We start from the raw sequence: 102080 nt of genomic DNA on the forward strand, positions 1-102080 counted from the left end.
TGTGAGAGAATAAACTTCTGTTAGTTAAAGCTGTCCACTTGTGGTATTTTTGTTACAGCAGTGCTAGATAACTAAGACACAAGGTTCAACTGATTTTTTTTTTTATGTGTTCTCATAAAAATCTCTGTTAGGGGTGATGAATTCTTTGACAGTAGTTGGGGAATAGTATAGGTGATATGATCAAACAAATATTCCAGAACTCCTACTTCCTCTCTTTATAATTTCCCCAAACAAATCAACTCACCAAAATTCCTTACCCTAGCAGCAATATGGATAAGGCAAGAAAAAGCATAGGAAGCTCTGCCATGGATTTATAGTTAACAGTGCCTTGAATGCTGGAGCCTTTGTAAACACTGATATTGGAATTGTTCCTTTGATTGACCCTATCCCCATCCCTACACTTGACAATGTACCTTGGCAATATTCAAGATAAAAAATAGAAGAGCGTAAAACGTCCTTCTTTCAAAACATGGTAGAGGAGAGGCGGGGCCAAGATGGTGGAATAGCCAGATGCTTCCGGCAATCCCTCTTACAACAAAGACCAAAAAAAACAAGTGAAACAATTATACTTATGACAACCTACGGGCCCTGCACATCAAAGGCAAAGTTAGAAAATGGACTGAGTGGCGAGGGGAGGAAGAGATGGTTCAGAAGCGGAGAGGAATTGCCGGACCTGAATTGCCAAGATCCCTCAGGCACCATTCCCAGGAGTGGCTTCGGCAGGCTGGTAGTAGTGTTCAGCTGCAGTTTCCTCAGGGAGAAGCAGCCAGCCACACAGCCTACTCACACCTCCAGAACCAGAGAAGAACAGCACGCTTGGCAAAAGCTAAGTATTTGTGTATATTTTACCACGCCTCCCACCCCAAAGCCGGCTTCAGAGGTTGTTGATTTCCCTGGGCCTAAGATAGGCCCTGTTGAGTGCCTGGAGCCATTCTCCTGGCCTTGGAGAAAGAATAAATTTGCAATTGGGGGAAAAGAACTTGCCAGCTCCACTAACCTAGGGAGCTCCAGAAAGAAGTGTCTCCTGTCCAGGCATAAAAAGTCCGTGGACTTTGAGTGCCTTTCTACCCTACATGGACCTGTGTGGACTTATTTCATGAGAATAGGCCCTTGTTGGCAGACTGCAACTGTTTCAGCTGTGCGATGGAGAGGTGGGTGGGTGGTGATTGACACCACTTTGCCTATTAAACAGGGTCCTCACCTGCCCACATCAGGGGCCTAAAGACTGGTAGCTCCCCTCAGGTTACCCAGTCAACCATGACAGGAGTCCAAGGATAACTGGTACCTCCCGGTCCTAAAAACCAAAAGCATTGGGTGCTCATGGTCCATCTGCAGGACCCCCCCATCTGTATGATCTAGGGAAGAGGGATGTGCTTTCCTCAGAGTCACTTGGGGGATGATTCTCAGCCCCCCCACCTTGTTCAGAGTGTGACCCTTTGCTGTAATCAGATACCGGTACCTACACCAATCACCCCTTCCTCCCTAAGACTGTAGGACAGAACCTGTAGCACACACTTGATGACCAGCTACCTGGACACCTGAGCTGAATCCATACAAGAAAAGTGAATGGACTCCTAGACTGATATACCTGATAACAGCTCTAACCGTCTGGTGACAGGACATCAGAGCTTCAAAGGCAAAAATAATAAAGCTAGCTCACTCAAGCATCCCATTTGGGCATATCAAAACAAAACAAAGCAAGAAACTAGGATACAGTAAACAAACATAACATAAAAAAATACAATAACTTGTAGATGGCTTGGAGACAACAGTCAATATCAAATCACATAAAGAAAAAGACCATGATGGCTTCAACAAGCTCTCAAAACAAAGAACCAAGGCATCTTCTAGATGAAAGCACCTTCCTGGAATTACTGGATGCAGAATACAAAAGATTAATATACAGAACCCTTCAAGACATCAGGAAAGAGATCATGAAATATGCAGAACAAGCCAAGAAACACACAGATAATGCAGTTGAAGAAATTAAAAAGGTTCTTCAAGAACATAATGAAAAATTTAATAAGCTGCAAGAATCCATAGAGAGACAGCAATCAGAAATTCAGAAGATTAACAATAAAATTACAGAATTAGACAACTCAGTAGAAAGTCAGAGGAGCAGAATTGAGCAAGTGGAAGACAGAATTGGTGAGCTTGAAGATAAAGCACTTGGCACCAATATATTTAAAGAAAAATCAGATAAAAGAATTAAAAAAAAAATGAAGAAACCTTAAGAATCATGTGGGACTCTATCAAGAGAAATAACCTATGAGTGATTGGAGTACCAGAACAGGGAGGGATAACAGAAAATACAGAGAGAGTTGTTGCAGATTTTTTGGCAGAAAATTTCCCTGATAAAGTGAAAGATGAGATGATATCTATCCAAGATGCTCATCAAACTCCACATAAGGTAGATTTGAAAAGAAAGTCACCAAGACATATTATAATCAAACTTGCCCAAACCAAAGATAAACAGAGAATTTTAAGAGCAGCTAGGAATAAATGAAAACTCACCTCCAAAGGAGAGCTGATAAGAATAAGCTCGGATTACTTGGCAGAAACCATGCAGGCAAGAAGGAAATGGGATGACTTACATAAAGCATTGAAGGAAAAAAACTGGCAGCCGAGAATCATATATTCAGCAAAACTGTCTCTCAAATATGAAGGTGAAATTAAGACATTTCCAGATAAACAGAAGTTTAGGGAATTTGTAAAAACCGGACCAAAACTACAAGAAATACAAAAGGGATTGTTTGGTTAGATAATCAATAATATCAGGTGTCAACCCAAGACTAGAACTCTGGATAGAGCAATCAGAGGTCAACCCAGACAGGGAAAACACAAAAATAAACCAAGATAAAAAAATGCTCAAAACAAGGAAACAGTGATGTTATTATGTAAAAGAAGACAACATTAAAACAAGAAAGAAGTACTAAAAAATGTAGTCATATATCTTGCAAATGGAGAGGAAGACAAGGCAATACGAAGAAATAAAAGTTAGGTTTAAACTGAGAACAATAGGGGTACATATTAAGGTAACCACAAAGGAGACTAACTATCCTAGTCATCAAAATAAAACACAGGTAAAAAACAACGAATAAGAGGAAAAGACAATATATAAAGATGAACTACTCAGCACAGAAAATTAAGTGGGAAAAAGAAACTTCAAAAACACACAAAAAAAGACATCAAAATGACAGCACTAAACTCATAAAAACTCATACCTATCCATAATTACACTGAATATAAATGGACTAAATGCACCAATAAAGAGACACAGAGTGGCAGAATGGATTAAAAAACACGATCCATCTATATGTTGCCTACAAGAGACACACCTTAGACTTAGAGACACAAACTAAAACTCAAAGGATGGAAAAAAATATGCCAAACAAACAACAATCAAAAAACAGCAGGAGTGGCAATATTTATTTCTGATGAAACAGACTTTAAAGTTAAATCCACCACAAAGGATAAGGAAGAACACTGTATAATGATTAAAGGGACAATATATACCAGGAGGATATAACCATATTAAATATTTATGAAGCCAATGACAGAGCTGCAAGATACATAAAACAAACTCTATCAGCATTGAAAAGTGAGATAAACAGCTCCACAATAATAGTAGGAGACTTCAACACAGCATTTTCAGTGAAGGACAGGACATCCAGGAAGAAGCTCAATAAAGACACAGAAAATCTAAATGCCACTTTCAACCAACTTGACCTTATAGACATATACAGAACGCTCCACCCAACAGCAGCCAATTATACTTTCTTTTCTAGTGCACATGGAACATTCTCGAGAATAGACAACATATTAGGTCATAAAGCAAGCTTTAGCAGAATCCAAAACATTGAAACATTACAAAGCATCTTCTCTGACCATAAGGCCATAAAAGTAGAAGTCAATAACAGAAAAAGCAGCGAAAAGAAATCAAACACTTGGAAACTGAACAATGCCCTGCTCAAAAAAGACTGGGTTGTAGAAGACATTAAGGATGGAATAAAGAAATTCATAGAATCCAACGAGAATGAAAACACTTCCTATCAGAACCTTTGGGACACAGTGAAAGCAGTGCTCAGAGGTCAATTTATATCAATAAATGAAAGAATTAACAAGACCAAAAGATGGTTCTTTGAAAAATTTAACAAAATTGATAAATCATTGGCCAAACTGGCAAAAGAAATAACAGGAGAGGAAGCAAATAACCCAAATAAGAAATGAGTTGGGTGATATTACAACAGACCCAACCTAAATTAAAAGAATCATATCAGATTAGTATGAAAAATTGTACTTTAACAAATGTGAAAACCTAGAGGAAATGGATGATTTCCTAGAAACATACTACCTGCCTAAACTAACACAAACAGAGGTAGAACAACTAGGTAGACCCATAAAAAAGAAAAAATTGAAAAGGAAATTAAACTACCAACAAAAAAAATCCCTGGCCCTGACAGCTTCACTGGAGAGTTCTACCAAACTTTCAGAGAAGACTTAACACCACTACTACTAATGGTATTTCAGAGCATAGAAAAGGATGGAATACTCCCAAACTCATCATTCTATGAACCCAGCGTATTCCTGATACCAAAACCAGGTAAAGACACCACAAAAAAAGAAAATTACACACCTACATCCCCCATGAACTTAGATGCAAAACTCCTCAACAAAATTCTAGCCAATAGAATTCAACAACATATCAAGTGGGATTCATACCAGGTGTGAGGGGATGGTTCAACATTAGAAAAACAATTAATGTAATCCATCACATAAATAAAACAAAAGATAAGAATCACTTGATTTTATCAATTGATGCAGAAAAGGCATTTGACAAATTCCAACACCCATTCGTGATAAAAACTCTCAGCAAAATAGGAAAAGAAGGAAAATTCCGCAACATAATAAAGGGCATTTTATTTAAAATTTTATTTAAAATTCCCCAACATAATAAAGGGCTAACCGCCCAAGACAGGAACCATTTCCAAAGGCAACTGTTGAGACAGGGATTGGACTGGACAATGGGATAGAAAATGATACTGGTGAAGAGTGAGCTTCTTGGATCAAGTAGACACATAAGACTATGTTGGCCTCTCCTGTCTGGAGGGGAGATGGGAGGGCAGAGGGGGTCAGAAGCTGGCCGAATGGACACACATAGAGAGAGTAGAGGGAAGGAGTGTGCTGTCTCATTAGAGGGAGAGCAATTAGGAGTACATAAAACCAAAAACCAAATCCACCACTGTTGAGTCAATTCCAACTCATAGCGACTCTATAGAACAGGGTAGAACTGCCCATAGAGTTCCCAAGGAGTGCCTGGCAGATTTGAACTGTCGACCTCTTGGTTAGTAGCCATAGCACTTAACCAGTACTCCACCAGGGGTTTCATAGGAGTATATAGCAAGGTTATACAAATTTTTGTATGAGAGACTGACTTGGTTTGTGAACTTTCACTTAAAGCACAATAAAAAAAAAAAAAGTATAAGAGTGACTGTGAAGGTGGATGTGGAAAGAGCAGGACGTCTTCCCAGGATGTTTTTGAGCAGATCGGTTTTAGGAAGGAGCACATAGGGAAGATGAAGATTTGGAAAGGGACCCCTTAACTATCCCTGCCCACAGATCTCTGGAAAGTCTTCATGAACCTCCAAAAACAAACAAACAAAAGAACCAAACCCATTTCCTTTGAGTTAATTCTGACTCATAGCAAACCTGTAGAACAGAGTAGAACTGCCTGAAAGCGTTTCCAAGGAGTGGCTGGTGAATTCAATCTACCGACCTTTTGGTTAGCAGCTGAGAGTTGTCTAAATACCAGTTTAAGGTCACCGTTCTAATGTAGCATACTCACTTTTATCTGCAAGCCTTTATGAGGTTATTCCATAGAGCTAGAACTTTCTTCCCCACTTCCACCCCAACCCCCTAGCCACCATTTTCAGCAGACTAACTTCTGTTCATCCAGTTGGCTTCAGCTCATGTGATACTTCCCTGGGATGCCTTCTCTGATGTCCTAGACGAGGGTGACTGCTATGACTTCCACTGCAGCTCTTTTTCCTTTGCTAACACTCATTGTAACTGTGCCACCATTGCCTGTTAACTTTTCTGTCTTCCTTGAAAGTTCTGGAAGAATAAGCTCTGGTTCTGTTGTAGTTGCTGCTCTATCCCTGTACCAGCACAATGCCCAGCACATAGCAGGTGTTCAAGAAATACCTGTTGAGAATACCATGGTTATTCCAAAGCTTTGCTTATGTTTAGTACGTAGTGCTTATGCATAATAAAAACAATAAAGTATTGGAGGTGGGGGAAGAAAACTTACTGAAAGAACAGATTATTGAAGAAATGTGGGGAGTCTTTTGTGAGGATGAGCTGCCTAGAAAGCACACAATCTGTGTTTGATGAGCCAGACCTAGAACTTATCAACTTCCAGTTCTCTACTTTTGTGAGAAAAATCCTGCTTCTGTGGGAGCCCCTCTGAAGTTGAAATTTCTTCCATCTCAGGAGCCCTAATGTCAAAAGGATGAGGTCAGAGAAATTTTGAGGTGTAGTCATGGCTTAATGTATCAGGAGAATGTTCTTTGGACCATTTATCCATCTACTGGTGTGGACCACTAATGCACATTTATCCTTTTGTTCAGACCCTGAATGAGTCAAAAAGCTTTTTAGCAGCTGTTTCCAAATTGGCGAAGACTCCCCTGATTGCTGATGTTTATTACATTGTTGGTGGCGTGTTCCCTCTGGAGAGTGCTGTCATCACAAGGAACAGAAGTGGCCCAGTAGACGTTTGGAAACTAGATCCTTTGCATGGTCATTCTGTTTCAAATAGAATATTTTTCTAATTGGTGAAACTAGAGGTAATTTTATATGTCTCTCTCTTTTTTTAATCTATGTCCTAAATGACTTTGGATAAGGCAAGGTGTGCTCTTTTGTAGGTGGTTTCAAATTGAGACGAATTATGACCACTGAAAGCCAGTGCCTGAGGATGATAACTGAAGGTAGACCTCTCTACACTTACTAGTTTAAAGTGCTTTCTGGTGGTCAGGAGGAGGTGCCCCTCCTATTACAGGAACTGAAGAGGACTGCAGGTGCTATTCCTTCCCAGAAAATGTAACTGGGCTCCCTCGCCAATGCTTTGGCCACGCTGGGAGAGAGTAGTACATGGTGGAGTGCACTGGGGGAAGCCTCTTTAGCAGTTGTTTGGTGTTGGCAGAGTGAGGTTGGCCCTGGTCTCAGAGTCAGGAACCATAGATTCTACCACCAGCCCTGCTAGTGACTCACTGGCTGACATCTGTGGGCCTCTCTTCACCAAAGAGATAGGACCAGATTCATGGTCTTCTGTATAGGACTTTGTTTGGAGGGATAACGTTTCCCTTACTTCAATAAATAAACCAGTCCAGGGGTTTTCATTGTCCCTTCTAATTTTGAAAATTCTGTAATTATAAAACAAGGAGCCTAGGTGGCACAAGCAGTTTATGATCAGCTGCGAACCTAAATGTTGGTGTTTTGAACCTACCTAGTGACTCCTGGCATGGTGGTTAAGAGCTATGGCTGCTAACCAAAAAGGTCAGCAGTTCAAATCCACCAGGTACACCTTGGAAACCATATGGGGCAGTTCTACTCTGTTCTATAGGGTCACTATGAGTTGGAATCAACTCAACCGCAATGGGTGGCTTTTGGTTTTTTTAGTGACTCCTTGGAAGAAAGTCCGGTTGAACTGCTTCCATAAAGCTAAAGCCAAGAAAGCCCTATGGAGCAGTTCTGCTCTGTAACACATAGGGCCGCCATGAGTTGCAATCGACTCAGTGGCAAAACAACAACAGCAACAACATAAGTCAGTACATCCCCATATAGCAGGTAGTTTTATCTTCACTGCCCCGGGAGTGTTGTGGCAGCTGTTCAATTCTGCAGCAACACATTTTCACCCTCTTGACTCTCTTGAGCAGATGGAATCAGTGGCCCAGCTGTTGAATTGATTCTACCATGGAGGGCTGAGCCTAGACAGGAACGATGCTTGGGGGCCAGAACCTGTTTTGGGGAAAGGCCGATAATGAGGGTATGCCTTGTGTTGTGCCTCCCAAAAGATCTGTTGGGATTCAGGGTTTCCTGAGTTGCTAAGTGACATTTGACCTCTGTTTTTACAGAACACCTGCCATCAAAGCCCTTAATGCCCCTAGCCAGGCAAACCTCAGCCTGGAGATACTTTTCCAGGTAACTTATGTTGTCATGTCTGGCTTTTACCCAGGGTGCTGGGTGTCTTCATTAATAGTAATAACAATAATAATAAAATTCTCCTCTGAAATCACATGCGTTAAAAAAACAAGTGTGATAGATGGAAATGTTAGAGTGAATGTTTAAAACCAAAAAACCAAACCTGTTCTCATCAAGTTGATTCTGACTCATAGCAACCCTATAGGACAGGGTAGAACTGCCCCATAAGGCTTCCAAGGAAGCGGCCGATGAATTCAGACTGCTGACCTTTTGATTAGCAGCCAAGCTGGTGAATGTTTAGCCAGCTGCAAATATTAAAAAAAAAAAGTCAGATAACATTTTCCGAACCTGTTTATATATTGGGTTAAAGAATCCATCTCACCTAAGTTTTTGTTCATATTTTTAAAAAACTGGCATGATTGTAATGTATGTTCATTGTTTGAAAGAAAAAACTTCTACTACCCCAAGATTCACTGTTGCGCTAAGGGGGTATATTCTTTCTATAGATATTCTCCATATATTTCTTCTAAAAAAAAAAAAAAATTTTTTTTTTCTTCTAGCCTTTAATATTCTTTGTAATTTTTTTCCATGCAGATTTTGTCAGTAGTTCCAGTTTATAACAAGTAAGTGACATGTTACACATACCTGTTCATAAGTCCCTGAGGATGGTGAATTCATTCACACACACACTCTTCTGCTCAGCAATGATACGAGGGCTCCCATGGACCAGGCTTTCGAGGTACTGTGTATACAACTGAACAAAACTAAGTCCCTGCTCTCATGGCACTAACATTCTAGTGAGATGGGGCAGCAGGGAAACAGATACAAGTCAAGTGAGAAGTTCTGTGAAGAAAAACAAAGGTAAGAAGACTAGAGTGACAGGAAGGAGGAGGGCAGTGATGTGTTTGTCCTAACTCAAAACACAAACACCAAAGCCAAAAAACACACACTCACAAACCCTGATTTATAGCATTTGCCAATTTTCATGGTGTAAATACTTTCACCATGGTCAATTTCAAGCACAGTTGGCTCTTAAATTCCTGTGTAGTTAACAGTTGATGCTCGCCAGCCTGAGGCGTCAGCTTCAGCACACCGCTGATGGCGCTTTTCCCAGCAAGAAGCAGACTCTTACATAGCACAGCGGAGGAGCAATTTAGCCCTTTCAGTATTCATTTCAAATTAGGGTTAAAAACCTGTACTTGTCTTATCTTTTTTTATGATTATATGATGTCTTTTAGAAATTAGTATCGTAATAAAATAATTATACCTTTTTTCCATGTTATTGATCAGCCCTTTTTGTAAGTATATTTTAAAATAACTATATAGTGGCCAATGTTGTCGTTAGGTGCCGTCAAGTTGGTTCCAACTCATAGTGACTCTGTGTACAACAGAATGAAAACACTGCCCAGTCCAGTGCCATCCTCACAATTGTTGCTTTGTTTGAGCCCATTCTTGCAGTCACTGTGTCAACCCATCTTATTGAGTGAGGGCCTTCCTCTTTTTTGCTGACCCTCTACCAAGCACGATGGCCAGCAGGATGTATTATATTGAGTTAGTGGAACCCTGATGGTGCAGTGGTTAAGTATTTAGCTGGCAACCAAAAGGTCGGCAGTTTGAATCCACCAGCTGCTCCCTGGAAACCCTAGGGGGCAGTTCTACTCTGTCCTATAGGTTCACTATGAGTCAGAATCAATGCGATAGCAATGGGTTATACCGACTTAACAGTTCTCCAACTGTTAGTTTTTCCTCTATTAAAACTCTGAAATAAATGTATTTGTACATTTTTTCCTGCTTTTAGATTATTTCCCTTGGATGAATTCCTAGAAATAGGCTTACTGAGTTAAAGGGTATGAGAGTTTAAATAACTCCTGAAATGTTTTTTTCAAAATCAAGGCTAAAGTTGTTGTAACATTATAAACAGCTTACTGAGTAGCGTTTATCTCTAGTTTATAATTGAAAACCCAAGAGGAACTGCATTTAAATAACAGTCATCACTGAGCCAGGATTAACACAGATCTCCCACCTCCCCCCCCCCCGCCCCCCGCCCCCCGCCTCCCGCCTCAGGCCCTTTACATATAATGATTAATATCCACTAAGTCAGTTCAGGAAGCCCTGGTGACTTAGTGGTTAAGAGCTGTCTATGTTTATGGCTGCTAACCAAAATGTCAGCAGTTCGAATCCACCAGGCGCTCCTTGGAAACCCTTTGGGGCAGTTCTACTCTGTCCTATAGGGTCTCTGTGAGTTGGAATCAACTAGAAGACGAGGATGTGTTTGGTTTTTTGGTTTTAAGGCAGTTCAGACCGTGAGGTTAGTAGAAAGGAATTTGAACATTAACAGCTCTATGCTGCCCCCTTGTGCTGTGCTACAAAATTACACTCACCTGCAATAGGACTCCCTTTTCCGGAGGCTCTCAAAAAACCTGTTGCTTTGTAGTTGATTCCGACTCATAGCGACCCTATAAGACAGTAGAACTGCTCCATAGGGTTTCCAAGGAGCGCCCGGTGAATTCAAACTGCCAACCTTTTGGTAAGCAGCTGTAGCTCTTAACCACTGCACCACCAGGGTTTCCTGTGTTCCCAGAGTTAACAGTGAAATCCAGAACCTTTGCAGCAGGGGAAGACAGATTCTTTCAGCAAAGGACACTTACAGAATTTCTTTCAGATACCAGTGAGCCCACAGGAGAGAGGAAGGACGTACGGGGAAAGCAGGAGTCCTTTCTGCTGTCTGTGAAATCAAATCTTATGGGCAGCCACCTCCCGATAGGTCACGCATCCCTGTTGCAAGCATATTCTGGGGTTTATAAACTTGACCTGATGTTTTGGCTCACTTACTAGTGGAGGGTTAAAAATCAGTGTTTGCATTAAATGTTTTTTTCCCCCTTACAGATTTTTTTTTTTTTTTTTTTTAATGAGCTTCTTGAAGAGCTGCACTTTAAAAAATAAAAAAAGCAAAGTCTTGTATTATTTTATGAGAAGTACCGGCTCCTTCCCCATTAAACTTTTCAGTGGGAGTGGGAGATCACTTTGGAGTCCGTTTTAGTAAAGTGGGTAATAAGCGTTGTCTTGCATTCTCATTTGCCTTGGCCCTCCCTAAGCTTCTTCTGGAGCCCTGCTAGCATAGTGATTAAGAGCTCGTCTGTTAACCAAAAGGTCGGCAATTCAAATCCACCAGCCGCTCCTTGGAAACCCTGTGGGGCGGTTCTACTCTGTCCTGAAGGGTTGCTATGAGTGGGAATCAACCCGATGATACCTAACAACAACACAGTAACAAGCTTCTTCCGTGCTAGCTTGAACAATCAAAGTTAAGTGGTCTTAGAGGTCACCCTTAGACTTTATTCCCAGCTTTTCTCCCAATGGAAACCCTGGTGGCGTAGCTACAGTTGCTAACCAAAGGGTCAGCAGTTTGTATCTGCCAGGCGCTCCTTGGAAACTCTATGGGGCAGTTCTACTCTGTTTTATGGGGTCACTATGAGAATCGACTCGACAGCATTGGGTTTGTTTTTTGTTTTTTATTTTCTCCCAGTAACGTAGTATGTTATCAGACTTCAGTTTACCAGCTGAGGAAGTGAGCTGGCAAGACGTCTTTTTTGATTGTGAAGTCCTTCTGGAAGAGCCAAAGAAAAAAGACTTTTTAAAAAAGATTTCTAGCTTGAATAGAGCCTTGTTTCAATGCTTGTTAGTCTGACCTTTGATCATGTATGGAATTTTCATTTTTTATAATGTTGCTAATGTTTTCTTAAAAAATAATGGACTGCCTTTTTTCTAAGTAGCTGTTTTTCTTACTGGTTTTGGAAAGCAAAGTATTTTTAGTTGTCATACATCATTGGTTAGTGAAATGTTGGAAGAGATGCTGGCAAAGAGAATAAAGACCTTTTTCTAAGATAGTTAGAGGTGTGTTCTCCCTACTTTCTTACACCTACAGCCTTGTAGATCTGAACAGCTGTGTGAGAAAGCAGCTTTCTTAGATGTTAAGGACTAGAATTCCAGTGAGTGCACAGCTGCTTTGTAGGATTTCCTTTTTCTCACCTGTACGTGAAAGAAACTTCTTTGAGGATGAAGTCAGAAAAGGTTAAAAGCATGAACAAAGGAGTTTTGATTGGATGTTCTTGTTTAGTGTACCAGCAGAACAAGGGAAACTGCGCTGTCTAGAGTGAAATGTTATGGAGGTACAGCTCATCTCTTACACACCATACTGTATACCTCCTTGGAGCCCAGGTTATTCAGGCTTCTTCTTGGATAGTGTTGGATAAACAATGATAAATTCCCATCACCCAATGTCCTTTTAAAATCAAGTGTCAAAAGTAGCTTACTCATGCCAGACATACGGCACTACAATTGAGAAATTTCTATTCATTAATTACATCCCATTCTATTTTCCTTGAAAATACACCATGATCTTTGGATGGAAATTTGGAAAATACTGTCGTTTTAACAAGGCAAAAGGAAGCCAAGGGTTTTTGAGCAGAAAAGTGATTTAAATAATCTAAATCTCCGATTGTTGTTCTTTGTCCTTTATGCGGTGTGGTTTGGCTACAATATATCCACATGTAGATTTCTTTCTTTTTTTTTTTTTTAGCCTGCTTGGGGCTTGTTCTGCTCCCCAATCTCAAATGCTCTCTAAATTTATATCTTTATTTCAATTTTGAAAATCCTCAGTTATCATTTAAGAATTGCTCTCTGTCTTAGTCATCTAGTGTTGCCATAACAGAAGTACCACAAATGGATGTCTTTAACAAAGAGAAATTTATTTTCTTACAGTGTAGTAGGTTGCAAGTCCAAATTCAGTGTGTTGACTCCAGGGGAAGGCTTTCTGTCTCTGTTGGCTCTGGAGGAAGGTCCTTGTCCTCAATCTTCCCCTGGTCGAGGAGCTTCTCAGGCGCAGGGACCCTGTGTCCAAAGGATGCGCCCTGCTCCTGGTGCTGCTTTCTTGGTGGTATGAGGTCCCCAACCCTGTGCTTGCTTCCCTTTCCTTTTATCTCTTGTGAGATCAAAAGTGGCACAGGCCACACTCCAGGGAAACTCCCTTTACCTTGGATCAGGGAGGTAACCTGAATGAGGGTGGTGTTACAATCTCACCCTAACCGTTTTTAACATAAAATTACAATCACAGAATAGAGGGCAACCACACAATACTGGGAATCATGGCCTAACCAAGCTGCCAGATATTTTTTAGGGGACACAGTTCAATCCATGACACTTTCCTACATTGTCTTGTGTCTTTTCTTCTGAACTCTAAGTGTACGTATGTTATACTTTCTATCCTCTGTGTCTCTTAGCCCCTCTGGTTTTTTTTTTTTTTTTTTTTTTTGAGGGGGAGGGAGAGAGAGGGATGGATTTTTCTCTCAGTGCTGCATTTTAGATAATTTCTTTAGCTTTCTCTCAGTTCAGAATTATTTCCTCAATGGATTTATTGGGTTTTTAATACTAAATGTATAATACTTTTTAATGTTTTATTTGGTACTTTTTCAAATCTCCGAGGATCTTGTTTGATAGTATCTTGTTCCATGCTTTGATTTCCTCTTTTGTTTTTTTAATCCTTTTAACCATACTTATTTTATAATTTGCTTCTAATTTCATTATCGAATCCAGATTTTGCTGTTTGTGCTGGCCCTGGCTTATAGTGGTTTCCAGTAGTGTTTTGTAACTTTGGATTGTGAACTCTTGTTCTACTGGGCTTTATCTCTAGAAACCCCGAAGGCCTGACCTGTTGTTATATTCTCCAGAGAGAATGTATGTTTATTAATTTCTTAGTTTGTGGTTTCTTAGACTACAAGTTAGACTATACACACATAGCATAAATTGATGCCTCAAGCCTCTATAAGGGAAGGCCTGCAGTTATAAATTCATAAAGAAAATCCTCCTTCTCACCCCTACACAGGCTGAGACAGACATGTTTTATTATCGTTTGTCTCCTTTTGCTGGCAAGCAGATTTTTTTTTTTCCTAGTCTATCCTTGAGGATCCCAGCTTTATATATTTTAACTCCTCATCTTACATGAACTCAAGTTCTTGTCCCTGTATCTCCCACCTCAATGTACTTTCCCAAGTGCCAGTTGTTAAAAACCCAAGGTTCTAAGTTATTGGCACCAGCAAATGCCTGTACAGCAACCATGACTTCAGTGCCTGCTTACCTTTCTGGTTTCCTATTCTCTTTGCTTTTGTCTCTCTGATTTTTCTTCTTGCAAGTTCAGCTAAATATTATTCATTTAAGAGAAATGTTTATCTACCATTTTCAGCAGTTTTGTAGTAGAAAATTTTCTTTCAGGATATGTATCCCTCCAAAGTATCCAGAAATGAAAGAGCTGGTGAGGTGATTTGTAGTTTCAGTGTTCACTCTGTGTATGGTATGGAGAGTGCCTTGGAGGGGGCCAGTAATGGAAAAGTGAAAATCAGTTAAGGTGACATTGTAGTAAAACAGATAAGAAACAAATGTAGCTTGGCCTAAGGTATTTGTATAGGGGATGTAGAGTTGATTCTTAAAATAGCCTCTTTTTTTTTTAAGTATGGAAGGAAGAATTTCCAATTTTCCTAGATTCATACTGTGTACATTCCGTGTTCCAATTATTAATGGATGTTTGCAGCAATTTTTTCTCGTTTTGAGTCGTGCCACATCAGCAAATGAAGGTCCCAAAGCTTGACTCCATCCACATCATTAAGGTTGACTCTACTTTGAGGAGGCAGCTCTTCCCCAGTCATCTTTTGAGTGCATTCCAACATGAGGGACTCATCTTCTGGCCCTATATCAGACAATGTTCTACTGCTATTCGTAAGGTTTTCACTGGCTAATTCTTTTCAAAAGTAGAACACTAGGTCCTTCCTAGTGTGTCTTAGTCTAAAAGCTCAGCTAAAATCTGTCCGCCGTGGGTGACCTTGCTGGTGTTTGAATACTGGTGGCATAGCTTCCAGTATCACAGTAACATGCAAGCCCCAACAGTATAACAACCTAACACATGAAATCGTCAAAAATGAAATGAATGGCGAGTAGCATCTGCTGTCTCAAAAGCTGGTGAGCAGCCATCTAAGATTCCACTGGTCTCACAGTGTCTGGAGTAAGGCAGAATGAAGAAAACCAAAGACACAAGGGAAAGATTAGTCCAAAGGACTAATGGACCACAACTACCTCAGCCTCCACCAGGCTGAGTCCAGCACAATTAGATGGTGCCCAGTTGCCACCACTGACTGCTCTGACAGGGATCACAATAGAGGGTCATGGACTGAGCTGGAGAAAAATGTAGAACAAAATTCTAACCCACACACACTCACACAAAAGACCAGACTTGCTGGTCTGACAGAGACTGGAGAAACTCCAAGAGTATGGAGACATCATTAAAGCTCAGTAATGAAGTCACTCCTGAGGTTCACCCTTAAACTAAAGATTAGACAGGCCCACAAACAAAACAGGACTGAATGGGCACACCAGCCCAAGGGCAAGGATGAGAAGGGAGGAGGGGACAGGAAAACTGGTAATGGGGAACCCAAGGTTGAGAAGGGGAGAGTGTTGACATGTTGTGGGGTTGGCAACTAGTGTTACAAAACAATATGTGTATTAATTGTTTAATGAGAAACTAGTTTGCTCTGTAAACCATCTAAAGTGCAATAAAAAAAATGAAATGGAATGCATAAACATCGAAATCCTAGGCATTAGTGAGCTGAAATGGACTGGTATTGGTCATTTTGAAACAGACAATCATATGGTCTACTATATTGGGAGTGACAACTTGAAGAGGAATGGTGTTGCCTTCACTGTCGAAAGAACATTTCAAGATCTGTCGTGAAGTACAATGTTGTCAGTGATAGGATAATATCCATACGGCTACAAGGAAGACATGTTAATATGACTATTACTCATATTTATGCACCAACCGCTAAGGCCAAAGATGAAGAAACTGAAGATTTTTATCAACTTCTGCAGTCAGAAATTGATCGAACATGTAATCAGTATGCATTGATAATTACTGGTGATTAGAATGTGAAAGTTGGAAAGAAAGAAGGATTGGTAGCTGGAAAATACGGCCTTGGTAATAGAAATGACACTGGAGATCATATGATAGAATTTTGCAAGATCAACGACTTCTTCATTGCAAATACCTTTTTGCAACAACATAAACAGCAGCTATACACGTGGACCTTGCCATATGGAATACCCAGAAATCAAATCGACTACATCTGTGGGAAGAGACAATGGAAAAGCTCAATATCATCAGTCAGAACAAGGCCAGGGGCCGACTGTGAAACAGACCATGAATTGCTTCTATGCAAGTTCAAGTTGAAGCTGAAGAAAATTGGAAAAGCCCACAAGAGCCAAAGTACAACATTGAGTATATCCCGCCTGAATTTAGAGATCATCTCAAGAATAGATTTGATGTATTGAACACTAATGACGGGAGAGCAGACGAGTTATGGAGTGACATCAAGGACATCATACATGAAGAAACCAAGAGGTCATTAAAAAGACAGGAAAGAAAGAAAAGACCAAAATGAATGCCAGAAGAGACTCTGAAAGTTGCTCTTGAATGTGGAGTAGCTAAAGCCAAAGGAAGAAATGATAACGTAAAAGCTGAACAGAAGTTTTCAAAAGGCAGCCCGAGAAGACGAAGTAAAATATTATAATGACATGTGCAAAGACCCAAAGATACGAAACCAAAAGGGAAGAACATACTTAGCATTTCTCAAGCTGAAAGAACTGAAGAAAAAATTTAAGCCTCAAGTTGCAATGTTGAAGGATTCTAGAGGGGTAATATTAAACAATGCAGGAAGCATCAAAAGAAGATGGGAAACATGCACAGAGTCAGTATACCAAAAAGAATTGGTTGACGTACAACCATCTCAGGAGGTAGCATATGATCAGGAACTGATGGTACTGAAGGAAGTGGTCTAAGCTTCACTGAACGCGCTGGCGAAATCAAGGCTCCAGGATTTGACGGAATACCAACTGAGATGTTTCAACAAATGGATGCAGCATTGGAAGTGCTCACTCGTCTATGCCAAGAAATTTGGAAGACGGCTACCTGGCCAACCAACTGGAAGAGACCCATATTTATGCCTATTGCAAAGAAAGGTGATCCAATTGAATGCAGAAACTATTCAACAATATCATTAATGTCAGAAGCAAGTAAAATTTTGCTGAAGATCATTCAAAAGTGACTGCAGAAGTACATCAACAGGAAACTGCCAGAAATTCAAGCTGAATTCAGAAGAGGACCTGGAACCAAGGGTATCATTGCTGATGTCAGATTCGTCCTGGCCGAAAGCAGAGAATACCAGAAAGACGTTTACCTGTGTTTTATTGATTATGCAAAGGCATTCGACTGTGTAGATCATGACAAAGTATGGATACCATTGCGAAGAATGGGAATTCCAGAACACTTAATTGTGCTCATGAGGAACCTTTACATAGATCAAGAGGCAGTAGTTCGGACAGAACAAGGGGATACTGATTGATTTAAAGTCAGGAAAGGTGTGCGCCAGGGTTGTATTTTTTCGCCACACCTATTCAAGCTGTATGCTGAGCAAATAATACGAGAAGCTGGACTATAGGAAGAAGAACGGGGCATCAGGATTGGAGGAAGACTCATTAACAACCTGCGTTATGCAGATGACACAACCTTGCTTGCTGAAAGTGAAGAGGACTTGAAGCACTTACTAATGAAGATCAAAGACCAAAGCCTTCAGCACTGATTGCCCCTCAACATAATGAAAACAAAAATCCTCACAACTGGACCAATGAGCAACTTCATGATAAACGGAGAAAAGATTGAAGTTGTCAAGGATTTCATTTTACTTGGATCCACAATCAACAGCCATGGAAGCAGCAGTCAAGAAATCAAACGACGCGTTGCATTGGGTAAATCTGCTGCAAAGGACCTCTTTAAAGTGTTGAAGAGCAAAGATGTCACCTTGAAGACTAAGGTGCGCCTGACCCAAGCTGTGGTATTTTCAATCGCATCATCTGCGTGTGAAAGCTGGACAATGAATAAGGAAGACGGAAGAAGATTTGACGCCTTCGAATTGCGGTGTTGGTGAAGAATATTGAATATACCGTGGACTGCCAGAAGAACAAACAAATCTGTCTTGGAAGAAGTACAACCAGAATGCTCCTTAGAAGCAAGGATGGCGAGACTGCGTCTTACATACTTTGGACATGTTGTCAGGAGGGATCAGTCTCTGGAGAAGGACATGATGCTTGACAGACTACAGGGTCAGCGGAAAAGAGGAAGACCCTCAAGGAGGCAGATTGACACAGTGGCTGCAACAATGGGCTCAAGCATAACAAAGATTGTAAGGATGGTGCAGGACTGGGCAGTGTTTTGTTCTGTTGTGCATAGCATCTCTATGAGTCAGAACCGACTCAACGACACCTAACAACAACAACAACAACAATATTATTCTTCCGTATGTATGTTAGAATGGTTGCATGACCTATGACAAATCATTGTAGAATTTATGGGCTTTTAGGTTATTTCCAACAATTTATATTCTCACCAATAGTGTATGGAGAGGGCCCTTTCTTTCTACTCTCAATAATACAAGGTTTTATCAGTCTTTCAACTTTTAGTCAATTTGTGGAAAAAAATATTAGTCAACCACTGACAAAATGTGAGCTGATGTGAAAATGTTAATACCAGTTAAGAGAGAATTTAAGGCAAAAAGGATTTAAAAGGGCAGAGTGATATTTTGTTTTGATAAGCGACCTTCTACCAAGGAAATGTAACAGTCATAAACCTCCATGTATTGTGTTTGTATAGTAGTCAATGGCAAATTCATAAGGTGCAGCCTAATATCGAATTCCATAGCTTCAAAACATAAAATGCAAAGACTCAGAAATACAAGGAGAAATTACTATCTGTACTCACGGCCTAGGGTAGCTATGAGTACAAATCGACTCGACATCACTGGGTTTTTTGTTTTTTTTCATAATAGAAATCTTCTTTCAAAGATAGATCAGGAAGAATAAATAAGGATAAAGAAGATTTGAATAACATAGCTAGCAAGCTTGACCTACTGGATATATGTAAGTAAACAAAGTATACATTTCTTTGCAAAATCCCACGGAGTATTAGTATCAACCTGCTCACCACATGAGCGTCTTATATCAATTGAAAAAGTGTAGGAGCAGTGATTAACATTTAGCCTGTATCCAAAGGAAAAAATACCCATAATGGGAGTAAAAATAAAAGGGCAGAATATTTGAATCAAGTTTTGCAAACAGAAAAGCCAGCAACAACAGATGAATGCCTTAGGTCTCTTGTGTGGCTTTCAGTGGAAAACCCCTGTAGCTCTGGAGTCTCCTCTGTGGGCCCCCAGGCCCCTTTGTCTTGTCAGCGCTTCTATTTCTGGCTAAGGAGCTCAGGCTCTAAGATGCGGCTTGGGAAACACAGCCTCCTAATCCAGGAGAGTAAGAAGATTTAGAACTGGGGCGGAAGTGAGAGGAAGAGAAACTGTCTTCAGGAGTTGGGCCTGGGTGTGAGGGAGACACCTCGAACTATGCAACCTCCCCTGTTAAATCCTCCCCTTGGACCTGATCTGACTGAGATGACGCGAGGGGGGAGCCTGGAATGTCCCTCAGGGCTGCGGATGTCCTCATTACCTTACAGGGAAAAGGTATCCCCGACTAAGACTGCACCTTATTTATTAGACCTGTAGGCCTGGAGGAAGTCAGATCAGTCTGGGATCTCGAAGCCAACTCTGAACGCAAGATGGGGATCTTGTCTGTGTGTTAAAGAGGGTTTCTGCCTCACTGTATCTCAGTAAAACTCACCAAAGAAGGTAAGAGCTTTCTTTCTAGCCAGAGGACAGAAATGGATGACATATGAAGGCAACAAACTGAAGTTTTCATGCAGGAAATAAATACAGTTTGGTTTGGGGACTAGTCAGAGAAAAGACCTTTTGTTATCTCATCAGCTCATTCAAGGAGGGCCTTTGCTGTGTGTTTTGGGATCTTCAAGTCTTGGAAGACCAGTCTTCCTTCCATTTCTGGGGTTCACTTAGCAGGCAGATAAACATTTACCTACTTTTTTTTTTTTTTTTTAATGATATCACGTATGGATGAGGCTAAGGCACGTCCTGATGGAGGCAGTGGTGGTTCAGTGGTAGAACTCTTAACTTACACACAGGAGACCTGGGTACATTCCTGACCAGTGCAGCTCATGCGCAGCCGCCATCCGTCTGTCAGTGGAAGCTTGTGTGTTGCTATGATGATAAATAAGTCTCAGTGAAGCTTCCAGACTACGACAATCTAGCAAGAAGGACCTGGTGATCTACTTCCAAAAATCAGCTAATAAAATCTCTGTGGATCACAATGGTTCCATCTGTTTCATTCTGTTGTACTTGGGACCACTGTGAGTTGGGGGCTGACTCATTGTCAGCTAACAAGTCAAACCTTAGAAGAACAGGGAGTCTCATCCATGTGGGTAGGCGTGATTGTTACTTGACAAGACAGTGCTGATGGGACACCAGTAGGCAAAGCAGTCATTCTCATAAAAGGCTGATCCAATCATCTGAGGCTACTGCAGGCTCATTTTCCGTAATCCTGTGAAGTTTTTTGGTTTTTCAGGTTTTTTTTTTTTTCCTGAGAATTATTTTACTTCTCCTTTCTATTTATTTTTTTAGTGACTTTTAGGAACTTTCTCTGCTGGTCTGTAGATGACTTCACTTTCTTCTCTTAAACAACCATACTTAACCAGAGACACTTTCTAATTTCTTTCATATGTGGGAAAATTTTGGAAAATATTATTTACTGATTTTTACATATGAAAGTCGTAACAGAGCTATATAATGTTAAAAATGAAAGTCCCTCCCCAACCCCATCCTCCAGAGGTAATTGCTATTAACAGTTTTGCGTGCGCACTTTGATTTTTATACACTTGCTGACTTCTTTTAATTACGTAAATGAGATCAAATTCAGCATACTGCTCTGCAATTTGATTTTCTTCATATAACAGTATATCTTGGGGGACATTTTCATACCATCACAGGTAGGCTTGCCTTGTTCTTTTTCATGGCTGAATACTATACCACTATTTTTAATGTACCATGATGTATTTATTCAATCCTGACCTGATAAATATTTAAGGTACTTTTTATTTTGGAGGAGGGAGGAATTTAAAGAGATTTCTAAGAAGGTTCCTCACCTGTCCTTCTCATGACAATGACAAGCATTTACAAAGCACTCATATACTAACTTCATTTTACCCTCATTACCAACTGTATAATAGAGTTACCATTATCCATACCAAAACCAAAAAACCAAACCCGTTGCTGTCAAGTTGATTCCAATTCATAGGGAGCCTGTAGAACTGCCCCATAAGGCTTCCAAGGAGCGGTTGGTGGATTCGAACTGCTGACTTTCTGGTTAGAAGCTGAACTCTTTACCACTGAGTCACCAGGGCCCCAATTAGAGAAAGATGAGGTTGCTGAGCCCAGTGCAGTGATCATGTGCACCTTTGCTGTGATAATGGTCACTGGGTGTCCCCTCCCTCCTTCTACATGGTGTGAAAGCCTGTCCTTTCGTCTTTGATTACCCACTGGACATGAATGTGCTTGGTATCCGTTACAACTGGATGTGCTACTGGATTAGAGACTCTATTTCTTTCACCTTTAGAGGTTGTTTTAAATAGCTTATTAGTCCATGATATTATCACTTCCTCAATCAACAGCAATGTCATATTTCTATTTCCAATGGGTTTTTAAAAAAAAAATTTTATTTTCTTTTTTGTTGTTGAAAATATGCACAGCATAACATACAGCAATTCACCAGTTTCTACACGTACAACTTAGTGATATTGATGACATTCTTTGAGTTGTGCAACCATTCTCACCCTCCTTTTCCAAATTGTTCCTCCCCAACTAGCATAAGCTCATTAAGCTTCCTTTCTAAATTTTTAAGTTGCTATTGTTAATTTGATCTCATAAACCAAATCAAATCCGTTGCTGTTGAGTCGATTCCAACTCATAGTGGCCCTAAAGAACAGAGTAGAACTGCCCCATAGGGTTTCCAAGGAGCAGCTGGTGTTTGAACTGCTGACCTTCTGGTTAGCAGCCGAGCTCTTAACCACTGCACCACCAGGACGCCAATCCCAGTTAGACTGTTATTTGAAAGAGCACTGTCCTTAGGGCAGACATTCTTTACTAATTGAGCTAGACTTCCTTTTTTTTTTTCACTAATAAAGCTAAACTATTGTTTGGTTTAAGGAGGCCTTAACCTTAGCACAAAAGTTAAGCACTCAGCTGCTAACCGAAAGGTTGATGGTTCAAACTCACACAGCGTCTCTGCAGGAGAAAAACCTGGCGATCTGCTCCTGTAAAGATTACAGCCTAAAAACTCTGTGGGGTAGTTCTACTCTGTCACATGGGTCACATTGCCATTGACTTGATGGCAACAACAATATTGTTTGCTTTAAAGAAGACTTCAGGGTATATTTTTGTTTTAGGGCTTAAAGATTGTCTCAGGGCAATGGTTTTGGGAGTTCATCTAGTCTCAGTGGCTCCAGAGAGTCTGGATTCCATGAACATTTTAAATTCTTTCAAGGGCTTTTTTACAGGGTAGATGATCGGACAAGGTAGTCTTAATGTATCGAGATTTTTTTTATAAACTCTTGTAAGAAACAAGGTGTCTGAAGGACAAAGGAGGAATTACTTAATAATAACAACTTTTGACCCAGCAATAATTGTTGGTTCATGCTGCATTGGGCTAATATGTCTCTTACTCAAAACCTGTTGCCGTCAAGTTGATTCTGACTTATAGCCACCCTATAGGACAGAGTAGAGCTGTCCCATAGGGTTGTTAAGGCTATAAATCTTCACAGAATCAGACGGCCACATCTTTCTCCTATGGAGTGGCTGGTGAGTTCAAACCACTGACCTTTCGGTTGGAAGCCAGGCACTTAACCACTGTGCCATCAAGGCTTCTTCAGTATGTCTCTTACTGCCTCCTGTATCTGAGGCAGGGACATGTTGTTGGTTGTTGATATTTTAAAAGAAACATGGTGTCAGGTTCAGTCCATGAACATATGGTAAGGCTCTATGATATACTGAGCACTTTAAAGATGTTATTTATAAATTTCCAAGTTACACAGATGAGAAAATGAGTCTCTGAGAGGTGCACAAGTTCAAGTGAGAAACTGATCTCCGCACTTCTAAATACCAGACACTCTTCAATATTCCACAGGACTCTAAAGACAAGTTACCAATGTATCAAAGCAAATTGCAAGTGAGTCGTTGGTGGACTCGATTATTGCTGAAGTCTAAAACTGTTCGGGTCTCTAGGGGGGGTTTGGTTGGTTTGATTGTGATGTCTTCCTGCTTTACTCCATTCTCAGATTTTGGTTTCATGACATTTCTTACAGCTGGTAACCTTTCTGCACACACAAAAAGAGAGTATAGTCTCTCACCTTTCCCCACCCCCACACCTTTGGTTATTTACTCAGAATAAGGTAGTGTAAGCACGGTGAATCTTTCATTTTTCATTTGCAAGGAAAAAGGTAACAATTCTTTGACTAACCCCAATTCAGTAAACTTCAAGAACAAAGGAAGAAGGATGGGGTAGAAGTGAATGAGGGGGAAAAAAAAGATGGAAGTAGAATCTACTCTCTGCGTTAAGTCAGTATTTCTCACATTGCTTCCTGAAGAAGAGCCAGAGAAAGATTGATTCATCTTTGTTGTGTAAAAATTATTATTGTGTAAAGTTTATTCCATTAATAGTTATTGAACCCCTGCTATGTGCCAGGGGATAAAAATGATGAATAAGACAAATTTTGCTCTCAGGGAGCTCATGGTCTACTAATAGTGAAACACAAAAGAGAAAGTTATGATACAGTATTCTTTCTCATGGTTTTCTCTTTTGTGTTTCCCTGTCATTAGACTGGATCTCTGGTGACGCAGTGGTTAAGAGCTTGGCTGCTAACCAAAATGTTGGCAGTTCGAATCCATCAGCTGTTCCTTGAAAATCGTATGGGGCAATTCTACTCTGTCCTATAGGGTCACTATGAGTTGGAATTGACTCAATGGCAATGAGTTTGGGTTTTTTGGATCATTAGACTGCGAGTCTAATCAACACGCATGGAAGCAGCAGTCAAGAAATCAAAGGACGCATCGTATTGGGCAAATATGCTGCAAAAGATCTCTTTAAAGTGTTAAAAAGCAAAGATGTCGCTTTAAGGACTAAGGTGCGCTTGACTCAAATTATGGTGTTACGGGTCGCCTCATACACATGTGAAAGCTGGACAGTAAAGAAGACTGAAGCAAAATTGATGCCTTTGAATTACGGTGTTGGCGAAGAATATTGAATAAACCATGGTCTGCCAGAAGAATGAACAAATCTATCTTGGAAGGAGTACATCCAGAATGCTCATTAGAAGCAAGGATGGCTAGATTTGTTTCACATACTTTAGACATGTTATCAGGGGGACCAGTCCCTGGAGAAGGGCATCATGCTTGGTAGAGTAGAGGGTCAGCAAAATAGAGGAAGACCCTCAACAAGATGTATTGACACAGTGGCTGTAACAATGGGCCCAAGCATAATAACGATCGTCAGCCTGGTGCAGGACCGGACAGTGTTTTGTTCTGTTCTACCTAGGATCCCTATGAGTCGAAACCAATTCAATAGCACCAAACAACAATGACATATTACAGTATTGCAGTGATGGAGATATAAATTGAATATATAGGAGCTCAGAGGAGGCGATGTCCAACTGGCTTCTTTAAGGAAGGTGGTACCTAAAGTGAGCCCTAAAAAAAAAAAAACCAAACCCATTGCCGTAGAGTCGATTCTGACTCATAGCGACCCTATAGGACAGAGTAGAGCTGCCCCATAGAGTTTCCAAGGAGCGCCTGGCGGATTCGAACTGCCAACCTCTTGGTTAGCAGCTGTAGCACTTAACCACTACGCCACCAGGGTTTCCAAAGTGAGTCTTAGGGATGAGTAAAGAAAGAGAAAGGAAAAGCCAGTATAAAGGTTGAAAACACAGGAGAGAGATAGGGTGACAAATGGAGGGAATTCTCAGAGGAGGAATACCTCATGCTCTGAGACCAAAGAAGTGAGGAGGATGTTCTCCCATGATAGTCTTGCAATTTTTTTTTTTTTTTAAATCACACGGGAGACAAGATTCCTACATAATTTGGTCAATATGCACTAACACTCTGCCTGAATTTCCCTGTTACAGATTTCCTTTTGTCAGCTAACAGCCCAGCCTCCCTTGGATCTTCTATGTGATTACTGTACAAGCACTGTAACTGGGCTATGGGGAGCGGCACCTCCACCCAGCATCACTTTGCTTTCCAGAATGCAGAGAAAGGTATGTGGTTTTCACCTCCCAAGCCAGCCAAGGGTGCCCCAGGGCCACCATTGTGTAGGGAGGGGCTGAGGATAGTCCCTAGAGATTCTCATCGTAGAAGCAGGAAACCATTACATTTCTCCTCAAACCAACTCCGAGAAATTTGCTTCTTCTTGGTAAACTATACTTGACAGAATTAAAATTAACTCAGTCAGTCTTGTCCATTGTGGTTCACCACAAACTATACACATGCAAGTGAATGAATTAAGATTTGGCAAAGGGGATGAAAGAGCATTCCACGTAGAGGGTACAGCAGGTATAAAGGTCATGAAGTAGGATGATGTTGAGGCGTATTCACAGAACTGAATGATCATTTTGTTTGGCCTGACCTGAACTAAATAAGGGTGGCATAAGATGAAGCTGCTGAGGTTGGTGGAGGCCTCGTCACTAAGGGTCTTGTAGGATTTAAATTTTATCCTAAAGGCAATGAAGAACCATTGTAGAATTTAAAATAGGGAGTTCTATAATAGGATTTAGATATTTAAAATAACCTGGCAGAGCAATGGTTAAGAGATGGGCTGCTACCTGAAATGTTGGCCATTCCAACCCGCCCAGAGAATCTGCAGGAGAAAAGATTTGGTGATCTGCTCCCCAAAAAATTACAGCCAAGAAAAACTCATGGGACAGTTCTGCCCTATCACGTGGGGTTGCTATGAGCCAGAATCGACTTGATGGCACCTAACGACAACAACAACAATTGGTTTCTGTGAAGAAGGGATTAGAGGATTTAATTGTAGAAGGGAGAAGAGCAGTTTGGAAGCTACTGAAATCATTCAATCAAGAGATGATGATGCCGTAGTCCAGAGTCAGTGGCAGAAGAGTTGGAGAGAAGAGGGTGAATTCTGACAATATTTAGGAGATGGAGTTGATTGGACCCAACTGTTTAGATGTATGGGGTGAGAGAGAAGAACAAATCAGGAATGACTTCCAGGTTTCTGACTAGCAAACTGGGCAGATGATGATGCCAATTAGTGACATAAAAAAGGAGATTCTCCTGCATTGAAAAACAAAAACCAATCCTATTGCTGTCAAGTCATCTCCGACTCATGGAAACCCTATGTGTGTAGGGTACAACTGCGCCCTTTTGGAAGCAGATCACCAGATCTTTCTTCTGAGGTGCTTTTAGGTGGGTTTGAACAGCCAACCTTTTGGGTAGTAGTCAAGTGCTTAACTGGTGTGCTACCTAGGGACTCCTTCTCCTCCATTGTGTTGTTATTGTTAGGTGCTACCAAGTCAGTTTTGACTCATAGCAACCCCATGTGACAGAGTAGAACTGCCCCATAGAGTTTTCTAGGCTGTAATCTTTATGGAAGCAAATTGCCAGGTCTTTCTCCCACAGAGGTGCTAGGTGGGTCCAAACCACCAACATTTCTGGTTAGCAACTGAGAGCTTAACCATTAGGAGAACCAAATTTGGCTGAGGGGAAGATGGTGAGTTTATACAGCCTGGGTTTGAGGTGCTCATGAGACATGCAAGTGGAAGTGCAGAGTAGGCAGTTTCATATTCAGATCTAGATTTCAGAGGCGAGATTCGGCTGCTGATATATACATTTGGAAGGTACTTGAGTTTAGGTAGTCATTGAAGCCATGGGGGTGACTGAGGACCTTGGATGAGAGTAAAGACAGAGCAGCAACCAGGGCCTAGGACGGAGCCATGAGGACCCTCAGCATTTAAGCATCAGGTAGAAGAGAATGAGTCTGCAAAGGAGGCTGAGATGATGTAGCCAGAAATGTAGGAGGAAAATAAGGAGCATGTGGTATCTTACGAGCCAAAAGAAGAGTGTTTCAAGAGTGTGGTCAACCTTCAATGCAGTTGAGATATTAAATAAACGACAAATATGTGTTGAGATATTAAATAAATGACAAATATGTGTATCGGATTTAGTGACATGAAAGTCACTGGTAACGTTGGTAGAATCAATTTCATGCTGGAGGTAAAATCCAGATTATAGCATGGGTTGAGGAGTGATGGAGAAAAGAAAATGGAGAAACCCTTTAAGAATCTTGGGTGAAAAAGTGTTCATATTAAACAGAGGGTCAGTATTATACAACAAGTGGTTAAGAGCCAGACTAACTGGGTTCAAATCTTGGCTCCACCATTAACCAGCTTTGAGGCCCTCTTAATCTTATTGAGTCTTGGTTTCCATACTTTTAAACCATACTTTTAAACTTTTAAACCTACTGTCATATTTACTGTGTTAAATGAGTGAATTAATATAAAGTGCTTAGAACAGCATCTGGCTTATAGTAAGTGTTCTAAATAAGTACTATTCTTGTTGTTAGCTGCTGTCAAGTCGACCAACTCATGGTGACCCCATGCGTTACAGAGTAGAGCTGCTCCATAGAGTTTCCTTGGCTGTGATCTTTACGAAAGCAGTTTACCAGCCCTTTCTTCTGGGGAGCACTGGTTAGGTTTGAGCCAACAAACTAGGTTGGCAGCCAGCTGATTGCAAACCACTCTTGCCACCCAGCACCAAATAAGTTTTAATTACCTATTTTCAAAATTTGTGGGCAGGTTGAGAAACAACCCGATGCTAGCTATTTGTTAATTACCTGAATGATGGGATAGAGGAAGTATTAATAAATAGCCTGTGGTGGTCCCACCAAAATGGGATGTGTGGGGAAAGATGAGTGGGGCAAGAAGAGGTGAGTGGGTAGATACTTTTCTATATTTTGGAGAGTTGTTTTAAAAATCAAACTGAATAAACAAATAAATATAAATAAGATTAAAGAAAATTCAAAGTGGCACTGACCCTTTTGAAAGGTGAATGGTTAGAACAAGCTGCAGACATTCTCAAAAAGCGAGCATTGGCTGGCCAATCTCTGAGGGAAAGATCTAGAATGTAAAACACAACGGTCAGAGGTACAGAGGAAAGTGTAACGAGGGTGGGTATTTGAGTCAGAAGACCTGGGCTCCGCCTTACTCTTCACTGGCTGTGTGAATGCAACAGCAGCACTACTCTTCAAGGACTCTGTACCTCCATCTGTAAAACGCAGACAATAACCGAAGGCAATAGTTATCCTTTTCTAAGTACTTACTACATACCTGGTACTGAGCTAAATCCTTTACGTGCATCATTTTATCTTCTCAGTAGCCCTGTAAAGTACATTTTACTACTTAACAGTTGCAGATATTATTTCCCTTAACCCTTTTCCATATTGTGAGTCTTACATGAAATCATGTATGTGGCAGTGCCTCTGTTCCTCCTGGGTTTTCATCCTAGTCCTTTATTTATTACCTGGCAGTGCACACAAGTCTGATGTGGAGGCCTGCAAGCCTCAACATGATATAGACTTAACTTTTCCAAAATTATTACTTTGGAAAAAGATTAATAGCCTTGATTAATTTACCTTTGGAAAACAGTGACTGTCAATGTGAATGAGGGGGACAGTGTAGGAGGAATAGCATTTAATGTCCTTGGACTGGAAAACCAGGCTGTAGAGAAGCTGGTTCTAACACAAAGAAGAACACAGTAAGTGAGCAAAGCCCAGCTTGAAACTGTAGGACAAGGAGATTACGTTAGGATGGGGAAATGCTGACAGCCGCAGACTCTTAAGATTATGGTGAGGATTATATGAGCTCATATGCCTAAGAGCTTAGAACGGGCCCTAGCACTGAATTAAGAATTCAGTAAAGGTTAGCTGTTTTTATTTACTTGACATTGCATAGCTTCAAAACTCTTTTACACCTGTTAGCCCATCCCAAGTTCTCCTTGTCTTTTTTTACTTCATATTATGAAAATTTTCAAGCATGTAAAAGAGTGGAAGGAATAGTAAAATAAACCCATATTCACATCACCTAGATTTAACGTTGACATTTTGCTATATTTGCTTTATCATATTTTAAACTATTTACAGACTTCATAACATTCATACCATATAGTAGTAAAGCAAGTAACAGTGTATGACATTACACCCCATATTTCAGTATGCATGTCCAAAAGAGGGCATTTCCCTGCATAAACACAATACCGTTATCACTCATAACAAAATTAATAACAATTCCTCAATATCTACCACACATTCACATTTCCCCAACTGGCCTCGAATTGCTTTTTTTAACAGCTTGTTTTTGTTCAAAAGAGAATCCAGTAAAGAACCATGTATTGCATTTAGTTGTTACATCTCTTTAGTCAATTCTGATCTAGAATCATTCCTCCTTACCTTTATTTGTTTGTTTGTTTTCATAACTGACTGGTCGATGAGACCAGACCATTTGTCCTATAGGATGTTCCAATTTCTGGATTCGTCTGAGTGTTTTTAAGTGGTGTCATTTAACTTGTTTCTCTATATTCTGTATTGTCTATAAATGAGAAGTTGTATCTAACCAAATGGGATTCAAGTTAAACATTTTGGCAAGAATATTTCAGAGGTGGTGCTGTGTACTTCATTTTGCATCATACCAAGAGGCACATGTCTGTTTGTCCCACTTTCAATGGTGCTAAGATTGATCTGGGTTGAGGAGATGACACCCAGGTCCCTCCATTGTAACGCTGCATTTTCCCAAGAACACCATGGAGTCGTTTTTGAGACCATGTAGATACCCAACTCCCATCAATCTTTCACTACAGTTTATATCTGCACTGATAATCATTCCTGAATATGTTATTTCATTGTTGCTGTTAGGTGCTGTCAAGTTGACTCAGTCCCTGACTCATGGCGACCCCATGTTCAATAGGATCTAACCATTGTGCTTCACAGAGTTTTCATTGGCTGACTTTAGGAAGTAGATGGCTAGGCCTTTCTTCCTATTCTCTCTTAGTCTGAAAACTCCACTGAAACCTATTCAGCATCATAGCAACACACAGCTTTCACTGACAAATGGGTGATAGCTGCATTTGAGGTGCATTGGCAGAGAATTAAATCCAGGTCTCCCACATGGTCGGTGAGACTTCTTCTTCTTCACCACCATTGCCCCCCTTATTTCATTACCAAAAACCTATTGCCGTTAAGTTGATTCCGACTCATAGTGACCATATTGGACAAAGTAGAACTGCCTCATAGGGTTTCCAAGGCTGTAAATCTTTATGGAAGCAGACTATCACTTCTTTCTCCTGTGGAGCAGCTGGTGGGTTCGAACTACTGACCTTTCAGTTAGCAGCCAAGTGCTTAACCACTGCATCACCAGGGCTCCTTGTTATTTCATTAAGGATTGCAAAATGGTGACTTTATACCTCTGCAATTTCTTCTACTTGTATTAGCTATATCAGTCTTTTGTAATAAACAAACAAGGAAACAACCTGATTTCTTTAAAGTTATATATTTAGTGGATCTTAGTCCATCCGATGCCTTTGAATTATGGTGTTGTGAGGACTATTGAATACACCATGGGCTGTCAGAAGAATGAACAAATCTGTCTTGAAAGAAGTACCACCAGAATGCTCCTTAGAAGCAAGGATAGTGAGACTTCATCTCACTTACTTTGGACATGTTATCAGAAGGGACCAGTCCCTGGAGAAGCGCATCATAGTTGGTAAAGTAGAGGGTCAGTGAAAGAGAGGAAGACCCTCAACAAGATGGATTGACACAATGGCTGCAACAATGGACTCAAACATAGCGACAATTGTGAGGATGGTGCAGGACCAGGCCACATTTCATTCCATCATACATAGGGTCTCTGTGAATTGGAACCAACTTGACAGCACCTAACAACAAATTTCATCTGATGTCCACGGGGTATGTCATCAGGAGGGACCAATTCCTGGAGAAGAACATCATATACTCTCTTGGTCAGAGCAGGCATAGGCCCACCCAGATTCAAGAGTAAACAATATGGTCTACCTCTTGGTGGGAGAAATGTCAAAGAATTATGATCATCTTTTTAATCCTCCACAATTCCAAAGTCAAGTCTACACAACAAGGCACATTCAGAGAAGTATAGTTTTTGTCTTTGTCCCCTCCACTCTGTTCCTTCCCTCCACTTAAAAGTAACTACATTAGTTTTTGGTTTATTCTTCTGGGCGTGTGCGTGTGAGTGTGTGTGTGTGTGTGTATGCATATTCATATTTTCCCCCTTTCTTAGATATATGATTGGTGGTGTTGTTGTTGGTGCTGTTGAGTCATTTTTGATTGAAAGCAACCCCGTGTGTTATGGAGTAGAACTTCCCCATAAAGTTTTCTAGGCTGTAATCTTTATGGAAGCAGATTGCCAGGTCTTTCTCCTGTAGGGCAGCTGAGTGGGTTCGAACAGCCAACCTTTCAGTTTGCAACTGAGCGCTTAACTGGTAATGTCCAGTACATTCTGTCCTGAACCTTGCTTGTTTCACTTAATATATTTTGTAGATTATTCCATAGCAAAATATAGAGATTTTCCTTATTCCTAGAGGTTTTACAGCTCTATAGTACACCACTATATGGCAGAACCATTGTTTTTCAACTAATCTCCCTGTTGACAGATATTTGAATTGTTTCCAGCCTTTTGCTATTACAAATGGTGCTTCATTAAATAGTTTTGTGCATGTGCCTTTTCATATTTTTGTCAGTATTTTTGGTATAGTAGGATTGCTCAGTCAAAGGGTAAGTACCTTTGTAAATTTCTTAGATACTGCCAAATTCCCCTCCAACTGCATTCCCACCAGTAATGTTGAGAGTGTCTGTTTCGTCACAGCCTCATCAACAGAGTGTGTTGCCACGTTTCAGATTTTTGTCAATCTAATGGGTAAGATGTGATATCTCAGAGTAGTTATTAATTTGTATCTCTCTTATTATAAGCAAAGCTGAGCATCTTTTCCTATATCTAAGCCTTGCTCATTTTTTCCTCTGAACTGTCTTTTCATACTTCTTGCACATTTTTTCTATAGAACCTTCGTCCTTTCTCCTTTTTTCTTTATTTTTAAAAGTTCTTTAGTATATAGTAGGGGTATAAATCACAAATATTTTTTCTTTTAGCATCAGCTCAGGGTTTCCTTACAAGGCAAATAACACAAATTCATCCCACACATGGTGCAGACTCAGAATTTCCATCTCATGAGGAACTCTGTTTGAAGTCAGCTCACTCCCTGCTGTGACTCAGGGCTGGGAGGCAGAGATTTATTGGTTCCCACTGTGGAGGAAACTTCCCTAGCTCCTGCCTTTCCACACAGAGCCCAGTTATAGCTCCCTGCTGTGCACAGAGCCTCAGGGCTCCACTGTCCTCCCCAGGTGGGTGTTAAACCCCAGCTGCCAAGACAGGTGTCCAGTCCTGGTTGACTGGGCTGCCTGACTTCAATGCCCTGCTCCTAGCTTTGGCTATGGGTTCTATCTTTCAGTGCCTGCCCCTCGCTTTGGCCATGGATTCTATCTTCATTTCTTACACCTGGAGATTTCCCTTTAATGCTTTTGAGTTCAGCTGTTTGTTAACTTTTTTTTTTCAAGTTAGTTTATACAGCATTTATTGTGTATTAGGGTGTGAGGGCTTCCTACATCTGCTTTTTGTTGTTGTTCTGTGCCGTTGAGTTGATTCCAACTCATAGTGATCCCATATGACAGAGTAGAATTGCCCCATAGAGTTTCCTAGGCTGTAGTCTTTATGGTTCGCAACAATGACAGTCTTTCTGGGAGCAGATCGTCAGGCCTTTTCTCCTGAGGAATGGTTGATCAGTTAGAACTGCAGACCTTTTGGTTAGCAGCCAACCACTCAACCACTGCACCACCAGGCATCTTAAGCATGCCATGTCTAACTGGAAGTCACTATTAGGGCCTCTGTTTTCCGTAAAAGAATGTCATTACATTTTCAATGTTTAACTTTTGTCAAGCTTGTATTTCCCTTAGAGAAAGGTACATCTTAATAAAGGCATTATTTTTCTTTTTCAGTCCAGTTAGTATAGAGAGAGAAGTATTCTTGACAAGGTAACGGAAATAAGAAGGTGTTACAGATTGAATTGTGTCCTCCAAAAATATCTGTCAACTTGGCTAGGCTATGATTCCCAGTATTGAGTGATTGTCCACCATTTTGTCACCTGATTCGATTTTCCTTTGTGTTGTAAATCCTACTTCTATGATATTAAAGAGGTGGGATTAGCGGCAGTTATGTTAATGAGACAAGACTCAATCTACAAGACTGGGTTGTGTTTTAAGTCAATCTCTTTTGAGATATAAAAGAGAGAAGTGAGCAGAGAGACAGGGGACCTCATACAACCAAGAAACGAGACTCAGAAGAATGGCATGTCCTTTGGACCCACGGTTCTAGCGATGAGAAGCTCCTCGACCAGGGGAGATTGATGACAAGGACCTTCCCCCAGAGCCAACAGAAAAGAAAGCGTTCCCCTGGAGCTGACACCCTGAATTCAGACTTCTAGCTTCCTAGACCGTGAGAGAATAAATTTGTTTGTTAAAGCCATCCACTTGTGAGATTTCTGTTATAGCAGCACTAGATAACTAAGGCAGAGGGTAACCATAAAAAAAAAAAAAAAGAAAAAGCCTCTATTCTATTACATTTCTCTTAAATAATACATTAGTTCTACTGTGCTGATTTAATAAATGCAGCATTGTCTTGGTTCACAATTTTCTGACAGTGTTCTTTAACATGGAGTTTTAACAGCCAGCTGTATTTGTAACTTGCACTCTAGGATTTAGTCTAGTTACATGGCCCAAGCATTTTGCATTGTGCTGTTGGGAAGGGATGAGGGATGTCTAATTATCTAGTGCTGCTAATACAAAAATATCACAAGTGGGTGGCTTTAACAAACAAACTTATTTTCTCACAGTTTAGGAAGCTAGAAGTCCAAATTCATGGTGCTGGTTCTAGGGGAAGGCCCTCTCTCTCTTTCTGTCGTCTCTGGGGGAAGGTCCTTATACCTTGGCTCTTTGGTGTTCTTCAAGTGGTGTGGCATGTGTCTTCCCCCATCTCTGCTTCTCTCGCTTGTTTACTCTCTTTTATATCTCAAAGGGGTTTGACTCAAGACACACCCTAATTCTGCCTCATTAACATAATAAACATAACCTAACCCCCAATGACATAATCTAATCCTGCCTCATTAATATAACAAGTATCACCCATTCACAAATGGGATTATAATCACAGGCAGAGGTTAGGATTTACAACATATTTTTGGGGGGACACAATTCAATCCATAACAAAGGGGTTGTTGTTAATTGTTGTTGAATTGGTCTCAACACATGGCGACCCCAGGTACAACAGACTGAAATGTTGCCCAGGCCTGTGCTGTCTTCATTATCATTGGTATGTGTGAGTCTATTTTCACAGCCACTGTGTATTTCAAGTGCTTTCCAACCTAGGGGACTCATCTTGTAGCACTATATTGGACAATATTCTGTTGTGATCATTAGGATTTTCATTGGCTGATTTTCAGAAGTAGATTGCCAGGCCTTTCCTTCTAGTCCATTTTAGTCTAGAAAGCTCTCCTGAACCTGTCCACCATGGGTGACCCTGCTGGTATATGAAATACTGGTAGCATAGCTTCCATGCATCACACCAGTACACAAGCCACCACAGTATAATAAACTGACAGACTAGTGGTAGGTTGAAGGAACTTTGTTGTTAGGTTCCTTTGAGTTTTTCTGACTCATGGTGACCTCATGTGTTGCAGAATAGGACTGCTTCATCGGGGTTTTTTGGCTGTATTCTTCACAGAAGTAGATAGCCGAGTCTTTCTTTGCTGGATGGGTTCGAGCTGACAACTTTTTGGGTAGCAGCCGAGCTCTTAGCCATTGTTGCACCACCAGGGCTCCTGGATAAAGGGGTAGAGGATCTTAAACTGTTCTGCAACTCACAGCTCCCATCTCAACTAAAGCTATGCCAGGCCCCATGTAGAGGTCTGGGAGAAAGAAAAACAGAAGGAGAAAGAGAGGTGTTGCCTGCTTCCCCTGCCCTAAGTTGCTGAAGCAGGACTGAGGACATACGTATATTTAGCGTTGGCAGCACTTGCCTTAAAATTTTCACTGCAAGGTGTTTTGCAAGCAACATTTTCACAGAACCTTGATGTCCACACTCTTCCTCAGCCGTTATTAAAACTTTAGTACACGTAACAAGCATACCTGGGGCTTACTAAACCTGTAGACACCTGGCTTCTATCTGTATAGATTCTGATGCTGTAGGTCTAGGCTGAAGTCCAGAAATATACATGTTTACCAGGAATTCCTGAAGAATCTGTAGCGCATAACCTGGACATTTCATTTACAGTTCTGAACATGGTTTTACAGAATTCAATCAGTAGAACTTCAGCCTCATCATTTATTGTTTAAATGAGTGCCATTGAGAAATACTTATTGTATGAAACCTTTTCCTCCTAGGATATCAAATTTAGCTTTGCCTAAATTCCTCCTCCATTCTCTTTTCCCACCCATCCATTGTCTTTCCTCTTAGGGAAATCAGCAAGAATTCTATTAGCTCCCTAATGCAAGCTAAATACATTAAATCAATCTGTCTACTGTTCACGAGGTTGACCTGAGTGAACTCACAGGGTTTCCTTTGTAATCCAGCTTTATCCACAAATACTCCATTCGTTCAGGTGGCATATCCAGTCCCTGGAGCTTAAGAACACTCTAATTATATATGTGGACAGCTGTCTCTTTCTCTGGCAACAACACCTGACCACAGATCCTAAACCTAGTATGAAGAATTAGACCTGAAAAATAAATACCCCTCACCCCCAGCCTGTGGTACAAGTTCACTTAGCACCAAACCAAACCAAACCGAACCGAACCAAACCAAACCAAACCCATTGCCATCAAGTTGATTCAGACTCACAGTGACCTCATGTGTTACAGAGTAGAACAGCTCCATAGAGTTTTCTTCCCTATAATCTCAGTAGAAGTAGATTGCCAGGTCTTTCTTTTGTGGTACCACTGGCTAGATTTGAACCACCAACCTTTAGGTTAGTAGCTGAGGACAAACGGTTTACGCCACTGAGGACCTTCACCTAGCACAGGTCCTGGCAATAGGAGGCGATCAAAGGCAGCCTGTCAGACCAGATACTGTCAGCACAGTTATGGAGGTGTTTTGATGGGGATATGCAGACGGCCTGCCAGAAGAATGAAAAAATCTGTCTTGGAGCAAGTATAGCCAAAATGTTTCTAGAGGTGAGGATGGCGAGACTTTGTCTTGCTTACTTTGGACACATCATCAGGAGGGACCAATCTTGAGGTAGACATCATGCTTGGTAAAGTAGAGGGTCAGTGAAGGAGGAAGACCCTCAATGAGATGGATTGACATAGTGGCTGCAACAACGGGCTCAAATATAGCAACAATTGTGGGGATGGCACAGGACTGAGCAATGTTTCATTCTGCTATACATAGGGTCACCGTGAGAAGGAACCTACCCAACAACACCTAACGATGTAACAAGATGATAAACCCAAATTTGTTGTCACTGAGTCAATTCTGACGCATAGTGACCCTGTATGACAGAGTAGAACTTCCCCATAGGGTTTCAAGGAGTGGCTGCTGGATTCAAACTGTTGACTTTTCAGTTTGCAGCCCAGCTCTTAACCACTGTACCACAAACAACGTGATAGGGAAGCTTTAAAGCCCACAGGGGTATCAGAGAACCTGGGAATAACAAGAACAGGACCCAGTAAGCACCTATCACCACCTGCCATAATATTACGTATTCATTTATGTATTTATTGTTTGTTTTCTCCAGTCATCATCTAGTCCAGCCCCTTTTCCAGATGCGGACATTGAGTCCAAACAAGGTGACTCACCTGAGGCCACATAGCTAGTCGGGGCAGTTTCAGGCCCAGAATCTAGGTCTCATGACACCTAGTCTATTGTCACAGTATCACAATGTCCCCCCTTCCCCTGCATTATCCCATCCTTCAACAATGCTGCATCTTTGCAGCCTTTCCGGTTTGTATCTCCTCAGAATCCTGGCAGTCTAACTCTTCCATCTATACCCATATACGTATTTTCCTCATTAAGTGAGAATTCCAGTAAATCTCCAATGATACCGTACAGCCACTGGGCAAGAATGGAGGTGGGGTCGGGGGCAGGGATGGGGAAAAAGCACTGTGGGCAGTGATAAGGCAAATACTTCCACCGGCAGCCATGGATAGTGCTTCTCCCACCATTTTGTCCCCACGTATGTGTGCTTAAACTTTACTTTGAAAAGTACAGTGGGAGAGGATCTGGTCCCTGCCTCTCTGCTCTCCCCAGGTCTAGGGTGGCTCAGCTCACAGACTTGCTTCTCCATCTGTGTCACAGCCTTCAAGGCGGCGGCCCTGATCCAGAGGTGGTACCGGCGCTACGTGGCACGCCTGGAGATGAGGCGGCGTTGCACCTGGAGCATCTTCCAGTCTATAGAGTATGCTGGGCAGCAAGACCAGGTCAAGGTGCGGCGGGATATGGGACTGAGAGGCCTCCAGCTCTGCCTTCCAGCCCCTACTCAGCAAGGCCCGGGGGCTCAGAGGTGCAGCTGATCTGGGCCACTCCTGGGTCTCTTCATTCATCTCTAAAGCCAAGTCTTCTTGGGTTCTTCTGCAGCTCCACGATTTCTTCAGCTACCTCGTGGACCACTTCACCCCCAGCAGCCACAACGAGAGTGAGTATGAACCGCCAGATGGGACAACCTCCTATCTCAAGGTCATAGATGGAGGGTGGGCTGGGGCTGTACAGGGAGGGAGAAGGTGAATCCAGTGATAGCCAGGGAATGAGCGAGGAGGCTGACATAAATGGCTGAGTGGAAATTTACCCTAGGTTTTCCCAGAAGCACACCTGGAGACAAGAGTTTGAGTATTTGCTAAATGCAGGAAACACTGGGAGGACATGGGAAAGAGATTCAGGAAAGGGAAGGCAGCTCTGGGCTGCTAACTGAAAGGTCCAAGGTTTGAATTTACCAGCTGCACTGCAGCAGAAAGATGTGGCAGTCTGCTCTGACTCAGCAGGCTTTGGTTTTGGACTGTATTAGTGTTCTAGGGCGGCTGGAACCAAACAGCACAAACTGGGTGACTTATAAGGTCGGAAATGTATTGTCTCACAGTCCTGGAGGCTAGAAGTCCAAATTAACATGTCCGCCAGGCTAAGCTCCCTCTTATGGCTCTAGTTGAAGATGCTTTCTTGCCTCTCCCAGCTTCTAGTGGCTCCAGGCATTCCTTGGCACATAGATGCATCTTAACATGGCCGTCCTTTCTTTGTCTCTCTCTGCCTCTTCTCTTTTAAAAGAACACCACTCAGGCTGGATTAGGACCCACCCTACTCCAGTATAAGGGGGCCTGGTGGTGCAACAGTTAAGCACTCAGCTGCTAACCAGAAGGTTGGCAGTTAAACTCACCCAGCAGCTCCTCAGGTGAAAGACTTGGTGATCTGTTCCCATTAAGATTTCAGCCTAGAAAACCATGCGGGGCAGTTCTACTCTGTCTCATGCGGTCGTTGTGGCTCGGAATCGACTCCATGGCACCTAACAACAACAGCTACACCACTGTGACCCCATGTTCACTGAAAACATCATCAAAGACACTATTTCCAAACAAGGGCCACATTCACATGTACCAGGGGTTAGGACTGCAACATATCTTTTGGAGGGACGCAATCCATAACAGCTACTAAGCCAGCAACTTAATGTGACTGGGAAGTAGTGCCAATCACGAGCCTCATTAATTCACCTGAAGGCCAAGAGAACTGGAGACTTTATGTCTTAACTCTTGAGAGTCAGTGGTTGAAGGCTACTGGGGGTGGGGACAGGAGTGTTAATTCCACAGCGTTTCCAGCCCGCCACACCTGGCCTTCTGTGGATCCAGGGAAAAGCCTTCAGGCTAAAGACTCGGAGGCTGACAGTTGGAAGTTGCCCAAAGAGCACTGAAGGGCATCTACTATGCCCACTATACGCACTGTAAATGCCTATGATTTTTTTCCCCCACATCATGGCTTTTCCCTTTTCTCCTGCTTACAAACCTAGGTCTGCAAATTTCTATACTAAGTCTGTCAAATACTGACCTTTTAAAATAAAAACAGAATGGATATTGTCCTGGATTGAATTGTGTCCTCCCAAAATACGTGTCAACTTGGCTAGGCCAAGATTCCCAGTAATGTGTGATTGTCTACCATTTTGTCATCTGATGTGATTATCCTGTGTGTTGTAAATCCTACCTCTGTGATGTTAATGAGACAGGATTAGAGGCAGTTATGTTAATAAGGACTCAAACTACAAGACTAGATTGTATCTTAAGCCAATCTCTTTTGAGATATAAAAAAGAAGTGAGCAGAGAGACATGGGGACCTCATGCCACCAAGAAACAAGAGCCAGGAGAATAGTGAGCCCTTTGGACCCCCAGGGTCGCTGCACTGAGAAGCTCCTCGACTGGGGAAGATTGATAACAAGGACCTTCCCCTAGAGCCAACACAGAGAGAAAGCCTTCCCCTGGAGCTGGCACCCTGAATTCAGACTTGTAGCTTCCTAGACTGTGAGAGAATAAATTTCTGTTTGTTAAAGCCATCCACTTGTATTTTGGTTATAGCAGCACTAGATAACTAAGACAGATACCAGCTAATATTTTTATTAACACCAAAACATAACATTTTCCTCCTGCCCATCCTGATCTGTCATCATTTCCCTCTTTCCTTTCTCCTCTCCTTTGTTGGAGCCAATGCCATACAGACCAGTCTTTCTTCAACTACTGTCTAGTGAACTACCGTTCATTATTGCCCACTGGACTCCGTCTCTGAATCATAAGCTGTCCCACTTTTTCTGTCCTGATAGGGGACTTCCTGAACCACATGTTCACTGAGGAGAGATTCCTCAAGGACTCCGAGATGGAGAAATGCAGTGACTATGACTCCATTGAGGTACCGGACAATTACGTGGGGCCACATCTCTCCTTTCCACTCCTCCCGGACCATGCAACTGCCCTAGTGGAAGCTTTCAGACTGAAACAAGTAAGTGCACCTGGGCAACCTGGGAGTCTAGGCTGCTTCCAACTCTGCGTAACGCGTAGAGGGAGACCAAACAAAACAGAAGGAATGGCCCCGGATTAAAGTTGTTTATGTCACGTGTCCATTAAAGAGATTCCACCTCATATCTGCTCAGCCAGGGCTTCATGGCCAATCAGCTAGTTTTTATCAGTGGAAAATCCCTAATCGTGTAGTTTCTAGTTGTTTATCCATCTCACAGATAATACTGAGCACTGAGGATACAGCAGTAAACCAAACAGACACAACTCCTGCCCTCATGGGGCTGCCATTTTAGTGAGAAGACAGACAAGATATGGCTTATTAAAACAAATAAGGAAATTATGTAGCATATTAGAAGGTGATAAGAGCTATGGAAAAGAATAAACTAAGTTCTGAGTAGAGAAGATGGCAATTTTATAAGAGTGGTCCAGGAAGGCATCCTTGGGAAGTGATTTCTGAGGCAAGGTTGAAGGCGGTGAGGGAATGGGCCCTGTGAGTATCTGAGGGAAGAGTGTTCCAGCAGAGGGAGCAAACACAAAGGCCTTGAGGCAGGAACTTACCTGGCTTGCTCAGGGACATCAAGAGGGCCAAAGTGGCTGGAGAGGAGGGAGCCAGGGGAGAGTAATAGGAGATGGAGGCAGAGAAGTGAGGGAGGTGGACTCATTCTTCTGAAAGAGATGGGAGGACATTGGACATTGAGCACAGGAATGCTATAACCTAGCTTGCTTTTTAAAATAATCGTTCTGGCTGCTGGTTAAGAGTATAGAGGCCAGGGAGGCCAGTCAGGAGACTATTGCAGTAGTCCAGGCTAAAGATGATGGTGGCTTGAAACCCTGGTGGCAGAGGCAGGCATGGTCAAATTCTGGCTCTATGCCCAAGACACCGCCCTCAACCCAGTCACATGAAGATAAGAAGATAATTAACTTCAGGAAGAACTCTGATGATGTTTCCCAGTAGTGTCAGTACCATCAGCACCCAAGGACTTATTTACAAGGCAGTCATGTGTTTCTCTCAAGCTAAGGCAAGGCAGGATTGTAGACTGGATGTGAAAGGGGAAGTTATTTCAGTACTTGGGGGAGCAACAAATGGGAAGGATGAAAAGCTGAAAGAAGAGCAGAAGATGGTGAAAAAGAAAGGTTCAGTGAATACGGTCCCAGAAGCAGTTAACTAGAGTCACTATTTTTTTTTAAATAGTTTTAGCATTATTTTTATCTATCTGTCTATCATCTATCTATCTATCTATCTATCTATCTATCTATCTATCTATCTATCTATCATCTATCTATCATCTATCTACCTATCATTTATCTATCATCTATCTATCTAGCTATATCTGTCTTGCATTTATCTATCTATCCATCCATTCATCCATCTGTCCATCCATCCATCATCCATCCATCCACCCACCCACTCACCCATCCATCCATCCATTTATTTACTTATTGTGGTAAGTAAATAGGTAACAAAATATTTGCCATTTTAACATTTCTTACATGTACAATTCAGTGACGTTAATTACGTTCATCATGTTGTTCAGCCACCATAGGATTACTTTTGGGATCTTCATGGCTGGGTCATTAAGCAGTAATGGTGAGGTCCATCTTCCCTCACAGATATCAGTGTTGTTTTGTTCCCTCTCTACTCTTCCTCCTAGTAGCAGCTCCATGCGCGGTATGTCCTGAACCTCTTGCATGAAACCAGGAAGCACCTCATACAGCTGCCAAACATCAACCGGGTTTCCACCTGTTACAGCGAGGAGATCACAGTGTGTGGTAAGGGCCAGTCAGAAACAGCTTTGAACGCTAGACACAAACAAGAAAACCCTGCCTGTGGTCAGAGGAGGAAGAAAAGCTGGGCTGGAGGGAGAGTTGATGGCAACTAGGGCACGTTTCACCCCTGAAAACTCACAGAATTTAAGTATTTGTTCCACGTTTACTTAAGAGATTGTGCAGTGAAGGAGAACTGAGAAGGAGAAGGACCCGGCCTGTTTTTTGTTTTTCCAAGCAAATCGGATTTGACCCCAAACTCATGCTTTCCATTCAGGAGAACAAAAGCCCTGCAAATAACCAGACTCACCCTTGGTATGGAGTCCCCATCTGGTGCAAACAGTTAAGCTCAGCTGCTAACCAAAAGGTTGGTGGTTTGCATCCACCCAGGGTCACCTTGGAAGAAAAGCCTAGAGATCTAGTTTCGAAAAATCAGTCACTGGAAACCCTATGGAGCACAGCCCTGCTCTGCACACACGGGACTGCCGTGAGTTGGAACCGACATGTGGGAACGGGTAGCAGTGGAGCTTTCCTTGTTAGAAGGCAGTTGATTTGTTCTTACTTGAGCAAGCCCAAAAAGCCCAGTGCCCTGCAAATGATTTCTTCCATCCATGCGTATTCCTCCTTCAGAGAGAAATCCTGTCGACAGCCTTGTTTTCCGTGATATTGTCACATCCACTACAGACTGACGCCCACAGGGCAGGGAGACTACAGTACACCAGGGATTGCAAACTGCCACTCAGGGGGCCGCATTAGAAAAAAAAGTTGCTATCAAGTTGACTGTGACTCATCGCGACCCCGGGTGTGTCAGAGTGCAGCTGTGGTCCATAGGGTTTTCAATGGCTGAGTTTTTAGAAGTAGATCACCAGGCTTTTCTTCCAAGGTGTTTCTGGGTGGACTCAAACCACCAACTTTTTGGTTAGCAGTCAAAGGGTTAACCATTTGCACCACCCCAGGGACTCCATACAAACTGCAGGTATGTTCTGTTTGCCCCTCAGTGTTATTAAATTTTTAAAGTTATTTCCAACATTTGAAAATTGGAGGATTTCATATGAAAATCCAGATTTCTAACTTCTCTTGAAAACTCCGGCTATATTGGCCCAAATACCTGCATGGCAACATTTGGTTACAAGTAAAGAGCAGCCTCCTCCATTAAAAAAAAAAAAAAAAAAAAAGATGAGGCAAAATCTCTCTAGTTCTCATCAGAGTTTGCAACCCTGCATTTTTCTGTCCCATTTTCGCTTCAGTAAAAATAGAGACCATTTACCATTTATGGTAATCAAGCAGAAAATATTACACTTCCTACATCCTACAAAAAATTGTGCTTTCTACAAAATTTACTGTGACTACAACAAGGGAAAGTAATATTTGCCCCTATCTTACATATGGTGCCCTGGTGGCATAGTGGTTAAGAGCTCAGCTGCTAACCAAAAGGTTGGCAGTTCAAATCCACCAGCTGCTCCTTGGAAACCCTTTGGGGCAGTTCTACTCTGTCCTATAGGGCCACTGTGAGTTGGAATTGACTTGACAGCAATGAGTTTATGGCTCATCTCATACGTGGAAAATGAGTAGCTGTGAGTTTCTCTGTCAGATTTTTCTGTGTATTTCCTTTTTATAGTAAATACAAAAAACAATGATAAGGGCTATTCAGAACTGATACTTTTATTTTGTCTTTGTTAGGAGACTTACACGGCCAGTTGGATGACTTAATATTTATATTTTATAAGGTATGGATGTTCAAATTTAGTTTCTTTTTTGCTCTGGGGCTTAATTTAGAAGTTCAAATAATGTATTTATTAAATAAATGCTTAACTATTGCTTGGATTTAAAAGATATTATTCACAACCTATATAGCAAATATGTAATATAAAAGTCAGCAGTGCATTATATTCTAGTATATTATTGTAAACTGTTTAACAAATATGAGTAGGTTAATAAATAGAAGGTCTCATTACTCAGCAACTGATTTTTTTTCCAAAAACATAATTATCCAAGCAACCTAAAGCTATTTTCATATCCACTTTTAGTCGTTTTTTTTTTAGTCATAAAATGTTGTAGAGCATATAGCAAAACATGTTAACATAACAATATTTTATTGTTGTAATAATACTTTAAGGAGGCCTGGTGGCCCATTGGTTAAGGTGCTTAGCTGCTAACTGAAAGGTTGGCGTTCAAACCCACCAGCCACTCCTTGGGTGAAAGATGTGGCAGTCTGCTTGCATAAAGATTTACAGCCTTGGAAACCCTATGGAGCAGTTCTACTCTGTCCTAGGGGGCCACTACGAATTGAAATCAACTCAGTGACAATGGATTTCGTTTTTGGGTTAGGTAATATTATTTTAAGAAGCCCTGCAATGTTTAAGCACTTGACTGCTAACTGAAAAGTCAGTGGTTCAAATCCACCAGCCACTTTGCGGGAGAAAGATGTGGCAGTCTGCTGCCTTAATGATTACAGTCTTGGAAACTCTATGGGGTAGTTCTACTCTGTCCTGTAGGGTCGTTATGAGTTGGAATTGACTTGACGACGATGGGAATATCACTTTATACCTATAGAGCACTTTCCAAAGCATTTTCCCATGTATTGTTTAATCCTGATGGCTCTGTGGCAACTATTGTAATTATTGCTAGTTAAAGATAGTGTGGCCAGAACTTAACATTGGCCTTCAGATCACAAGTTTAGTGCTCTTTGCTCCACACCACATTGCAAAATTCTGGTTTTGTATAAAGCATTTAACAAGCCTCAAAATAACCTCAGCCTGGCTGGAAAGGAAATACAAGACCAGTAGAAAGTATTTCCATCTTTTACTAATATTTCACTTTTGGAGGAGACCCTGAAAACACAGAATTGGCCTTAGACCAGATGTGACTGTCAAATGTGAACTAGCTTTAACCTGGTTTCCTATTCCATCCTGGACTCCTCTTTGCCTTATTTCCTTCATGGGAAGAACGGCCTTCCGTCGCCAGAGCGGGCCTACGTGTTCAATGGTGACTTTGTGGATCGAGGCAAGGATTCAATGGAGATCCTGATGGTTCTCTTCGCCTTCATGTTGGTTTACCCCAAAGAATTCCATCTTAATCGAGGAAACCATGAGGACCATATGGTGAACTTACGGTATAAACCAAAACATCCTTGGTATTTGATGTTTGCTTGTAGAGATTGTCAAAATTTATTTCTCCACAGCTTCTTATTTGTTAGGACGTGTTTAAAGAAGATTTTTAATTTTTTAAAGTGAAATGCAAATACATCAACATTAAAGAAAAATATTGTAAAAATTTTACACATTATCCTATTCCAATAAAACTATTTTTAATATGTTTCCACATATCTATACTCTTTATTATACAGATAATAGGCATTTATTATAGAAAAAATGTAAATAAGCAAAAGGAAAAAAATGATAATATGCCATAATTTCTCTACCCATAGATAATGTGATTGTTGTAAATATTTTGGTGATTATTCTTCAGTCTCTTTTCTGCATATTTAAGCATACATATAGAATATGTTTTTAATAAAAATATGATTGTGTTATAGCTATTGTCACTATATTTATTTTAATATCTATTTTTGCTTCTAAATCTAGATATGGCTTCACCAAGGAAGTGATGTATAAATATAAGGTACACTGCCTTTCAAAGCAAAAGTTTCTCTTAGTTCAAATAAACTGAGTGAATTATTTGAAACTCAACATCTTGTTAATATCGTTTTTTTCAGATACATGGCAAGAAAATACTAAAAACACTGCAAGATGTTTTCTCTTGGCTTCCGCTGGCTACTCTGGTTGATGAGAAAGTCCTGATTCTTCATGGTGGTGTGTCAGACATGACTGACCTGGAGCTTCTGGCTAAACTAGACAGACACAAGGTATTGACTAAGGAATAAAATAATGCAAATTTCACCATCATGCCCAGTTTCACTGCCAACATGAAATAAAGTCCATCTCGCATGCTGACTTCAGTTGACTGATAATGGCTGCTTGGAGTGTGGAGAAGGATTGAGAATCCACACCTCAGCTGAGGGCGCAAGTGTGCTGTGATCAGTTAGTGACGTCTGCCATGGACATGATAGTGGGGAGTGGCACCTGGTGTGATGTGTTTGCCACCCCTGTCCTAGATAATTTTAATCACTACTTCTCAATTACTGTCGCTTGAAGAGCCTACATTTCCCAAATAATTTACATCATCTTCAGTTAAACTCAACAAATATGTATTGAGTGCCTATTATGTGCAGGGAAGGTGCTATTGGCAAATACAAAGATGAATATCAATTTTAATTAAACTCAACACGTATGTCTTCAGTGCTTATTGTGTGCAAGGGAAGTGCTGAGAGAGACAAAGATGAACCAGAGATGATGCCTCCCCTAAAGGAATTTTTAATGACCTGGGAATGGGGGGTTGGGGAAGTGTGAGACAGAATGTATTATACCCAATAACAATGTGTCAGTTTTCCATTTCATTTTGGAAATGGAAGCCTAGAAAGCAGAGATTTGTCTACTTTTTATTTTTTTGGAACATTTCATTGTGGTTTGGGTGAATATTCACAAGGCAAATTAGTTTCCCATTTAACAATTGATAGACATTTTGTTTTGTGACATTTGTTGCAATCCCCTCAATGTGACAGCACTCTACCCTCTTCCTCCCTGGGTTCCTCTTTTCCATTCGCCCAGCTTTCCTGGCCCTTCCTACCTCTTAAACTTTACTTTTGAGCAGATGCTGCCCTTTTGGTCTCATATGGTTGATTGCTCTGAGGAGCACGTTCTTCACAGGTGTTATTGTTTACTTTATAGGCCTGTCCATCGTTTGGCTAAAAGGTGATCTTCGGGAGTGGGTTCAGTACCAGGTTTGAAGGGTGTATGAGGGCCATAGTCTCGAGGATTCTGCCAGTCTGTATCAGACCAGTAAGTCTGATCTCTATTTTCTTTTAATCATAAATTCTTACAGTTAAACGATACCTTTTGGCTTCTGTACTCTAACTGCTCATCCCATACAGATAACCCTGCTACAACATCCTTGACAACGCTTGCCACTGTAATTCCAAAGACAGGGAGCTCATTGCCCCACAAGCCAACCTACTCCAGCTTCAGGCAACTGTAATCGATGTAAAAGTCTGTGTTAGGTGAGATATAAATGGGATCATGGCTTTAGAGTCAGACAGACCTGGATTTGAATCTTAGAATTTACAGTTCTTGGCTGGTACGGCAGTTTTGATCTATTTGGTTGTCCAGGGACTTAACCTGTTTATGTCTTGTCACTCTGCCACCCCTAGGATGTCATCTCTTTGCCCTCATTTGCATGGCCCCAGATGTCTTGTCACCACATCTGGGTTCCAAGGGAGGAAGGGAGGAATAGTATACCTACCCTTAAAGATACAATGCAGAAATTGCATGTATCTCTCTGCTCTCATCTCATTGGTCAAAAACTGATTACATGGCTACCCCTTGCTAGAAAGGAAACCGAAAATTCAGTCTTTCTTTATGGTTGGCCATGTGCCCAGCAAAAACCCTGGGTTTTCTATTCCTATGAGAGAAGAGGGTGAAACAAATTTTAGGCAAATGGTAGTCTTTGCCACATATATTCAAGTACAGAAGTATTTCCTTTTCCCTTAAGTAGGTGTGGTGAATAGTTAACCCGTGGCCTATGATGTCAGGTAGAAATAGATAAAAATTCTGGTTTTGCTATTTATACCTTTGTGACCTTGAACCAGTTATTTAATTTCTTATAATCTCAGTTTATAAGTCTATATAATAGGGATATGAGTAACTACATCATACAAGTGTGAGAATTAAATAAAAATATATATACACATGCCTTATAAAATTTGTACTCAGTAAGTGGAAATTGTATTAATTAGGTTTTGCTGAAGTGACAGAAAATTCCCAACAACAGTGGCTTAATGTTTCTTTCTTATATAAATAAAGGCTAGAGGTACACAGTTCAGAGCAGATATAGTGAGGTCCCAAAGTTGTTAGGGACCCAGACTCTGTTGTCTTGCTACTCTACGGTGTGTATCATGGTCCAGGGTGGCTGCTTGAGCTCCAGCCATGAAGACCACATTCTAGCCAGCAGATATTAGGAAAAGCAGAAGAAGGGCATGCTTCTTCCCTTTAAGGGTGTTCAATTACACACAGAATTTATGTTCATATATAATTGATAAGAACTTAGTCATATGTCCACCCTTACCTCAAAGGGAAATTGGAAGTATAGTCTTTCTTCCAAGTCAAGTAAGAATCAGAGGTTTTTATTACTAAGGAAGAAGGGTAGGCAGATGTTATGGTAGCAACACTCTGCCTTGATCTGCCCCCTTTGGCTTCCAAATTTCCATGCACACCCTTCTTGCCACACTTAGCACGTGCTCATTTCCTCCCTGAAGGGAGTCTACACTCAAGTCTAATCCAGGAATTGCATCCACCTCAAAGTTTAAGCTGTTTGGACTCAAGTTCTATCTGCCAGGCATGGATATGGCTCCTTACGGTCTGGCAACTAAAAGACTATTTATGGGTTCCTGCACACTAAACTCAATGCTGGACGAGGAAAAAGATAACTCCTTGGGAGGTAGGGCAGAGCCGCAACGCTATGAATGGCTCTTTCCCGAACTCTTGTTTACAAAGTGCTCTCTCTCCATCTCCACACTCTCAATCCTTTCATATTGTTGAAGTGAGTGCGGGGCCCAAGAGTTCTAAAATGAGTTCTTTTTCCTTTATCAATTCTGCATATTGTCCTGCACCTTGATTGTTTGTTTGTTTTTTTTTTACTTCCACATCTCTTGCACCTTGGTATTTCTCAACAAACTTTCAATTCAAACATCTGTTCAGCTGCGTCTGTGTCTGGAGGTAGGGACAGCAAGTCACAGCAGAACAGAAGATCTTATATAAAGAATCATATTTAATTATGTAGACCTAAGGGAAGTAGGAACTTTGGGAGAGTTTTAAAAAACAACTTATTTTCTGTGGCTTAGCAGAAAGCCACACTTCCCAATACTTGCTTTGCAAAGCTCTGGGGAGGGGTGGTGTACTAATCTGTACAGAATTCAGGAACCACTGGGAGGGAAGAACAGAGTAGTATGGGCTTTAGAGTCAGGCTATTTGCATTCAGTCCTGGTACAGTTTTAGCAAGGTCAGTGGTGGTTCAGTGGCAGAATTCTCACCTTCCATGTTGGAGACCCAGGTTCAATTCCCATCCAATGTACCTGAAGTGCAGCTGACACCTGTTTGTCAGTGGAAGCTTGCATGTTGCCATGATGTTGCACAGGTTTCAGCAGAGCTTCCAGACTAAGACAGACTAGGAAGAAATGCCTGGTGATCTTCTGAAAAGTCAACCAATAAAAATCTTATGGATTACAACCCTGCAATCCCATTGTGCATGGGGTTGCCATGAGTTGGGGGCCAACTTGATGACAGCTAACAATAACAATCTTAGCCTTTCTGTGCCTCAGTTTCCTTATCTGTATGGTATACAAGGATGCTATCTCGGGGGGGTGGTGTGAGGGTTAATCAGTTCATATAAAGTGCTTAGAATAGTACCTGACATTTGAAAAGGGCTCAGTAAATAGTAACTACTATTGTTCTCCTTAACTTTCAAAGTTAGGGATGCCTCTTGGGGCAGGTAATAATGTCCTTAAAATAAAATTACCTGAGGGTAGAAAGCAGTGGGGCTGGTAGGCTGGCCCCACCATGAGTTGGCCATGAGGGAAGGTAGTGTTATGAATCAGTTCAGAGTCAATGCCTTGGCCTTACCCTCTCTATGCTTGGCTTGGAACTGCCTAGGAAATAATTAGCACTTGTCCAGTGTCAGAGAATAGCCTCTGTTCTATTTTATTTTGGGTGGCTTCCTCTTCAAACATCATTCAGGTTATGCTGATCCTCTCTGGGTGTCCTTTGTTCATGCCCAAAGCCTGTCCACACTGGGACATGGGTTGCTTATATCACAGTCCTGATTTCTATTTGCAGAAAATTCTCCTTCTTTGATTAAGCAATAGCAGAGAGTTCCCTTTATGAAGCAGATCTTTACCGTTCACATCCTTTTAGAAGTGTGTCCCCACACTGTAGCACTCAGGCATGCTGGGAATGTTGTTCTCTCTTTTTGCTTGATGGCTGCAGCTCTGCACTGTGGCCTGACGCCTCTCTCTGACTCCTGTAATCAGAATTCTTCCCACTTGTGTCCTCTCCATTCTCAGCCCAATCCCAGTACCCTGACAAATGTGAGTCAGTGGGAGGGACTATAATCAGCTCCCTTTGGCAAGAGGAATGTTTTCCTGATTAGGTCCAGGCTGAAAATACACACCCTCTTCCCCTTATCTGCACCCCCACAACAGGTGGGATACCATGGTACTTCCTTGAAACACAGTTAAGTGCTGCTTCCCCTATAGCAAAAGGCAAGGTTTTCCTATTAAAACATTTCCCAGTCACTAACCACATTTCTTCTCCTTTGCTTTAGCATCTGTGGAACTACAGAGTTGTGTCAGGAAAGTCAGTAAGGGCTTACCTTTTTGAGATCGTTGCTGTTTCCCATTCATGTCTAAAAATCACTAGCCTCCTAGGGGTAAACAGTGACCTAGGTTAGTGGTTCTCAAATTATCTGAGAGTAGAAATTATCTGAAAGACCAAGTTTTTTTTTTAATTTCCAATTTGTAATAGATCAATGATGTTGTTATTGTTGGTTGCCATCGAGTGGGCTCCAGTTCATGGCGACCTTATGTATAACAGAACAAAATATTGCCCGGTCCTACGCCATCTTCACAGTTGTTTGTATGTTTAAGCCCATTATACAGCCACTGTGTCAATCCATCTCATGGAGGGTTTCCCTCTTTTTTGCTGACCTTCTGCTTTACCAACCATGATGTCCTTTTCTAGTGATTGATTTTTTCCAGTGATGTATCCAAAGTAAGCAAGTTGAAGTCTTACCAGCCTTGCTTCTAAGGAACATTGTGGCTGTATTCTAAGACTGATTTGTTCATTCTTTTCACAGATCAATACTTTTTAAAAATGCAGTAATTATCAAACATTAGATAAATGAAATAACAAAGACACAAAATATGAGCCCACTGATCATGTGTTGAATTCTCATGACAATATCAAATTGCTGTCCCCTCAAAATGCTCCTTCCTAGAATTTGCCTGCCATCAGGGGGAATCAAGGATTAAAAAAAAAAAAAAAAGATCAAATATCCTTCCACGTCAATTCAGGGTAGGTTTTTTATCCTCCCCTCCCTCATTTGCTGTTGAGTCAGCTCCGACTCATGGTGACCAGGTATATTACAGAGTATAATTGCTCCATGGTATTTTTTTTTTTAACTGCAATCTTTATGAAAGTAGATCTCCAGGCCTTTCTTCTGCAGTGCCATGGGGTGGGTTTGAACTGCCAAGTTTTAGGTTAGTAGTCGAGCACAAATCGTTTACACCACCCAGGGACCACCAGATTTCTGTAAGAGTTTCTGAAGCTTACTCTCAAGTTCTGAACTTACATTGCCCTGGACCAGGCACACACAGTTCACAGACCAAGACTTGTCTGTTGACCCAGGGTGAGCAGCATGACCAAATGGCTGCCAGAGAGGTACTCAGAAAGGGACTACGGCTTCATTCCAGCATCTTTATCTTTTCTGGACATTTTTAGATTGTTTCCACTACGCGGTGCAAAACAAGAAAGAAGAGTGAGAAACTGGCAGAGGATAAGAGAAAAGCCAACCAGACGAGCTCTCCAGGGAGACCCTCCCCGTGGTTTCTCCCTGTGACCCGTTCTCTCCCCTCTTCACCCCTGCATGTCAGCTCCCACAAGGCCCACAAAGCCGGACGCTCCTCCAGCATTCCCTGCAGCACGGCTCTGGGCCAGAAGGAGCTTTCCCGGCAGGTGCGGCGCTCCGTGGACCTGGAGCTGGAGAGGTGCCGGGAGCAGGCAGGCTTCCCCGTGATCCGGGAGAAAGAGGACCCCTTCCTCTTCACGGCAGAAGTGGACCGTGACGCTGGAGAGCTGCTGGAGCCCACGCAGGAGGAGTGGAAGCAGGTCGGTTGTGGCTGGATGCTACTTCCTAGAATTTGGCTGCCATTATTTAAAGAAATGATCAAATAACCTTTTATGTCAATTCAGAATATATTTTGGGGCCCCTCTTTCTCTTTCTCCCTGGGGTTAGAACACCTCATAAGGATATATATTTTTTTAAGTTGCTGTTGAGTCAATTCTGACTTACGGCGACCCCTTGTGTTTCAGAGTAGAACTGTCCTCCGTAGGGTTTCCAATGGCTGATTTTTCTGAAGTAAATTGCCAGGCCTTTCTTCTAAGTGCTTCTGAGTGGACTCAAACCTCCACTCTTTTGGTTAGCAGCTGAGCTCGTTACTGTTGGCATCGCCCAGGGACTCCAGAGAGATAGAATATTTGCCTGCTGACTCAGAAATACCATAAGTGGATGGCTTTAACAAAGAGAAATTTATTTTGTCACAGCCTAGTAGGTTACGAGTCCAAATTCAGGGCATCGGTTCCAGGGGAAGGCTTTCTCTCTCTGTCGGTTCTGGAGCAAGGTCCTTGTCCTCAATCTTCCCCTGGTCGAGGAGCTTCTCAGGCACAGGGACCCCATGTCCAAAGGATGCGCTTTGCTTCTGGTGCTGCTTTCTTGGTGTTATAAGGTCCCCAACTCTCTGCTTGCTTCCTTTTCTTTTTATTTCTTGAGGGATAAAAGGTGGCACAGGGCACACCCCAGGGAAACTCCCTTTACCTTGGATCAGAGGGGTGACCTAAGTAAGGCTGCTGTTACAATCCCACCCTAATCCTCTCAACATAAAATTACAATCACAAAATGGAGGACAACCACATATGGCCTAACCAAGTTAACATATATTTTGTGGGGAACACAATTCAATCCATGACATTCCACCCTTTGGCCCCCCAAAAATCACATCTTTGCAACATGTTTTGCATATTCATCCCATCATATCATAGCAAAAGTCTTAACTCCAAGTCCCAAATCCAAAAATTCCTCTTCATCTGTGAAATCTACAAATCAGGTTATCTGCTTCCAAAGGTACAATGGCAGAACAGGCACAAGCTAGATATTTCCATTACAAATGGGAGAAACTGTAGGAAAAGAAGGGATAACAGGCACCAAGCAAGTCAGCAGAACATATTACATTAGCCCTCAAAGCTTTGAAAATAATCCCCTGTTCTCTGAGACAATTTACACAATGGCCCTGCCCTTCAGACTCTAGGTATTGACTATACTCTCCAGATTCAGAGTGGAGGCCCCTAGGCCCTGGGCTTCAGCTCCGCCTTCCAGACCCACTGGGACAGCAACTCTGCTCCCTCGGCTTTAGACATACCATTCTCCTAGTCCATCTGAGTGGCAACTCCACCCTTAGAAACACCGGAGGCCATGGCTCCACCCTTTGAAACCCCTGAGGCCATGGCCATAGCTTTTGAGACTAAAGCAGCTCAGCTTCTTGGGTTCCTTGTCTCTTCAGCTTCTGTTGCCTGGTTTCTTGGTCTCTCGGCTCCACATCTGCCCTGCTGGGGCAAGCGTTCCAAAGCTCGGTAGCTATACCAATAAGTGCCTGGAGGCACCCCACTCCGCCAGGAAGCCTCAGGTGCACAGGCACTCAGCTCTCTTACTCTTTGGGTTGGCTCCAGTGCCTTCTCGCACTGGCCTCCTGGTTCTGTTGCTTCTGGTTGTCTGCTGTTGCCACTTCTCTGCCGCTGCAGATTCTCTGCTGTGCTGGTCTTTTGCCACTGTCGCAGCTCTATCCATTCAATTTCAGAACCACTTCCACATTTTAGGTATCTGTTAGAGCAGCACCTCACTCCTGGTACCAAATTCTGTCTTAGTTACCTAGTGCTGTTATAACAGAAATACCATAAGTGGATGCCTTTAACAAAGAGAAGTTTATTTTCTCACAGCCTAGTAGGTTACAAGTCCAAATTCAGGGCATCGGCTCCAGGGGAAGTCGTCCTCTGTCTGTCGGCTGTGGAGGAAGGTCTTTGTCCCCAATCTTCCCCTGGTTGAGGAGCTTCTCAGGCACAGGGACCCCGTGTCCAATGGATGTGCTCTGCTCCTGGCGCTGCTTTCTTGGTGGTATGAGGTCCCCAACTCTCTGCTTGCTTCCGTTTCCTTTTATATCTTGAGAGATAAAAGGTGGTGCAGGTCACACCCCAGGGAAACTCCCTTTATCTTGGATCAGGGAGGTGACTTAAGGGTGCTTTTACAATCCCACCATAATCCTCTCAACATAAAATTACAATCACAAAATGGAGGACAACCACATATGGCCTAACCAAGTTGACACATATATTTGGGGGGACACAATTCAATCCATGACACTCATGGAGTCCCTGTGTGGTGCAAGCGGTTAACACACTCAGCTGCTAACGAAAAAGTTGATGGTTTGAGTCCACCCACAGGCACCTTAAAAGAAAGGCCTGGTGATCTACTTCAGAAAAATTAGCCATTGGAAACCTTAGGGAACACAGTTCTGCTATGACATAAATGGGGTCTCCATGAGTCGAAATCAACTCCATGGCAACTGGTGGTGGTGGTGGAATGACTCAGACCTTTGAGGGTTTTATAAAGCATGGAAAGATATAGCTGAAGAGCTCTACTGCCTGAGAAAACCTGGTTTGGTGACCCAACATCAAGAGGGTAAGAAGGTAAGCCACAATTTATTGGATACGCTTACCTGCTGTTTTCTGTGAATCAGTAAGATGACTGCTTCTGCTCAAAGCCGAAAGGGCTACATCAGTAGCTTCTGTCCTCTGTTATTGGACAGCTAAAAGCTTTCCCTGAAACCCTAGAATTGTGTCACATGGCAACCCTTACCTGCAAGGGAGGCTGGGAAAGCAAGCATTTAGCTAGGCACATTGCCACCCCAACCTGAATCAGAGTTCTGTGAGCAGGGAGGGAAGAGAATGAATATTGAGCAGGCAATAACAGTGCTTACCACAGTAGATGACTCTGGAAGCCATGTACAGGTGACATTTCACTGGGGCAAGCCTGTGGCAGGGAGACCCCAGTGGGAGATGATGACAGTGATCTTGTGTGAACTACATGAACTTGTCAGTAGCCAACCATTTTTGACCTATAAAAACAATTTCATATGGGTCAACGAATATTCATATGGTTGGAAAAAGAGGAAAGAATGAAATGATTATTTAAGAGCTAAAATGAGCATAACTTCATGATTGATTGGATGGAGGGTGCTGAGAAAGAAAGAGGAGTTGCAGCTGGCTCAGGCCAGAAACCTCAGGGAAATCGATGGTGAGTTTAGGTTACATTCTGTCTGAGTTATCAATCTGGGCTCTAACACCAACTTAGACAAATCAAATGCCGTTTTTTTCTTTCTTTTTTGTTTTGTTTGTTTTTTTCCCTTAAGAGAAAATTTAGAAAGTATTAAGCGTCAACCATGGAAATATAACCAGTTGTTTCATGTCAGCTATGTAAAAAACAAAAAAAAAAATTTTTTTGTTTTATGTAAGAAGCTAGTGACTGGCAGTATTTTCTGGAGTATTAACAACAGGGTAGGAGCCCCGTGGCACCTCAGAAGAAAGGCCTGGTGATCTGCTTCCAAAAGGTCACAGCCTTGAAAACCCTATGGAGCAGCCCTACTCTGTACACATGGGGTCGCCTTGAGTCAGATTCAACTCAACAGCAACTGTGTTTTTGTTTTTTAACAATAGGGTAGTATCTAAATTGCTAGAAAAATTGCTTAGTTCTTCTGTAAATTTTTTTAAAATGCTGAAATTAAGAAATAAAAAGTCTGATTGTCCTTTCCCAGGACCCCATCTTAGGCCTCGTGAATGCTGCATGGGAGATTGTCTTGCCCACCCCCAGGACTGCTGGCTTCTCTGGGGCAAATGTCCAGGAGCCTGGAGTACTGGCTGGGATGAAAGCTTCAACTGGAGCAGCTTCTTTTTTTTTTTAATCTGTTTTAGTTATTGAGCTTTCACATATGATTTATCTTCAAGAAAGTATTCCACCATTTAACAAAAAAGGGAGAGAAAAGAAAAAGAGAGTGGGGAAGAGAAATGAAGAGGAATTGAATAGAAACAACGCTGTCATCTGTCTGCCTAGTGCTCTTAAGTTGCACTTGCTAGTCATATTGCTTGAGTGTTATTTTGGAAATGTATCCTAACATAACATGCAGAACCTGTAGAAAAGGAAGGGCAGTTGGATTAGTTAGCTGTTTTCTATGCTTCTAGCCAGTTTCGAATTTAGGAGGATCTTATTCAGACGCCTTCAATTGTAAGGAACTGAAACAATCATTAAGCTGGCTTAAGCAAAAAAAAAAAAAGGAACCCTGGTGGCGCAGCAGTTAAAAGTTCAGCTGCTAACTGAAAGGGTGGCAGCTCTGTGGGAGAAAGACCTGGCAATCTGCTCCGGTAAAGATTACAGCCTAGAAAACCCTGTGGGGGCAGTTCTACTCTGTCACATGGGGTTGCTATGAGTTGAAAACCTACTGAACAGCACCCAACGACAACAAGCAAAAAAATGCAAAAACAAACCAGTAAACAGCAACAACAAAACAAATATTCATTGGCTCATGTAACCGCAAAGTCCAGTCAGGGAAGGTGTGACTTTAGGGTCTTGACCGATGGATAAGGATTCAGGCTTTCTCTGCTTCTCGGTGCTGTTCTTGTCTGTGTTGACTTCCTTCCCAGGCCGCCTGTCTGGAAGTAGAGTTTTTTTTTTTTTTTTTCAGGCTTACTGCCTTACTTTAGCAACACCACCAAGCCTCTTTTCCAATAGTTTCAGTAAAACTCTAGAAATGGATCGTCACTGGGCTGGCTTATTGCCCACCTTTGAACCACCGTGGTTGGGGGAATAAGGTACTCTGACTGGCCAGGCCTGGATCATGGGCCTACTTCTGGGGATGGCCTAGCCTTACTTGAATAGCATAGGCTGATAATACGGAGAGAGATTTTCCTGCAGAAAAACTGAAGTTCTATTTTATGGAACAATGGATGTTGGACAGGCAAAACGAATTAAAAAACAAAAACTCTACCTTCTAATGCCAATTGTGAAAATTCCAGGGAAGGGTTCTAATTGGCTAGGCTTGGTCATGTGCCTGCCGCATGGTCCAATCATTGTGTCTATCTGCAACCCATCAATTCCAACTCCTAGTGACCCTATAGGACAGACTAAAACTGCCCCCTAGGGTTTCCAAGACTGTAAATCTTGACTGTTGCAGACTGATGGGTTTCTCCCACAGAGCAACCACCAACATTTTGGTTAGCGGCTGAGGTTAACCACCGTACCACCAGGGCTCAATTAAAATCCATTGATACGAGACCAGCTTGTGTCATGTGTGCATTCCTATGGCTGTGAGTCTGTGTGTGCACACAAGCAGTCGTAATGCGTTAAACTGTTGTTTGTTTTGTTACAGAAATATTGACTGAATGTATACCTGTCAATTTATATATACATTTTTTTTTTTTATAAATTGTTGTTAGTTGCCGTCGAGTCAGTTCGGACTCATGATGATCCCATGTGTGTCACAATAGAACTGCTCCATAGAGTTTTCAAGGCTGGGACCTTTTGGCAGAAGATCACCAGGCCTTTCTTTCAAAGCACCTCTGGATAGGTTCGAACTGCCAACCTTACAGCTAGTAGTCAATTGCTTCATTGTTTGCACCACCTGGGGACTCTGTATATATATTTACTGAGTAATAAGAAAAAAAATTCTGGAACCTCAGGGATCCAAAATATAGATGTATGTCAAATATTGATTGCATGGAAATTCAATTAATTTTATCCAAATAACATTTTCTTCACTTTTTCCTCCTGAGAATGACTCAGAATGAATATTTGGGTAGTTTTTAGGAAAGAAAACCATCTCTTGGTTTTTCTAGGTCGTAGATATTCTTTGGAGTGATCCAATGGCTCAGGAGGGCTGCAAGGCTAACACCGTCCGAGGAGGTGGCTGTTATTTTGGGCCTAATGTGACAGAACAATTGCTACAGAAATACAACCTGCAATTCCTAATCCGCTCTCACGAGTGCAAACCCGAAGGCTATGAGTTCTGCCACAACCGCAAGGTGGGTGGACCCTCTGCAGTACCACAAGCTTGTACCGCACAAGCGTGGTCCTTAGAGCTTCCCCCAGGCACAGGTGAGCCAAGGCTCTTGGCTTTGAACAACCTACTGTGTTAGCATTTGTTACCTACTCGCTCAACGAAACTAGGTCTTTTAGAGCTATTTGTCCATGACTTTTATAGCCTCTTTAAAAACTCAAAATTTGATTAAGGGCACTGCTCACCAGTTCCTGGAGAGGAGAGGAAGGGGCAGATATGATCTCATTTCTTGGATGGAAATATGACCCAGTGTTTGCCAACCACGCCTCTGTTCCATAAGTCACACTGCTTCCTGTCCTCAAACAACCCTACAGGGCAATAGGACTTTTGCACTGTTTCCCAGACAGGGATTCAGGATTGTTCCACCAATGTTTGGGAATCACCAAATCCTACGGTATTTGCCCAGCCTAATGCCCCCTTAGGTTAGGGCAGTATTTCTCAAGCAGTGTTCCCAGGAATAACAGGTTTTCATGTGGGGAAGAAAAAAAAAAGTTTGTAATCAACTAATGTAAGAAATGCTTGGTTGAATGTTTATACAAGTTTCTTTACTGCAAGCCTTCTGAGGACCTTTAATTTCTTAGGTTGATTATAAATCTCCAAAAAGAAATGAACCTCTCTAGCATTTCCCGGCATATTTGACAATGAAAACTTTTTTTTTTTTCCCCTCACAGAGCATCTCAGGAGGCACAACCCTCCTTAAGAAACTCTGCTTTGAGGCATCACACTAACTTTAGTAGCCATCTTGCCTGCTAGTTGTAATGGCCGTGCCAGTTTATGGAACCCAGTTTGCCTCTAAGTTGAACCAAATGAAGTCTTTCCTCTGACCCTGTTGTTTTAATTTGGGATAAAAATGTGCAGAAAACATCTTGTGGTTATGCCCTCTCAGAATTCAAGTTTCTGTTCCTTGAGTCGCAGATATTTTCACAACTCCTGCCCTATTAGCATTACTGAGTTTTTTTTCCTAAATTTTATTTATTTTGTTGTTGTCATTGAGAATATACCCAGCAAAACATAAACCATTTCAACAGTTTCTACATGTACAATTTAGTGACATTGATTACATTCTTCCAGTTGTGCAGCCATTCTCACCCTTCTTTTCTGCTGTTCCTTCCTCATTAACGTAAACTCTCTTCCCCTTAATCTTTTGAGTTGCTGGCTATCAATTTGATCCCATATAGATAATTTTAAAAGAGCATAATGTTCAAGGCAGACATTTTTTACTAGGTAAGCTAAAAACTACTGTTTGGTTTTAAGACTTCAGGGAATATTTTTGGTTTAAGGTTTAAAGAAAATCTCAGGGCAGTAGTTTCAGGGGTTTTTCTACCCTCCGTGGCTTGAGAAAGCCTGGAGTTCATGAGAGTTTGAAATTGTGTTCTGCATTTTCCCCCTTTTGATCAGGATTCTTCTGTGGAATCTCTGATCAAAATGTTCAGTAAAGGTAGCTGGGTTCCATAGATTTCTTCTGGTCTCATGGCAAAGGAGGCAGCTGTTCATGGAGGCCATTAGCCATACATTCCATGTCCTCCTCCTATTTCTGACTCTCCTTTCTCTGTTGCTCCAGGTGAATAGAGACCAATTGTTGTGCCTTAGATGGCCACTTGCAAGCTTTTAAGACCCCAGGCACTACGCAACAAACTCGGAGATAGAACAGAAGCACTAAACGTTATTAAGCCAGTTAACTGGGATGTCCCATGAAACCATGACCCTAAACCTCCAAGGGATGGAACCAAATCCCATGAAGTATTTGGTTGTACATAAGCAGGCTCAGCAGCTACTATTTTTTGTTTTTTGTTGTTGTTGTAAATATATCAAACAACTTTTGCCAATTCAACTTTTAACAGGTGTACAACTTATCGACAGTAATTACCATCGCCACTGACCCCCACTTTTCCTCCTTCCTCCCACCCCTAGTGACCACTAAGAAACTTTGGCCTCTATACATTTGCCTTCTCTTATCTTTTTATATAAGTGAAGTCATACAATATTTGTCCTTTTGTGATTGACTTATTTTACTCAGCGTAATGTCTCCAAGCTCCATCCATATTGTAGCATGTATCAAGACTTCATTTCTGCGACTAGCTGAGTAGTATTCCATTGTGTGCATGTATCATGTTTTGTTTATCCATTCGTCTGTTGATGGACATTTAGGTTGTCTCCACCTTTTGGCTGTTGTGAATAGTGCTGCAATGAACATTGGTGTACAAGTCTCTTTTTGAGTCTCTGCTTTTAAGTCTTCTGAGTATATACCTAGAAATTGCTGAGTCATATAGCAGTTCCATTTTTAGTTTTTTAAGGAACTGTCACACTGCTTTCCACATCTGCTGTACCATTTTGCCTTCTCACCAGCAATGGCTAAGAGTTCCAGTTTCCCCACATTCTCACCAACATTTGTTTTCTTCTGGTTTTTTGTTTTGTTTTTATCTCAGCCATCCTAGTGGGAGTGAAATGGCATCTCATTGTGGTTTTGATTTGCATCTTTCTGATGGCTTATGACAATGAGCATCTTTTCATATGTTTGGTGGCCATTTGAATGTCCCCTTTTGTGAAATGTCTGTTCAAGTTCTTTGCTAATTTTATGATTGAGTTATTTGTCCTTTTGTCATTAAGTTGTTGAAGTTTTATATGTATTTTGGTTATTAGATTCTTAGCAGAGATATAGTTTCCGAAGATATTCTCCCGATTGATAGCTTGTCTTTTCACTTTTTTGGCAAAGTCTATCGATGAACAAAAGTTTTAAATTTTTATGAGGTCCCATTCATTTATTTTGTCTTTTGCTAAATGTGCTTTTGTTATTATATTAGATAATTCATTGTTAAAAGCTAAGTCTGACAGTATTGCCCCTGCATTTTCTTCTAAGAATTTTACAGTTTTAGGTCCTTAATCCATTTTGAATTTGTTTTTGTGTAAAATTTTTATTTTTATTTTATGATATGAGGCATGGGTCCTGTTTCGTTTTTCTGCATGTGGAAATTTCTTTCCCCATGAAGTGGACTTAGCACTGTTGTCAAAAATCAGTTGATTATAGATGTGTGGGTTAATTTCTGGACTTTCAGTTCTATTCCATTGGTCTGTGTGTCTGTTGTTACACCAGTACCAGGCTGTTTTGATTACTGTAGCTATACAGTATGTTTTAAAATCAGGAAGTGTGAATACTACTTTGTTCTTCTCTTCTTCCAATATTGCTGTAGCTATTAGAGGCCTCTTACTATTCCATATGAAGTTGAGGATTGGTTTTTCCCATTTCTGTAAAGAAGGCTGTTAGAATTTTGATCAGGATTGCATTGAATCTGTAGATCGCTTTGGGTTATATTGACATCTTAACAATATTAAGTCTTCCAAACCATGAATGTGGAACATCTTCCCATTTACTTAAGTCTTCTTTAAGCTCTTTCAGCAGCGTGTTATAATTTTCATTGTGTAAGTCTTTTAAGTCCTTTATGTCCCTGGTTAGATTTGTTCCTAGGTGTTTTATTCTCTTAGATTCTATTGTAAATGGAATTATTTCCCTAATTTCTCTTTCAGATTTCTTATTGCTGGTGTGTAGGAACTCAACAAATTTTTGTTTGTTGACCTTGTACCCCACAACTTTGCTAAATTCCTCTATTATCTTTAGATTTTTTTCTCATGGATTCTTTGGGACTTTTTATATATATAGGATCATATCATCTGCAAATAGAGAATTTTACTTCTTCTTTTGCAATTTGAATACTTTTTATTTCTTTTTCTTGCATTATTGCTCTGGCTAGAATTTGTAATACAATATTCAGTAGAAGTGGTGAGAGTGGGCACCCTTGTCTTGTTACTAATTTCAAGGGGAAAGCTCTCAGTCTTTCTCCATTAAGTATGACGTTTGCTGTTGGCTTTTCATATGTGCTCTGAAGCATATTGAGGAATCTCTTCTATTCCAATCTTCTTTAGGGTTTTCATTAAGAAAAGGTGTTGGATTTTATCAAATGCTTTTTCTGTATCCATAGAGATGATCATGTGTTTCTTCCCCTTTGTTCTATTGATGTGGTGCATTGCATTGATTGATTTTCTAATGTTGAATCATCCCTGCATTCCCCGAATAAAGCCCACTTCGTCATGGTGTATGACTCTTTTAATATGTTGTTGGATTCTCTTTGCTAGTATTTTGTTGAGGATTTTTGCATCTATATTCATAAGAGATATTGGCTTTTAGTTTTTTCTTGTGATGTCGTCTGGTTTTGGTGTCAGGGTTGTTTGCCTCATAGAATGTATTAGGGAGTATTCCTTCCTTCTCTATCTTTTGAAAGAGTTTAAATGCTTTAATGACTTTTTAAAAAGTGACCCAAAGTCAGTACAAGGGGTAATAGCAGTCTATGAAATTGGGTTGGGCCATATATGAAAGGTCGGTGGTTGGAACCCATCCAGCACCTCTGCAGGAGAAAGACGTGGAGGCCCGCTCCTGTGAAGATTAAGGCTTAGAAAACCCTATGGGGCAGTTTTATTCTGTCATGTGAGGGTTGCCATGAGTTGATATCAACTCAATGGCCCCTAACATATAGGGTTGACGGTGAAGAGTTCCTTAGTGAAGGTGAATGTCTGTCTTTCTTCTGTTTTGATTTAGGTGCTAACCATCTTTTCTGCCTCCAACTACTATGAAGTTGGCAGTAACAGAGGAGCCTATGTCAAATTGGGGCCAGCCCTAACCCCACATATCGTGCAGTATCAAGCTAACAAGACAACTCACACACTAACCACAAGGCAAAGGTAAGACTTTACAGTGAGCATTTTCAGAAAAACAAAATTACCAATGTTTGACCTTTGAAGTGTCATATGCCACTACATTTATCCAAATTCCAAGTAAGAATTGAGAATTTAGCTGTCAATATAAAAGTCTAGAGTGGACATGAAAACAGAGATCTCCTGTCCTCTGAAATCTCTACATACCCGTCATTAATGGGAGAAACACATTTACTTCCTGCAGAAATTATTCTCAATGGGTTCATCTTTGGTTTGGTAAAGTCTATAACACCAGGTCACTAAGTCCTCCCAGGGTCACCCTTTTGTTTTCTCAAATTCTTAAAGGGTTTACCCATAAACCATAACCTAAGTTTCCATGGCTATCTGGCAGATAGATTTCAGTTTGCACATTTGTTAATAAACACCCCTTTCTTCGTGGGAAGGAAGCAAGTTATGTTATTTAAATGGTGTTTGTTGAGATGATTCTGGGTTCTAACCTAAGTTGAGAGCTTACCACATACTGTGTTACTATACAGATTTAGATATATTATTCCACAATGAACATATGAAATAGATATTGTTATCCATTTCATCTCTATAGATGAGCTCATTGGCTGGTCCATGGTCACACAGCTAGAAAGTGGTGAAGGTAGGCTTTGACCCAGGCAGTCTAACTTCAGAGCCCACACTCTTAAAGACTATGCAGTACTGCCTCCCCAGAGAAGATGCGTCAGGGTGTGTAAGCTGCTGGCACATACACTGTGAGTGCTACTGAACAAGCTGCTTTAATTACTTAGTCTAACTAAATTAGAAATCAAAACAAATAGACAAAGTTAGCATACATCCAGTGGATAGACAACACATTCATGTTTCACGTTACCTTGTATGAATGCTGTGAAAGCACATTATTTTAAACCACTCTTGAGTGATTAAGTACTGACTGGCCTCACCTCAAAAGGAAGAATTATGCGGAAATTTAAACTCACCAAGTAATAGTCAAGCCTACTGTGCAGCGGAATCACCTGGGAAGCTTTATAAAATATCAGCCTTCAGAGCCTCACCCCAGCCCTACCAAGTTAGGATCTCCAGGGGTGGGGCCCAGGCACCTGGAACACCACCATTCCATATGGCGTAGGTGTTGTCACTACAAAAGGAATCACTGTGGAGACTCCTATAAATAACATTTCTTAATTTAAAAAAAAATTGTGTGTTTTTAATGAGATAATTAAAGAGCATTCAGCTCTTTGAAATATGCATCAATTGCATTAAATCAAGCACAACGACACCACCTTATTTATCCAGAAGTCACTTACCAAACAACTTCAGCTGCCTGAGCACAATGGGGTACTTAGAAATAAGGGGTAAAATATCTCTGAGCAACCATAATTGATGTCTCAGTGTTCACAAACTCAAGATCACATATTTTTCTTAGAGGAACTCTGATTCGGAATCCATTTACTTTTGGTTTACATCCGCCTCTCATAAGGATAACATAGCCAGTCTGCAGTTTGGCCGACAAGATTTGATTCCTGGCCACACCCCTTATTAGCTTTGTGACCTTGGGCTACTTACTTTCTCTATAATGGGTGTAATAATCATACCTATTCAGTTGGTGTTGGAGAGTTAATGAGATGATCCATGTAGAGCTGTGTATTTATTAAGTGCTTAATGCATGCTGCTTGAGCTAGGGACAGAAAGCCTTATAATCCAGGTAGCTCCTGAGGTCAGTGCCATACTACAGCCCTGCATGATAACTATCTAGACCACAGTTTACCAGAAAAGTTTGAAAGGTTTGTTAAGCCAGTGGTTCTTAAACATTTGGGGGATTTGAAAAGCACATATACTTATATACCGTGAAATCTGGGATGAGTTTCAAGCGGTTTGCACTTATCTAGGGTCCTGTGAAGCCAGGTTAAGGACTGTTATGCTAAACACTTTAAACCTGCAAGAAAAAATTTCATCAATCAAAGCATAATTTTAGCACCTGAAGAGACAGGTTATTTGGTCCTCAGTTATAGAATAGCTGGTTCCTCAGCAAGATAGGACAAATAAAGTACGTTTACCTTTGAGATCTTTTTATAGTCTTGTTCATTCAACTACAGATGTTTATTGAGCACTTACTTTGGGCCAAGTGCCCAGCATTACTCTAATGACCCAATATGAATGAGAAAACTAAGTTAGTATTATTTTGTCATTCACATGTCTAACCTTGTGACTGTTTAACATAGTAATAAATTACAAGGAAAGTATGATAATGACAGTTATTGAGTACTTTCTGTGTACCAGGCATTCATCTAGTGCTTTACATGAATTTCCTCATTTAATCTTCACAATGATCCTGTGAGGTAGGTACCAGTATTATCCCCCTTTTACAGATGGGAAAATTGAGGCATAGCACAGTTAGATAACTTGTCCACAAAGGCAGTCTTTCTCCAGAGCCTGTGCTCTAACCACTACTGTATACTAGAGAGGGTAACCGTAATCTGCAAACAGACCCTATTTGTACACAACTGGGAAAAGAGGGGGAGGAACAGGGAGAAATGAGAGATGGAGCTCTTGCCTCAAAAACCAAGCTCTTGAGATGTTAAGAAAGAGGAAAAGTTTGGTAAAAACCCACAGATCTTTCTTCTGGAACTCACTGTTAATTATGTTCCCCTTCCTCTCCTGTCCCAGGATTAGCAGAGTAGAGGAGTCAGCTCTGAGAGCACTTCGAGAAAAGTTATTTGCTCATTCCTCAGATCTTCTGGGTGAATTTAAGAAGCATGATGCAGATAAAACTGGTAAGACTAATCAAATAAAAGGTTCATAGAAGGACACTAGCCCCAAAATCTGTCTCCCAATAGTTAGGGAATAAGTATTTGTTATTCACAAGAATGGCAAAAAGACCCCTTTGACTGCTTCCTCCGTTTTACTCAACTTACCAAACAGACTAAGACTAGGAAAAAAGCCTTGGTGATCTACTTCCAAAAATCAGCCATTGAAAACCCTATGGGTCACAATGGTTCAATGTCATTGTGCATGGGGTTGCCATAAGTCAGGGGCTGACTCAATGGCAGCTAACAGCAATAACAACAAGAACGTTCCATGTAGCTTTTCTAAACTTTAAATTCCAGATTTTTAACAGAATATTAACTTGGCCAAATATAGATGGCGATGGAAAATAAATGGAGCCAAGGGCAGAGTGACAAGCAAGGCCAGTATTATGAAAAAATGAAGAAGAAAAAAACAATAGGTGGGGGATGTTACAACAGTACATCAGAGACTAGCAAAAGATCAACTAATTTGGCTTCTTTTTGAGTGTATGCTTATTTACTCTGTATTTTATTCAAATATCCAAGGGAGCAATTTTGTCTTTGCTCTACTCAGTGGAATGTCTAATAGACATTGACTAAACATAGCCCATTAACTAAAATCACAGTAACATTTGTAAATTCACAGCAGTATCTTTTTATATACATACACACTCTCTTTTTCAAGGAGTTTAGGAGGTTTCATATTTTTTTAAACAACCAATGCTATTTAAGTATAATGTTTTATGGTATTATTTCCAGCAGGGTTGCTAGATTTAGTAAATAAAAACAGAGAACTCTGATTTTCAGATAGACCACAGATAATTTTTAGTGTGTGTCCCATTCAATATTTGGGACATACTTATTCTTTGCTGTATGTCTGAAATTCAAATTTAACTGAACATTTTGTGTTTTATCTGGCAGTCCTAGTTTCCAGCCAATTCTGCCATGACCAACAAAAACAGTGCTCCAAACCAAAACCCTCTGCCATCAAGTTGATTCTGACTCACAGCGACCCTATAAGACTGAGGAGAACTGCCCTATAGGGTTTCCAAAGCTGTAATCTTTACAGGAGCAGATTGCCACATCTTTCTCCCACGAAGCAGCTGGTGGGTTTGAACCACTAGCCCTTCAGTTAGCTTTAACGACTGCGCCACCAGGGCTCCCTAAAAATAATGATAAAAATAATGATAGTGCCCATTATTTCCATTACATACAGATAGTGAGAAGGATGTCAGGATCAAAATGTACACACTGTTAGGCAGGAAACGAGACTCATAGATGACAAGTCAACAAATTAAGTCTTTTCTGTAGGTTTAATCACCCTGAGTGACTGGGCAACAGCCGTGGAGTCTGTGTTGCATCTAGGGCTGCCATGGCGGATGCTGAGGCCACAGCTGGTGAGCAGCTCAACAGAGAACGTGCTGGAGTACATGTCCTGGCTGGGGGACTTGGCCAAGGGACAACTGAGCCGTGAGGTAACGGTGTGATCATGGTGTGTGAGAACGTATTGTGGACCCTGAAGGACTGTGCAAGAACTTTGAATCAGAAACAACCAAATATTGAGAATACACAAAGGAGGATGGGAGAGAAAAGAAAGCAACTATTTGTTGAGTTCGTGTGTTTAAGACTTTGTGCTAAGCGATTTACATATGCTGCCTCGGTTAATCCTCAGGACCGCCTCAAGAGGTAGTATTATCAGCACCATTATACTCATAAGGACACTGCTTGGAGAGGTTAAGTAACCTGCCTGGGATCACGCAGCTTCTAAGCTGTAGAACGGGGATTCAAACCCAAGTCTGTCTAGCTTCAAAGCCCGTTTTCTTTCCTTGGCACTATTCTGCCTCTCCCATTAAAAAAACAAATGTATTTATTCAATACTTACTGAATGTGTAACATATGCAAGCCCTTGGGCTAGGTGCTTCTTAAACCTTTAGATTCTTTGGTAAGCTGAAGAAGGACAGTGGGGATAGGGGCAGGAGAGGAATGTCTTCCATTTTTTCCAAGAGTATATTGTTGCCAGGGTTGATCGTGTGTTAATTATCTATTAGGACAATACTACACATAAGGTATAGAAGGAAAATGAGGTTTTTTACTTGCAGAACATACAGTCAAGCTTGCTGGAAACACTGTATCGGAACCGATCCAACCTGGAGACCATATTTAGGATCATAGATAGTGATCACTCAGGTAAATGCACTCATTATCCTACTGCTTCTCACACATAACTGGTATTTTAACTTTACTCTCTTTAGTACCCTTCCTGGTTATTTAACTCTCCACTCAAGCCTTTTCAGAACGAAGTAAGTAGCTGCCATGCTTATAAATAGCAGAAACTAGGAAAGTCCTTGAGCTGTACAAGCAACCACTATAGTAGAAGGATGGGGTGGAGAAGAATGAAGACACCCTGAATGAGAGCTGATGGGCTTCTCTTACAGAAAGAGTAATTACTAGAAGGCCCGGTATACCATGTGATTGTATCAAAGATGGTGACAAGTAATGAAGAGTGCCTAGAACACAAAGCTTCTCCAATCTTATTCCCAAAAGATTTTAAAAGTTTTGTTTTGAAATAATTATAGATTCACAGAAAGTCACAAAAAAATGTACAGGGAGGTCCTGTGTACCCTTCACCCTGTTTCTCCCAATGGTCCAAAAACTTGTTTTGTTTTGTTTCGTTTTTAATGTTATTACTCTTTTTTAATTAATGTATAATTCACATATCATATCATTTATCCATTCAAAGTGTACAGTTTAGTAGTTTTTAGTATAGTCACAAGATTGTGCAACTGTCACCACTGTCTAATTTTAGGACATTTTCATCACCCCAGGAAGAAACTTCATACCCATTAGGAGTCACTCACCTTTTAACCACCTCCCCCCTCTCCCCCCGTGAACTCTTGGCAACCACTTCTATCTGTATGGATTTGCCAACTTGGGGCATTTCATATAACTAGAATCATACAATATGTGGTTGTGTGAGGCTTCTTTCACTTAACATAATGCTTTCAAGGTTTGTCCATGTCATAGCATGTTTCAGAGCTTTATTCCTTTTTATGGCTGAGTAATATTCCATTTTATGGCTATATCACTTTTATATATCTAACCGTTGATGAGCATTGGGTTGTTTCCACTTCCTTACTGTGATGAGTAATACCACTGTGAGCATTTGTGTACAAGTTTTTGGGTGAAGAGGTGTTTTCAAGTCACTTGGGTATATACCTAGGAGTGGAATGGATAATGTGGTAACTCTATGTTTTGACTTTTGAGGAACTGCCAAAATGTTTCCCACAGTAGCTGCACCATTTTACATTCCCACCAGCAATATATGAGGGTTCCAGTTACTCCACATCCTTACCAACACTTGTTACTTTTTCCGTGTGTGTTTTCTTAAAATAAACAGCATTCTGGTGTGAAGTATCTCATTTAAATTTCCCTAATGACTAACAAAGCTGAGCATCTTTTCATGTCCTTATTGGCTATTCGTATATTGGTCATTTGCATTTCTTCTTTGGAGAAATGTCTATTCAAATCATTTGCCCATTTTTAAATTGTGTTGTCTTTTTACTCTTGAGTTAGAAGAGTTCTTTATATAGTCTGGATCCTAGACCCTTATCAGATATATTACTTGCAAATATTCAGTCCCATTCTGTGAGATGACTTTTCACTGTTTTGATAGTATTCTTTGAAATTTTAAATTTTTAATGAAGTCCAGTTTATCTATTTTTTATTTGGTTGCTTGTGCTTTTGGTGTCGTATTTAGAGAACTGATGCCTAATCCAAAGTTACAAAGATTTACGCTGATGTTTTCTTCTAAGAGTTTTATACTGTTAGCTCTTACATTCAGATCTCTGCTCCATTTTGAGTTAATTTTTTTAATATGATGTGAGGTAGGGGTCCAAATTTATTCTTCTGCATGTGAATATCTTAGTGGTTCCAGTACTATTTGTTGAAAAGAATATTTTTTCCCCATTGAATGATCTTGGTACTTTTGTAAAACAATAATAATAATAATAAAAAATCAACTGACCATAGGTGTATGGGTCCAAAGGCTTTTTATAAGCAGAATATGTTAGTATATTCTGGGGATGGTTTTATGCAGAGTTTCTCAGCAGCAGCACTATTGACATTTTAAGCCTGATAATTCTTTGTTTGGGGTCCATCCTATGCATTGTAGGATGTTTAACAGCATCCCCAGTTTTACCTGTTAGATGCCAATAGCACCCCTTCCCCAGGCATGACAATCCAAAATGTTTCCAGACATTGCCATATGTCCCCTGGGGTGGGGCACAATTGCCCCCAGTTGAGAACCACTGGTGATTAGTGTTTTTTTTCATCCCCTTGGAAGTTTCAATGAGGTACTAGGAAATCTATAGAGGTTTGTGTTGTTGGCCTTGGATGTCTTCATCAGGTGGACAGTAGGCAGCAGGTTACCTTACAAGAATGTCAGGGGAAATGAATATTGAAACCTAGTCTGACTCACTGAAATGACTTCCTCCCTCTGGTAAGGGTTCATCTCACTGGATGAGTTCAGGCAGACCTGGAAGCTGTTCAGCTCTCACATGAACATTGACATCACGGATGACTGCATCTGTGACCTCGCCCGGAGTATTGACTTCAACAAGGATGGCCACATCGACATCAATGAGTTCCTGGAGGCCTTCCGCCTGGTAGAACAGTCCTGCTCCGAGAGCAACACCTCAGATCTCCCACAGACCACCAACACCGATGACAGTGGCTGCAGTAGCCCAAGTACACACTAAGGACGGCCTGGTCTTAAAACAAAACAAAAGAATAGCTTGGTCTTGCCCAGAGTGCCTCATAAGCAATGTTGAGCTTAGGGCTGGAATATCGCCCTTATTCCCCATGGATTTGTAAACTTTATGATGAGAATTTATGCATCAGAATCACCTGTGAACTTTTTTTTTTTGATGGAGAAGGGTCAGTGTGTGTGTGTGTGTGTGTGTATGTGTGTGTATACAAAAACCAAATCCATTGCTGCCGAGTTGATTTCAACTCATAGCAACCCTGTATCTCAGTAACTTCACAGGGTAGAACCCTATGTACAAGCCTTTTTAATTCTGAAGCCCACCACAGCTAAGAACCACTGTAATTCAATCCCCTCGGATTTTCATTTTATATCTTTTATTTATTGTTTTAAATATATGATATTGGTAAAGGAAAGTTATGAAAAATTATTTGTATAATCCCATGACCCAAACATATGAATTGTTTCTATTATTTACTTTTTCTTACTTGTTATAACTATAATATTTATATAATCTTATGTTCTGCTTTTTTGTAAATTCACATCTAATTGTAAACACTTCCCCGTGTCGCTGCATAATCTTTGTAATTATTGGTTTAATGGCTGCATACTTTTCTTTCAGGCGAAGGCACTATACTTTATTCACTCATCCTCCAACTGTTAAACATGTGCATGTTTCCAGCTTTTCATTGTTATAAATAACCTGTGATTTATGACTTTGTGCCTATGGTTTGTTTTCTTAAAAGAAGCTTTTCAATTATACATTTCCTTAGGATAAATTCCAGGAATGGGGTTCCTTTGTCAGAGGATGTAAATGTTTTTATGGCTTGACACATATTGTCAGATTGCTCTTCAGGACTAAGCATATCAGTTTCACCATAAACTCACCAGCATTAAGCGTGATCGTTTCTAATTTTTGCTAAAGGTGAGCAGTGGCACTTCCATTGTATTTTAACATGCATTTCTTTGGTTAGTATTCAAAACTGTCTCTCTTACCTCATTTTACTTGTGAACTAATTGAGATCCAGAGAATTAGTAGGGTCCCTGGTGGCATAGCGGTTAAGTGCAACCACTGCTAGCCAAAAGGTTGGCAGTTCGAATCCACCAGGTGCTCCTTGGAAGCTCTATGGGGCAGTTCTACTCTGTCTTGTAGGGTTGCTATGAGTCGGAATTGACTCAAGGGCAATGGTTTTGTTTTGTTTTTTTTTTTTTTGGTGATCTTAACAACAGAGCCTGGACTGGAACCGACGTTCCCTGGCTCCATCTCGTGTTCTTTCCAGTTTTATCCATGACATATGATCTGTTTGGATCGGTTATGAACAGTCCATGGTCCCTCTGTCCTCTTCCCTTGTGTGGCAGACAGAGTATTAGGTGACCCCTAATGATATCCTGCCTCCTGGTATTTATGATCTTGTGTAATCCTCTCCCCGTGCATGCAGGCAGGACCTGTGACTTGCTTCTAACCAATAGAATATAACAAAGGTGATGGATATCACACATGGGTGATTAGACTTCATTACATGGCAAGGATGATGAGTGTCACTCTTGCATCAGATATAAGACTCTGTGCTTGCTGACTGGAGCTAAAGGTTCTCCTTGCTGGCTTGATGTGCAAGCTGAGGAAGCCAATACGGCAAGGAATTGTGGGTGACCTGTGGGATCTGCAGGCGGCCTCCAGCCAATGGCCACAAAACCCGGGGCCCTCAGTTACACAACCACAAGTAAAGAATTAATTCTGCAAACAACCTGAGTGAGCTTGGAAGCAGATTCTCCCATTGTTGTACCTCTAGATAAGAATGAAACCTGGCCAACACCTTGATTGCAGCCTGTGAGACCCTGAGCAGAGGACCCAACTAAGCTATCCTGGACTCCTGACCCACAGAAGCTGTGAGATAAATGTGTATTATTTTCAGCCACTAAGTTTGTGGTAAAAGGAGCCCTGGTAACACAATGGTTAAGCACTTGGCTGGTAACGAAGAGGTTGGCAGTTCGAACCACCCAGTGACTCCATAGGAGAAACGACCTGGCGATCTGTTCCCGTAAAGATTACAGCCTAGAAAACCCCATGGGGCAGTTCTACTCTGTCACGTAGGGTCGCTATGAGTCGCAATCAACTTGATAGCACCTAACAACAACAAATTTGTTATGCAGCAAAGGAAACAACTCACCTTGGTTCCTTGAAAACTTTTTATTTTCCTATTCTACCACCCAGAAAAATCTGGACTTCCATCCATGGATACAATTGAGAGAAGAGTCAAGGTCCTTTTTGGTAAAGTGTTGAATGAATACATATGATCTATGGATTTATCTTGCCTGACTAAGCAACTGAGAGCCCAAGTATAGGTGGTAAGCGAATGTTTACATCTGTTTGAAGTGTCTTGTGCAAACAGCTCCAATTCAACAAATAAAGTGCTCATTGTTTTTGAAATATTCTCCTCATTTCATTATGATTAAAGGTAAACAAATATTCGTAGTAAGTAAGTGTTAAGTTCAGGAACGACTGGGTTAAAGCCCTGGAAATTTACTCATATATAGGGATATAGGAAGGAGAACAGCCCATGAAACCAGGTCTCTCCAACCAAAGGCAAGAGTGGGGCTTATAAAGGCAAAAGTCCCCAAAGCTTCATAAGGTAAAGTGATCAGCTGGTTCAAACAAGTTCTTGGCTTGTCAGTTCAGGATTGGTTGGTTGCAGTAGAGTTTGGTGGTGTCATGGATTGAATTGTGTCCCCCCAAAATGTGTGTCCACTTGGCTAGGCCATGATTCCCAGATTGTGTGGTTGTCCTTCATTTTGTGATTCAAAGTGATTTTCCTTTGTATTGTAAATCCGACCTCTATGATGTTAATGAAGCAGGATTAGAGGCAGTTAGGTTAATGAGGCAGGACTCAAATCTACAAGCTTAAAGCTTAGGTTGTATTTTAAGTCAATCTCTTTTGAAATATAAAAGAGAAAAGCAGGCAGAGAGACAGGGAGAGCTCATACTACCAAGAAACAAGAGCCGGAAGAATAGCTGGTCCTTTGGACCGGGGTCCCTGTGCTGAGAAGCTCATTTACCAGGGCAGATTGATGATAATAAAGACCTTCCCCCCGAGTCGACAGAGAGAGAAAGCCTTCCCCTGGAGCTGGCACCCTGAATTCAGACTTCTGGCCTCCTAGACTGTGAGAGAATAAATTTCTCTTCATTAAAGCCGTCCATTTGTATATTTCTGTTATAGTAGCACTAGGTGATCAGGACAGGTGAGGAGGTTGCTAAACCCTGAGTTCCTTTCTTGAATCTGGGTTACACAGTCACAAATTTATGTTAGGCTGTTTTTCTGCCATTCTAACCAGTTTTCTGGGGAGCAGTTGCTATGGTTCCTTCTTTGGGGGGCCTTACTGCTTGCTGTTTTACACCTTTCAGTCTCAGTGTCCTACAAGTTCTATGCACATACTCGAGGCTCAGAGAACATTTCCTTTATCCGTTAGCAATTAATTAGTGAATTAATAGAGGGTTGGCTTCAAGAGTCTTAATTTAAAAGAAAGCTAAAAATCGTACTCAGAAGAATTAGCAAAATCATTTCCCTAATCCAGTGATTTAATCTTAACAGCAAATTAAAATCATCTGGGGAGTTTTTAATAAATACAATGCCTGCAGGCCCCATTCCAGACCAAATGAACAAAAATCTCTGGGTGAGAGGTCATGGAATTGGTATTTTAAAAATATTCCCCCAGGTGATTTTAAATGTGCAGCCAAGCTAGAGTACCACTGATCTAATTGGTTTACCCTTCTATTTAAAAAACAGAACAAAACAAAAACCAAACCCACTGCTGTTGAGTTGATTCCAACTCATAGCAACCCTATAGGACAGAGTAGAACTGCCACACAGGGTTTCCAAGGAGCTCCTGGTGGATTCGAACCACTGACCTTTTGGTTAGCAGCTGTAGCTCTTAACCACTGAGCCACCAGGGTTTCCTACCCTTCTATAGTGAGGGGTAATTATTTGGCAAGACGTTACAGTTATTAATTCAGAAACCAAACATTTTTAGATTTAGATGTGTACACAGCTAAATATTCCCAATAGTATTAACAGACACAAGAAATCTTGATGCAGACAGATTAAACACACATACTTCTCCAAGAATTAGGTCCCTGGATGGTGCAAACAATTTGCACTTGACCATTATGCTAAGGAGCCCTGGTAGCCCAGTGGTTAAGTGTTTGCTGCTACCAGTCACTCCTTGGAAGCCCCATGGGGCAGTTCTACCCTGTCCTATAGGGTTGCTGAGTCAGAATAGACTTGGCAGCAACGGGTTTTACTATCTTAAGGTTAGCAATTCTAACCCACTTGGTGCTGTGGAAGAAAGGCCTGGTGATCTGCTTCTGTAAAGATTGCAGCCAAGAAAACCCTATGAAGCAGTTCTACTCTGTAACACCTGGGGTCACTTGACTGCAACGAGTTTCTAGTTTTTTTTTTATCTTCAAGAATTATTAATTTTTTTTTACTCAAAATTTACATTAATCTTTTTTTTTAAGTTGAGACATATAAAAATTGATTGGAACTTTAATAGCTTTTTAAAAAAATATGTATGAATCCAGTCAAGCTGTTGTAGGTTTCCATATGCAAATGTTATTTTTCCTCGGACTTTAGACCAATTGCTGACCCAACATCTCCACCTGAATATTCCTTGGGCATCTCAAATACGACATGTCCAAACACGACAATCATTTCTCCCCCACCCTGCTCCTTGTCCTGATTTCTGTATCTCAGATTGGTGCTGCCACTGCTTACCTTGTCACCCACATCCCATCAATTTTTAAGTCTTGGAGAGTCTACTTTAACTTTCTAAATATCTCTGATCAATTCCTTCTTCTCCATCCCCACTCCCTCTGCCCAATGCAAGCCTTCACCATGTCTGGCCTTCTGCTACAGGCTTCCACTTCTTTGAGCCGCCTGCTTCCAGTTTGGTTCCCTCAGTTCCATCCTCCACAAGTCTCCAGAATGATCTACCTAAAGCACAAGTCTGACTGTGTCACTTCTCTGACAATATTTCTTAAGCGGCTCCACAAACCCATAGCAGCAAAAAGTCTAAGCTCTTTATTATGTAACACCAGGCTCTCTGCGTGCTCTGTCCACTCTACCATCTCCTTACTTGCCCTTTACACTCTAACACACCCTACTATTCCTGGTTTGGGCCTTTTGCACACATTATTCCCCTCCCTGGCACACCATCCTTTAAATTCCAGTGATCCATTTCAGTATTTATCTTACTGGACTGTCTTAGTCATCTTGTGTTGCTATAGCGGAAATACCATGAGTGCATGGTTTTAACAAACAAATTTATCCTCTCACAGTTTAGGAGGCTAATAGTCCAAATTTAGGGTGCCCCCCCAGGGGAAGGCTTTCTCTCTCTGTCAGCTATGGGGGAAGGTCCTTGGCATCAATCTTCCCCTGATCAAAGAGCTTCTCGACACAGAGACTCAGGGTCCAAAGGATCCACTCCACTCCTGGCTCTTCTTTCTTGGTGGTATGAGGTCCCTCTCCTCTCCGCTTGCTTCTCTCTTTTATATTTCAAAAGAGATTGACTCAAGATACAACCTAATCTTGTAGGTTGGGCCCTGTCTCCTTAACATAACATTATAGGATTTACGACACATAGGATAATTCCATCAGGTCACAAAATGGGTGATAACCACACAATACTGGGAATCATGGCTGAGCCAAGTTGACACACATTTCTGGAGAACACAATTCAATCTATAACATTGACCTGTCAGCAGCATTTGACAGCATCCAGGACATTACTCCCCTGGTTTTCCTGTCTCAGTCTTCTTGGGTGGCTCTTCCTCATTTCCTTGAAGTCTCAATTTTGAAATGTCCCTAGGCTCAGTCCTTGAACCTCTTTGCTTCTCTCTCTACATTCACTCTTTTGTTGATCTTATCCAGTCTTGTGGTTTTAAATGCGATCTATATGCTTAAGACTCTTAAAGATATATCTCCTGCCCATGTACTGCCCTAACACATGGATATTTAATCGGCATTTCAAACTTAACATTTCCAGAATAAGTTCCTTATATTCTCCCCCAAAATCTGTTCCTCTTGTGGTCTTTCTCATCTGATTGTCAGTTCCATTCTACCTGTTTTCTCAGGGCAAACAAAAATAAACCCTTGGAATAGTCCTTGACTTCTGCCTTTTATCATCTCCCATCAAACCAAAACCAAACTTGTTGATGTTGACTTGATTCCAACTCATAGCGACCCTATAGAACAAGGTAGAACTGCCCCATAGGATTTCCAATGAGCGATTGGTGGATTTGAACTGCTGACATTTTGGTTGGCAGCTGAGCTCTCAACCAGTACACCACCAGGGCTCCCAAGAATTGAACCCATTCTTACTGCTTCATTACTAACATCCTACTCCAAGCCATATTATTTCTCACCAGCCTCTCTACTTCCTCCTCTGCCTCTTGCAGTGGTTCTCAAATTTTTAATCTGAGGACTCTTTTGTTGTTGTTGTACTTAGGTGCTGTCAAGTTGATTCTGACTCATAGTGACCCCATGTGACAGAATAAAACTGCCCCATAGGGTTTTCTAGGCTGTAATCTTTATGGAAGCAGATTGCCAGGCCTTTCTCCTACAAAGCCCCTGGGTGGTTTTCAACCATCAACCTTTTGGTTAGCAGCCTAGCACTTAACTGTCATGCCACCAGGGCTCCTTGAGGGCCCTTTTACACTCTAAAAAATTATTGAAGATCCCAAAGAGCTTTTGCTTATGTGAGTTGTATCTGTTGATATGTACTATATTAGAAATTAAAACCGAAAAATATTTAAAACACTTACTTACCATTTAAAAATAATTATAAGACCATTGCATGTTAATATAACATATTTTTAGGAATAACTCTATATCCCAAAACAAAGTTTAGCGAAAAGAGTGGCATTGTTTTAAATTTTCCAAATCTCTTTAATGCCTGGTTTAATAGAAGACAGTCGGATTCTCATATGTGTTTCCACAGTCAACCTGCTATGATATGTTTTGTTGGCTGAAGTGTATATGAAAAAATACTTTACAGTCTCACATAGACATGTAGTTGAAAAAGGGTAGAACATTTTAATAACCTTTTTTGGATAATTGTGAATATTCTTCTTTGATACTTCGCTAAACCTTGACAAGTAGTAATTTCTTAAAGGTTAGTAGAAATGTGGAATCTGAAACTATATCAACAACTTTTCATACTGTCAATCAATATTGTACAGCCAAAGACCTCCAGGAACATACCTGTAATTGAACAAAGTTGGGCTTTTTGGGTGTTCCAGCCCAGAAAATAGAAGCCCCACCTGATAACACATGGAGCAGAAGAATCACCAGCTGAACCAAATTAACGCACAAAATTGTGAGATAAAATACATGGATATTGTTTTAAGTCATTCCCATTTCATTTTTGATGATTCCCTGTTTTCCTAGATTCATACTTCCTACATTCCATGTTCTGATTATTAGTGGTTGTTTGCAGCTGTTTCCTCTCATTTTGAGTCTTGCCGTATCAGCAAATGAAGGTCCCGAAAGCTTGACTCCATCCACATCATTAAGGTCGACTCTACTTTGAGAAGGCAACCCTTCCCCAGTAGTCTTCTGAGTGCCTTCCTACCTGAGAGTCTCATCTTCCAGCACTATGTCAGACAATATTCTGCTGCTATAGGGTCACTATGAGTCGGAATCGACTCGATGGCACTGGGTTTGGGTTTTTATTCACAAGGTTTTCAGAAGTAGACCACCAGGTCCTTCTTCCTGGTCTTAGTCTGGAAGCTCCCATGAAACCTGTCCACCATGGGTAACCCTGTTGGTGTTTGAAATACTGGTGGCAAAGCTTCCAGCATCACAGCAACAGACAAGCCACCACAGTACGACAAACTGACAGACAAGTGGGGGAATCTCTGGGTTAATGTCCTAAAATATTTCCCAGTCCCAGACTAAGGGATTCTTAAGAATTATAAGGATCTTTCGACATTAAGTACAACTTTAAAACCACTTCTCTGGCAGATATCTGCCAAGCTCTGCTGAAATGCTTCCAGGGGGAAGGTCACTGCTCCTAGAGGCAGCCTAGTCCCATTTTTGGAGATACATATGAAGGTCAGCCTGGAATAAGGATATGGAGTCAGAAAATTTGGGCTTCCATTCCTAGGTGTGAATTGGGAGGTTATCTGAGCATTCCTGGCCACACTGAGCTCCCTGCCACGCTGCTGTTCAGGAGCTCAGAAGAGCCCTAACTACCTACACAGGACACGTGTGTTGGAATTCAAGAGCTAATTGACACAAAAACAAAAATATGGAATTGTCTTATCGCCATAGCCCTTATCTTAGTCTTAAGGTAAATGACAGACAGCTGAATGTTTCTCTGTTATTCACTGATCATAAACAGTTTTAATTTCCTCACAGATGACGATGTTTTTAGGTATACATTTTTTGGAAACACATTATATTTTCTTTTATTTAAAAATTATTTTAAAATTTTAAATGTTTAAAATGTATCCAATGGATCCACTATTTTATTCTTCTTTTTTACTATATTTATTATTCTGTTTTTCTTATATTTATAGCAAATAATATTGGTTTTAAAGTTAATAGTACTGGGACAATGCTTCCTTTTAAAATAAAAATAAGAAAGGTGGCGAGAGTTTGGGAAACGCTGGTCCTGCAGGGAAGTCCAAACACTGTGACCCAGCTTGTGCCCATCTCTGCAGTCTCAAATCTGAGCTACTCACTGCCTTCACCTGTGTGCCTGCCGAAAGAGCCAGTTACACACACTCCCGTGATTGGCTGACAAGCCAGCCTCCCCCACTCACCGGTGAGCTTAATAAGACATGGCAGGTTTCCTGTCCTGCTCACCATTTGGTCTCCAGTATCTGACTGGGCACACAGGAGGCACTCCATAAATATTATTTGAGTTAATGAATATTAATAGGGGTTAAAAGAGTTCTTCTCTCTAGATTGGAATCTACCACCAGATTACAAAATCAGAAAGAAGATTGATGGTCAGAAAAACAAAATGTATCACGTAGAACCCAACCTAGTGATGGCAACAAAAACCTTTTTTTTTTTTTTTTTAACAGAACTATAAACAGCCAAGCTACACAAAGATTTTAAGTGAAAACGTTCTGGGGTTGTGAGCACTTGAGGACAGGCACATTCATACATTGTTGGCAGAGGTGTAAATTGGTGCAAAAATGGCTCGTTCTCTTTAACCCAGTAATTCTGCTTCTAGAAAACTATCTTCAGAAACATGCTTAAGAGTGCAAAAACCATATGTACAGAGACATTCCTGGGAACACTGTAATAGCAAAAGAACTGGAATCTACCTCAAAGTCCATTAATGAGGGGTGAGGTAGATAAATCATGGAAACCCACCCACCTTCTATGTAATTCTATGCAGCCATTAAAAAGAAATGACCTTGAAGATCTCCAAGAAAAATGAGAAATGCCAGGACAGTGGAGTAGATCCCAGTGGTATAAAAATGTATGTTTATATAAATGTAGTATGCACACACACACATATAAATACCTGAAAAAATACATCAAACTATTACCTGTGGTTACTCTTCCACTTTTCTATTCAAATTGTGCAACAGGAAAGTTTTGAGTGAAAAAACAAATCTAATTGCCAAGTCTATTATTATTCAGTATCCTATGAGGTTTCTCCTATGATCATGTGATACTTTTGTAATAATAAAAAAAAAAATTACAGCCAAACTACAGTTTGATATCTCTTTTTTAAAAAGAGCCACTACACTGGGTGATGTAAGAGGCTAAGCGCTCAACTACTAGCCGAACCTTTGATGGTTTGAACCCACCCAGGGGTGCGCCAGAAGACAGGCCTGGTGATGTGCTTCAGAAAGGTCACCGTCTTGAAAACCCTAAGGAGCACAGTTCTACTCCGCACACTTGGGGTGGCCATGAGTCGGCATCTACTCCACGGCAACTAACGACACCCTGGTAAAAAATTTAAACGCCACTAGATGTCGCTCTGAGCAAATGTTCTGTGTCATAACAGGCACAGCTAGAAAAGGCTAATCCCTTACCGCTAACTACTAGAAACAGCGATGTTTTCCCGTCGGAAGGAATTGCTGATTCCGGGAAAGCGTCCGCAGGGAACGCCTGCATGTGCTCCTGCCGGGTGGTGCAGGCGAGGGAAGAATGAGGGCACGAAGGCAGAGAGGTGGAGGCGGGACGGCTGAGGAGGGCGGGAGTTAGAGAAGGCTGGGAGACAGATATCCCTGCAGAAGCTGCGCACGCCGTGGCCATAGTCCCTGCAGATAAACTCCTAATTACGGGCCGTGAATTTATTTATGTGTATTAGCTATCTAGCCTTGACAATCGGATTTGTTTCCCTTCACCCAAAACCCGTCTAGCAATTAGGAACGATGCAATCAGCAAAATCTGGACTGGGAAACTCTACTGGACAAATCACCTGGTTTCTTCAACAAATAAACGATAAGGAGACAAACCAAAAGGGGAAATTTGCATATTAAAAGAGGCTTAAGGAAACATCCATCTTAATCAGAGAAACTTAAAAAAAAATTCAGAGATGTGTGAATACTGACTGGATAGTTGATGACATTAAGGAATTATTCTTTTTTTTATTGTGCTTTTTTTTTAGATGAATTTTTTTTTTAGATGAATGCTTACAGAGCAAATTAGTTTCTCATTAAATGATTAGTGCATATTATTGTTTCGTCACATTGGTTGCCAATTCCACAATGTGTCAACACTCCCCACTACTCCACCTTGGGCTCCCCATTACCAGCTTTCCTGTCCCTGCCTGCCGTCTCATCCTTACCCCTGGGTTGGTGCGCTTGTTTGGTCTTGTTTTGTTTTATGGGCCTAATCTTCAGCTGAACGGTGAACCTCAGGAGTGACTTCAGTACTGTGTTAAAAGGCTGTCCAGGGACCATACTCTCGTGGTTTCTCCAGTGGCTGTCAGACCCATAAATCTTTTTTTGTGTGTGAGTTAGAATTTTGTTCTACATTTATCTCCAGTTCTGGTCCAGGGCCTTCTATTGTGATCCCTGCCAGAGCAGTCAGTGATGGTGGTCGGGCACCATCTAGTTGTGCTAAACTCAGTCTGGTGAAGCATTGTTCATTTTTTAGGTATGACAATGACAATGGTACTGAGGTTATTTTCTTAGGGCACGATTTGAACCAGATGAGGACCGTTGCAGTCATTAAACTGCCAAGTGGGAATGAATTTATAAAAACACAGTCTATTTACTAGTTTTGCTAGTTCATTTATTCACACATTCATCCCATAAACATTTACCAGGTGGACCAAATGCCAGACACAGTCTTAGGCACCGTGAGTACAGAGACAAACAAGACACTAGCCCTTTTTTGTCTAGTGTCAGTGTTTCTCAACCCTAAACACACATTTAAAAAACACTAATGCCTGGTCATCACCCCAGACCAATTAAATCAGAATCTCTGGGGTTGGAGCATAGGCATAACGATTCTCAAAAAGCTTCTGAGGTCATTCTACTGTGCAGCTAGGACTGAGAACCATTAGTCTAATCTTTGATCAATGAGTGGTTCTGAGATAGTCATTAAGAAGACTATTGTTGTTAGCTGCTGTCAAGTTGGCCCCCAACTCATGGTGACCTCATGCACAATGGGCATAAGAAACTTGCCCACAGGGTTTTCACTGGCTGATTTTCAGAAGTAGATTGCCAAGCTTTTCTTCCTAGTCTATCTAAGAAGACTGGGTCCCAGTTTATATAGCCCTCAAGTTAATTTTAATAACCAGAAGTGCCCTCCAGGTGTTCATTCCCTGGAGGGGCAGGTTTGTCCTTTGTGGTCATGTGGCCACATCTACGTCCCAGTTGCTGGCACTAGAGCCAGTCAGTTTCAGCTATCTCTAGTGGAATTTTCCATTGTGTCTGTCTTCCTTATAAGGGATTTATCTTTTTTGATTCTAAAAGGTTTTGAGTTTTGTAAACTTCCCAGTTTCAGATATGAGCAAGGAAGACTGGCCAGAGTTCCTGAGTCACTGTCCAAGTCAGACTTTCTGGAGTTTGCAGCCCTGAGTCATGCTGAACCCTGAACCATGGGGTTTGAGGTAGCAGGCAGTGAGCCTAACCACACCAATCCATCCAGCACAGAATTCCCCAGCAGCAGCTTCCTGTTTGCTCTTCCCCATTTCGTTTCAGGGGGGTCTGAAAAGAGCACAACGTGATCACTTGGAATGCCAAGGAAAGGAAAGAAAATCTTGGGTAGGAGTGTAAAGTTTCTGAAGAGATAGAATAACGCTGTGAAAACAGAATTCCAGATTCTCCAAATCCCTTTACTAGATGTTTACTGAGTTATTTCAAACCACGGAATAAAGACTTCTTTGCAGTGGGGATCTGATTTTACTTCTTCCCTCTACAGATCCAGGCATTTTTCTTCCTTAACACACACTCTCAAAGTAAAGTCACCTGGGTGGGATCTTTCTGCACGTGATCTGGAACCACAGACCTCAGGTGATGTCCCAGCTCTACTGCTGACCAGCTGGGTGACCTCAGGTAAAATACTTAGATGTTCTTCTACCTGTGAAATGGGGTTCATGGTAGTGCCTGCTTCATAAGGCTCCTGGGAGAATTAAATAAGACATGGAGAATATTTAATACAGTGTCCACCACACAGTAAGCTACAATTATATTTTAGACATCCACTAGACTAAAGCTTCCCAAACTTTAATGTGCATAGGAATCACGTGGATGTCTTATTTAAAAGCACATTCTGATAAGACAACAGAAGTATAAGCAGCAAAAGATAAAATAGACAAATGGGGCTTCATAAATATTAAATATATCTGTTCATCAAAAGATTTTATCAAAAAAGTAAAAAAGACATACTACAGAGTAGAATAAAATTCTGGGGAACCATATATCCAATAAAGGCCTAATACCCAAAATCTGCAAAATACTACAACTTAACAACAAAACAAAAAGACAAACAACCCAGTCAAAAAATTGTCAAGGAACATAGACATTTCACCAAAGAAGATAGTCAAATGGCCAACAAGCACATGAAAAAATGCTCAAAGTCACTAGGCACTAGGCAAATGCAAATCAAAACCACAATGAGATACATCTCGATAAGAATGGCAATGATCAAAAAGAACAACAACAACAAAAAGGAAAATAGTAGGTGTTGGTGAGACAGGAGAAACAGGAACCCTCATCCATCATTGGTGGGAATGTAAAATGCTGTGGCCTCTGTGGAAAACAGTCTGTCAGTTCCTCAAAAAGTTGAACATAGAACTGCCATATGACCCAGCAATTCCACTCCTAGGTATATACACAAAAGACCTGAAAACAGCAACATGAACAGATATGTGTACACCAATGTTCGTTGCAGCACTATTCACAATAGCCAAAAGATAGAAACAACAAAATGTCCATCAATGGATGAATGAATAAGTAAAACGTGGTATATACATACAATGGACTATTACTCAGCCATAAAGAGGAACGAAGGCCTGATGCATGCCCCAACAGGGATCAACCTTGAGGACATTATGCTGAGCGAAATAAATCAGGCACAAAAGGACAAATACTGTATATCACTTATATGTGATATTATATGGAAGACTTGTTAACCTGCAATATGCAGATGACACAGCCTTGCTTGCTGAAAGTGAAGCGGACTTGAATCACTGATGAAGATCAAAGACTACAGCCTTCAGTATGGATTACACCTCAATATAAAACAAAAATCCTCAGAACTGGGCCAATAAGCAACATCACGATAAATGGAGAAAATGTGAAGTCAAGGATTTCATTTTACTTGGATCCACAATCAATGCCCATGGAAACAGCAGTCAAGAAATCAACCGACTTACTGCATTGGGCAAATATGATGCAAAAGACCACTTTAAAGTGTTAAAAAGTAAAGATGTCACCTTGAGGACTAAGATGTGCCTGACCTAAGCCACGGTATTTTCAGTCGCCTCATATGCATTTGAAAATTGGAGAATGAATAAGGAACACCAAAGAGTTGATGCCTTTGATGGCGTTGGTGAAGAATATTGAATATGCCATGGACTGCCAAAGGAATGAGCAAATCTGTCTTGGAAAAAGTACAGCCGGAATGCTTCTTAGAAGCAAGGATTGTGGGACTTCATCTCACATACTTTGGGCATGTTATTAGGAGAGACCAGTCCTGGAGAAGGACATCATGCTTTGCAAAATAGAGGGTCATCAAAAAAGAGGAAGACCCTCAACAAGATGGATTGACACAGTGGCTGCAACAATGGGCTCAAACACAGCAACGATTGTGGGGATGGCGCAGGAGCTGGCAGTGTTTCATTCTGTTGTGCACAGGGTCGCTAGGAGTCGGAATCGACTTGACAGCACCGAACAACAGCAACAACATCATTTATATGAGATAAATAAATATATAGAAATCAAAAGTAATTTCTGGTTATGGGGGGGGAGGAAAGAAGAAAGAGTAGGTTTTTGCTTAGAGTGCATCGTAGGTATGTTAAGGGTGGTGGGATAGTTTGGAAAAAGAGAATGAAAATGATTGCACAACTTGAAGAATGTAATCAATGTCAATGAAGTGTACATGCAGGAATTGATGAAATGTATGTGTTGTGTGTATATTACAATACAAAAACACACACACAAAAAATTCCCATTTAGTAGCATTCCTAGCTATCACCTAGGTGTGCTGAAGACCAAATTTGAGTAGCAAAGTCCTGTAGGTAATGGACCACCACCATCAAATTTGTATAACTCTTTACAGTTGACGTAAGGCATTGTCTATGAGATTCCCATAGTGACAATACCTAGGACTGTGTCTAGACCGAATGTAAATATTCCTTGCCTGCAGATAACACCTCGTTCTTGGGTAATAGACCCTTTTATCAAATCGGGGCTGTCTCTCTGTGTAGATAATTATGATCTTCATTGAAGGCCTCCTCACTTTTTCCTGTTTTGACCACTTTTTTAGGCCAATTCTCCCAAGCAAACACTTCCCCATTAATGCATACGGTTTGGGTAAAGACAAGCCCTCCAACCTAAATAGGGAGGATTTGCTTTTGTTTTCCCCACTGGATGCTTGTTTCCTCACAGTCTAGAGGGGGGTGGGGTTTTCTTTTTCAAACGTTTTTGTCTGCATTTACCATCTTTACTAATAAGGCACATCAAAAATGGCTTTGTCATGTCTGTTGAATGGGGGACAGACAGTACTCATTGGAGTTTTAGTCTACTTTGTTTAGTTGTCACTGTTACCTGTCAGCAAGTAAAAACAGAACTGGAAGCTCACAAGTCCATTGTGTAAGCTGCACAGTCAACATCATCCCCAAAAGAAGAGTTCTCACGGTATGGCCCTACTTAAGCTAGTGAGTGATTATCCCTCCTAAAAAAAGAGCTACAAATATGACCCTAACTAGTGTATTTGCTATCAGCTGTTTCCTGTACTGGAAGTTCATGTAAGTTTAGACTTTGCCGTCCGTTGGGTGCTGTCAAGTGAATTTTGACTCCTAGTGACCCCATGTAACAGTAGAAATGCTCTGTAGAAGGGTTTTCTTGAATATAATCTACAGAAGCAGATCACCGAGTCTTTCTCCTGCAGAGCCCCTGGGTGGATTTGAACTGCCAACATTTGCTTAGTAAAATATGGCATGGTAGAGGTGCCTGACCCCCTCTAACTTCACGGATAATCAAGATCAACAGCCCAAGGCTGATTCCTGTGAGGCAGAGGTCAAATATACCTCCTCTTGCCAGTCCTATTTACCAATTCTGACACCATCTGTCCCTCCCACAGCATGCTCTACTTCTCTGCTGAGTTCAGTAATTTGTTGCAATGGCCACTCAGAACTCATAGACAATACTCACAATAATGAGGTCTATTAGGAAAGTAACAGGTTACAATTCAGGTTCAGGAACACTCAGGATACAGCTCTTCCATCAGGACAGCTTCTTCTCAGCCGTGCCTGCAGGCAGGTCTCTCCCTGACCCTTGGCCCTTCAGCCCCTCGGTCTGGCCTTGCCCTGCTTGGGCAAGTGTTACCAAGCTCTTTCAGCTCTGCCAATAAGTGCCCAGAAGCACCCCGCTCTGCCAGTAAGCCTCAGCCAGAAGGCATTCAGCTCTAGCTCTGTGGAGCTCTGTGGGTCAGCAAACCTATCTCCTCCACCATGTGCCTGGTGCCAGAAACCCTCCTGCCCAAATGCACTCAGCTTTCTCCATTGGCCAGGAAGCCCACTGAGCTGTCTCCTGCTGCCATTTCTTTGTTGCTGCCTATTGCCGTGTCCGATGTTACAGCTCTCCCTCTTTGTCTTCTGTTACAGCTACTCTTTCTCAATGTCTCCCTTTAAGCCTGAACAGATGGGAACTGACCAATCCCCTTGTTAAGGTTCCATATACCTCATTTGCGTAGTCCTACCTACTCATTTGGTGAGAGTTACAAAGGCTATGGCTAGAAGGGCCATATTAATTAATTCACTGCACCGTAGTTAGCAGCTGAGTGCTTAACCATTGTGCCACCAAGCTCCTTGCTTAGACTTTGGGCTGTCATTATTATACATTTTTCCTCAGACCCTGCTGCTGTGTCCATTTTCTGAGCTGTGGGGAACAAATACAAGATCACTGGGCCATTCTTAACTCCATCCAAAAGAACAAAATATTCCGTCAGCTTTCCCGTTCCTAGAAGGAACCATGTTGCAAAATCCAAAGTGTCTACATCTGGACTGTCCAATAATAGAATGCCCTAGCAACCAGCAACAGCAGGAATTACAGGGGCCTCAAATCTCAAAGATGGTGGAAGGTAGGACAGGCATGCCAGAGTTCAAATCCCTTAGAACAGTGGTTCTCTACCCTGGCTCCACATTAGAATCATCTAGGGAGTGGAGGGTTTTAAAAATATTGATGCCTGGCCTCCATCCCAGATCAGTTGAATCAGAATATCCATGGATTGGACCTAGGAATCAACAATTATTTTAAAAAGTGAGTCAAATGTGCAGATATGTTGAAAACCTCAGCCTTAGAGCTTTTTAGCTTAATCAGAGCAAAAATTATAGTTGGAGACAAAGAGGGTGAAGCCACAATCATCACAAAGTGTCCTAAGACTGCAAGGATTTTATTACCAAAAGGAAACAGTGTCTGAGATAAGCAGCGCTTCTAACCACCATAATTGTGTTGTAAGTGTGTTTACCCCAAAAGCAAGGATAATTTGCTCTTATGTAAGAGCACTGAGCCAAGGGCCACTTGCCCTCTTGGGAACCCCTGGACTGCTGACTTCTTCCTGAGGGGTAGGACCTTCAAGGAAAGAGACTATGATGTGCCTTGCTCATAGGAAATTCTCACCGAATACTGCTCATCCAATAAGAAATTCAAATAGAATTTTCCTTTTCTTTTTATTGTGCTGCAAATATACGCAACAAAACAATTGGCAATTCAACATCAAGCAGAAGTTCGAAGTAAAACTATAGTTATAGTAATAGTTATAGCTATAGTTTTAACTATAAAAGAGAATGTCCAAGTTAATATTTACCTGAGAGAGAAGTTTGGAGCTAAATGCTCCACGAAGTATCACTAATATCACACTCAAGCAAAATTTTGCTGAAGATCACTCAAACACTCTTTGAAGTGTTGAAAAGCAAAGATGTCACCTCAAAGACTAAGGTGTGCCTGACACAAGCCATGGTATTTTCAATCTCATCATATGCATGTGAAAACTGGACAATGAATAGGGAAGACAGAAGAAGAATTGACACCTCTGAATTGTGGTGTTGGCAAAGAATATTGAATATACCATGTCTTGGAAGAAGTACAACCAGAATGCTCCTTAGAAGCAGAGATGGCGAGACATGCTGTCAGGAGAGATCAGTCCCTGGAGAAGGACATCATGCTTGGTGAACAGAAGACCCTCAATGAGATGGATTGACACAGTGGCTGCAACAATGGGCTCAAGCATAGCAACGATTGTAAGGATGGCTCAGGACCGGGCAGTGTTTTTTTCTGTTGTGCATAGGATCGCTATGAGTCAGAACCAATTTGACGGCACCTAACAACAGCTCCATGAAGTAGGTAACAAACATAACATGCCTCGGCAAAGTGATAAAACAGCTACCCAAATTCACTTAAAATGAGTATGGACTTTGTAAAAATGGCATGAGGAAAGTGTCTGTCCTCCTCTAACTTCACGAGGAGGGAGGAAAATCAAGATCAATAGCCCAAGACTGATTCCTATGAGGAATCAGACATGTCTTCTCTCTCCACCATCAATTCTGACACCAACTGTCCCTCCCACAGCACTCTCTATTTCTCTGCTGAGTTTGATAATTCATTGAAATGGCCCCACAAAACTCGTGGACAATACTCACAATTATAAGGTTTATTAGGGAAGTTAACAGGTTACAACCCAGTTTCAAGAACGCTCAGGATGCAGTTCTTTCAACAGGACAGACTCTTCCCAGCTGTGCTTATACACACGCCTCTCCCTAGCCCTCTGCCTCTGCCCAAAGGCACTCAGCTTTTTTGCTTCATGGGTTGGGAAGCCCACTGTGTGGTCTTTCCTGACACTGCTTCTCTGACACCACTTCTCTGACACCGCTTCTCCGCCATTGCTTCTTGCCATCTTCAGAGTTACAGCTTGCTCTCTTGTCTCATGGTTCCAGGAGCTTCTCAGTGCAGGGATCTTGAGTCCAAAGGATGTACTCTCCGCTCCTTGCTGTTCTTCCTTTTTGGAGATGGGATCCTCTCTTTCTCACCTCTGGCGTGGCTCATTTCAAGCTCAGCAGGATGTCAAAACTGACCAGTTCCGTTGGTGGGCCACAATCACCTTATTTGCACAGTCCTACCCAATCACTTGGGTGGAAGTTACAAGACCATGGCTAGAGAGGCCACACAAAACTGATGCATCCCACCACAATTTTTAAAACTTGATCCCCAGAATTCCTGATCACTTCTTCATACCTGCACTCCCCCTCCCACATCATGAGTATTTGTTTGGACATACCTGAGAATATGAGATCTCCAAAGATGAAGAATTCCACCAGCATGACTAACATTCTTTCACCCCACCATCCTGAGACTTTGGGTCCAGATTCTAAGCAGGGTTCTTCAAACCTGGACAAATACCAGCTTTTTTAAAAATGCTGAATCAGAGTTATATAGGATGGGGCCCCAGAACTTGTAGATGGTGTATCAGTTTTCTAATTTGGTAACAAATTACCATTAATTTAGTGGCTTAAAACAATACAAATTTATTACCTTGCAGTTCTGGAGGTTAGAAGTCCAACATCAGTCTGTGATGCAATGTCTAAAATGAAAGTCCATTTTATGTGCTGTCTTGACATCTGGTAAAATCAGAAGTGCCTCTATTGGCCTAACTGCAAGTTCTCCCCACTTTAATTCCACGATAAGCAGGAACTATACGTGGTTCATTTGACAAGGATAAGAATGTCTTTCCTTATCAAATGAACCAGGTATAGTTCCTGCTTATCCCTGAGTGGTGGGTTTCAGCTCCCAGCCAGCCCACAGAATTATTCAACTGAGCCAATGACATCCTCCTATGGGAACCAGGGAGCACCCCACCCTCTTGATACTAGAAAGTCTGCCTCCCACAGCTCTGGTTTTTCACTCTGTTTCAGAGCGCAACTCTGTGTGGCCCTATGTGGCTTGAGGTGTCCTTCTCCCCAAGGTTGTATCTGTGACTAGTAAACTGCTGTTGATTTCATCTGTCTAGTGTTGGGTGTTATGTGTCCTGCCATCCCCATAACTCTAGAGTGGGAATCCCTCCCTTACCCATGGGGCCAATACAGAAAAAAAAAAACAACAAGAAAAACTTGTTGCCATGGAGTCAATTCCAACTGATAGCAACCCAATAGGACAGAGTAGTATTGCCCCATAGGATTTCCAAGGAGTGGCTGACAGATTCAAACTGCTGACCTTTTGGTTAGCCGCCAAACTCTTAACCACTCCACCACCAGGGCTCCATGGGGTAAATAGGAGATTATTAAAACAGAGTCTCACTGGACTAAAATCAACATCTTGGCAGGGCTGTGTTCTTTTCTGGAGACTTCAAGAAAGAATTCATTTCCTTGCCTTCTCCAGCTTCTAGAGGCTGCCATATTCCTTGGCTCATGACCCCTTCTTCCATCTACAAAGTCAGCAACTCAGAATTGAGTTCTTCTCACACTGCATCACTCTGACCTTCCATTCTGCCTTCATCTCCCACTTTTAAGGACTCTTGGAATTACATTGGGCCCACACAGATAATCCAGGATAATTTCCCCATAGCATGGTCCTTAATTTAATCACATCTGCAATGCCTCTTTTGATGTGTTACATATTCACAGATTCTGGGGATTAGGGAGTGGTCATCTTTGGGGACCATTATTCTGCCCACTCCAGATGGTTAAAGCCCCCCAGATAAATCTGAGGCAGTGTGTCCGTGGACTGTCTTTTGGGAACTGCTGTTGAATGTCAAAGGCTTTGCGCACCTCCCATTTCTCAGTCCCAGCCTAGGTTTACTTTTAATGAAATCCTCACAGCTCTTTCTCCATGTGTACTGTCAGGGGACAGCAGACATCAGGATGATTTTCATTTATTCTTCCACAAATATTTATTGAGTAATCTATTTTTCACTTTCCTCATTTTACTTGAACAATTTGGTCATAAGCCTTTACTAATCAATAGGTGTCTCTTTAGCAGAAAGATTAGCAGTTCGAATCTACCCAAAGGCATCTTGGAAGAAAGGCCCAGCAATCACCCTGGAGAACACAGTCATTGAAAACTCTATGGAGCACAGTTCTACTCTGAAATACGTGAGGTTGCCATGCGTCATGGTAACAAGTTTTTTTGGTTTGGTTAATACAATAGTACATTCCTTATAATCTCAGTTGGAAAACATATTGGTAGTCCACGTGTTCAAGGGCCTAAGTAAATTAACCTATCAATTTTTAAAAACCCTTTTTTACTGAATGTGGGTGAAATGTGCACAACTTAACCAAGGTAAACGATGACAATAAGAAATACACGCTATTACAGGACCTTATTGGTAAATTCTGTAACATATACAATTTGGTAACAACCAAAAAATACGCGAGTGGTTACGTAGGTAGATATATATGCATATATGTGCATAGCAAGGTATATGTGTGTATATATAAAAAAAAAAAAAAACTGTTGCCGTCGAGTTGATTCTGACTCATAGCGACCCTACGGTACAGAGTAGAACTGCCCCATAAGGTTTCCAAGGAGCACCTGGTGGATTTGAACTGCCAACCTTTTGGTTAGCAGCTGTAGCTCTGAACTACTACATCACCAGGGTTTCCATGTGTGTGTATACATGCCCATAAATAAGTGTATCTGTAGACATATATATATGTACATGTTGGTGTGTGTTGCACATATATTCATGTATATAATAAAGCACATAGTGGACACAGTCATGGTTACCTCCCATACATGACCAAACATCTCACAGGGTTGGTTTACTGAGTTTGAGGGCCTAGGACCATAGCCTCGTGGGACAACTCAGTCAATTGGCACAGCATAGTCTATAATAAAGTTTATGTTCTACATCCTGGTATGGTAGGTAGCATCTGGGCTCTTAAAAGCTTGTGAGTGGCCATCTAAGATACTACTATTGGTCTCTACTCCTCTGAAGCAAAAGAGAAAGAAGGAAACAAAAAACTCAAAGAAGAATCTAGTCTACAGGACTAATTGCCTACATGAACCATGGCATCATCTACCCAGAGATCAGAAAAATGGTGCCCGGGTACCACTACTGACCGTTCTGATTAGGGACACAATAGATGGTCCTGAATAGAATGGGAGAAAACTGTAGCACAAAACTCTTATTAAAAAAAAAAAAAAGACCAGACTTAGTGGGCCAGTAGAGACTAGAGGAACCCCCAAGATTATCACCCTGAGATACCCTTTAAACTTTGAACTGAAACTACTCCCAGAAGTCATCTTTCAGATAAATAACATATTGGCCCATAAATTAAAAAATATCACCCCTGAGCACTGTGCTCCTTTAAAAAAAAAAAAAATCATCTATATGAAACCAATCGGTCAACATTTACCCTAAAGCATAGATGCGAAGGTCGGGGGAGGGAGCAATAGGGAAGCTGGATTAATGGAAGCAGAATAATCCGAACAGAAATGCAGAGAATGTTGACACAATGGAAAATGGAACCAATGTTACTGAACAATACGTATAGAAATTGTTAAATGGGAACTTAATTTGCTGTGTAAACTTTCACCAAAAACTCAATAAAATATAAACTACCTCTTGTTAACTCAAGTAAGCAGGGATGATTTCTCATAAAGCTGTAAAAACAAAACCCAGTGCCGTCGAGTGGAGCATTAAGGGAGATGTAATTGACGACAGAGAATGTAGTAGTTTCAGCAATCATTCTTTTGGAACTCAGGAGAGAGGGGCTATTTCAGAATCAAGGGTCATTCTTGGAACCTTAGCAGTGGAATGTTCTAGATTTTTACTCTAGAGCAGCCCTCTTAATGTGACTCGGAAAATTATCCTCACTTTCGGGATAAACAGTCTCCTCAATCTTTTAAAAAGCGCTAAACTTACTGGCAACTATTGACATATAACCTGCTGCTGTTGAGTTGATTCCAACTCATAGCAACCCTATAGGACAGAGTAGAACTGCCCCATAGGGCTTCCGAGGAGCCCCTGCTGGATTCGAACTGCAGACCTTTTGGTTAGCAGCCGTAGCTCTTAACCACGACGCCACCAGGGTTTCCTACTGACATGTAGAATTTAATATTTTCATTATAAAGGTAATACATACGGTAAGACAAATTCAAACAATATAGAAAGGTATATTTTAAAAAGTCTCCCTGGTCAGTCTCCCAGAGACAAACGATTGCTAACAGTTAGTACATCCTTCCCGAATTGTTTAAAGTATACGTAAGCACACCTGTATATATTTTTAAAGCGCTTGTGAAATTGTATTTGTTATTTTTGTTCCTTCCTTTTTCACCTACCAAGACATCTTGATCTTTTCATGCTCTCATTCTTAGATCTACTTCATTCTTTTTATTGGCTAGTTTATGTTACGTTCCATTACGTGGATTACCACGATTTATTTAAACAGTTCCCAACAGATGGACATTTAGGTTTCCAGTTTTTTTACGGTTATAAACAATAATACAGTAAACATTCTTGTCCATATGTCTTTGTCCCTGTGTGAGATTATACAGGCAAGGTAAATTGCTAGAAGTGCACTTGCAGCGTCAAAGGGTATGTGCTTTTTCAATATTGCCAAATTGCATCCATTTGTAATTCACTTTTCATCAATTACTATATGTTTATGTTCTTCGTCTACTTTTCTATTGTGTTAGTCATCTTTTTCTAATTTATTTATTTTTAATTAATAAGTTAATTTTTAGTGACATAAAATTCACATAAAACCAAATTAGCCATTTTGAAGTGTGAACAAGAGCATTTAATACATTCACAATGTTTTACAATCACCACTTCTATCTAGTTCCAAAACATTTTCATCACCCCAAAAAGAAACCTCGTACCCATTAAGCTGTTGCTCCCTGTTTTCCCCCTTCTCCTCGACCCTCAGCTACCACCAATCTGCTTTCTGTCTCTATGGGTTTACTTATTCTGAATATTTCATATAAATAGATTAATGTAATATGTGATCTTTTGCACCTGGCTTCTTTCACTTAGCATAATGCTTTTGAAATTCACACAGATTGTATCATGTATTAGTACTATGTTCCTCTTTATGACTCAATAATGTTCCTTTGTATATATATACCACAATTTTTTATCTGTTCATCAGTCAATGAATTATTATGAATAATGCTCTTACGAATGAACTCTCATACAAGTTTTTGTGTGGATATGTTTTCAATTTCTTGGGTATACCCAGGAGTGAAATTGCTGGGTCATAGCTCTTTTCTATATTTTTCAAGTTTTCTTTGAGGGGCATGCAGTAACCTTATAACCGAAAATGATGTTTGTTCAAAATTTAAATGCACCTTTATCTTTTTATTTTGAATACAGTGTGGATTAACAATGTAGACCAGCTTCTTGTCTTAGGCATACCTACTAAGCTCCAGGAAAACCAGCCTTTATGCCAGTCTCACCAAGTAGGCATCCAGTGGTTTACCACACCAGCGTAGATCCACTGAGAAAACAGAGAAAAAAACACTTCAATGACCTGAGTATTCCGTACCTCTCTTAATGAATTTTTTAAGTGTTACTAGAACAAAATGAAAAATTCAATCATTCAAGATCTTTCTAAGCCACATCGATGACATTGCATCTGCCTCTCTGAGGGGATGGAAAGTCCCCTCATTGTTGGGTTGTTCTAACCAAGTCAGTCAGGACCCTTGTTCCCGTCTACTGGCTTGGTCATGCTTCCACACCCCTAGGGGCTGGCACCAGCCATGTTTTCGTATGCTATACCTCTCTTCCCGCTTGTCTTGGCGCCCACTAATGCACTGGTCAAACACCGGTAGCTCAGATGCCCCCTTACTATGTTTTGTTTTACGTAAATATACTTTTTTACACAGTAGCTTAGAAGAAATTAGCTTCCATAAACAGTCAAAAGGCAAATGCAAAGATCATGGCAACAGGAACAGATAAAAAGATGAACACCTCAGTTTTAAAAATGAGCATCAAATAGATTGATAGATACACAGATAGATGATAGAGCTGTTAATAACAGAATCTGGGTGGTAAGTATTGAGATGTTTACTGTAACATTCTTTCAACTTTGCTCTATGTTTCATAATTTTCATAATAAAATATTGCGGAAGAGATGGAAATTGGCTCAGAAAATATTATGAGACCAGAACCACAGTAGGAAGTATGTATATGTATGAACTTCCTCTGAAGAAAATACTGTGAAAAGGAGCTGAATTGGGCTTGGCAAAGGGTTGCCTGTACTGACCTGTTGGTGCTAGACAGGTGATGTTATTTAAGGCTGACTAACTCCGACTTTGGTAAAAATGCTGTAGACACCTGACTGATCTGTCTGGACCACAGAAGTGGAGCCTACAGAAGTGGAGAGTAGGAGGCTTCTCTGAATGGAAGTGCGTGTTTTACTGTCCTGTCACACATATAAGAGCAAGAAATGAATGAGTTTTTCTTGGAGGAGGGAAGAATTTCCTTCTTTCTCTGTCACTGAGTTAGCTGGGGTCTGTACTCTGAGATAAGCAGAGCCCTGGAGATTTTCTTTTGGGGACTTGAACTGACCTTACCAGGTGGAGGCAAACACAGGCAGCAGCAGAGTTTGGACTGGACTTGGGTGCTTAGTGCTTTCTCCACTTACCCATGTCAAAGTCCTTTATTTCCCCACTGAAGGAGATACTGAAACAAGACTTCCTGTGATTAATGCAAATGTCCATGGGTTTATTTTAAACCTTCTAGGTTGATATTCTCAAGGCGTGTCTCCCAGCCAAATTACTAATACTTCACGGTGCTTTTCTAGATGTTGCAATTATTTGTCCTCATTGTCCATAAGCAAACCCCTAGATCTCCTGAATTATTCATGTCTCATGAGTAACCGAGTAGCCATAAAAATTTACCATAATCAGAGTTAAGGGTCTTAGCCTCACAAAAATGCGGTATTAATCTGCAAGGGAAACCCTGTTCCATCCGTATGTAAATGAGGGTCGTCAGAACTCATTTTTTTCAGTGTGATGACATTACGTGTCCTTGGTATATACACATATAAATACCTTTCAAGTGTCCATATGACATCTGGAGGCTTCAGAGGAAATCTCAATGATATTGGACAGTTTCTTCTTCCTGGTGGTATAAGGTAACATCTTTAATTTTAAATTATATTATCTTATAAAAGATATATGGATAACTAGGAAGGTGTTGTTCAACGCGATGAGAATAGTATGTTTTAATTCACTTTTATAGTCAGGGCAGATGTTTTTATTTGATTCTTTAAATACTATTTTATTGTGAGGTTTTTCTTCTGGGTTATTTTAAGGCTTTAAAATAGTTAATGACTGAAAACAAATTACAGAATTGTGACAAAAATTCTACATAAATGGAATTTTTTGAAGCTATTCTGCAAATACTTCTCTTCCTCTTCATATTTTCAGCAATGTAAGTAAAGAAAAATAGGGGACACATCAACATTTATAAGAGGGGAACTTGAAAAATGTGAGCTTTCCTGGTAGGCAATAATATTTACATAAACTTGGTCTTCATATCATCCTCTTGGAGTCTCTCTTCCCATCTCAAATATTGTTTAACCGTGAAGATGGATTTTGTAAATCAACTATTAATGGTTTGGTTCTGGCTATATTCTTTTATGGCATTATGCAGATCTCAGAGAATAGGGTATGTGTGGTTATTTTCTTGATTTCTGTTTTTAAAATTATGTTTATAGCCCTGTTTATAAAAAAGTATTTCAAATGGCAGAATTAACTTTTATAATAAATGTTTATCCTGAATGAAATCTCTTATTCAGGAAAATGAATCGGTCAATATACTTGATGAAAATTATCTTTTCCGCTTATGGAGAAATATAACAATTATATTTCTATTTATACTCAGAATACCTTATCTCTCTTCTCTTCCAACAACAACAACAAAAAAGGGTGTTTTATAAATCATTTTAAAGACGTATTATTAGCGCTTTGGAATTTTTCTTGTTTACATGAAAGATGAGGACGATTGAAATAAAAGTTGCAACAATGCAGCAGAGAACAGAAAAAACCTTGCACCTATGAACATTTACTAATGCATCAGATAAACAGTCTACATCATAATGTAAGGGAATAAATAGGACAAATACTTCCAAGTGGGAATTATGCTAACAATATTTATCTATCAAGGTCACTGTCAGAATCAAATGAAATAATCTATTAACTGCTTTTAAAAGCACAGCTTTTTTTTTTTTAAAAAGCTGTGCTTTTAAAAGCAGTTAATAGAGTAGACCAACAATGTTCTCCTAAAAATATTTTTAATATTTCTAATGAGCATTAAATGTTTTATACAATATTGTATGCATGTATCCATATGTATGCAGAAGCCCTGGTGGCACAGTGGTTAACCAAAAGGTTGGCGGTTCAAACCTACCCATTGGCACTGCAAAAGAAAAGACCTGGCAACCTGCTCCCGTAAAAATTACAGCCTAGAAAATCCTATGAGACAGTTCTACTACGTCACATGGGGTTGCTGTGAGTCCAAATCAACTTGAAGGCACCTAAAAACAGTGACAACATACAAAATGTATAAGATTTAGACCCTGAATCAGGCGCAACACAGTTCATAAGGTACTTGAATCATAATCTATGTTCCGGTTATATATAGCCTCCAGAATCCCTAATCTATACATCCTTTGGTTCCAAACAGCATGTTCTTCAGCCAACCTCCTTAATAACACGCCTGAGCCAGTGTCGGGCTACGTGAACAGCAACGGGTTCCATGTACCTAAGTTAAGAAATCACACGGTTGTTTTGCTTGCAGATACAGAGTGGAAAGATGAAAGTGGTGTTGCTGGTTGCTTTCTTTTTGGTCATCGCTCACTGCACACCGGTAAGTAACCTCTTAATGTCTATTTCTGCGAATTAGCCTTGGCCCATACAACCTAAGCTTGTAGTTGTACTTAACTCTAAAAAAAAAAGAATTTTTTTTCCCATCACAGGAGCCAGTGTCACAGTCACCACTGTGAAGAGCTTCTTTGAAGCTGAAAGCAATTCTTTCAACCTATTTTAAACGACATGTTTGAAAAGCAAGAGATTTGAGTCAAGGGCAGCTGGGACGCTTGCCTGGCCTCAAAACAGAGCAGTGGTTTGCAACCTTGGCTGCACTTTGGAATTGCTTGGGGAACTTTAAAAAAAAAAAAGAAAAAACAATCTCTGAGTCCCACATTAAGAAAATCTGACTTAATTGGTTTAGGATGTGGCCCAGACGTGGGATTTTTTATAACCCCCTAGGTGATTATTTCAATGAGCAGCTAAGATTGAGAGCCACTGTCTGAGGGAGCGGCACCCTCAAGGGTATCTGCAGGTGGCCTGGAGGGACCCTTGATAGGCTTTAAGACAACCAGCAGCCCAGACGTAGCAGGCTAAGCATGACTGCAACTCAAGATGTTATTGTGATCAAAGAGACAGCGAGTAGGCTTGAGAGAATTATATGTCCTGGTATTGAAAAGGATTAGTGACTGAAGCTAACATGTGCAAAATTCATTCACTCATTCTTTAACAAACTTTTCTCAAAAATCTATTAGAGATAGACAATTATCTAGGTGCCAGGATTACAAAGATAATAAAACACAGTCCTGCCTGCAAGGAATTCGGAGTCTAAATTTCCCCACTCATTATCATTACTATACATTTTCTCTGTCCCCTTACTCTTTGTCTTTCAATTTTCACAGTTGCAAAACTTCCATTTTGGAATTCGCCGTCATCATTGCAAACACTGGAAGGTAATTGTTCTTTTTGTCCCCCCAACCTAAGTTAGGGTATGTTTGCTTTTGTCCCCCCAACCTAAGTTAGGGTATGTTTGCTGCCCCCTAAAAAGATATGATATAGGGAGAAAATATTCAACATTTTAACAAGTAATATTTTCAGGAGCATAAAGTCTGATTAGAAGATTTTCTCCAAGGTAAAAACTAAAAATCTAAGGTAGAAAGCATAGGAAGTAGTTGGGTTGGTGTAGCCTGGAATTCTGTTGACAGTCCCTGATGACTAGGAGAATCATCTCCAAAGAAATAGAACCTCTCCAGGCTTGTTATCATCAACACAGGCCCTGAATTCTCTCTCTTCTGGGTGAACAACACTCTTCTCAATACAGAACTTGTTTAAGTGCTTTCTTTTGCAAATAAAGGGATTAGGTAAGTCATGAAATTTCCTTTACAAGTTTAGCAAAATCTGGTTTAAACAGAAGTCTTTACTTCTCAGGAGGTGGATCAAAGAATATAGACTATTACTGATTTCGTTGTACATGTGTTAAATACATTCATTATGACATTAAAAATCCCTCGTATAAAGTTTCATATATTAAATTCTTTTTAGAGGACTTTATCTCAACTGAAAATTTTGTGCTTTTTAAAAATTTTTGACCAACCTTATTCCGAGCTGAATTTGTGGGTTTTTTTTCACCCCTACCCCCGACCTCCCCCCAGGAATTTTCTTTGGCATAGATTTTGGTCTACAGATTGTGGCCTCTTGGTATGCTGCTTGCTGCTTTGTTTCTCCCTGAAGATGCTGGGAGTACCTGTGAAAGTACCGATCCCAGCACACAGCTAGCCAGTATATTGGCCTCCCAGAGAGAACTGCCAGTGCACACAGCTCTCTGCTCCCCCATGTTATTTCAATGAGCAGCTAAGATTGAGGGAACAGCACTCTCATGGGGAACTGCAGGTGCCCTGGAGGGACCCTTGACAGGCTTTAAGACAACTAGTAGCCCAGACATAGTAGGTTAAGCATGACTACAGCTCAAGATGTTATTGTGACAACAATCCCTCCCACCTTTTTCTTTCATAAAAAGAAGAAAAAAAATTTTTTTTTCTTCTTTTTATGAAAAAAAAAATAGACTGAATAAAAGAGTGGGGATAAATCACTGATCGTTTTTCTTACTAGAATTAATACTTGAAAACTTTTTATAGTGTTACTCATCTCAGCTAAGCTCTAGTTCCCTTCTTTTCTACATGCTAGCCCAGTTTACATTACAACAAGCTTTACTTATCACAGCAATTTTTGTAATTTCTTCTTATGTGTCCTATTTTTTTCCCAGACAGTTTAGAAATATATTTGAATTGAAATAAAGTTTCCTAACAATTAATGTGAATAACTGTTTTTTCCCCTCCTTATAGCAACTTCTTCTGAGGTTATATGAACTCTTGAATACATGTGTAAGTTTTTACCCTTGCTCTTTTCCATTATTAGCAAGACTTGAAAGAGGAGGAAGGGGTCGGGAAAATAAAGAGAAAGACACAGGAAATGTGAAATCATGTCTAAGAGTTTTGTCATCATAAAACTGGCTTCTTTTTCAGTTTAAATCTTCTTTTTAACAAAGCTCTAAATCACTGTTTATGAATTAAGACTTTTCCCCATTTTAACAAAATTGTTAATTAACAGAACTTAAAACTTGAGAATCTGTCCAAAAGAGTTATAATTTTTTGAAAATGTTGAAGACCATTCTTAACCAATAGTCCTCTCACACTTCCATTATGTTTCTTACACACACACACACACACACACACACACACACACACACACACACACACAGAGCTCCGAAGGAAATTATTTAAGAAAGAAAACATTCATTTTAACCACTGTGCCGTCAGGGCTTCTTTAAATCTTCATAGTTTTTGTTTTTTAAATATTATATGTATTTTTTATTTCTGGCTTTCAGAAGTTTTACCATCATATGTAGCTGTTTTCATTGCATTTATCTTGCTTGGGGGTTTATAATGCTACCTGAATCTGCAGATTAAATGTCTTTCATCATTTTTGAAAAATTGTTAGTCATTATCTGATCAAATATCATTTCTACCCTATCCTCTATCTTGTCTTCTTAAACTCCACATATACATTTGAACTTCATACCAATTCTCATATAGCTGTTATGGACTTTTCTATATTTTCCATCCTTTTCTTTCATTCTGCTTCAGTCTGAATATTTTCTTCTGACCTATTATCCAGTTCACTAATTCTGTCTTCAGTTGTATTGAATCTGTTGTTAAAGAAATCTGTTGAGTTCATTTCAGTTATTCTATTTTTCAGTTCTAAAATGTTGATTAGATTCTCCTTCATAGCTTTCAGTTCTCTGCCAAAAGTCTCCATCTTATCATTTGATTCCTTGAACATCTTAATCATTGCATTTTAAAGTCAGCGTCTTATAATTCCACCTTTTGGATCTCCTGAGATTCTGCTTCCGTTGTCTATTTTATTCTTTTGGTTTCGATTTGAGTCCTGTCTTTTTGTATCCTTCCCCCCCTCCCCCCCCACCACTCCCTGGTTATTTTTTATTGACTGAGTGTTGAATATTGTTTGTGAAAGTTATAGGGATAAATTGAGGTTTTGAATGAAGTTCCAGAGAGAATTAACTTCTGTTTCTCTTGGACCTCTAGGCTGTGGATGTAATATTCACAGACCATCTCATTCCAATCAGAGACAGATAACCAGAACAAGAACTGAGATTATTAGAACAAGTCCCTTCTGCTTCACCCTTACTCCTAGGATGAAGTCCTTGGAATTCCAACCAAAGGTCCAGTTGCTTACCAGATCTTCTCTCTGGCAGCCCTTGAACTTGAATTTTTATCCCTCAGCCCTATGAGTTTGTCAGTTCTGCCCAGCTTCTCAGCTTTTCAGCCACTACTTTTGGAGTTGCCAATTCTCTTAAGAAGAATGTTGTTGTTTTGTCCCGTCAAATCGATTCAGACTCGTAATGACCCTATATGACAGAGTGAAACTACCCTCATGGGTTTCCTAGGTTGTAATTATTACAGGAGCAGATTGCCAGGCCTTTTCTCCTGTGGAGCCGCTGGTGGGTTTGAACCACTGATCTGTCAGTTAGCAGCTGAGCACTAAACCACTGTGCCATGAGGGCTCCTTTTGAGAAGAACAGCAGAGCCTAATAACTCCCTGGAATTCCTTCCTCACCACAATATTTTGTCCATAAATCCTCACTGTCTTAAAACTCTGATACTTTCAATGGATACTTTTTTTCTCTCCTTAACTCTT

General features: G+C 40.9%; 1 protein-coding gene across 1 annotated transcript; it reads left to right on the top strand.

Annotated features, from left to right (window-relative positions):
* The first annotated feature begins 25434 nt into the window (after positions 1 to 25434).
* On the top strand, positions 25435 to 70412 carry PPEF2 (protein phosphatase with EF-hand domain 2). Its single transcript, XM_010594180.3, has 16 exons — positions 25435 to 25489; positions 37670 to 37797; positions 37949 to 38006; positions 40161 to 40336; positions 42009 to 42123; positions 43798 to 43844; positions 45063 to 45229; positions 45702 to 45738; positions 45833 to 45982; positions 51726 to 52112; positions 57939 to 58124; positions 62748 to 62890; positions 65537 to 65643; positions 66967 to 67130; positions 67755 to 67842; positions 70159 to 70412. The coding sequence occupies exons 1-16, from the start codon at positions 25435 to 25437 to the stop codon at positions 70410 to 70412; spliced, it is 2262 nt and encodes a 753-aa protein (XP_010592482.1).
* The last annotated feature ends 31668 nt before the right edge of the window (positions 70413 to 102080 follow it).

This window comes from Loxodonta africana, chromosome 5 (assembly GCF_030014295.1).
Source record: "Loxodonta africana isolate mLoxAfr1 chromosome 5, mLoxAfr1.hap2, whole genome shotgun sequence".
Taxonomy (NCBI): domain Eukaryota; kingdom Metazoa; phylum Chordata; class Mammalia; order Proboscidea; family Elephantidae; genus Loxodonta; species Loxodonta africana.

Coding starts and splice junctions, on each gene's coding strand:
- PPEF2 (XM_010594180.3), top strand. CDS start 25,435: ATGGGGAGCGGCACCTCCACCCAGCATCACTTTGCTTTCCAGAATGCA. Junction 40,337..42,008: donor AAGCTTTCAGACTGAAACAA/GTAAGTGCACCT, acceptor TCCTCCTAGTAG/CAGCTCCATGCGCGGTATGT. Junction 45,983..51,725: donor CTAAACTAGACAGACACAAG/GTATTGACTAAG, acceptor GGACATTTTTAG/ATTGTTTCCACTACGCGGTG.